We start from the raw sequence: 144179 nt of genomic DNA on the forward strand, positions 1-144179 counted from the left end.
CCTCCACAATGACAAAACATGACTTGGTTGGTAAGTGGGGAGAGATCAAGCTTTCGACTTCCGCATTTTCTGCTTGTGCTCCAGTTTGTGTCACACATAGAGAAGAGCAGGCAGGATATAAATAGACAAGAGGAAGAGAAAATTCAGAAATAGACACTTGTGGGACCACAGAAAGAGGCAGAGGTAGCGAGACTGAGCCGAACAAAAGCTGTTGCATCATGTCGGCATACAGTTAATTTAATTTTAGTATTCCCTGCACTTTGCCCTTGCTGTGCCTCACTGTGTTTGGAAGACTGATATTCTAAGGCACTTTGCATTTGGTCTTGCATTTGTACGTTTTTACAGTTGGTTTAAATGGCAGACTGGAAGATCAACAGGACAGAGCCAAATAGGAAGGCAATTAATGATAAAAAAAGCTTCCGGAAAATAAATCTGCTTTTGTTCATTGCTAACCTCAAAAACCAGACAGCCTTTTAGAATTTCAGCTTAGAGAGCACCAAAATACTTCTGGAAATAATGCAAAAAACACAAAAACGTTAAAAAAAATAAGTTGCCTCACAATACCAATCTCTATATGATACTAAGCGGATTATTTACTAGGGATGCATCAAGTCCAGGATTCGGTTCGGGATTCGGACAGGTTTTTGGCCTTTTACATCAGGATTCGGCCAAATCCTTCTGCCCGGCCAAACCGATTCTGAATCCTAATTTGCATATGCAAATTAGGGGCGGGGAGGGAAATCGCTTGACTTTTTGGTCACAAAACAAGGAAGTATAAAATTTTCCCCTCCACACCCCTAATTTGCATATGCAAATTAGGATTTGGTTCAGTATTCAGCAGAATCCTTTGGGGAGGATTCGGGGGTTCAGCCGAATCCAAAATAGTGGATTCTTTGAATTGCTATTATTTGCTAAACTCCGGTTTCTAAAATGCAGAGTAGCATCATGGGATTCACCAGGGTCTGGACTGGTTTTAACTGTGCATGTTTCCACGTAATAAAGAGGATGTGAGGCGCCTCCTATGTTGCTGTCCTACTCTCCTTTCATTTAAAATATATTAATAACATTAGAGTTAAGAAATATTTCTATTTCAAGCAGGTGATTCTCCTTTCATTTATAAGTTAACTCACCTTTGATGAATTGAGCAGTGGTGTGAAAAACTGTTTGCCCCCTTCCTGATTTCTTATTCTTTTGCATGTTTGTCACACTTAAATGTTACGTTATTAAGGGAGAAAAAAAACTCCAAATCTACATGGGCCTGTGTGAAAAAGTGATTGCCCCCCTTGTTAAAAAATAACTTAACTGTGGTTTATCACACCTGAGTTCAATTTCTGTACTCACCCCCAGGCCTGATTACTGCCACACCTGTTTCAATCAAGAAATCACTTAAATAGGAGCTACCTGACACAGAGAAGTAGTCCAAAAGCACCCCTAAAAGCTAGACATCATGCCAAGATCCAAAGAAATTCAGGAACAAATGAGAACAAAAGTAATTGAGATCTATCAGTCTGGTAAAGGTTATAAATCCGTTTCTAAAGCTTTGGGACTCCAGCGAACCACAGTGAGAGCTATATCCACAAATGGCAAAAACATGGAACAGTGGTGAACCTTCCCAGGAGTGGCCGGCCGACCAAAATTACCCCAAGAGCGCAGAGACAACTCATCCGAGAGGCCACAAAAGACCCCAGGACAACATCTAAAGAACTGCAGGCCTCACTTGCCTCAATTAAGGTCAGTGTTCACAACTCCACCATAAGAAAGAGACTGGGCAAAAACGGCCTGCATGGCAGATTCCCAAGGCGCAAACCACTTTTAAGCAAAAAGAACATTAAGGCTCGTCTCAATTTTGCTAAAAAACATCTCAATGATTGCCAAGACTTTTGGGAAAATACCTTGTGGACCGACGAGACAAAAGTTGAACTTTTTGGAAGGTGCGCGTCCCGTTACATCTTGCGTAAAAGTAACACAGCATTTCAGAAAAAGAACATCACACCAACAGTAAAATATGGTGGTGGTAGTGTGATGGTCTGGGGTTGTTTTGCTGCTTCAGGACCTGGAAGACTTGCTGTGATAGATGGAACCATGAATTCTACTGTCTACCAAAAAATCCTGAAGGAGAATGTCCGGCCATCTGTTTGTCAACTCAAGCTGAAGCGATCTTGGGTGCTGCAGCAGGACAATGACCCAAAACACACCAGCAAATCCACATCTGAATGGCTGAAGAAAAACAAAATGAAGACTTTGGAGTGGCCTAGTCAAAGTCCTGACCTGAATCCTATTGAGATGTTGTGGCATGACCTTAAAAAGGCGGTTCATGCTAGAAAACCCTCAAAAAAAGCTGAAATACAACGATTCTGCAAAGATGAGTGGGCCAAAATTCCTCCAGAGCGCTGTAAAAGACTCGTTGCAAGTTATCGCAAACGCTTGATTGCAGTTATTGCTGCTAAGGGTGGCCCAACCAGTTATTAGGTTCAGGGGGCAATTACTTTTTCACACAGGTTTGGATTTCTTTTCTCCCTAAATAATAAAAACCCTCATTTAAAAACTGCATTTTGTGTTTACTTGTGTTATCTTTGACTAATAGTTAAATGTGTTTGATGATCAGAAACATTTTGTATGACAAACATGCAAAAGAATAAGAAATCAGGAAGGGGGCAAATAGTTTTTCACACCACCGGAGGGTACCTGCAATATAAGTGTAGCACACCCGTGGGTGGGTATGAGAAGTGTGAGGTTATCGTGTGTAAGTAGTGTGACTTGCTGCAAGTGTATCCTAGATACCCTTGGCCTGTGGGGAACTCCCTGAAACTCCCAGCAGTGTGTGTTGACCCCTTTAAGCACTTTACCCTCAGGTGGATCCTGTGTGTCTCCTGGTGCACAGATAAGGTTGCCACCTTTTCTGGAAAAAAATAACCTCATTTTTACTGGCCAGGCCGGTAAAATTACCGGCCAGGTGGCAACCCTATGCACAGATCAACCAGATTGGTAGTAACAGCAGTCTAGTGGGTTGCTTCAACAAATAACTTGTTTATTGAACAATCAGGGGTGCTTTGCCAATGAGGCGGGTTGAGGCAGTCGCCTCAGGCGGCAGCACCCCACTAGGTAACAGGGGCAGCAAAAATGCTGCACCTGGTACTTTAAAAGCGAATTTCTGGGGGAGGGGGGGCAGCAGCAACTGCTGCTGCCTCAGGCGGCGGAGGGGCCAGGATCGCCCCTGTGAACAATGGTAGTAGATCTGTTCACAGCAATCAGGCAGTTTAGATCTTCACATACATTTAAGATACTCAGTGAAGAACCTTCACACTTTAAGATAAGTAGATCCCTCTTAGGCGGTGGTGTAGCCTGTCTTGGTGATTTTACCCAGCACACGGGATCCCAAGTGGTATCTTGCTCCTTGGCACTTTACCTGCTCCTGAGCTCACCCACTTATGTCTGGCGGCTTGATTCAAGCAAGGGTGCTAACCCCACCTACTCTCTTTGTTAAAGGGGAAGGAAACCTAGTCGGCGAAAACGCAATATTCTTCCTGCTGTGAACGGCGTTTTGGCGCATGCACGGTAGGATCAGTACGCCGGTACGGATCTACTGCGCATGCGCCAAAAGTCACGCGCATGCGCAGTAGATCGTACCGGCGAAATGATCCTACTGCGCATGCGCCGTTCAAAGCAGGAAGAAGATCGCGTGGAAGAAGATGTCGTCTGTGAACTCCCTGGACTGGACCTGCGCAGAAGGGTAAGTAACAAGTTAGGGGCATTTGCCCAGCGGGACGGGTAGGCCAGGGGGGAGGAGGGAGGGCAACAAACGGGAGGGGGGGGGTGGGGGGTTTGCGCCGACTAGGTTTCCTTCCCCTTTAAAGATAGAAAGCTGTTCACTAAATACACTGTCTCTAACTTTTGCTCCTAGAGTGACTATTTCAGAACTTCTAATATAAAACTCACCATAACCAGGGCCTGTAGCCTTCTCAGACCCAGTCCTGAACCCACAAGGTGAGATCCAGGAAGAGAGAGACCTGAGGGCACATATACTCTCCATTTTATACTTTTAAACACTGCCACCTCCTGGGCAAGCATTGAACCAGATCAGATTACTGATAACATTCAGGAAAAAGGGTGTTACACCCAGGGCTCACTAAGGACCGCTTTAGGCAGAGTCGGACTGGGGGTCCCAGAGCCCCCCTCCGAACCCCTGCCCTCCCCTAAACAGTTTTTTGACACGTGTGCCTGTTTTTGATGCGACTGCAGTTTCTTTTCCTGCGGCCCAGAAAGGAGGTCGTGAAAGGACGGCAGGAAGATTATCCAGGGAGCGAGTCTGGACCAGCGGGACACCCGACCCCGGCTTTAGGTGTCGAAGCTACACGGGGAAACTGCCATCGGAGATGCCTAATCCTCAGGGTCTCTACATTAGAAGCAGCTAGGCTTAGGGGGAGGGGGTGTATGTAGGCTAGGGGTGTAGGGATATTTTTTATTAAGGGTTTGTTTCTCCTTTAAAGGGCAATTCACCTTCATTAGAAAAACTTTAATAACAGGGAAAAAAAACCGAGAAATATGTTCAAACTTTCATAACCTGACAGATTTTGCAAAATAAACATGGTAATTATGGGGCGTGGCCACAAAAACCAAATGTTTTTATCCCTCTTTTTATTTCCAAAATGTTGGGAGGTATGAAATTTCAATTTTTCTTGTGATCTAGCTGAGATTTGATGAACTATTGGTTTAGTGCAATGATATCTGGCTGAATCACAAAATGCTGCATTTATTATTACAGCTCATGGTTGGGGCAAACGTGGTCGATTTCTCGATTATAGCGACATCTGCAAATTAAATGACTCTCTCAAACGCCTCCGAGGAACAACGACAGCCCACTTGCTATTTTTGCCTCATACAACATGGCGGAATCAACCTGTCATGTGATTTTTCCCTCATACAACATGGCGGAATCAACCTGCCATGAGATTTATCTGCAGAAATAAGTCAAATCAATTGGACTTGCTGTGTTTTTCTTCTAGACGTTTTCACCAGTTTTCCGACTGGCTTTCTCAATTCCGAAAGTCCAGAGTTGATTTGACCTATTTCTACAGATAAACCATGACCTGGATGAACGAGAATCTTCACAAACACACGTCATGTGACTTCTGTTTCTCTTCCTACCCTCCCCACGAATTGGAGTACGCTTCCCCTTACAGTTTAATTTTCCACCACAAAGATGGCGTTCCAATATTTTCTTTCCGCCTCTTACTTTCGGTCTTCACCAAGATGGCCGTCCAAAAACCCTCATTCCTAACCATCATGGCCGCCCTCTGCCCCTCCTCTGTTGTCTATGGTTGCGGGGATCCCTGTTCGCGACTGCGTAGTAGTTACGGCGAGAGGGTTGCGCATGCGCGGGGGTACAGAGGAGCATGAATGGAGCAAGATGGCGGATCCTGTGCAGGTGAGGGGGACCTTATGGTTGAGCCTTAAAATATAGATAAATATTGATAGCTGGAGGGGTTTACTGTTGCGCCGCGTCCTCTCTTTGTGGTGCAGTAGATAGACAACGTGTGCGGGCTCCCTGAGGGACACAATACAGGCAGTAAGTGACATAAGCCTGAGGCCTGCTGGATGTGCACTGGATGTAAACACAAGGAGAGGGGAATGAGTTTTGAGCAGTGACACAGTACGACAATATATAGGCATGTCTGCCTCACAGCGCTCTCTATTCATACTCCTCGCGCCTTTTACGCCTTTCATGCTGCTTATGGGTAGGCTTTGCTTGGGCTACACCAACACACAGAGGGGGGGGGGGGGCCAAATGTCATTATAGCAGGGGCAGCCCTGGAGTGGGTCTCTTCTGTCTCCTACAGCTGCAGCCTGTCTTCATTCCTACACGGCCATCTAATACATAGCCCTCAGCCAATTATAGTGACCCTGGGCATCAGATCTGCTGAGCTGGCTTGTCATGTACACTCTTGCAGCCACAACTCCCAGCATCCTCTGACAACCAAAGGCTGGTGGGGGTTGAGCGACACTAGATGTCAATCAGCAACAGCTGGAGGGCTTCAACTATAACATCCCTAGTGTATAACAAATGGTTAACCTTACAGCAATTCCCCTTTCCCATCTCCGCAATGCCAACTCCCGGGCTTCACGCTCCTTATTTAAGAAGAGTCTGCTATAAACAAATCTAAAAATTCCAGAGAAGTCTGTAGGCAACCATCGTGCGTTCATTTGTGTGTAAATGTTCTAGACCGAGAGTGGAATCTATGGGGTGGATGGAAGGACTATAAATCCATCACCTTAATGGCGAGACTTAAATCAAGTGCGTTTTATAACTGAAATGGTTTGCAGCCTGGTCACTTTATACTATTTTTTTATTTCAACTCCTGTTGCAGTCTAGCTAAAGATGCTGGGAGTTGCTGTTCTTTATGTGTTTACACATATGGTTAATTATTACGCAGCCAGAATAGGAATAAAGTCATGTTTGCTCTGGCTTGTTTAAATAATATCTTATGCAATTATATCAGCTTTCTCCCTAAGCATGGTGCGATTTTAAATCTGTGGCATATTGCATAAGTGCAGCATTTTAGGGGTTGCTTAGCCTCCCTGCTGATGAGGTTTAGGGCAGAGACACACTTCTATTTCGGCAGATTAGTCGCCCAGCAACAAATCTCTTTATCAGGCTACTAATCTCCCTGAACTGCCTTCCCTGCGGCTAGAATTTAAATCGCCGGCGTGATGGCACTCTGATCGCTTCGGCTTTGCAAAGTTGCCCGAAGTTTCCTCGTGAGGCGACTTCAGAAAACGAACCGTTCCGAGTGATATCCCGCCGGCGATTTACATTCTAGCCGGCTGGTAGACAGTTCGGGGAGATTAGTCGCCCAAAGAAGAAGCGATTTGTCTCTGGGTGACTAATCTCTCAGAATAGCAGTGTTTGCCTCTGCCCTAACATGGCGTGATCGCTGCGTGACTGATAGACATGTTGGTCAGCTCTGATATAGAGAGATCAGTAATGCCGTGTAAGCGATGTGTAGGAATGCACTGTGATCATCAGGCACAGATAATGCTTCCAGAATGGTACATATTCTCTAATGAAGCCAAGAAATAGGGGACAAGTTTATAAACTTTGATAATACCAAAAAGCTAAATATTTGTCATTTGGTCGCTATGGTAACAATTAGGTGATAATTAGTTGGAGTTGCTATGCGCAAATATTGCTGACAAGGGATTGGTTAGTGATTGGACATTACCGAAGAGTAAAGGTAGCAGCAGAATGAGAGGTAAGTGCCAAACAGAGGGCAGTGCCTGATATTGTTCAGGGAAGAATGGGATTTCAGGGGATGCTTTGGGTGTGTATGAGTGTGAATTCACAGTATAGCAAGTAGCTGATTGGACAGAATAGAAGGGCATTGTTTAACGCTGTGTCACCCTGTCACAGCATTTTCCCACTTATCTCTATTTAGCAGATCTCTGCCCGGCGTTCCCCTGCTTATCAAAAAGGTGCATGCGTTTCCCAGCTCTCTTTCTCTCCACCCTTTCCAGTGACGTGTTAAGTGTATGTTTACATGTAGGGGATGTGCAGTGTCACACACCAAGCCATTTTGGAACTGCAACTCCCAGCAACCAAATTCTGGGTAGGGTTGCTGGTAGGGGCTGTCGCAAAACTGCCGGACACATGAGCATGTAATCCCACTCCATTGGCTATAATTATTGGCCCGCCGGCTAGAAACTAAATCACTGGCGGGATGAAGCACACCGATTGCCATCCTGCCTGCGATTTACATTCTAGCCGGCAGGAGGCACTTCAGGGAAATTAGTCGCCACCGAAAAAGAGGAGATTTGTCACTAGGCGACTAATCTCCCCAAATCTGAGCGTGTGTCTCTGCCCCAAAGGGAACATCCCCTATTTATAAATAGGGGGTCTGCATTCTATAAATGCCCGCTTTCATCTTATTGTAGTTTATTTTGCAAGAAATCTTAGTGTCTGTCTTAATACACATGCCATGATACTTTCTCTGGGATCCATACACTTCATCACTATTGAATATATAGCTTATGCAGCACTTTATTATAATCTAATAATAAACAAGGCAGAAGATGAACAGAGCCAGGCTTAAAAATTAAACAGAAGTATTAGAGCTGCCTGCTACTACCCTGCTAATACTTCCCCAGTGGTTAGCACATGGTCCTGACCCTTTATTATTATTATAATTATTATTGTTGTGTGTTGGGATAATATCAATATTTTTTTATTTCGCTGGAAAAATAACTACTGCTAACTACAGTATCTAGCAGTATTAAGTCAAAGGCAACTGGACATTTAGAGTTCTTTACAAACTGTAATTGTCCATTTGCCTTTGACTTAATTCTACTAGATACTGTATATCATGACCTGGATGAATGAGAATCTTCACAGAAATACTACTAACTAGTAAATAAACAAACAGTACATCGGCCTCTGGGGTGACTTACAATCTACTGTCATATGACATTGTTGACGTTCGGCAGTGTTTAACCATGTGACTGTCATGAGGTTTCTTAGGTCTGACTCTGATTTCATGTGCTTCTTCATGGCAGCTCCTTTTATCCCGCAAAACATGTTTTGTTGGCAGAGTCTCACTCCGTGTTATGGTGCACTTGTTTTTTGACTAATTATGTTCCTCTGTGTTTTTGTTTTTAGAGTCTTGCCCAGCTAGAGATCCTGTGCAAGCAGCTGTATGAGACTACAGATACCAGCACCAGGCTGCAGGCTGAAAAGGCACTCGTTGAATTCACTAACAGCCCGGAGTGTCTAAGCAAATGCCAACTTTTGCTTGAGAGGGGGAGTGTACGTATTGGGGAGCTGGAGCTTTTCCTTGGGGGAGGGGGGGGGAAGGCAAATGTAGACTGTTATACAAAGCAGGAGGAAGTGTAGATCTGTAGGTGAGAGGCAGGGAAGCAAGAAGTGTAGATCTGTAGGAGAGAGGCAGGGAAGCAAGAAGTGTAGATCTGTAGGAGAAAGACAGGGGAAGCAAGAAATGTAGATCTGTAGGAGAGAGGCAGGGAAGCAAGAAGTGTAGATCTGTAGGAGAGAGACAGGGAAGCAAGAAATGTAGATCTGTAGGCTAGTGGCAGGGAGGCAAGAAGTGTAGATCTGTAGGAGAGAGAGACAGGGAGGCAAGAAGTGTAGATCTGTAGGAGAGAGAGAGGGAGGCAAGAAGTGTAGATCTGTAGGAGAGAGGCAGGGGAAGCAAGAAGTGTAGATCTGTAGGAGAGAGACAGGGAGGCAAGAAGTGTAGATGTGTAGGAGAGAGAGAGGGAGGCAAGAAGTGTAGATCTGTAGGAGAGAGGCAGGGAGGCAAGAAGTGTAGATCTGTAGGAGAGAGAGAGGGAGGCAAGAAGTGTAGATCTGTAGGAGAGAGGCAGGGGAAGCAAGAAGTGTAGATCTGTAGGAGAGAGACAGGGAAGCAAGAAGTGTAGATCTGTAGGACAGAGGCAGGGAGGCAAGAAGTGTAGATCTGTAGGAGAGAGAGACGGAGGCAAGAAGTGTAGATCTGTAGGAGAGAGACAGGGAGGCAAGAAGTGTAGATCTGTAGGAGAGAGAGAGGGAGGCAAGAAGTGTAGATCTGTAGGAGAGAGAGACAGGGAAGCAAGAAGTGTAGATCTGTAGGAGAGAGAGAGGGAGGCAAGAAGTGTAGATCTGTAGGAGAGAGAGACAGGGAGGCAAGAAGTGTAGATCTGTAGGAGAGAGAGAGGGAGGCAAGAAGTGTAGATCTCTAGGAGAGAGAGACAGGAAAGCAAGAAGTGTAGATCTGTAGGAGAGAGAGAGGGAGGCAAGAAGTGTAGATCTGTAGGAGAGAGAGACAGGGAGGCAAGAAGTGTAGATCTGTAGGAGAGAGAGAGGGAGGCAAGAAGTGTAGATCTGTAGGAGAGAGAGACAGGGAGGCAAGAAGTGTAGATCTGTAGGAGAGAGGGAATAGAAGTGCACATGTGGAAGAAACTGTGGGCTTATTTACCACCAAGCTGGTTCTTGCATAGCACATGGGGTTACTTTGGGTGCTCCACTGGCAGCAAGTTGATCAGAACTCAAATAATCATCTCTGTTATTGTCTAACAAGTTTGTTCACCTTCCAAACACTTTTTTCAGTTCAGTTGTTAGAAGAATAGAAGTTCCAATTTTGAATGTTCCTGTCTCTGTTGTTTCAGTGTGGCAGCTCAGTGATCCAAGTGCAGATTCGGAACTGTTACAATTTGCTACATTAGTTGATACATTTCTCAGCAGCAACTGTTGAACATTAGCAACTATTGTATCAATTCTAACAACTGCCTTAAATGAAACTCATTAGATTTTTAGAAGGCGCACACCCAATTTCAATTTGATAGTGAGGTGCTTGTCCCATGAAGACTGCCCTTATAAAGTCTCCAAAAAATAATCAAACAAAAGATAAATATAGGGACTGCACACTCAAAATTTAAAAGGCAAAAGTTTATTAAATTTACAAAAAATACACTCGCATGTTCAGCTATGACCCAGTATTTTGCCTTTTAAATTTTGAGTGTGCAGTCCCTATATTTATCTTTTGTTTAAATGAAACTCAGGGATTCTGCTCAGCAGGGACAAAGATAAGAAAAGTATCAACTGATGTATCAATGTAGTATCTATGTTCAAGTTTCCAGAGTCGGTGACCCCCCCCCCCCTCCCAGAGATGCTTTAGAAATTAGGTGAAAAATGAAAACTTTAATATTATAAAAACTGTCACAGATAATAGAAAGGTGGACTTGAAAACAACTGAATTGAAAAACGTGTTGGAAAGCGAACAGCCCCTTTTGGTGCATTTATGTCAGTTTATAACATATTGGTGCCTTCTTGCAAGAGATTGGTGGGCTGCACAATAATGCCTAAGTGCATGGGGAGTTCTGAACAGTTTAAACACAGGCAGGGTGCAATTGTTTTTGTCTCATTGCATGCAGCTTTTAGCAGAAGAGTTGACAGCACATGGCAACATGTGAAACATTATTTATGTGCCAAGTTGACCAGTGTGTATCCACCTGGAGAGCAGAAAGTGGAGTATAGTACTAATAAGTTTGGAAGGAGTCTAGGGCATTTTCAGCAAGGAGTAACGGAAAATGTAGATAATTTGTGGCAATTGATTGGAGATTAAGAAGCAGAGAAACAGGAGATTATGAGGATATGGCGTCATTATCCCAAATTATGCCTTTAATTTGAAAATTATGACGTGCGGGGGTTATCACCCTATTCTTCTGCAAGACAAATTTAATTATCTCATTAACTGGAAGAAGAGTTAAGGTGGCCATACACGGGCCGATAAAAGCTGCCGACAGTTTATTGGCCCGTGTATGGGGGCCCCCGACGGGCTTCCCCGATCGAAATCTGGCCGAAAGTTGGCCAGATCTCGATCGGATGGGATTAAAAATCCCGTCGGATCGCGGCCGGATCTGTTCGTTGTCCGACGGCCCGTTTGCTTTCGCTAGGATCCGATCGTTGGGCCCTAGGGCCCACGATCGGATCAGCCCGATATTGCCCACCTCAAGGTGGGCATATCGGAGGGAGATCCGCTCGTTTGGCGACATCGCCAAACGAGCGGATCTATCCATGTATGGCCACCTTTAGGCAGTTGCCTGTACAAGCAAGTGGATGTAATGGTAAATGTCAGCGAACTGTTACTTTAAAGGAACAGTAACACAAAAAAGTTTTGTTTTAAAATAATGACAATATAATGTACTGTTGCCCTCCACTGGGAAAACCGGTGTGTTTGCTATAAACACTACAATAGTTTATATAAACAAGCTCCTGTGTAGCCACGGGGGTAACCATATAAACACAGGATACACAGTAGATTACGGATACATTCTGAAGAAGCCCATTGTATACTACAGAGTTTATCTGTTATCTGTTGTGTATCTTGTGCCTTTTCTCCTTTTTCAGCTTTCAATGGCCACACAGCAGCTTGTTTATATAAACTATAATAGAGTTTCTGTAGTAAACACACCAGTTTTACCAGTGCAGAGTAACCATACTTTAGGTTTTCATTTTGTTTCAGGAGAAGGAAAGGTTAAAATTAAGTAAGCTTTATCAGAAAGGTCTTTATAAATACACCAGTAAACCCTCAAAGTAATGCTGCTCTGAGTCCTCTGTCAAAAGAAACACCACATTTCTTTCCTTCTGTTGTGTACACATGGGCTTCTGTATCATCTTAAACCTCCAGGGCACGGGCTTGAGCATGCTCAGTTTGCTCCTCTTCCCCCCCTCCCTTCTCCCAGCCCTGCTGTAATCTGAGGCCAGAGCTAAGAGTGAGCAGGGAGAGATTCAGGCAGCAAGTGATGTCACACCAAGCCAATATGGCAGCTGCTATCCTAAACACAAAACAAAGAGCTTCTACAGCATTTCACTCGGGTATGGTAAAACATTCTACAGAATAAATATAGTGTTACAGCTTGCCCTGTGGGCTAATCTATTGGCAATAAACTGCCTCGGTAGCTTTCCTTCTCCTTTAAAACACTTTCATTTTTTTGGCGTTACTCTTCCTTTAATTTCACACAGTGTAGAATGAGATGGGAACTCCTATATAATGAGATATGTTTTAGTAATACTTTTTGCTTCCTTCCCCAGTCCTCATACTCTCAGTTACTGGCCGCCACCTGCCTCACCAAACTGGTGTCACGAAGCACTAATCCCCTCCCTCTTGAGCAAAGAATTGATATCCGTGAGTATCAGCAGTTTATCATGTGTTTCTCTGTTAGATTGATTTTATGATTTTGTTTGTTTGTTTTTGGGGGGGGGGCTGAAAAAAGGTGTAATTTAAATGCTTTCGCTGAGCACTTTATTGGTACGTGGTATTGGGAGTCTTATGGTTCTAAACCAGCTCCCAAAATAGACATACTGAAGCAAAACCGGTCCCCTTGAGAAACAATGTAATAATGGTTCTGTCCATAGAAAATTGTGTCTATTTTGACCTCCTTCTTTGACCGTGTCATTGACTGCTAGGCTGCTGGCATTATTCCCCCATGCCTTATCTTCAGTGCATAAGGCCTCCCCAAATCCAATAAATATGCGAAAGGTGGTACGTCTCCCTTATCAAGATTCATCAAGGAATAATGCTGCTGCTGTATTGTTCATTCCACTATTGGTCACTTCAGACTCAATGAGGTGTTCTATTTCAGAAGCGATAGGCTGACTTCCGAATGAGGTGCTAGTTTGCACTTTGAAGGAGGGTCTGCCAGGAGCCCCTGTTTTTACAGGCCTTGATAAAAAAACATTAAAGCTGTATATTTATCTGTTTAGGTCAGACCTATGAGATAGAGAATAACACACTCTCATGATATGTTATACTGTATATGTCTGTGCATTTTTATAGTAGGGATGCACCGAATCCACTATTTTGGATTCGGCTGAACCCCCGAATCCTTCTTGAAAGATTCAGACTAATCCGAATCCTAATTTGCATATGCAAATTAGGGGTGAGAAGGGGAAAACATTTTTACTTCCTTGTTTTGCATATGCAAATTAGGATTCAGATTCAGTTCGGCTGGGCAGAAGGATTCGGCCGAATCCTGCTGAAAAAGGCTGAATCCTGGATTCAGTGCATCCCTAATAATTAGTATAAATGAATGCAAATGGGACCCCTGTTATATACATGGTGCGTCAATGCTAGCGCAGGAGCAGCTTTTAGGCACAAGTTTGCATTTATTTGCACATAGTATTACTGTGCATTGCAGAAATATGTTGATTGCACCTGGTAATGGGGATGAGACACAAGTGAGCCTTGTGCTTTTCTCCCTGCCTTTAACCAGACGTGAAGCACAGGGCTCTCTTTGTGCATTGCACCGATATTTATTTGTTTCTGAGATGATTCTTTGCTGAGGAGTAAGAAAGTTATGCACAGCTAGGGTAGACACCTGGCCGGTATTTTACCGGCCTAGCCGGTAAAACACTTGCCGGGGCCGGTATTACAAATTTACCGGCAATGTAGCTGCCAGTAAATTTGTAATACCCTTAAAAATACCCCTCGACCCGCCCCCAATCCCCTGTAAACTTACCTTGTCCTTCGGTTTTTGTCCTGGCCGCGCCGTGGCCCCGCCCCATTTGACGTCACACCACGCCCCTTTTTGTACCCGCCCCCCACCAACCGGAAAAAAAATTTGCAAAAGGTGGCAACCCTACGCACTGCCTGTGTTATACCTATAATGTCTTGAGTGCAACTTGCATGCTATTACTTACTAAGAGGTGCAAATGTTTTGTCTTTTGTAACAGGGTGACCTTATTCAGCTCAAAGGTCAAATGACCAACAAAAACTAATATCAATCTGTGTGTAAGGTGTCAAAGTCATTTACGAGGGGATCTGCAAGAGACAAACAGATCTCAATGACAGGCTGAACAGACACAATTGGGTGCTTCTCTGCTGGCTAAAAAAATGCCTGTGGGGAATACACTTCACTTATCCACTTAATTGCCCTTCATACTGGGCTTTCTGAAATATATGTGGGAATATCAAGTAAAGCAAATAAGTATTCACCCCAAAACCTGCTTTCAGACTGCCACCTCCATTTACTGATTTGGGTCCCCCAAGGGCAGGAGGTGAATATGTAAGGGTGTAAGTAATTCTGTGCAGAGCACCTCATTTATCTACATATTTGCAGTGATGAATAGCTTTGGGAGATAATGTAAATTCTTCTGCAAGTGTAAAAAGTAGCGATGCACCAAATCCACTATTTGGGATTTTGTGCCTGGCTGAACCGAATGCTGATTTGCTTATGTAAAGTAGGGACGGGAAGGGAAATCAGGTGACTGAAAAAAAGTCCAACTTTTTCCTTTCCTGACCCTAATTTGCTTATGCAAATTAGGGTTCATATTTGGTTTGGGAAGGGAAATCACTGGACTTTTCATCACAATACAAGGAAGTAAAAAAAAATGTTTCCGCTTTTTCTTTTCCTGACCCTAATTTGCATATGCAAATTAAGATTCAGATTTTGTTTGGTATTCTGCTGAAACTTTCACAAAGGATTCGGCCGAATACCAAACCAAATCTGAATCACGTGATTTTGATTCCCGGTCCTAATTTACATATGCAAATTAGGATTCAGTTCGGCCAGGCACAAGGATTCGGGACGAATCAGAATCCTGCTGAAAAAGGCAGAATCCTGTCCAAATCCGGAATTGAATCCTGGGTTCGGGGGAAATCCCTAATAAAAAGATTATATTCCATAGGCTCCTGTGAAACATTTCTCCCATTGCCAGATGGGCAATGTAATTTACTGAGCAATAGGTTTTAATAAATGCACGTGCCATACACCACACAAGAGAACAATTCTTGTACTAAGCAAGACACCCCATAAAACACGTATTGCTTTTAATATACGGGATTAATGTCCCATTAACTGCCAATTAAATATTTACAAAGACATAAGTGGATGTAGTAACTGTCTTTTTCATATAACATCAGTTTCAGGATTCTTTCCCTCCTGTTGGGAGAGGCAGTCGTGAGGGGTCGTGATTCATCCACTAGGTGTCAGGATTCTTACATGCGGCTCTGCTTTAATTTTACTGTCATACACAGAGGATGCTGAGGTTTTAATGAAAATCTTTTTCGTTTTTTTTTTACCCACAGGGAATTATGTGCTGACATATTTGGCCACCCGCCCAAAGCTTGCCTCCTTCGTGACACAGGCTCTGATTCAGTTGTATGCCCGAATCACCAAATTAGGCTGGTTTGACAGTCAGAAGGACGACTTTGTGTTCCGAAATGTCATTGGCGACGTGACGCGTTTCCTGCAGGTAAGGATTCAATCGCTGTTATTGCCCTTAATTATTATTGTGCATAAGAATTTGTCTTAGGTTTGTCTTTAATATGAAATATCTCACTTTTGCTGTTGTTTGCAGAACTTCGTCTGAATGTCGTTAGATCATTTTTTTTTATATTTTTTTTTTATTGAGTTTTTTGTTACATAAAAGGAAAATAAAGCAGATTTATATTTTAAAGGAGACATATTGTGTGGAAAACAAGAATGTGGCAGTGCAATATACTCTTTTAAATATACAGTCGAACCCCCATTTTAAATTTTTCAGGGGATCAGAAAAAAATGGTATAAAATCCAAGAAATTGTAAAATCAGGGAAATGTATTATGTGTAATATATAGGTTGGACCATAAAACAACAATGTAAAATGAGGGGAAACTTAAAATCAGGGGATGTAAAATTGAGGTTCCACTGTAGAAGCTAAGTGGTTTAAAAGGTAGTGTTTCAAGTTGATTTCTTGAAAATTTCTGCAAAAACCCTACTAGTACCTCCAAACTAGGGATGCACTGAATCCAGGATTCGGTTCAGGATTCGGCCTTTTTCAGCAGGATTCGGATTCAGCCGAATCCTTCTGCCTGGTTGAACCGAATCCTAATTTGCATATCCCTCGGGGAGGGAAATCGCGTGACTTTTTGTCACAAAACAAGGAAATAAAAAATGGTTTCCCATCCCTAATTTGCATATGCAAATTAGGATTCGGTTCGGTATTCGGCCGAATCTTTCGCAAAGGATTCAGGGGTTCGGCCTAATCCAAAATAGTGGATTCGGTGCATCCCTGCTCCAAACTATTTCAATTCTGCTGCCTTCTTTCCCAGGCTGTGCAGGGGAGCCGGCTATAGTGTATTAACCAGTCAGCAACTAGGTGGACCTGATAGGGAACTTAAGCCTGTCTTTGCTTGTGTGACTGCAAAGCTGTGATTGGATATCCCCCTCCTACTGTGCTTCTAGCACACACCTACCCCATACCAACTGTAGCAAATCTATAGAGAACTCCAATAAACGGACCATTTTTAAAGAAAATATAAATTTTTAGCTCAAATATATTATGTATATATAATAAATATATATATATAATATTGTATATATTTTTCATTATTGCCCACAAGATTTGGGGGTTCACTCAATATGTCTCCTTTAAAGGGGTTGTTCTCCTTTGAATATGAAATAGAGCGTGATATTCTGAGACAATTTGCAATTGGGTTTAATTTTTTATTATTTGTGATTTTTGAGCTATTTAGCTTTTTATTCAGCAGCTCTCCAGTTTGCAATTTCAGCAATCTGGTTGCTAGGGTCCAAATTACCCTAGTAACCATGTATTGATTGGAATAAGAGACTGGAATATGAATAGAAGAGGAGAGGCCTGAACAGAAAGATGAGTAATAAAAAGTAGCCATAACAATAAATAATGTAGCCTTACAGAGCATGTGTTTTTATGTGGGGCCAGTGACCCCCTTTTGGAAAGGAAAAAAATTTGAAGAAAAAGGCAAATAAGTAAAAAACTTTAAAAAAGAAAAAATGAAGACCAATTGAAAAGTTGCTTAGAACTGGCCATACTATAACATACTAAACGTTAACTGAAAGGTGAACCACACCTTTGAAATACTAGGCTGAATACTGAAACAAATCCAAAACATTATCTTTAGTGAGGCTTCAGTATTTGGCAACATTTAAAAACAATATTTATTCAGTGTTTTTCTTGTAATAAAGTCTAGTCTCACAAGCAATGCACACAACTAGTCTATAGTATAGGTAGTATTTCTGGAGAGGCCTCCTCCCTCCTGAACTGCACCAGTTTGTCCCTCCAAATCTGCCTCATTTCTCTTACCCGTTGAAAAAGATCAGAGTTAATCTTCTCCAGAGCCCACAGATCACCCACATTATTTGTTTCCTCTACACTACGTTCTGTTTGCATACAATGTAACATTTACTCGCAAGGTCCCAGATAAGTGGATACATAAAACTTCTGGCCATCAACAAGTTGGACTAAACCAGGTCTGATCAGGATCTGATATTTTGTCCTCTGGGCCAAACCATCAAATTATAATTGGGGCCTAGGGAGACCTGTCCAGAGAGGGCAATACTCACCAAACCTCCTTGATGTACAATTTCCCGACAGATATTGGTTTAGTCGGCAATCGAAGGAGTCCTTAAAGCTCCCTCCAACATAAAGAGTCAGCATCATTCACCTGTGTGTGGCCACCTTATAGGAGAAGGAAAGCTACCTAAGCAGTTTATTGGCAATAGATTAGTCACAATAGTGCAAGATGGAAAACGATATTTATTCTGCAGAATGTTTTACCATATCTGAATAAATAGCTCCAGGAACTCTCTGTTTTTTTTAGGATAGCAGCTGCCATATTAGCTTGGTGTGACATCACTTTCTGCCTGAGTTTCTCCCTGCTCACTCATAGCTTTGGGCTCAGATTACAGCAGGGGGGAAGGGAGGAAGAGAGGAGCAAACTGAGCATGCTCAAGCCCTAGCCCTGGAGGTTTAAGCTGAAAACAGGAAGTCTGATTCAGAAGTCCATGTGTACACAATAGAAGGAAAGAAATGCTCTGAGGACTCAGAGCAGTATTACTTTGAGGGTTTACTGGTGTTTTTATACAGACCTTTCTGATAGAGCTTACTTAATTTTAGTTTTTCCTTCTCCTTTAACACTCAGGCTTGGAGTTTTCACTGCTATATGTTTATATTTGTTTATATAAGTGTATATGTTATATTTCTGCCTATTGGAACATAGAAACCAGTGACCATATTCAGAAATCAACTGCAGCCATGCTATAAAAGCACTTTTTACTTTTAATACTTGCAGAAGGTAATCTTCATACTTACAGCACTAAGTGGTTGGAAAGTGAAGTAGGGTATATTCTCACCCGTTTCAATTGACTCAAAAGGAAAAAAACCTGTTTGCATCGGCATGTGGATGAGCTAAGGGGCAGATTTGTCAGGGGTCGAATTGAAAATTCGAATTTTCAAGGTTTTTTTTATTGTCAAAGCTGTCAAATTTGACTAGGGAGTTATTCAAATTTGATTTGAGTTTTTTAAAATATTTGATTTTCGAGATTTATCATACTCTGGCCCTTTAAGAACTCAAATTTGACTCTTTGCCACCTAAAACCTGCGGCATTGTTGTTTAAAGGGTTTCACCTTCAAATTAACTTTTAGTATGATGTAGAGAGTTATATTCTGAGGCAATTTGCAATTGGTTTTCATTTTTTGTTCTTTGCTGTTTTTGAGTTATTTCGCTTTTTATTCAGCAGCTCTTCAGTTTGCAGTTATAGCAATTGGGTTGCTAGGGTCCAAATTAGCCTAGCAACCATGCAGTGATTTGAATAAGAGACTGGAATATGAATAGGAGGGGACCTGAATAGAAAGATGAGTAAAAAAAAGTAGCAATAACAATACATTTATAGCTTTACAGAGCATGTATGTGTTTTTAGATGGGGTCAGTGACCCCCATTTGAAAACTGAGAAGAATCCAAAGAAAAAGGCAAATAACTAAAAAAACTATGAAAAAATAAATAAATAATGAAGACCAATTGAAAAGTTGCTTATAAAAAAGTTAATTTAAAGGTGAACCACCCCTTTAAGTCAATAGGAGAGGTCCAGGGATCAATTTTAAATTGTTTGCAGCCTTCCTGACATTTTGAGTTTTTTTTGGAGAAAAAAATCGAATCGAGTTTTAAAAATTTGAATCGAATTTGATTCAAGTTTTCGGGGCGATTATATTCATCCAAGTTTAAAAAATTAGATTTTTTTTTTTTTTATAATGAATTTGAAGTGCTACGCAATATGTTGGCGCTATATAAATACATGTTTATAATAATAATAATAATAATAATAATAATAATTTAGGGGAGTATTTAAAAACTCAGATGAATTCTAAATTTGACCTTTGATAAATGTGCCACTAAGTGTCCAGCCTGGCATACGGCAAGTCCAGATATATTTAATTTGGCCAAAGTGAACTGTAATGTTTATTCACCCTTATGTAACACGTGCCTCATGTTTGTGTTTAGTTGCCTGTACTGGTATAACCCCCAAACTGATACTCTCAGAAGAAATATCCTATATGTATTGTCTACTTCTTTTTCAATACTCTATTTAAATCCTTTTCTGTCTCCCCAGGACAGTGTGGAATACTGTGTTATTGGAGTCAGTTTTTTATCCCAGTTGACAAATGAAATCAATCAGGTGAGTGTCCCATGCTTACTTGCAAGAAGTTAGGCATATACATGGAAAGAGCAATGATATTTGGGGCATGCCTCCTGTTTGGAGTCCAGCTAGATTTAGGTTGATGCATTTGTTTATATGGGTCAAGGGTATTATGATTATTGTTATTATCCTTTTATTGATTCAGTGCTGCCATATTCTGGCAGTGCTTTACAGGGATTATACAATATTCGCATAATTCCCTGCAACGGTCAAAGCTTAGGATCTAAGATATGTTTCAGTGCTCTGTTAGTGATGTACTAAATGTACATCTGTCTTCTTTTGGGTTCGGATAACAGCTAGCGATAACAAGGCTGTGTTTCCACGTACGTAATAAATATGCAATAAATAGGCAATGAGAGGACTTTTATCGTGAGTGCTGGGAGTTTGGGGAAGTATATATATATATATATATATATTATATTATATTATATTAAAGGGGTTGTTCATCTTTAAGGTCAGGGCACACAGGCAGATTCAGGGATTTTAGAACGCACCGAGTGCCATCCTGCCGGCTATTTACATTTTAGCCGACGGGAAGGCAGGGGAGGCAGTCAGGGGAGATTAGAATTCTCCTCTTTTTTTGGGGCGACTTATCTCCCCTGCCTTCCGGTCGGCTAAAATGTAAATCGATGGCAGGATGGCACTCGGTGTGTTTTGTTTTCTGAAGTCGCCCGAAGTTTCCTTGTGAGGCAACTTCAGACGACTTCAGAAAAGAAATCGCTCCGAGTGCCATCCTGCCAGCGATTTACATTTTAGCCTGTGGAGAGGCAGTTCGGGGAGATTAGTCCCCCCAAAGAAGAGGAGATTTGTTGCCGGGCGAATAATCTCCCTGAATCTGCCTGTGTGCCCTGACCCTAAAATTAACTTTTAGTATGATGTAGAGAGTGAAATTCTGAGACAATTTGCAATTGGTTTTCATTTTTTATTACTTGTGGTTTTTGAGTGATTTAGCATTTTACTCAGCAGCCCTCTAGTATGTAATTTCAGCAATCTGAAATTCCCCTAGCAACAGTGCACTGATTTCAATAAGAGACTGGAATATGAATAGGAGAGGCCTGAATAGAACGATGAGTAATACAGAGCATTTGTTTTTATAGATGGGGTCAGTAACCCCCATTTGAAAGCTGGAAAGAGTCAGAAGTTTTATCTAAAACCAGAATTTATAGGGGTATATTTATCAAAGAGTGAAGTTAGAGGTCGCCACAGTCCTCTAGAGTGAAATTCCGCCATTCTTCATTCATTTCTATGGGATTTTTGTATCAATGGGTGAAAGTTCATTCTTTGATAAATACGCCTTTCAAAATGCCATAGAAATGTATGGAGAGTGGCGAAATTTCACTCTAGAGGACTGTGGTGATCTATATCTTTGATAAATATACCCCATAGTGTCCCTTAAAGGGGCTGTTCACCTTTACATTACCTTTTAGCATAAAGTAGAAAGTGATATTTTTAAATTGGTTTTCATTTTTTTATTTGTATTTTTTAGTTATTTAGCTTTTCATTCAGTAGCTCCAGTTTGCACTTTCAGCAGTCTGTTTGCTAGGGTCCAAATTACCTTAGCAACCATGCCTTGATTTGAATAAGAGACTGGAATATGAATAGGAGAGGCCTGAATAGAAATATGAGTAATAAAAAAAATAACCATAAATGTCTAGCCCCATTTGAAAGCTGGAAAGAGTCAGAAGAAGGCAAATAGTTCAAAAACTAAAAAAAGAAATAATGAAGATCAATTGAAAAGTTGCTTAGAACTGGCCATTCTATAACAACTAAAAGTGAATCACCCCTTTAATGCATTAAACATATATTGTTACTTATTGATCATGTAGGCTTCCAGCCTCTCCCTTTGTTCATCAGTCCTGCATCCCAGGTTCCCGTTAATAGTCTTTAAGCTTGAGGGTGTGTGACAAGGGTTATCAAGTATATGTGGCAGACCGCTGATATGTTATAAAATTCAGAGTGTTTTTTGTGGTCCTGTAGGCAGATGCCACGCACCCTTTGACGAAGCACCGCAAAATCGCCTCATCCTTCAGAGACTCCGCACTGTTTGATATCTTCACACTTTCGTGCAACCTACTCAAACAGGTGCGATCATTTTTCTGTCCAAGGACTGTACCGACTGAGATCTGTTTTCTTTAATACATTAATTCTTAAAAGTTATATTACTGGGTGTGTGTTAGCATTGCTTACTCTATATAAATGCATATTTATAATATGTTTTAATAATGTTGCTCTGAACTATTTAGTGAGAAGTCAGCTCCCTTTGCTTAGAGCAGGGGTCCCCAAACTTTTTTACTCGTTTGCCACATTGAAATGTAAAAAAGAGCTGGGGAGCAACACAAGCATGAAAAACATTCCAGGGGTGCCATAAAAGGGCTGTGATTAACTATCGGTACCCCCTATGAGGACTGGCAGCCTACAGGAGTCTCTGTTTGGCAGTACGTCTGGTTTTTATGCAACCAAAACTTGCCTCCAAGCCTGGATTTCAAAAACAGGCATTTACTTTAAGGTCACTGGGAGCAACATCCAAGGGGTTGGAGAGCAACATTTTGCTCACGAGCTACTGGTTGGGGATCACTGCCTTTGAGGCAACAGGGTAGGCAAAATCAGACACTTTATTTTCTCTATTATTCTTCCCTCTGTCCAATTTTACATGTGTTTGTGTTATGTCTCACTGACTTGTGACTCTTACAGGCCTCAGGGAAGTCTCTGCTCCTCTCAGATGAGTCTCAGCATGATCTTCTCATGCAGCTTCTCAAACTCACTCACAACTGTCTCAACTTTGACTTCATCGGTACTTCTACAGATGAGTCCTCAGATGACCTCTGTACAGTGCAGATCCCCACCAGCTGGCGCTCAGGTCAGTAAATGATATAGCGCAGCTCACTGTCAAGCTATTACTTTTTAATTGTCTTTTATATTTGCAATACAGATACAATAAACAAACATTTACGATTGTAATTTGCTGCTTCCATTTGTCAAAGTACTTTAGTCAATGTCAATGTGTTCTAGTACATTACCTATGCATGGAACATTGAACATGCCTTGCTATATTGGCTATCGTGTAGACAGGGGAAAGTTTAACCAGTTACGTGCACTGGTCATCCAGGGCTATCCATTTTGCCCAGATCGCTTCAAATTTACTTTCCTGGAAAAATAAACCGCTTTGATATGAATTAAGTAATATTGACAAGCTGTTTCCATGCCCCTGTTGAGGGAACATGCAGTGGAGCAAAATTAATTTCTTGGCAAAAAACAACAGCTGAAGGAGCAGTGTATTAAGGGGTAGTTCCTCTGTAATCCGTAGCAGACTTAGATTTGGGGTGACAATGTGCGGGAGGCCCAGGTGAGTGTGTAGGAGGTTCAAGCTATCATTTTAGTAGCGAGGACTACTTAGGCAGAGGAATAGGTCACCCCTGTTGGTGGTGAATATCCCCTCCAGCAAACAATATGATACGTATGTTGTTAGGAGACCCGTGTGACCATATTATATCTTTGCAGCATTCTTGGATTCCTCAACACTACAGCTCTTCTTTGATCTGTATCATTCCATTCCTCCCAACTTCACCCCACTGGTGAGTGCTCACTCAGATGTATAGCAAATTGTATCGCTATTTCCCATCGCCCCCCTCCCCCATGTGTCACCTGCCCTGAATGATGTTGCTCATCTTTTTTCTTTCCCAAGGTCCTATCCTGTCTTGTACAAATCGCCTCTGTGCGGCGTTCCTTATTTAATAATGCAGAAAGAGCCAAGTTCCTCTCTCATCTGGTCGATGGAGTTAAGAGGATATTGGAAAATCCTCAAGTAAGTTTGGAGACGGGGCTGCAGTCTGGATCTACCCGGTTTCTTGTGTGGATTTGGGATGCACCAAATCCAGGATTCTGTTGGGGATTTGGACCTGGATTCTGCCTTTTTCAGCAGGATTTGGACTCTGCGAATGCTGGGAAGGGAAATTGTGTGACTTTTTGTCACAACACAAGAAAGTAAAAAATGTTTTCCCCTTCCCACCCCTAATTTGAATATGCAAATTAGGATTTGGTTAAGTATTCGGCCGAATCTTTTGTGAATCATTTGGAGGTGCGGCCAAATCCAGAATAGTGAATTCGGTCCATCCCTAGTGTGGATCCAGGACTAAGATTCAAAATTGACCCTGGCATTTCAAGTCCAGAGAGGCCCAAAAAGCCTCCCCCCGCAAGCCTAATAAATAGTGACTGTCTGTGGCATCTTACACAGCCCCTCTGCATTTGCTAGAATCTGTGTGAATCAAGGCAATGATGACCACAAACAAAGAAAATATTAACACACAGTCACATGTTTCTTTAAGTTTCTCAACCAGCTTCCGGGGCTCAGAAATTAATTATAATAAGGCAGCAGACTGTGTACTGATTTCCTCTTTGGACTTGTGTAACGGTTAAGTGCACTTTTATTCCCTACAGAGCCTTTCTGATCCCAATAATTACCACGAGTTCTGTCGGCTTTTAGCCCGCTTGAAGAGTAACTACCAGCTGGGAGAGCTTGTGAAGGTTGAGAACTATCCTGAAGTCATCCGGCTCATAGCTAACTTCACTGTTACCAGCCTGCAGGTATGAATAATAAAATAAAGAAAGCACACTTATCGGTCAGTATAAAAGCAATACGGCTGCATAAAAAACAGGAACAGATCAGGTTCAGGCCAGTGATTAGGTAATATACATGTACATGTGATACGTCCAGTACAAATGATACAGTGTGTTAGGATATGTTTGGACTGTGTGTGTAAGTATTTGTGTCTAATTATCAACTTCTCACCCCCAGCACTGGGAATTTGCCCCCAACTCTGTTCATTACCTCCTGAGTTTGTGGCAACGTCTCGCAGCATCCGTTCCCTACGTTAAAGCAACAGAGCCACATCTCTTGGAGACCTACACACCGGAGGTGACAAAATCCTATGTGACATCTCGACTGGAATCTGTGCACATAATCCTCAGGTAAATGTTATAGAAACACTGGAAAATTCAATTTTATAAATGGATCTTGCAGAGTTCTGTGTTGCAGCGGTATTTCATTGCTTTAGTTTAACGGAGTCTCTGATTAGTATCAATTATCTTGCTATAGGGATGGCCTTGAAGACCCTCTTGAGGATGCAGGTCTAGTGCAGCAGCAGTTGGATCAGCTGTCTACCATTGGACGCTGTGAGTACGACAAGACCTGTGCTTTACTGGTTCAGCTATTCGACCAATCAGCACAGACCTATCAAGAACTGCTGCAGAGTGGCTCTGCCCCCAGCATGGAACTCGCCGTGCAGGAAGGTGAGACTAGTGTGTGGTTGCTGGGGTTTAAACCTTTGAGTAGTTTTATGATTATGAGCTTTGTCTGTCAGACATCTGCTTCTACTGATAAGCAGTGATAATATGGGTTATCGTATTTAAATGAACGTTGCCTACTTCTGAGTTTCAGCACATCTGCAGCAGTCTAATCCTTTTCATCCGTCCCTTTAGGTCGCCTTACATGGTTGGTTTACATTATTGGGGCTGTAATTGGAGGGCGAGTCTCCTTTGCTAGTACAGATGAGCAGGATGCAATGGATGGAGAGCTGGTTTGCCGGTGAGTATTATAGAAATGTCTTGACCATGATAAAATGGGAACAACTGCTAGGTTCGGCCACCCGGTGAAAGAGTCAAACCGGGAGCCAAGAGACTATGAAACCAGTAGGGACATTAATCTCATTAAAGAAACAGTAAGACCAAAATAAAAGCTTTATAAAGTAATTAAAGTATAGTCTATAGTTGATATGCACTGGTAGAAATTATTTGTTTGCTTTAAAAAGACAACTATAGTTGATGTAAATAGGCTATTGTGTAGCCATGGGGCAGCCAATTAAAGGGATACTGTCATGGGAAAAAAACATTTTTTCAAAATGAATCAGTTAATAGTGCTGCTCCAGCAGAATTCTGCACTGGAATCCATTTCTCAAAAGAGCAAACAGATTTTTTTATATTCAATTTTGAAATTTGACATAGGGCTAGACATTTTGTCAATTTCCCAGCTGCCCCAAGTCCTGTGACTTGTGCTCTGATAAACTTCAATCACTCGTTACTGCTGTACTGCAAGTTGGTGTGATATCACCCCCCTCCCTTCCCCCCCCCCAGCAGCCAAACAAAAGAACAATGGGAAGGTAACCAGGTAACAGCTCCCTAACACAAGATAACAGCTGCCTGGTAGATATAAGAACAACGCTCAATAGTAAAAACCCATGTCCCACTGAGACACATTCAGTTACATTGAGAAGGAAAAACAGCAGCCTGCCAGAAAGCATTTCTCTCCTGAAGTGCAGGCACAAGTCACATGACATTGGGCAGCTGGGTAATTGACAAAATGTCTAGCACCATGTCAGATTTCAAAATTGAATATAAAAAAATCTGTTTGCTCTTTTGAGAAATGGATTTCAGTGCAGAATTCTGCTGGAGCAGCACTATTAACTGATGCATTTTGAAAAAAATTTTTTTTCCCATGACAGTATCCCTTTAAGCTATAAGTTTACTTAGCAGATAACGGATAAGCTCTGTAAGAGAATACAGTGGGATTTTACAGAGTTCATCTGGTATCTGCTATGTAACCTGTGCTTTGAATGGCTGCCCCATGGCTACACAGCAGCTTGTTTATATAAACTATAGTAGTCTTTCTAAAGCAAACACACTGTTGTACCAGTGCAGGGAAACCATACATAATATTTTAGTTACTTTAAAGCGCTTTCATTTTTTTGGTGTTACTGTTCCTTTAAATCACCTTCTCTTTCTTCCAGAGTCCTTCAGTTGATGAACCTCACAGACTCTCGCCTAGCACAGGCAGGCAATGAAAAGCTGGAACTGTCCATGCTTAGCTTTTTTGAGCAGTTTAGGAAAATCTATATCGGTGACCAGGTGCAAAAGTCCTCCAAGGTGAGTCTGGAAAGAACTTTGTCCTCTGAGTACTTAATTGCATTTTAAAAGGTAGGATAAGCATAGAAAATTGACAACATTTCACCTCCTTCTACTTGTCTCCACTGTCAACTGCTTCTCATTTATTTACAATAGTAAATGTACTGTCCATGGCGGATGCTTCTGAGGGTAGGCACAAATCCCTCAGGAATGCAGAAATCTATAGATTCAAGAGTATTACCAGCTGAAGTATCTGTCCTCGTTTATATTAACAAGAAACAACAGCAGAGACCAGTGGTTCCCAAACTGTAAAGCTTGAAGCAGTGGCAGGGTTAGGCAGTTTGGGGGGAAATGCAGACTACATTGGATTAATAATTTAGGATAAAAACATAGTTGCTGTTCTAGAGTCTTGGAACAATGGCTGTCTGACTAGTACAATGATATCTGTAACATAGTTATGAACTCAAAGGGGTCCAGGCCAATACTTGGGCCTCCAAAGAGGCCTGAACTTAAAGGAAAACTAAACCCTAGAATGAATGTGGCTAAAAATGCCATATTTTATATACTGAACTTATTGCACCAGCCTAAAGTTTCAGTTTCTCAATAGCAGCAATGATCCAGGACTTCAAACTTGTCACGGGGGTCACCATCTTGGAAAGTGTCTGTGACACTCACATGCTCAGTGGGCTCTGAGCAGCTGTTGAGAAGCTAAGCTTAGGGGTCATCACTAATTATCAAGCAGAAAATGAGGTTGGTCTGTAATATAAGCTGATGCTACAGGGCTGATTATTAAATTCTGATGCAAATTGCACTGGTTTCTGTGCTGCCATGTAGTAATTATCTGTATTAATTACTAATCAGCCTTATATTGTGACATTTCTATTCTATGTGTACTGTATATTGTGAGTGGGTCCCTAAGCTCAGTAAGTGACAGCAGCACAGAGCATGTGCAGTGAATCAGCAGAAAAGAAGATGGGAGCTACTGGGGCATCTTTGGAGACACATATCTTTCCTGCTAAAAGACTGTGGTTGCCTTGGGCTGGTACAGAAGCCCAAAGCATAATGTACAACATTTCTAGCCTACTTCTTTAGTTAAAGGATAAGTAAACCTTAATAAGTAAACCTTAAAAATAAGTGAATGTAAAATTGATGAGGGTGCTATTCTAAGAACTTTTGCAATGTACATTCTTAATTTTTCTTACTGTTAATATGAATGAATTTCGTTACAACAGCACCACCTGCTGTTCATTTTCTGACCAGTCTGACCACCAAGTAATCAAGAGAGTTGTCAGGAGAAAGAAAGAGGCTGCTCTGATGTTCTTCTGATTAGGAAAAAATATGAACCCTTTCTCAAATATTTCCTAACCAGAAGAACATCAGTTATTTTAAAGGTTTACTTATTCTATAAGGAAATACACAGGCCTCCGTCAGAGAGGGGGTGCATAGGTGCTAATTTGTTAAAATCAATATTCGACTCATTTCAGTGTGATCAAGGTTCCTGCTTAGTTAGTATCCCTCAACAGCTCCAGAGAGAGAGAAACTGGCCATTGTGTTTATACACCATTATATTAAGTTCTAGAATCAAGAAATCAAGTCAAGGAAGTTGCCAGGCGAAAGAAAGAGGCTGCTCTGATGTTCTTCTGCATAGCAAAGATTTGAGAAAGGCTCTAATTTTTTTTCCAAGCAGAAGAACATAAGAGCAGCCTTTTTCTTTCTCCTGACAACTTCCTTTACTACTGGGTGGTCGGACTTGTGGGAAAATGAGCAGCAGGTGGCGCTGTTGTAACAAAATTCATTCATAATAACAGGACATGTATCCTTTTATAATACACAAAAGCCATGAATATCTTGTAAATGATATCCTTATAAACGGTGAGTTCTGATGTCATCAGTTATAAACGGTGAGTTCTGATGTCATTTCTGTCACATGACTCACTGAAACTTGTGTATTATAATAAATAAAGTACCCCCAGTTGCAAAATATGAGAATATTAGAAATTACCTCGGAGTTCCATGACCTGTATAAAAACACTCGGCTTTCGGCCTCGTGTTTTTATATGGTCATGAAACTCCTCGGTAACTTATAATATCCTCATATTTTACAAGAGGGGGTACTTTATTCACTATATATCTTGGAATGAAAAAAAATAAATAATGAATGTACATTGCAAAAGTTCCCTCATCAATTTTACATTCACTTATGTTTAACGTTTTTTTAGTTCTCCTTTAAAAAGTCTGACAGACGCTGTAGTAGACATACTTTGATCTAAGCACTTCTTCCTGAGATAACAGTGCCAATCAAAACCACCCACAAGGCAAAAGCCTCCAGGATGAAAACCCTTCTACTGATAGAATGACCAGCTTAGGATGCTGGAAGCTACCATTCAGCCGCAGGTTGGAGGCACTACTTCCTGGATCCCAAGTCAGTCTCTCTGTTGGTAGAAATGACCTTTGAGCAGCACTTGGTAGGACGCGGCTCATTTCTCAGTCTTTAGGTAACAACCCATAATTCATATACTGACTTTTTCTCTTTCCTGGATTGCAGCTATATCGTCGCCTTTCTGATGTGCTCGGTCTTAATGATGAGACAATGGTGCTGAGTATCTTCATTGGAAAAATGTAAGGCCCCAGAAGTGCCCTGTCTAATTCATTGTGTATTGTTTTGCCTCCCTAAAGCCTCCTGGATCTTTTCTCTTGGCTACTTGTTTTGTCTGTGCCGTCTCCTTTTTTTCTTCTTTATTATGTCTGCCTCTGTTAACTATATATGTCTATTGTAGTATGATTTACGCTTCTTGGTGTTCTGCAAAATCCTGCTCTTCACACTTCTAGGCTCTGCAGTTCTCAAAATTAAAATATATATTGCGTCTAAAACAACCTTTTCAGTAGACTGCATGATAAATACAAGCTTCAGGTAAAATGTATTTTCCAGCTTAGGGTTCACGCTTGCTTTGTATATTTTGTATATTTCTGTGTATTTTCATTAAAACAAACGTTGGGGTTTATCTAAGAGTACCATATTCATCTGCGTAGGTGTTAATTCCCGAGTGGGAGCTGCCATTCTGGTTGCACAGAAAAGCCAAATTGAAGAATCATCCAAGTGGTCCTGAAAAAAATGGTGGACTGCTTGCTTGGCTTTACCAAGCACTAACTTTTGAACGCAGCATCTCCCAAACGTGGGAGATCCGCAATGGAGAACCTTAAAAAACAGCCATTGTTTCCTTACCCATAACCGGACAATCCCATTCTATTTATTTATTGTATTTATTGTTTTCATAGCTGTATCATTGTCATGATGATATTAAAGGGGAGCTATCATGACATTTAAAATTTAATATAAGCTTCAGCATTCTAAGATAAGATGTTTTCTAAATACAATCAATTAAATATTCTGTACCGTTTATGAAATAATCAAGTTTATCTTCACTATTCATCTCTCAGCTTCTGTTTCTCTTCATTCTCTCTTCATGCAGCAGTTGAGTGTCAGATATTCATTGACAGTTAGATCCAATTTATCTTATGGGGGGGGCTCCTTTTGCCTAGAAGATGTATTAGAACTCACTCTATTAAAATCACCAGACATGTCTCTCTACATGCAGGATTTGTGCAAAAGGCAGTTATTTTTTTAGATTTTGTTTGTACTGGAATCAGTTATTTGAGTGAGCTCGAATACATCTGCTAGGAAAGGAAACCCCCTATAAGATATATTGGATCTAGCTGTTTCTTATTTCAGTATGATGAAGCTCATATTAAGTTTAAATTTTCGTGATATTTCCTCTTTAATAATAAAGCACTAGCCCCTGACTTTTTACTTGATATTTTTTTAAAAGCATTTTAAATTAGCTTGTTTCCCCCTGTACAAGCAATAAATATTTGTATGCAACAGTTAGCCAAGCACATTTATCTTTAATAATGTAGTTGCTAATCACTGTTTTGTTTTGCACAGAATCACTAATCTGAAGTACTGGGGTCGCTGTGAGCCTATCACATCCAAGACGCTGCAGCTGCTGAATGACTTATCAATAGGATATCCTGAACTGATTGATTACTAACCACATAGGGGTGTTTGGAGGGAAATTAAAGGTCCACTAAAAGCCCAACGCAGGTATTGGTCATTTGGTTTGTACTAAGCTGTTTATCTTCTAGGTTTGTCTGGTATTGCCTACTTATTCCTATTTATTATGAGCTATGTGCCACCTTCTCTACTTAAAGGGGTTGTTCAGCTTTGAGTTAACTTTTAGTATGATGTAGAGAGTGATTTGCAATTGGTTTTCATTTTTTATTATTTGCGGTTTTTGAGGTATTTAGCTTTTTATTCAGCAGCTCTACAGTTTGCAATAGGGTCCCAATTCCCCTAGCAACCATGCATTAATTTGAATAAGAGACTGGAATATGAATAGGAAAGTCCTGCAGAATAAGATGAGTAATAAAAAGTAGCAATAACAATACATAACAGAGAATTTGTTTTTTAGATGGAGTCACTGACCCCCATTTGAAATCTTGAAAGAATCAGAATAAGAAGGCATTTAACTCAAAAACTATAAAAATAAATAAATAAATAATGAAGACCAGTTGAAAAGTTGCTTAGATTTGGCCATTCTATAACCTACTAAAAGTTAACGTGAAGGTGAACCACCCATTTTAACATGCACACTTTAAAACTTTCTGGGGCCGTGTGTTTCTTCCTGGATGAAGAGGAAGAGGAGGAGGTAGGCTACACCAGATGAGTGGGGGTTAAGAAAGGGCCTAAGCCTTTGTTTATACAGGGCTGCTGGACTGCAGGAGGTAGTACTGAATTTTAGTAGAAACAAAATGACCAATACTTGTGTACAGCATTCAGCCAAATTTAAATACCTTTATTTTATAGTTTGGAGAGCTCATGGCTGTAAGTTTTACCTGCTAGCAGTTTATGCTTAATGCCAGTGTGCACAACACATTTTGGAGTGTGCAAAAAATACTAAGAAGCCACTTCAGTCCTAATATGAACTTGAGCCCAACTCGGGCCTGAGGTTGAGAAGGGACCTTTATACGAATGCTAACCCTCCCTTTATGGTGACATTAGGGGGGTGACTTGTTACAAAACCAATATTGGCAGAGGGATAGAGGGCTCATCTTCAGCAGGACAGTAAAAGTTGGGGGGGGTACTATAGTTATTGGGCCATCCCGCAAATCACTTGCTACTATTGAACATTGTTCAATTCTGTCAGGGTCCAGTGCCATATTGTTTAGAAGTGCTAAGTTATTATATGAATTGGGGCTGGACTGTCAGTCCTTTGATGTACCACTTTGCTTGTCCTTAACTACCTGCACTTATAGCAGTGTCAGAAAGCTGGTGAAACTCAGCGCTGTCCAGTTCATGTTAAACAACCATACGGTAAGTGAGGGACTACAGCTATTTTTGTGTCATTAGGAAATATAAAGGCTCTTCTCCTGAGATGTGCCAATGTTTACATATTACTATTATTAAACGTACATTTCAATAATGCTTCCACCATTCAGAGAATGAGGATAATATTTTTGATTTCGGAGGCTAGTAATAGAAAAATTTCCAGTAGAAACCTTTTATTTATATATGAATATCAGTTGATCTCTTTAAAGGAACAGTAACACCAAAAAAGGAAAGTGTTTTAAAGGAATGACAGTATAATGTTCTGTTACACTGCACTGGTAAAACTTGCTTTTTGCTTCACAAACACAGCTATAGTTTATATAAATAAGCTGCTGTGTAGCCATGGGGGCAGCCACTCAGGCACAGGATACACAGTAGATAACAGATAAGTTCAGAAGAATCCCATTGTATACTACACAGCTTATCTGTTATCTGCTGTGTATCCTGTGCCTTTTCTCCTTTTTCAGCTTGAATGGCTGCCCCCATGGCTACACAGCAGCTTGTTTATATAAACTATAATAGTACTTATCTGTTATCTGCTGTGTATCCTGTGCTTGAATGGCTGTCCACATGGCTACACAGCAGCTTGTTTATATAAACTATAGTAGTACTTATCTGTTATCTGCTGTGTATCCTGTGCTTGAATGGCTGTCCACATGGCTACACAGCAGCTTGTTTTTATAAACTATAGTAGTACTTATCTGTTATCTGCTGTGTATCCTGTGCTTGAATGGCTGTCCACATGGCTACACAGCAGCTTGTTTTTATAAACTATAATAATGTTTCTGATGCAAACACACCAGTTGTACCAGTGCAGCGTAACCGTACATTACATGTTCATTACTTTAAAACACTTTTATTTTTTGGTGTTACTGGGTATTTTTAAAGCCTCCTTAAATGTTTGTTATTCTCCACCTATGTCCCTCTTATGTATCTCTGTAAAAGCTCAGTGTGTCTAGCCACAGCTTGTTGTTGCAGAAGCTTTAAAATGCCAGCAAATTGTCTATCAAATGTTAGGAGCTGTGGCAGACTATAGTAAAGTTCTGAGGAGCATGCACAGTAAGGGCAGGAACTGTATTAAATTGTTACAGACGACATCCTAAGGTCTTATGTTTTGCGAAGGTGAACTGCCCCTTTAATTCCCTGGCCCAGTAAGTAATATAGTAACTGTAAATTCAGCAAGTGATCTAAAATGTCTGTTAGAAAATGAAGAATTATTCATTGAACGCCCCTTAAATGTTCCCAAAGTAAAGTAATAAAGGTAGAGTGTTGGTGAATAAAAAATGTAATTTGTTTTTTTACACGGAATTCTTACAAATACAGCTCTTGCTCCGAGCAGAGTAATGCAGTTCTCTTATCTGGACTTTGTTACAGAGTGAGCACTTCTCCTTCCTGGGAATTAACAGTCAATCCAACATGTCAGACATGCGGTGCCGAACCACCTTCTATACTGCTCTAGGGCGTCTTCTCATGGTGGATCTAGGTATTCTTAGCTTAGTACAATGGGGGAAGAGGGCATGGGGTTGTTAGTGTAGCTACACTCATCATTTACTTTCTCTCTGCTTAGGCGAGGATGAAGAGCAGTTTTCTCAGTTTATGATGCCTCTCACTGCTGCCTTTGAGTCGCTTGCCCAGATGTTCAACAGCAACAATTTTAATGAACAAGAAGCCAAGGTAAAAATGAAATGTAAAATAAGAAACATAGTAAATAGGTGATTTTATTCTTAAAATCCATACTAAATGCTGTCCTTTAGGCTAGGGCCAAACGATCCTTACCAAAGCAAATTCTCCCCAGATGGAAAATCCACTTTGCTGCTGCTCCCCTTGGCTTTATAACTGTGGGCGGATTTCGGCTCGAAATGCAAAATGCCGAATTTTGCCGCTGCATTGGCCCTCACCCAAATGGAAACTGTGCTTTCGGGTGCAGGCAGTTCAGGAGCAACAGGGCAGCGGACTTTCCATCTTCTCCATCGTCTGACCCTGGCCATAAACTTGATGTCATTCAGCAAACTGGATATATTTTTCAGATCTATCCTATAAACTGAGATACAGACCAGAGGAAAGCCCTATTGTATAAATGGGAAATACACCTGGGATCCTCCTATAAACTGAGATACAGACCAGAGATAAGTCCTATTCTATAAATGGGAAATACACCGGGGATCCCTCCTATAAACTGAGATACAGACCAGAGATAAATCCTATTGTATAAATGGGAAATACACCGGGGATCCCTCCTATAAACTGAGATACAGACCAGAGAAAAGTCCTATTGTATAAATGGGAAATACACCTGGGATCCTCCTATAAACTGAGATACAGACCAGAGAAAAGCCCTATTGTATAAATGGAATATACACCGGGGATCCCTCCTATAAACTGAGATACAGACTAGAGAAAAGTCTTATTGTATAAATGGGATATACACCGGGGATCCCTCCTATAAACTGAGATACAGACCAGAGAAAAGCCCTATTGTATAAATGGGATATACACCGGGGATCCCTCCTATAAACTGAGATACAGACCAGAGAAAAGCCCTATTGTATAAATGGGAAATACACCGGGGATCCCTCCTATAAACTGAGATACAGACCAGAGATAAATCCTATTGTATAAATGGGAGATACACCGGGGATCCCTTCTATAAACTGAGATACAGACCAGAGAAAAGTCCTATTGTATGAATGGGAAATACACCGGGGATCCCTCCTATAAACTGAGATACAGACCAGAGAAATGTCCTATTGTATAAATGGGATATACACCGGGGATCCCTCCTATAAACTGAGATACAGACCAGAGATAAGTCCTATTGTATGAATGGGAAATACACCGGGGATCCCTCCTATAAACTGAGATACAGACCAGAGAAATGTCCTATTGTATAAATGGGATATACACCAGGGATCCCTCCTATAAACTGAGATACAGACCAGAGATAAATCCTATTGTATAAATGGGAGATACACCGGGGATCCCTTCTATAAACTGAGATACAGACCAGAGAAAAGTCCTATTGTATAAATGGGAAATACACTGGGGATCCCTCCTATAAACTGAGATACAGACCAGAGATAAGTCCTATTGTATAAATGGGAGATACACGGGGGATCCCTCCTATAAACTGAGATACAGACCAGAGAAAAGCCCTATTGTATAAATGGGATATACACCGGGGATCCCTCCTATAAACTGAGATACAGACCAGAGAAAAGCCCTATTGTATAAATGGGATATACACCAGGGATCCTCCTATAAACTGAGATACAGACCAGAGAAAAGCCCTATTGTATAAATGGGATATACACTGGGATATCTGCATATATAGAATATTTGTTCATCTTTAAGAAATCGGTTGTAGGCTGATGTACTTAAGTACTTGCTCGCTGCTTAACATTTTTATTTTCTATGCAGAGGAGCCTGGTTGGGTTGGTGAGAGACCTTCGAGGTATCGCCTTCGCATTTAATGCAAAGAGCAGCTTTATGATGCTGTTTGACTGGATGTATCCTTGCTACACCTTGATATGTATTGCCAAGTGAAGTACAGAGTGGAAAGGGTACACACATGCTTAAATAACAACCCTGCTGTACTCAAAATAAGTAAGATACAATTTCTGAAAGGCAATTTCTGATAAAGGGGTTGTTCACCTTCCAAACACTTTTTTCAGTTCAGTTGTTTACAGATTGTTTCCCAGAAATAAAGACTTTTTTTCAATTACTTTTTTTACTGTTTTTCCAAAATCTCAGTTTAAAATCGAATGCCCCTGTCTCTGATGTTTGAGTGTGGCAGATAAGGAATTCAGGTGCAATTTTGCAACATTTAGTTGATACATTTCTCAGCAGCATCTCTGGAGTATTAGCAACTATTGTATCAATTCTAACAGCTGCCTGTAATGAAACCCAGAGATTCTGCTCAGCAGGGACAAAGATAACAAATGTATCAACTCAAGGTATCAATTTAGAATAGTTTACAGGGTCAGCGACCCCCCCCCCTCCCAGAGCTGCTTTAGAAGGTGAAAAATGGCACTTCAACATTAGAAAAACGGCGACACATAGAAAATAGAAAGTAATTGGAAAAAGTCCAATTTTCTGGTGACCTATCTGAAAACAAATAGTTGTTTGAAGGTAAACAACCCCTTTAAGGGGTTTGGAATATTGGGAATGACACTAGCATCAGCACGGTTGCCTTTGTTTTAGCCACACAGTCTTGTAGGGGTGGAAATACAGAGTTGTCACTGTCCTTTACTGTAGCCTTCCTCAGATATCCTGCTTACATGCCAATCCTGCAGCGGGCGATAGAATTGTGGTTCCATGACCCAGCTTGTACCACACCCATCCTCAAGTTAATGGCTGAGCTGGTACACAACAGGTCAGAGTCTTTTCGGGCATTTCCCATACTTTTACCATCCTTTCATTCTGCAATGAAGCTTTTCCCGTGCCCTTTTCAGCTCCGTTTCCTTATTCATCATTTTCTCTCTCTCTTTGCAGGTCTCAAAGGTTGCAGTTTGACGTTTCATCTCCTAACGGGATTCTTCTGTTCCGAGAGACCAGTAAAATGATCACAACTTATGGTGCATAAACCAAAGTCCATTGCTCTTAGCTCTCTCTCTTCATCTGTTTCACTGCACTTCTTATTCTGTCACCCTTTATAGCATCTCCTGTAGCTGTATTTATGTGCAACCTCTGGTAGGCAATGAGACAATCTTTCTTTCAATCAGGTAACAGGATCCTGACCCTAGGGGAGCTTCCAAAGGAGCAGTTGTATGTGCTAAAGCTGAAGGGAATCTCCATCTGTTTCTCGGTGCTGAAAGCCGCTCTCAGCGGGAACTACGTCAATTTCGGAGTCTTCCGCCTGTACGGGGATGAGGCTTTGGACAATGCCTTGCAGACTTTTGTCAAACTGCTGCTGTCCGTGCCACACAGTGACCTGCTGGTATATACATTTTCTATCAGTGTATATGTGTGTGAAGGTGTGAATTTGTGTTGACATGGTTTCTGGTTGGTCAGTGCTATTGCTAAGTATGGCTCCTGTGCTTTCAGGATTATCCCAAACTGAGTCAGTCCTATTACTCGCTCTTGGAAGTGCTCACTCAAGATCACATGTCTTTCATCGCCAGCCTCGAGCCCCACGTCATTATGTATATCCTGTCCTCCATATCTGAGGGGCTTACAGCTTTGGGTAAGTCACCACTGTCGTTGTGTGTGTGTTATCTCCACTGTACATTTGCTGCTCTCTCTTCATTTTTAAGGGAACAGTAACATCAAAGAATTGAATTGTTGTAAACTGACTCTGTGTTCTCTTCCCAAAGACACAATGGTGTGCACAGGCTGCTGCTCTTGTCTGGACCACATTGTCACATACCTCTTCAAGCAGCTGTCTCGCAGCGGTAAGAAAAGGGGAGCCCCTCCTCCGCAAGAGAGTGAGCGGTTCCTGCACATCATGCAGCAGCACCCTGAGATGATCCAGCAGGTAACACCCACACCCAGAAAAGGGGATGCTCACTGATCTCTGTACTCTTTGCAGCAGAGCACTTTTCCATGGAATGTAGCTAAACCTTTTGGGAATGATTTACAAACCTTGTTGCCAGTAGTAGCAACTAGTCAGGTTTTATTTGACATTTGAGTATTGTAGCAGCAGAATGTTCAATATACAGGGCCGGCCTATTAGACCAATTGGGCCCAACAGCGCCCCGCTCCCCTGGGGGCCCGCACTAGGGGGGACAAGAATTCCCCAGAACATAACACTGCCCAGCCTGCCCCCAACTCCACAGGTCCAGTCCACCCCCAACCTGACTGAGCCCACTCCCAACCTGAATCGGTCCAACCTGCCCCAACCCTGATTGGTCCTGTCCACTCTCCGATTTCCTCTCTCTCTCATGCCCCTATTTCCTCCCTCTCTCTAATGCCCCTATTTCTTTCCTCTCTCTCATGCCCCTATTTCCTTCCTCCCTCTCTCTCTCTCTCTCTCTCTCTCTCTCTCTCTCTCTCTCTCTCTCTCTCTCTCTCTCTCTCTCCTATTTCCTTCCTCTCTCTCTCTCTCTCTCTTTCTCTCTCTCTCTCTCTCTCTCTCTCTCTCTCATGCCACTATTTCCTCCCTCTCTCTAATACCCCTATTTCATTCCTCTCTCTTTTTCCCCGTGTGCCCCTATTTCTTCCTTTTTTTCTCTCTCTTACCCTGTGTGCCCCTATTTTTGTTCCTTTCTCTTTCTCCCTTAACCTGTATTCTCCTATTTCCTCTCCCTTTTTCTCTCTCTTACCCTGTGTGCCCTTATTTCCCCTCTCACTCTTGCCCTATGTGCCCCTATTTCCTCCCTCTCTCTTAATCTTGTCCTGTGAGCCCCTATTTTCTCCTTCTCTCTCCTGTCCCCATGTGCCCCTACTTGCTCCCTCTTTCCTGTTCCTTTGGGCCCTATTTGCTCTTTTATGTACCCATGTGCCCCTTTTTCCTCTCTCTCTCTTCCCCTGTGTGCCCCTATTTCCTTTCTATCTTGGTCCTGTATGCCCCTATTTTCCTATATACTTGGTGTGTCAATAGTCAGCAACACTTCGTCTGGGGGCCTTGCCAAATGGTCCCAATTGGGCCTCACATTTGATAGGACCGGCCCTTTATTACAGATCGGTTGCTATAGGCAGCTACATTTGTGCAACTTAGAATTGGGGTACACTGAATCCTGGATTTGATTCAGGATTCGCCTGAATCGAAGCCTTAAAATAATGTGATTTTTCGTTGGGCGATCAAGGAATTATAACGTTTTTACCGTTCATCCAGCATGCTGTTCTTATTAACCTTTCCTTGCCCTAATCTGCGTATGCGTCATTTCGGGATTCCGCCAAATCTTTCATGAAGGGTTCGGCCTAATCCCAAAATAGTGGATCTGGTGCGTCAATTTAGGAGCTATACTGATAAATCATCTGTTGTTAGTATTCTCTGTATTCACAGAATGGTGAAATACAGAATCTGTAACTACTTTGGGTTAAAATATGAATATAACTGCTTTAAATGAATGACATTTCTTTCCCATTTTCCTCGGCACTCTGCCAGATGCTCTCCACAGTTCTAAATATCATTATATTCGAAGACTGTCGAAATCAGTGGTCAATGAGCAGACCTCTTCTGGGATTAATTCTTTTAAATGAGAAGGTACCAATTTACTCCACTTTCTTACTCTGTTTGGTCACCCTCCTTCCACCCTAGAGTTCTTATTTTGCCTTTGTTTCTCAGTATTTCTCAGACCTGCGGAGCAGCATTGTAAGCAGCCAGCCCCCAGAGAAGCAGCAAGCCATGCACCTGTGCTTTGAAAACCTAATGGAGGGTATTGAAGGGAACCTACTCACCAAGAACCGAGACAGGTAAATGATAGAAATGTGCTTGGTGCTCCTAATAGAATGAAGGTGCTGGTGTCCTCTGACATGTCACTGCAGACACTCACAAGCTTAAGAATGACTCACAAGCTTCATAAAAGCACAATAAGAACAGTCCTAGTCACTTCCCCAAATAACCTTAATCTCTTGTTTGCTAGGAAAGTCTCAAGCCGGTTTATTGTGCAGAATTATTACAGGACGGCTTTGAGAATAGAGTTTTTAATTTTGACAGAGAAAGAGGACAAGGTCTTCTGTATAGAAGAAACAGTCTGCATTTTAACTGAGCACAGATGCATCTTCTGACATTTCTCTGCTCAGGTCTATCCTTGCTGTCACATTGAGCAGTAGAACAGAGTGGAGAAGCATCATGGGAGGCTTCTTGCATCAGTAATTTGAGAGCAGTGGTTTGCTTGTGCTACACTCTTTTATTCCGTGATATTAGAAATGTAGCAGCTGCTAGTATAAAAAACTAAATTAAAAAATGGAAATTTCAAAAGTGTTAAGAAGACAAAATGTAATTAAAGTTCTAAGGGGTGGGGTTTAGCGATGCTCTCTCTGCTGATGTCAGATGGGGTGAGCTCTGAGAACCCTATCCCACCAATAGCAATTGGAGGCCCATCTGCATTACCCAAATGACTGGTTTGTGTGCTTCGTTGGGCAATGCTGACCCGCAACCCAACCTGCACCTTCAGTAGTGACCCATTTTATTTCAGCTTTGTGCTGAGACACTGGTTTCTGAAAATGGAAATCTGGTTAGCCATTAGGTTAGCCGATGCAGGATTTGGATTCGGCCAAATAATTCTGCTCGGCTGAACCGAATCCTTATTTGCATATGCAAATTAGGGGCGGGGAGGGAAATCGCGTGACTTTTTGTCACAAAACAAGGAAGTAAAAATGTTTCTACCCCTAATTTGCATGTGCGGATTCGGTTCGGAATTCGCCAGAATCTTTCGCAAAGGATTCAGGGGTTGGGCCGAATCCAAAATAGTGGATTTGGTGCATCCCTATTAGCCAGTAACTTCTTTTGAATATCAGTCAACCTATAGTAAGCTAGGACTGTGATCAGGCCTATTATTATTTCTATTACAAAACGTGGAAATAATTTTTTTTTATTTATTGTTCCTTTGAGCTATTGAATCTATATTGGCTAATATATGTTGATTTACATGTGCCAGCTGTACAGACACTGCTAACTGCCCTCCTCACTGGCACGTTCTTCCTCCATCTACAGGTTTACACAGAATCTCTCTGCCTTCCGACGAGAAGTGAACGACTCTATGAAAAACTCATCCTGCGGCCCCAACAGTAACGAGATGATGAGCTGACCTCTCCATTCACCAACCACCATCTCCTCTCCCAGTCATCTTCCCCTCTCTTGTATAAAAACCCGCACATTTTTTTTGGTAATGTTTTGAATTCTTTCTACGGATGGGGAAAATATATATAAATATCTGACGAGTGGATCTCCTGCTGAAACTCCTAATTAATGGAGGCTCGCGGGGAGTTACTGAGCGAATGCGAGAGAGAGGAAAAACACACACTTGTTCACCAGGACTGAACTCCCTGTTGAAAATTACATATATATATATATATATATATACACAGTATATGTATGTGTCATTTTGAGTGACCAGTAAATTGCCCCTTACAGCCCCCCATCCCTTTTCCCTTCAGCGTGGATGTGCGGAGGACTGGCGGAGCATTGTGCTGTTATGGAGTGATGCTCTGCAGAGACTGCACTGAAAGGGTTGAAAGGTTCTGCAAGGACATTTTGTAATAAACAATCCTCTTTACTGAGAACGCAGCCCTCTCTGCTTAATTTGGATATGGGACTTGGATATCACAAGTCCCTCTTTCTCTTGATTTCTGGGATGGGGTTATTGCCAAAAGAGGTCGTCCGCACCCTTGTTCTGCTATAGGAACATATAAGGCCAAAAAATTGAGATGGCCCACTGCCTCATAATTATAAATACTATGATTAAGGGATGTCCCCCCCCCCCCATTAGGCCACTGGAGCAACCTGTTTTTAATGGTTTAAAGCAGTGCTCCCCAACCAGTAGCTCGTGGGCAACAAGTTGCTCTCCAACTCCTTGGATGTTGTTCTCAGTGGCCTCAAAGCAGGAGCTTATTTTTGAATTCCAGGCTTGGAGGCAAGTTTTGGTTGTATAAAAACCAGGTGTACTGCCAAACAGCCTCAATGTAGGTTGACAATCCATATAGGGGTTACCAATTAGCCAATCACAGCATTTATTTGGCAGCCCAAGAACATTTTTCATGCATGTGTTGCTCCCCAACTCCTTTTACTTCTGAATGTTGCTCATGGGTTCAAAAGGTTGGATATCACTGTTTTAAAGGAACAGTTCAGTGTAAAAATAAAACCTAGCTAAATAGCTATAAAGAAAAAGGGCAGGCACTATCAGATACCAATCTTCCAGGCAGGCTTGTCAAATCGTATAGTAGTTTATTGTAGAATACAACCTCACTGCCTTACGCGTTTCATGTCTCTCAGATACTTAATCATAGGCTACTATCTATAATAAACTACTATATGATTTGAAAAGCCTGCCTGGAAGATTGGTCTCTGCTAGTGCCTGTCCTTTTTCTTTATACGGTGGTGGTCCGCTCCCCAAGCTGAGGGTTCAGGGCGGTGCACCTGGACCTCCCTTCATAACTGGTGAGTTCTACAAGAACCTAAGATTTTTCTTCTGGCTACTATCAAAAATAGTGTGTGATTTATATTAGCTATATAGATAGCACATGCAAAGTCTATCCGTGAAAACCAAAAAGCAGGAAGTAGTGTTCTAGCTATTATGTTACACATCCAGTCACAGCCTTTATACATTTAACTATAATTAACTATATTAGAAACATCTTTTATTTTGCATGGGCTATTTTATTTGCCCAGTTTTTATTTTCATACTAAACAATATGTTATAAGGCGTCGTGCCATCTCAATTTTTTGGCTTTGGATTTTTGCAGTTAAGGAGCCCTGAATGGTTTTTGGACTCACTGTATCCTCCACAGTCCCTCTGGGACAATTTCTGAAGGAAGTTGGGGTGAGTTCAAGTTCAGCTGTTCCTAACTATAGGAACTTATTGGCAACACTTTGATCATTTTAGCAGTCATAGCGGTTTATGGGAAATTCTACTTGGTCCCAATCACACACAGGTTAAAAAAAAAAAAAAAATCTATGGGGCTTTTTGAGCAAGTAGGCCAAAGCTTCCGGAATTGCTCCCGCTACCTCCCATGTGAATTCTGTATTGCCGGGCAGCTGTCCCCTGGCAAGCACTTGTTTGTGATTCACATGGAAGGAAACAGAGTCGCTTTGGGTGCAGATTATTTGGGCTAAAAAACAAGGTGTGCAGTACTGCCATATGTGCCATTGCCTTTAAAGGAGAAGGAAAGGCTAAAATGAATTAAGCTTTATCAGAAAGGTCTATATAAATACACCAGTAAACCCTCAAAGTAGTGCTGCTCTGAGTCCTCTGTCAAAAGACACACAACTTTTCTTTCCTTCTATTGTGTAAACATGGACTTCTGTATCAGACTTCCTGTTTTCAGTATAAACCTCCAGGGCTAGGGCTTGAGCATGCTCAGTTTGCTCCTTTCTCCTCCTGAGCCCAGAGCTATAAGTGAGGAGGGAGAGACTCAGGCAGGAAGTGATGTCACACCAAGCTAATACTGCAGCTGCTATCCTAAACACACAGAGAGAGATTCTAGAGCTGTTTACTCAGGTATGGTAAAGCATTCTGCAGAATGAAAATATAGCTTGCACTATTGTGGCTAATCTATTGGCAATAAACTGCTTCGGTAGCTTTCCTTCAAGGATTGTATTCCATTAGTGTTTTAAATTCATTTTTGAAAAAGGTATAATTTTTTTATAGCATTATAATGAGGATTTTTTTCCTTACTGGAAAATCCTTTTCTAGCAGCCCCGAACTGTCAGTGCAGACGCTATGGGTTAAGTATCCACCTCCGGAGGCAGGACAGAAGAAGAAGAACTGTTTGGCTCCACCCTCCTCACATAAACTCATGCTCCTCCTGTTCCCTTCAGTTTTGCGTTCGTCAGCTCGGTTAGAATAAGGATCAGAGAGGAGACATACAAGAATACAGTAGAAATACAACATTTCATAACGGGCAGAGTGAAAGACTTGTAGTCTGTAAAATTATATAAACGTGGATAGTGAGACCCAAGTTTGCAGAGCCCAAGATGTACTCATTGCTCTAGTAGAATGTGCTTCCTTAAGGGTAAGGCCAGACGAGGAGATTCGGGGAGATTTTGTCGCCTGGCGACTTATCGCCACGTCTTTTGCGCGACTATCTCCCCGAACTGCCTCAGCGTCTTTTCCCCATAGGCTACAGCGCAAAATCGCCTGCGCTAATGCACACGCGGCGATGCGTTTTCAATAGTCGCCTAAGGCAACTTTGGGCGACTATTGAAAACGCATCGCCGCGTGTGCATTAGCGCAGGCGATTTTGCGCTGTAGCCTATGGGGAAAAGACGCTGAGGCAGTTCGGGGAGATAGTCGCGCAAAAGACATGGCGATAAGTCGCCAGGCGACAAAATCTCCCCGAATCTCCTCGCCTGGCCTTACCCTTAATGGTCTGGGCTTGTTACTGATGACAATTTATGGTCTCCACCTGCCATCTGGCTGTGGTACGTTTTGACGCTGGTGACCCTTTTTTAATGCCTTATGTGACTTAAAAGGTGTCTGTTCGCTTAAACTCCTTTGATCTATCCAGGTAGTATCTAATTGCCCTTACAACATCCAGCTTATGTAAGGCCTTTTCTTTGTCGATAGATGGTTTTGGACATAAGGAAGGTCCGTTTATTTCTTCATGTATATGAAATGAGGAAGCTACTTTGGGGCGTGAATGAAGGAATTGTTCTAAATACTGCCCTATCTGGATGAATTATGAGCCGTGGCACCTTCCAGCCATGTCAGCCAGTCTTTTCCAGATGTAATTGCTAAAAGAAAAGTCAAGGAATTTGATAGGACATGAGGCTTGTGGCTCAAAGGGGGGGTCTTTAAGGTGGTAAGTACCGTAGTCAAGTCCCAAGGGGGTGTGGGGTCCCAATATAGTGGTCTGACATTGCCCACACACTGCTTGAACTGTATACGGTCTGGTTCCCTAGCTCCCTAATGTTGGAGGAGAAGGGATAGAGCTGAGATTTGTCCTTTCAGGGTAACTAGCGATAAACCCAAGTGGAACCCTTGCGTGAGAAATTCAATTACATCTTGAATAGTGGTGAGTTGCCACTGTGACCACTGGATAGGGTTGCCACCCGGCCGGTATTTTACCGGCCTAGCCGGTAAAATACCTGCCAAGGCCAGGGCCTGTATTACAAATGTACCGGCAATGTAGCTACCGGTAAATTTGTAATACCATTAAAAGGAGCCCTCGGCCTGCCCCCAATCCCCTGGAAATTACCTTATCTTTTACTTTTTCTAGTGACTGTGGCGTGGCCCCGCCCCTTTTGTCATCACGCCCGCCACTTTGTGACCCCGCCCCCCCAGCAGCCGGTAATACATTTTAAAAAAGGTGGCAACCCTACCACTGGAGGATGACATCCCTAATTGCTCTGGTTTCCAGGACATTGATCGGTAGTTTAGATTCCTCTGCTGACCAGGTCCCTTGACACGCGTGGAGGCCATGTCGCCCCCTAGCCTGTGAGGCTGATGTCTGTGGTCACTACTGTCCATTGCTGTGAGACCCATGTCTTGCCCTGGGTCAGATTGTGAGCTATTGTCCACCATGTCAATGACCATTTGACTGACCTGGTCATGGGAATTCTTTGTGCAAGATGGAAATGATTTTTGTTCCAATATTGTAGAAATAGTTTTGCAAACTTCTCATGTGAAATCTGCCGAAGGGCAGGGCCTCTAGTGCTGCTATGAAGGCCTATGTAGCCTAACGAGTGGGATTCGTCTCCATGAGACTTAACTGTGCCGCGAGTAGGGATGTCGCGGACTGTTCGCCGGCGAACTTGTTCGCGTCCGCCGCAAGTTCTTGAACGTCGCGCGACGTTCGCCAATAGGCGTTCGCGTCAAAATCGTTCGACCATTCGACCATTCGAGCGCTAAAATCGAAGGATTTTCGTTCGAATCGAACGATCGAAGCATTGGATCGAATGAAATCATTCGATCCAATGGCTTCGATCGTTCGACTCGAACGAAAATCGTTCGATCGAACGATTACAATCCTTCGATCGTTCGAATCGAACGATTTTCGGATGATCGAAGTTCGCGAACAGTTCGCAAATTTTGCCGGTGTTCGCGAACACATCGGCGGCGGTTCGCTACATCCCTAGCCGCGAGTAAGCTGAACGTTTTTCTGCCCACCTAGTCCTGAGGAGTGGTGTATAGCTGGTAACTTGACCAGTACAGGGTTTCTTCACACACAATGTGCAATAATAATTTCCTAAGTAATAGTAGAGTAAAAGTAGAGAGAAGGGGGATAAAATGTTGTCCTAACCTCCAAGCAGGACAGAAGAAAGAACTGAAGGGAACAGGAGAAGCGTGAGATTATATGAGGAGGGTGGAGCCAAACCGTTCTTCTTCTGTTCTGCCTCCGGAGGTGGATACTTAACCCATAGAAGGGCCAGTCTAGAGAAAGGGGGTCGTTTTAATTGGACTTTAATTGGTGCTCTTGCTTCTATCTGCAAAGGGAAAATGTAGCAGGACGAGTGCTCCGTATCTGAATGAGTAGCTGTTTCTGCTTTACAAAACTGCATGCCCGGGAGATACAAATCTATGCAGTACAAACGATGTGGCTTGGGTGGGAAAGATATGCCCAATTTATATACATGGTAGGAAAATGTAGGCTTAACATGTCCTTTAAAGGAGAACTAAACCCTAAAATTGAATGTGGTTAAAAATGCCTAAAGTTTCAGCTTGTCAATAGCAGCAATGATCCAGGACTTCAAACTTGTCACAGGGGGTCACCATCTTGGAAAGTGTCTGTGACACTCACATGCTCAGTGGGCTCTGATTGGCTGTTGAGAAGCTAAGCTTAGGGCTCGTCACTAATTATCCAGCAGAAAATGAGGTTGGCCTGTAATATAAGCTGATGCTACAGGGCTGATTATTAAATTCTGATGCTAATTGCACTGGTTTCTGTGCTGCCATGTAGTAATTATCTGTGTTAATTACTAATCAGCCTTATATTGTGACATTTCTATTCTATGTGTACTGTATATTGTGAGTGGGTCCCTAAGCTCAGTAAGTGACAGCAGCACAGAGCATGTGCAGTGAATCAGCAGAAAAGAAGATGGGGAGCTACTGGGGCATCTTTGGAGACACAGATCTTTACTGCTAAAGGGCTGTGGTTGCCTTGGGCTGGTACAGAAGCCCAAAACATAACGTACAACATTTCTAGCTACTTCTTTAGTTCAGCTTTACTTCTCCTTTAAAAAATACAATGGTGGCAATTCACTACCAGACTATAACGAATGACAGGGATGGAGGGAGTTTGACCAGTATAAATAATACAGCCTTTTGTTAGCAACTTTACAGGGCTGATCCCTGCTGCCAAAAAAAACTATTGATTGGTGAGACCCTCTCTTTAGAAACCAGGTAGCTGCTGTTTTTTTTTTTTTTTAAAAAAAGCTGTCTCAAGAATATCACTCAACATCATTTTTTTATATTTAAGTGAATGTAAAATGAGTTAATATTCAGATGTTTCCCAAGAATAGAGGATGGTGGGGCATTGGGAACAATTTTATGGCACCTTAGCGGCTATTTTCGTGTGTATCTAAACTTGAGGCAGCCTGTCTATTACTGATTCCCCAATCCCATTCCCATTCATTATTAAAGGGGTTATTCACCTTTGAGTGAAATTTTAGTATGATGTAGAGAGGGATATTCTCAGTTTTAATATTTTTATTATTTGTGGTTTTTGAGTTATTTAGCTTTTTATTCAGCAGCTCTCCATTTTGCAGTTTCAGCCATCTGGTTGCTAGGGTCCGTGTTACACTAGCAACCATTAATTGATTTGAATAAGAGACTGGTATATGAATAGGAGAGAAGTTTTATGCCATTGAAATTGCACGGACCAGGGAAGGCTGCAGCAATGTTATTTTTCACCGCAAAGCTGCATCAAGCTTGAACAAGTGTCTTCCACCACCACTGCTTCACTGGGGAAAGAGGTCGTAAATAGGGATCATCCCCTGTGGAATGTTTATCTCGATGTTTCATAGCCATGGACCTGGCTTCATTAGCATCACAACAATGAACAGCATCTACCATACTCACAATCTTCTGCTACACTAAGCAATTTGCAGCCTTGTGTCTGATAAAGGAATACTATTAATGAGTAGACTAATAACACGTTTCTTTTAATGAGAACTGGCAATCGTCCCACTTTAGCAGAGGGACCAGTAAGTCTGATAACTCGTGCAATGCTAAACAGAGGGACCAGTAAGTCTGATAACTTGTTCCATACTAAACAGAGGGACCAGTAAGTCTGATAACTTGTTCCATACTAAACAGAGGGACCAGTAAGTCTGATAACTTGTTCCATACTAAACAGAGGGACCAGTAAGTCTGATAACTTGTTCCATACTAAACAGAGGGACCAGTAAGTCTGATAACTTGTTCCATACTAAACAGAGGGACCAGTAAGTCTGATAACTTGTTCCATAATAAACAGAGGGACCAGTAAGTCTGATAACTTGTTCCATACTAAACAGAGGGACCAGTAAGTCTGATAACTTGTTCCATACTAAACAGAGGGACCAGTAAGTCTGATAACTTGTTCCATACTAAACAGAGGGACCAGTAAGTCTGATAACTCATGCAATGCTAATCAGAGGGACCAGTAAGTCTGATAACTTGTTCCATACTAAACAGAGGGACCAGTAAGTCTGATAACTTGTTCCATACTAAACAGAGTGACCAGCAAGTCTGAAAACTCATGCAATGCTGATCAGAGGGACCAGTAAGTCTGATAACTTGTTCCATACTAAACAGAGGGACCAGTAAGTCTGATAACTCATGCAATGCTAATCAGAGGGACCAGTAAGACTGATAACTTGTTCCATACTAAACAGAGGGACCAGTAAGTCTGATAACTTGTTCCATACGAAACAGAGGGACCAGTAAGTCTGATAACTTGTTCCATACTAAACAGAGGGACCAGTAAGTCTGATAACTTGTTCCATACTAAACAGAGGGACCAGTAAGTCTGATATCTCATGCAATGCTAAACAGAGGGACCAGTAAGTCTGATAACTTGTTCCATACTAAACAGAGGGACCAGTAAGTCTGATAACTCGTGCAATGCTAATCAGAGGGACCAGTAAGTCTGATAACTTGTTCCATACTAAACAGAGGGACCAGTAAGTCTGATAACTTGTTCCATACTAAACAAAGGGACGAGTAAGTCTGATCACTCGTGCAATGCTAAACAGAGGGACCAGTAAGTCTGATAACTTGTTCCATACTAAACAGAGGGACCAGTAAGTCTGATAACTTGTTCCATACTAAACAGAGGGACCAGTAAGTCTGATAACTTGTTCCATACTAAACAGAGGGACCAGTAAGTCTGATAACTTGTTCCATACTAAACAGAGGGACCAGTAAATCTGATAACTCATGCAATGCTAATCAGAGGGACCAGTAAGACTGATAACTTGTTCCATACTAAACAGAGGGACCAGTAAGTCTGATAACTTGTTCCATACTAAACAGAGGGACCAGTAAGTCTGATAACTTGTTCCATACTAAACAGAGGGACCAGTAAGTCTGATAACTTGTTCCATACTAAACAGAGGGACCAGTAAGTCTGATAACTTGTTCCATACTAAACAGAGGGACCAGTAAGTCTGATAACTTGTTCCATACTAAACAGAGGGACCAGTAAGTCTGATAACTTGTTCCATACTAAACAGAGGGACCAGTAAGTCTGATAACTTGTTCCATACTAAACAGAGGGACCAGTAAGTCTGATAACTCATGCAATGCTAATCAGAGGGACCAGTAAGTCTGATAACTTGTTCCATACTAAACAGAGGGACCAGTAAGTCTGATAACTTGTTCCATACTAAACAGAGTGACCAGCAAGTCTGAAAACTCATGCAATGCTGATCAGAGGGACCAGTAAGTCTGATAACTTGTTCCATACTAAACAGAGGGACCAGTAAGTCTGATAACTCATGCAATGCTAATCAGAGGGACCAGTAAGACTGATAACTTGTTCCATACTAAACAGAGGGACCAGTAAGTCTGATAACTTGTTCCATACGAAACAGAGGGACCAGTAAGTCTGATAACTTGTTCCATACTAAACAGAGGGACCAGTAAGTCTGATCACTCGTGCAATGCTAAACAGAGGGACCAGTAAGTCTGATAACTTGTTCCATACTAAACAGAGGGACCAGTAAGTCTGATAACTTGTTCCATACTGAACAGAGGGACCAGTAAGTCTGATAACTTGTTCCATACTAAACAGAGGGACCAGTAAGTCTGATAACTCATGCAATGCTAATCAGAGGGACCAGTAAGTCTGATAACTTGTTCCATACTAAACAGAGGGACCAGTAAGTCTGATAACTTGTTCCATACTAAACAGAGGGATCAGTAAGTCTGATAACTTGTTCCATACTAAACAGAGGGACCAGTAAGTCTGATAACTTGTTCCATACTAAACAGAGGGATCAGTAAGTCTGATAACTCATGCAATACTAATTAGAGGGACCAGTAAATCAGTTGAATTGAAGAAGCTGCTTGGATGAGTAGTGAAATGTCTTCAATAATTAATTAGCAAGTCCAGTTGCTCTAGATTTACTTCTACTAGAAGATAGATGTACTGAAATGTGCACTGTAGCACCATCTAGAGGCAGGATTTAGCACTAAGAATGGTGTCTGGATACAGTGCAACAAAATGTGAAATACAGATGGATTCACCTGTTCATGTCAGGTTGAAGCTCAGCACCCCTGTGAAACTGCCTGGGGACATATAGCATTGCAACAAGCCATACCACATATAAAGTCAAAATCTGATTGGTCAGGTAGATTGGTGGGTTGTTGTAGTCAGGGGATTAAGGTCTGAAAAGTTTTGTTGTGTTCTGTCTCCAAATGAATTGTATTGTGTATGATAATATGAAACAATGCTGCCCAGCAGGGGAACCAAGTAGTGATGTGAGGGTTGGGTTTTACTCAAACCACACACCCACGTTACCCGCCCTCCCTCCACTCGCGCCCAACTGAGTCCAACTGGCTTGTTCCTTTTATGAACCCACGCCGCCCCACCAATGATGTCACAAATGGGGCGGGGCGAGCAGGCATGCGTCTATAAAAATTGAACCCAGAAGTCGGAAGCCGGCATTGTAAGGTTGTGGGCGGGGAGAGCAGGTAGAAGAGCTCAACCCGGACCTGCCTGTGACCGGAAAGGGGGATGCGAGGTCGGCCCGACGCGTATTGGGCCAGCCCATACATCACTAGAACCAACATATGCTTGGCCATTACATAAGAGGGGATCTTTTTTTTTTTTACCAAAAGCATTTGTTGACAAGCTCCTTGATTAGAAAGTTGAAAGAAAAGCTGGCTATTTTTGCAGTGCTTATAACCGACCAGAGAAACATTACAGGGCTCTTTTAACTTGATGTTCTAAGCAGAGCAACATTCTTTTCTCAGAATTAATTTCAATTTACTGTAGACAGTCAGTTAAAATGAACAGCTGATGGTGCTATTGTTACAAATCCATTATATTAGCAGTTCAACAACTTCTAATATCTTAAAAATGTAATGTGCAATTCAAGCAAAGTCTCTATCTTCAAGGGTTGAAATGTTCTCTCTGTGTCTGTGTGGGTTTCCACTGGGTATTCTATTTTCCTTCAACACTCCAAATCCATGCAGGCAGGTTACCTGGCTCCTGATAAACTGACACTAGTATGTCTGTGTCTAATTGTGATTGGGATTTAGACTGTAAGCTCCCTGGAGCAGGGACAGATTTTAAGGTTGTATAATCTCTCTAAGACTCGGCTGGATATTTTGGCGCTATATCATTAAAGAATAGTAATCGCTACCATCAGTTTCAGTAAAGTGTCATGAGATATTGATCAGTAAAGTTCCGCTACCAGAAAAATCTTTTACTCTGAAGCTTTTGATATCTTTCTGTTTGAGCTTTCTCTTATTCATCTTTCAACTGGGTGAGAAGCTACTAGGGTTGCCACCTGTCCGTTTGGAGGGTCAGAACTGCCTACCTGGCTCTCATAATTTAGGAAAATGGGCAGGATTCCCTAAGATTGATGCATTGATAGTCCAATCGCCACACCATAACCCTGTCCACTGACATCACAGGTCCATCCTCGCAATGTCACCAACCCACCCCTGTGACATCCTTGACCCTCCACCCGGCCTGGAGTTAACGGTGGGGAAAGATGGAAAACCACTTTCAACCAAAAAACAGTTGAATAACCCAAATTACATGGTCAATAAATCAAATACCACAAAAAAAAATGACTTTGTCTGTATCAAACTAAATGTTCATTTGATGGAAATATTGTACCTATATATATATATATATATATATATATATATATATATATATATATATATATATATATATATATATATATATATATAATTCAGTGAATGGACCCGCACTCATTCTTAAAGGTGAAATAAATGTGCTTTTATTCACAGGTTCATTTATTCACAGGTTTGAATAAAAGCACATTTATTTCACCTTTAAGAATGAGTGCGGGTCCATTCACTGAATTGTAACATGGAATTTTGACCAACGCACCACCATCAACAGAATTTGAACCGGGAGGAGTGCGTTCACTGTACAAACTTTGTATATATATATATATATATATATATATATATATATATATATATATGTATTTATACATTTTTTATGTATAAAGGGTTAGTCTTTGTGGGTGTGGGTGTAGCAATGGGTGACAACTGATACCAAAATTATTTATATTATTCATAAGAAAGACAAAAAAGTGATTAAGGAAATCATTTTAAAGACGTTTTCATACATTTAATACTATTTTTATTTCAAATATGTTAACGTATAACAAAGAAAAAATTAGGCATCAAAAGGAAAGGGTTGGTTGGACTATTCCTTCCTCCAAAACTCATCCCACTGGCCACCTGTTATGGATCAGAGATGGTTGTTTTCTTCAGATCTCTAAAGGTTCTTTCTTTACTGAGAATCCCATTTCCAGTATAATTTGCCTAGAACTGAAAAAACAGAAAGCGTTTAGCACTAAAATATATATATAGTCCATTAGGCTTAAATGAATCATTTTCATTATGTATTCAAAATGATGTCTCCTATACTCAGATGTAATACCAAAGTTTATACCCAGTGTCGTAGTGTTAAATCTGTGTTATATTGCCTACAATCTTAATTTGTATGTTCTCACGTAATACCTTCCTATAATTATAAGGTAGTTGAATATTTTACTGTTCTGGATACTATTAAAACATATTGGCTTACAAATGTCTGTAACCTTGTTCTAAGTTAAAAGGAACTGCTTAGTTTTGGGTTGAGCATTACAACTAATAGCCATTTCCAAGGCTGAGGCGAGTGCTGGTGGCATAACTACTTGCCTGGGTGCAATTGCAACCCCCTCATCCCCTTGGGGCCCGTGTTAAACTTATCAGGGGGATGGACACCTATTTTGTCCAATCTACAAGACATTCCCATGGGGAAGAGAGCCTGAAGTAGCAAGTACCCACCCATGGCATACTTATATAAATAAACACAGCCCAAAAACATTATGTACTCGGATTATATGCCTGAGGTTATATTATTCTTTAGACATTCATCAGTATCAAAGTTTCTTTCTCTTGACTTGCACTTACCTGTTTATATATAAGTTCAAATCCTCCCAGGTCACAGTTAGGGTCATCCTTGTAATCAATCACCACACGTACAATGTCCTCTACCATTGGTGGAACAAGCTTCTCCATCACTGACGTGTCTTTGATTATGTCAGGTTTGAGATTGATCTCAAGGAGCCAGGGCTGGAAGTTTTCTCCAAACAGAAAATCTGCACCAAAAAGGTCAAAACTGTTTTTCTTGTACATCACATCTTCCTGGGTGGCCTTTGAAGTTTGAATGAGGGCTTTCTTCATCCCTGGTATAATGATTGAATCCCAGACTTGCTCTTTTCCGATTGTACAAAGATACTCTTTGAATTCGTCACTGTGCCACATGTTTTCTTCAGGCAGGTTGGGGTGACGATTTGGTGCATTCTTTAATTTCCTCTGTATGCTGTTATTACACACATGGATGGCGCTGGAAGGATAAAACAATACAATTGTCAGGTTTATGTGCCTGATCCATCACTAGTAATCCAGTGTCGGTATCCAGTGAGTCACTAAATATTCTAATCTTGCCTTAGCCATTCATTAGATTTAGCAAGCTGACTACCATAGTTAGAGCAAAATTACAGAGCCCTGTAACCAATGCAACTGTTACAGAATCAGAGGTTAGAAGAACAGGGCCTTTAGCATATTCATCCACTTCACAGATGTAAAGGAAACAAGCAAATACATTTCATGCCATAAAGTGATTTATCCCAAACATTATCGTATACACCGTGGATTAAACCTATAAATTACCTTTAAGTTACAAGCAACAATGGCACAATTGTCCAAGGTGTTTTATAATGTAATTCTTACTTGTTAAATAATAAAAAAAAAGTTTTATGATATTTTTCATTTCTTTGAATAAGTGCACTATATTCATTAAGGATTGTAAGACAAGACATACCCATTTGTAACATGCTAAAATAAGGCAGAGAGTAGACTTATTTCTGTTTGTACATGAGCCTCTGAGAGTACAAAGCAGTGAAGTCATATCAACATCACGTCATTACTGTATAACAAATAAATAGAATGCAAGATTTTGCACCCTCTACTTACGTATCTAATCTCTCCAGCGTGAAGGGCTGAGATGAGAATCGGATGAAACTGTGCTTATAGAACCAGATAGTTAAGGGGCACCAGTCCGTTATGAGGAAATGCTGACGGAGATCAATTTTGGTTCCATATACAAGAAGTGGCCTCTCTATGTACTTTTGAGCCACCCATTTCCATCCCAAGGAACAAATGTCATTCAGATCATTTCTGCAATGTATCCCTGTAATAACATGTAAAACATGAATCAATATCTTTGTACATCAATATTGTAGTAAACCATTTTGTAACACCTGAAGCAACAAAATCAGCATGCGTTGGACCTATAACTGCAACCATATTGGTCCTACATCTCACACATCTAATTAGGAATTCATTTATACATATTCTGCATTATTGCACAGAAATAACCATAATCATAACTGTGAATTGTCCATGAAGAATGGGAATTTATTATGTGCCAAAATGTATGAGATGAGATGAAAACCCTCATGGATCCTCCCAAAACCTCACTGGCGGTGAGGTTCCTCACCCTTGTATGGATCACATAGAAATAGCTATTACTATATAAGCCCTTGCATGATTTTCTGCATTAGTTACTGTATGTGAGTCATTTAATGTCCTGTGGGGGCACCCACCAGTAACCTGAACTTTTGTTTCCGACTAAACAACAATTGAGTACCCATTTCACAGATTCTCTTACCTCTTCCTCTAGATGAAGCTCTTGGTTTTAAAATCCAGATGTTTTTTTCTCCATCTATATCTAGTTGTGGGTTCACTCTTCTCAGCTTACATAACAATTGGTGGCAGTAATCAACATACTTGTCTGAATTCTGTATGTGCGCACCATGACTGTAACAATACAAGGGCAGGGATTAGAGACAGTTATACATAATACACATCACACTATTGCAATACAATGTTTATGGAGAATATTATAATGTATACCAATAAGTTTATTATATACAACAAATATCTGTTCTATCTGATTTGTATTAGGCCCTTGTATTTGTCAATTTTATGGTTTTTACACTTGCTAAATAACTAAAAAATCATGGCTTAACTAACTATAAGAAAAATTATGATTCGAAGAAACAAACATTCTATGAACATTCATAAATCACCCCATAGAGTGTTCACTGTCATTGTTTTCCTATAATCAGGATAATTTCTTTCTAAATCTAAATTGTTATGAATGGTTTCATCTGACATTACTTACTGCATAACCTGATAGTAGTCACTTGTGAATTGTTCCCTATTAACTATCCCGGGACATATTAAGTCGTCTTCATCCTCATGTGTCAAGTCGTACAGATGAAACTGGCAAACCACAATGGCTGTTACTATAATATCTTCTGGAACAATTCTTGCAGGGCCATGATTGTTTATTTTAGCATCTACAGAAAAGAACATAACAGGAGGAGATTAATAAGAAGTGAGAACAATAAACAAATATAGTTGGTTGGAAAACCATGAGATGCCAGTGACTCTATTTCAAGTCTAATCTTACAGTGTAAAAATGAACAAGGTGTTACTGTCCAATTATAGTCACTGCAAAGAAGGGGTCTTGTTTAAATACTACACGTAACTCATTTTCTGTTATCAGAGTAGCTGTAGCTATACCAGGTGCCGCTGCTTTTCCCTTACCTGACATGCAAATAGCCGGTTTTTCTTCCTTTTCTTTCCGGCTGGGAATAACTTCATCTTGCAAAGACTTCCCATTGGTTCTCAAAACCCATTTTAGGATACCACAAGCCGCAGTCATGGTAAAGTCTTCTAAATAAAGGCAATTTTTTTTGTTAGAATACTCTATTTAACCAAAAGATGACACTAACAATAACTGTGAGAACAAACAGGGCCAATATTTAGTTTCTAAAAAGAGATGGAACTTTGAATTATATTTCTAAGCAGGTGATACTATGGATTTATTTTCCTTGACATATTAATGTATATAGGCACAATTTATAAGAGATACAGAGAGTTGTCGTTAATATGCACTATAATATACTTATGGGAACTTCTAATGGCTGTTACATTAGAGCACATTTTATTTAGGGTGGAACATTATTTCATATGGACAGCTATATAGAACCAGTGATTTTAGAATCCCTCTCAAACATTCTAATGACTAGGTGATAAGTGAGAGACATCAAGGAGAGGGGAGGGACTAGTCATGGCCTGGTCAGTGTTCTATATTGGAATGTGTGCTCTGTTGCCTTTTCAAATGTTATATAAATACATTTGTGTAAATGCTAAACCATAATAACTATTCCATGAAAAAAATGCAATATATAAAATAACCTTAGTGTTAAACAAGGGGCCCCATCCATTTTTTACCTGTGAGCCACATTAAAATATAACAAGAATTGGGGAGCAATGCAAAAAATTTTTAAGTCCCTGGGGTTGCTAAACAAGTGCTATGATTGGCTATTTGGAAGCCCCTACGTGGCCTGACAACATACAGGATCCTCTACATGGCAGTACACCTAGTTTATATGCAATTTAAATTTGACTACAAGCCTGGAATTTAAAAATAAGTGCCTGTTTCTAGGCCAACGAGAGAAACATCCAAAGAGTTGGTGAGCAACTGGTTGCTCATAAGCCACTGGTTGTAGATCACTAAGTTAAATAATACTTTGGTTTTGAAGGATCTAAAGCCCAGATTTAAGATACTATACCCAAGATATAATGATATGCTACAGTAATTTATGCACACTTACTAATGAATGCTTGTTTTTCATTTTGCTCACCAAACATGTAGCAACGAGGGAAGAAAGTGTGTGGATTCGCATCACACGACAAACACCATTGCCTTAATGCTTTGCACAGACCAATCTAGAATACAAAGAACATATTTAGTTATCCATTTTATGAATATAAAAAGTCAAAAAAGATTATAGCAAATTAATACATGAAAAATTCTAGGAATTGGAATGCAACAACATCTAGAGAGCCACTGATTGGCCACATTTCTGGCTTCTATATTTCCACCAGGTCAGAAGAAGTTACACTGTAAGTATGACCAGTAACAAGAGGCATCACATTGTTTTCTCTTGGAAACCCTATGTAAAATAATTTCCACTTCCATTTACTGGAAACCGTCTTTGACTTGGAAATAATGGGTTCCAATAATATGGGTTCATTAATAATGGGTTAATCAGTTAATCAGTTAACTGGAAGCCATATGATTCAGATGAAAGAAGCAGTCCTGCACAGGCAGACTGTAAATGGGCAAATGTCAAAATGCAATGCACCAGTATTTATTAATGGGCCAATGTGGAGCTATTTGGGCCTTTACACTGGTTAAATACTGGGGCCTCCAGTTCAGACATGGATCAAATCATCTAAAACAAGTTGCATTTTATTTTTTGTTGGGCTATTATAATGTGGGGTTGATTTACTAATACATTTAAAAGTAACATTTAATAAGCAATTCGTTTTGATCAGTCTACTGCAAGAAAGAAATTAAACTTAAGATCTAATTGGTTGCTATGGGTCATTGTAAGTCACTGCAGTTGGCTCACCTTGCTTGTGAAGTGCACACTGTAAAAGTGATTGGTTATCTGATCCTCTTTCAGAAGAGGGAGTTGAATTATATTGCGAGACAGGAGGAGGCTGGGTTGTATGTCATAAAGACTTATAATCTAAAAAAAAGAAACATAAATGTAAAAGTTATTATTCATGGAAGGCAAGTACACTCAAATGATTAATAAACTTCTGGAGCATTATATTACTTCTTTTACCACAGAAGAAATAACAACTGGCCTAGTAACTGCTAGTTATGCTGCTACCATACTCTGCAATTAAGTTGCACTAAGTACTGTAGCTTGCTAACTTGCTTGGCTCCTCTCCACCAGTCACATCATGCACTTTAACTGAATAGTAAATGTAGTGCATTTATATTTAAGTTCATAGAAAGAAATGAATTTACCTTATGTCCATATGTTGGGTCACAAAATATAGTTTCCTTGGGACCAGCATCTATCAAGTAAAAACATTGCATTAGTATCATTATCGCAGTTTATTCGATTGCTCAGAAAGGTTCCACTAGTAGCAGATTCTGCCCATATTTCCCAGGCACATTAGGGAATATAATATTATCTCTATAATATTAAGGCTTAAGACTAGAGTACTCAACTGTGTAACAAAACCATGTTTTTTGGTGTCAGGTGCCTACAGAAAAAGTATTCCTTATAAATTCTGGCCTACGGATGTGTTTACGTGGAATATTTTCAGATCAGAAAGTCACTGGAAGATAAAGTTGGATGCAACTTTCATGCAATTGTCGCCTATTCCATGAGGTTTTATCCAACTCTACTTCATCAACGTTGTGCTCATGAAACCCCAGGGCAGACATTTATATGCTAGCATGTGGGGAGCACTAGGTTAATTTTTATCATTAGCAATTCAATATCTCTAAAATCCTTTGTGGTTTTTTTTTAGCTAAAACTTACTGAAGGTGGGGGCAATTTTCTTCACCCATCCTCTACTTATTAGGCCTCTCTCGAAGTCAGTGAATACGTTGTAGTCAGTCCAGAAAATGTTCTTATTCTGTGGGATATTTAAAGAGAAACGCATTAGAGATTCCAAATACAATAATTTCTTAAACATCGACTTATACAGAGTAAATTGCTTGCATGGGATCATGTTTCTTCTGTGTGATATTAAGGGACATTAAGGTATGTAAGAGAAATTAATTCATAAGTCTTAGGGTTTGTAGCTGAGCCAGAGCCAGGCCAGCCAGACGCCCATAGGCAACCTGGCCGTTTGTGGCACCGGCTGAGCGAGCATATTGGATCTCATACATGCATACACGAGTTGATGCTGGCGCACATGCATAGAATACCTATGTGAGTTGCCGCTGGCAGCCGCGCATGCGCAGGATGCAAAAAGACAAGTATGTAGTGCACACAGTCGGGGAGAGAAGGGAATGGACATGGGGTAGGCAACAGAGCAGGTACCCCCTGGTGCCCCCCCAGATTTGTGCCCCAGGCACATGCCTACTCTGCCTACCCCTAGTTCTAGCCCTGAGCTGAGCAATAATTTAATTATTTTGGTTGCATAATACTTCCCTGGGGGCTATACAGAAAAAAACTAGTGGTGTTCATCTTTCCCACCACCTTTATACATGGAAATAGCTGTAGTGGAAGAACATAACAGTTTGTTATACAACCAATACTAACTGTGTACTTGTTGCATATTGGGCAGATATCAGGGATAAATGTAACAATGCTCTTCACATCTACCTATTTCCTTATGAGTTGGCTATCAGCATATCTACTCACAGCAATACACTGGTACCAATGTAAAATATTTTTTAATATTGTCATTTGTAAAAATGGCCATTATAGGTATATTCAGAATTTCTATGTTACTTTAGTGGATTGTGTCTATGTTAGACCCAGGTGCCTCCTTCCAGCCAATCATGGCTCTCACAACAGGACACATGAAGAGCAGAATGTGGCTTATCTGTTATTCACTTCTAGTGTTCTTTAACTTTTCTATGTAAAGTCATTATAGCCTTGGGGAAGTCAGGCACCAAACTAAGATCATTTACATTGTAGGAGATGGACTCTCTGTGCAATGTCATTTTTAGGTTTTTTTCTCCTAATATACTTATATTCACAACATAGACTAAAAGAATTCCTGGTGCTGGTACATTACTTACTGCAACTGCTGTTTTAACCTGGTCTTTGAAGCATCTCTTCTGTCTGGATACACATTCGTCACAGTACAATTTATCCCGTTCAGGTGAAACTGCATGTGCAAAAGAGATATAACATACATATATTATATTATCATGAGTGATGAATAATGATATAATATTTTAAGAAACCACAAAGAGTACAAAATGAAGATGGCAATTTACTACAAAATTCCCAGGACTGGAGAAATTCAAAATAAAACCATAAACATATTTTATGAAGCCACATGATAACACAAGACAGTTCCTTGAAATAATCTTGTAGAACATCATGTAGTAGGACCTATACAGGGGCAAATCTACTTAGGAAAGAGTTTAACTAATCACAACAATAAAGGTGAAGATTAGAAGTTGAACACATTTATTCATTTATTCTTCTAAATCATGTTCTGCCACTTATACAGAAGAAGTTTTTGGCCTATAAGGTTAAATAAGGGACATGAAGTAGTAACAGGTACCAACTAATCCATCACTAGTAACAGGTAGCAACCGTTCAGCCAATCAGAAGTTAGCATTTAATGCCCTGCTCCATTTACAGCCATATTAGAGGCACTAGTATTTATGTCCCCCCACAGGCACTACAACACTTGCCTATTCTGCTTGGTTTTTACTAAATGTTTACTTACCATTAGGCTTCTTAGCAGTTTCACTTTTCCTCTTAGCTTCAATAGTTGTTTCTCTTTCGATATTAACTTCATTACTCGTTTCTATTTCACTATTAGCTTCAATAGTTGTTTCTCTTTCGATATTAACTTCATTACTCGTTTCTATTTCACTATTAGCTTCAATAGTTGTTTCTCTTTCGCTGTTTACTTCATAACTCGTTTCTCTTTCACTATTAGCTTCAATAGGTTGTTTTTCTAGTGATTCCTGTTTGATCTGTTAAGATAAAATATTGCAAGAATAAGAGATTCACAAAAGTAAGGTAAAAGTGTAAAGTAAATGCTACAGTTCCACACGTTAGGCCCATAACCCACTGGTGCAATGTGGAAATGTGTCCAATTTTATAGGAAAAAAAATATATATATACTGTATATATATATATATATATATATATATATATATATATATATATATACATACATATATTTTGGCACCAATACATGTGCCTTTTCATAAAGCACCAGTGCAGAAGTTTAAAAATATATATATATATATATATATATACACACACATGGAGGAGTACACCCTAAACTTCTTTAGCAACTTGCCCGGGTGCTGGTAAATAAAGTAACATAGTACCGCACTCAACGGGAATATTTGTGAAAAAAATCAAGATTTATTGAAAAAAATCTAACGTTTTGAACACTAAGGGGCAGATTTATCAAGGGTCGAATTTCAAGTAGAAAATCGAATTGGATTGGAATTGGAATACTTTGAATATCGAGTTCGAAGTTTTTTACATCGAATTTGGCCATTTGCAGTCGAAGTAAAATCATTCGATCTAACGATTCTAAGTATTTCAGCGATCGATCGAACGATTTTTCTTCGAGTTCAAAAAACTTAGAAAAATGCTCAAGAAGGTCCCCATAGGCTAACATAGCACTTCGGCAGGTTTAATTTGGCAAAGTATTCAAGCTGAAGTTTTTTTAAAGAGACAGTACTTCGATTATCGAATGGTCGAATATTCAAACTATTCTACTTCTAAGTTGAAGTCGTAGTATCCTATTCAATGGTCGAAATATCCAAAAAATTATTTGGAATTTCGAATTTTTTTACTTTGAAAATTCCATCGAATTCACGTCGACCCTTGATAAATCTGCCCCTAACTGTGCTCTTTCTCAAGGATATATATATATTTATATATATATATATATATATATATATATATATATATATATATATATACATATATATATACTTTTTATTTTTTTAAAAGAAGAGGTAAAAAGGAGGAAAAGGGATTCAGTCTGCACTGAAGATACGTTAAAAACTCCACATGCACCTTAAACGTCCATTATATATTAGGTCAGTATGTAGGAAAGTTGCTAAAGTAAATCTGTACTATGAAAGGAAAGGCAGTCTGAAGAATAAAAGAATGTTCTGTTTTAATCTACAAATATCTCCTGCCTACCTCAATTTCTTCAACAGCATTGTCATTAGGTTTCTGTTAAAGAAAGAAAATATATATTATCAGTTTATAGTTAAACGCTTCATTTGACAGTAAAGAATATGCTAATACTGGGTATTTAAACATAGCTCTTTGCCAAATTATCCCTATTAATATGGGTTATGTGTAGAGAAATGGAGTGTAGAAAAATTGAATTAATAACAGTCAGAGGCAGGACTAGACCTTCCCAGGCCAGAAAAACCTATTTGCAGGACCCCTCCAGCCCATGATTTCCATATACCCAACATGTATACATCTGCAGGGCCGCTATCAGGGGGGGACAGGGGGGACAAGTGTCCCAGGCCTGGGCAAGAGCCGGGGCCCCCTTGCCAGCGCCGCAGATCTGCAGCCATCCCGAACAGCCGAACAGTGGAAAATGCGGAAGTGCCGAACAGCCTAACTCCCGAACTCCCCAAGCGTCTAAAAGACCCTAAGTCACGAAAATGACCGGAATCGAAGTCCTGAAGCCACGAGTTCAATTCTACTGAACACCAATTTGTGTTTTTATTTTTTTAAATCCCCTGGCCACCAAATTTTTTTTAACTTGTAAGGGGGGCCCTGGCGCCAATGGGTTTTTTTTTTTAAATATTTTTTTGGGGCCTCTGAGGATATCTGAGGTATACACTGAACATACATATCAACTGTAGCATATTAAAGTATGTTCATGTACCTACATTCTCCACAATATGTGGCCCAATATGGAGTGGGTGCCAACTGACAAATACCTGAATCCAAATTTTATATGGACTTTTATTTTTAATCATTCGTGAATAAACAATATGACTTATATTGACAATATGACACAAAAAATAGCAGCCAGTCAGTGACTATATTTGTTCTGCCAGCTACAAGTACAACAATGAAGCAAAAACTCTATTGGATACGGCCCAGGCACAACAATTCCTTGTGTTGGTAAATAAACAACAGTGGGTTTATCACACGTATCAAATTAATTTTGCCATTAAGAATTGCTTTGATTGTGATGATTGGAGGGTTTAATATGCACATTTAATCTTTTTTTAACAGAAAATAGTTCAAAGCATTTTAATATCCTTAAAATGATAATTTAGCTAATATTATGCAGATAACTGGGATTAGCATTTTTATAAAAGGTAAATAAAATATTTGTGAAATTCTGATAAATTGTTACTGCAGATTTTACAACTTTTGAGACTTTTTATTGGTGAGCTGATTCTTATAACTTGACAACATATTGCATTTAATTATATGAAATATATTATATCTATATTATATATATTATTTGAAATCTTACCTTTTTACGAAATGGAAAGCAATAAGAAATACATTTCCAAAGTCTTTTCGTTAAAGTGTTCATTGTAGAATGTAGATGTTATTTGATTTTGTTATTTGATTTTGTTATTTAATTTTCTATAAAGGAAGAAAAAAAACATGTTATACTATATATATATAATAACACACAAGAGCCAGAAATATCCTGTAAATGATATCCTTATAAACAGTGCTTAGTGATGTCATTGTTGTAATAAGAGGTTAGTGATGTTATTTCTGTCAAATGACTCACTAAAACTTGTGTATTATAATAAATAACGTACCCTCTGTTGCAAAATATGAGGATATAAGAAGTAACATTGGAGTTCCATGACCTGTATAAAAGCACTCGGCCTTCGAACTTATTTGGTCATTGAATTGATGTCATTGTTGTAATCCGAGTTTAGTGATGTTATTTCTGTCATGACTCACACAAACGTGTGTTTTATAATAAATAAATATCCCCTGTTGCAAAATATAAAGATATTAGAACTCACTTCAGAGTTCCATGACCTGGAACTCCTCCCTAACTTCTAATATCCTGATATTTTACAAGGGGTAATTTATTCACTATATATACACCTCTCTTTTATTTATTTATTTATTTATTTATTTATATATTTATTTATTTATTTATATATTTCTATCCTTAATATCAGTTTTAGTAGTTTTAATATACCTCACTCTCTGTCTCTGATACTTACCTCAGTTGGCTGGAAAATCAAATGACAACTTGGATTCTGTTTCCTGTACTACATGTACAGAAAGCTTAGGGTCCATTATGACATCACAATGGTAACAAAAGAGGTTCATTATGACATCACAATGGTAACCAATGGAAACCATTGTGAGGTCATCACAAAGGTAACCCATGGCAACCATTGTGATGACATCACAATGGTAACCCATGGCAACCATTGTGATAACATCACAATGGTAACCCATGGCAACCAAAGATTGTTGTTTCAAATCAAATTATTGGTAGATACATTGAAATTAATATCTACATGAAAATATTTTGTAGTGTCCCTTTTTAACTTGCAAACAATAAGATCATGCTTTATTGGTAAACTAAAATTAAACCCGGAGAACACAGTGAGATTCAAAGCATCATTTTGTGTTTATTGCAGGAGTGTCTTACACGACTTGTTTCCGCATAAAAGCCTTCCTCTTAGTTACTGCCCAGGTGCAAATTTGCCCATTGAGTTCAAATAATTTATAGTCCAGTTTGTGTGCAAGAGGTGCAGGGACATTAACAATTCCAATGGAAGCCAGCATTGTTTTGCAGTTATATGTAATGTATAAAGGCTGGACGGGGCGCTCCGCCAATGACGCGAGTTAAGACACTCACCTCAGGCGGCAGCACCCCCCAGGTTGCCAGGGGCAGCAAAAATGATGCTCATGGTAACTAAGAGCTGAATTTCCTTTTTTCAACCCGGAAATTTGACTCTTCTTGTGCAGAGAGTGCAATTGCACTCTCTGCACTAGCAACGTGGTCCACCCCCGACTCCCTCCTGCGTGATGTGGAGAGCCCCCGACCCGCTCCCGTGGTAGAGTGCCGTGGGGAGGGGTGGGGGGAGGCAAAAGGAAGGCCACCTCAGCAGCGCTGGATTTCATTTCTGGGCGCCCCTAGGCCGCGCGGTCCGACCAGGCGGCCGCGCGGTCCTAGCGCCCGCCTTCCCAGCGAGCCGGCGAAAAAACGCCGGCGCAGCTGGTGTAGTTGAACGGCGGCTGGGCGGCATGCCGCCCCTATTTTTTTGCCGCCCTAGGCCTGGGCCTATGCGGCCTTGCCGCAAATCCGGGCCTGTGCCTCAGGTGGCAAAATGCCCAGGATGGCCCCTGAGGTTGGAGTGACTGGATGTCTAACATAACAGAACACTACTTCCTGCTTTTCAGCTCTCTAACTCTGAGTTAGTCAGAGACTTGAAGGGGGGCCACATGGGACATAACTGTTCAGTGATTGATCAATTGATCAATTGATCTGTTTACCCAGTTTTTATTTTTACTCTAAACTGTTCCTTTAATGAGATGTGGGGCCTCTAGGCTACACCCACTAGCCCCCCATCTGGGCTACTGCTTGGTCCAGATGTGTGCAGATCCAGGCATGCATGCAGCTGAGCTTTTGTAGGGGTCGGCACACGCCAGTGATGTCCAAATAAATTAAATATTAAAAGAAAATAGAAATAATTGGGAAAAAAAACTAGATGGGCCCCTGGGCTGTAGCTAGGGTTGCCACCTGGCTGGTGAATGAGTGAGTGCATTGAATCTTACTAACTGCCCAGGAGGAAGGCTGGCACAGGCAATACACAACTGCCACTAGATATGGATGGCACAGCCTGCACCACTTCACTCTGGCTGGCTAGGGGCACTGCCTATTCCAGACCAGACAATAAAGGGGTCATCCATCTTTAAAATTACCTTTTAGTATGATGTAGAAATTAATATTCTGAGAACATTTACAACTGGTTTTCATCTGTTATTATTTGTGTTTTTTTTTTTAGTTATTTAGCTTTTTATTCAGCAGCTCTTCAGTTTGTAGTTTCAGCAATCTGGTTGCTAGGGTCCAAATTAGCCTAGCAACCATGCACTGATTTGAATAAGAGACTGGAATATAAATAGGAGAGGCCTGAATAGAAAGAGTAGTATTAGCAATACATTTGTAGCCTTACAGAACATTTGTTTTTAGATGGGGTCAGTGACCCCCATTTGAAAGCTAGAAAGAGTCAGTAGAAAAAGGTCAAAGCTATAAAAAAATTATATATTATTATTATATTATTCTATAACATACTTAACGTTAAACTTAAAGGAGAACTAAATCTTAACTAAAGAAGTAGCTACAAATGCTACATTATTTTTTGTGCTTCTGTACTAGCCCAAGGCAACCACAGCCCTTTAGTAGTAAAGATCTGTGTCACTTACTGAGCTTAGAAATGTCACAATATAAGGCTAATTAGTAATTAATATAGATAATGACTTAATGGCATCACAGAAACCAGTGCAATTAGCATCAGAATTTAATAATCAGCCCTGTAGCATCATCTTATATTACAGGGGAAGCTCATTTTCTGCTGGATAATTAGTGACGACCCCTAAGCTTAGCTTCTCAACAGCTGCTCAGAGCCCACTGAGCATGTGAGTGTCACAGACACTTTCCAAGATGGTGACAACCCTGTGACAAGTCTGAAGTCCTGGATCATTGCTGCTATTGACAAGCTGAAACTTTAGGCTGGTGCAATAAGTTCAGTATATAAAATATGGCATTTTTAGCCATATTTATTTTTAGGGTTTAGTTCTCCTTTAAAGGTCAACCACCCCTGTAACTGTCCAGTAGAAGTCTGGGCACAGGCAGCAACTCAATATGTGGCACAGTCAGAGTCAGTGTTTGGCCAGCAGCAGCTTGTCACCACCCCAGTTAAAACAAGTAGCAGTAATTAATGACCAGGAGGGTGTGCCATACAGGTCAGTAAGGTACAATAATAAACCACGTTGCCTTAGCGACCCCAGTCTGGGCAAGCAAAGTGTGCCCTCACCAATGCTATAAATAAAGCTAATCTCTTTGGCCTCAATCTCTGCCACACCTATAGGGAACTACACTTTAATATTTACTCACCAGAGACACCAGCAGTGTTGGACCGGGACACAAGGGGCCCACCAAAAAACCTTAGACCGGGGCCCACCAAAAGTTTTTAGACCAGGGGCCCACCCTCAGAACTATTTTATTCCTCTCCTCACTCAACCTCTATTCTCCTAGTCTCTTTTCTTTACATAATCTATAATCTATTATTCCATCTATTTAGCCTCTTTGTTCTCATAGAAATAGGGAATAGCCATGAAATAGGCCAAAAGTTTAGCAGCACAAGGGCCCACTGACACAAGGGCCCACTGACACCTGGGCCCACCGGGAGTTTTCCTGGTATCCCTGTGGGCCAGTCCGACACTGGACCGCAGACCTCCCATCTTGCCAACCACTATCCCGACACCCTCCCAGAAAAAAAACCCCTTCTCTTCTCTCCTAACTCATGAAGCAAAAGCAGCCATGTTTATTTATCCTGCTATAAAAGTAAGTGCATATGTGCCACAGGTCACCGCCCCTGTTTAGGTTTGGGTGCGGCCAGCGCTATCCAATCACAGCTATCACATCTTGTGGGAGTCAAAGTTGAAACGCGTCCATGTGGAGACGATTGAGGCCATCTTGTGAGTGGCAATGATTGAGGCCATCTTGTGAGTGGCAAAGAAAAGGTGGTGATGTGTGCCATGTGGGGCATTACTGGGACGCTACCTGTCCAGGGGGTTGCGCATTCCACACAATGGATGTACAGTTGCTGTTTCACTTCACCTATAACAATCGAATACGTTAGGGTTACATTTTTCTTAACTAAGAGAATAATGATAACATTATATAGGTGTGACACAGTGAGGAAACTGCCACAAAACATTAACTCTCAGTGGGTACACCCCTATGGCATACTATCTCCCAACATTTGAGAAATGCAAACAGGTCTGGGCTGGGAATCAAAATAGGCCCTGGCATTCCCAGTACACAGAGGCCCAAACAGCCCCCCACCAGCCCAATAAATAGTGAATGTCTGGGAATTTACAGCATTTGCCAGAACCCACAGATTGCCAGTTGGGCCTTAATGCAAAGAGGGAGAAAAAGATCTGCTGAGCGGAAATGTTTTGACCAAGCCCATTTTATGGCCACACCCCAAAATATATGCTCATTTTACAAAATTTGGCAGGTTATGGAAGGTTTGAACACATTTCTGTGGGTTTTAGGGTCTTGCTTTATATGTTATTGAAGTTTTGATAATGAAGGTGAATTGCCCTTTAATCTGCAAGTCCCAGTTCTCCCATGAAAAGTGCTTATCTTAAATAGTTACAATTGTATCTTTGCTTATCCTAAATTGTTACAAATGTATCTAAGTGCAGGTGCTGAGTATTCTGGGCTCTCTGCCAAGAGACCTATTTAATTCACTTTTAGAAACTTTTAGAAACTTTTCCTGGCTGTTCAGTGCAGGAGATCAGAGAGAAACTTGGGACATTTCAGTAACAATCCGAGACTGCGGGCTGAGCTGTCATAATCGGGACTGTCCCACGAAAAAAGGAAAGTCGGGAGCTATGCCTTATGGCATATTTAGGAGAAAGTGAAATGATTGGACCCCACAGATAAATGATTTTGGTCTCCAGGGATATAGTTTACAGGATATTCTTGGCTCTTATATATGATACACAGGTACTATGAATAAGCAGTGTCGGACTGGCCCACAGGGATACCAGTAAAACTCCCGGTGGGCCCAGGTGTCAGTGGCCCCTCATCCTGTTAAACATTTGGCCTATTTCATGGCCATTCCCTATTTATATGAGAATAAAGAGGCTAAATAGATGGAATAATAGGTTATACTTTGTAAAGAAAAGAGACTAGGAGAATAGAGGTTGAGCGAGGAGAGGAAGAAAATAATACTTAGAGTGGGCCCCTGGTATAAAGGGTTTTTGGGTGGGCCCCTGATGTCTCAGTCTGACACTGCCTTTAAGTATTGTATCCTTATAAACAGAGTTTTGTGATGCCATACTGTATGTAACAACTGGTGCTCAGTGATGACACTTGACTTGCCACTTGGGCATTAGAATAATAATAATAATAAATAAAGTTCCCCTGTTGTAAAATATGAGGCTATTAGAATTCACCTCAGAGTCCAAGACCTGTATACATTTATTATTATTTATTATTATATGGTCATGGAACTCCTCAGAAAGTCGTCCTTATTTTGTTTACAGTGGGGTAGTTTATTTCCTATGAAACCCTAGTCAGGTCTGGATAGTATTCAAAATAGACGGAGCCCAAACAGCCCCCTTCAGCCCAATAAATAGTGAGCGTCTATGGCATCTTACAGCAGCCCCTCTCTGGCATTTGCCAGAATCTACAGATTGCGAGTCTGAACCAAGGTTATTGCTTTACCCTGTTACATTTCAGAAACTCTTCACTGGAGTGTGAGCTCTTTTATTGCAGCCAATTACAGTCTAGACCAGCCTGTGGCCAACGCACACTGGAGCAAGAACATCCATTTGCCAATCCATTCCTGAAACGATTCATTCTTCATCAGTCTTCACAGCTAAATGCAATGGGACCAGCATCACAGTGGATGTGAATTGTGCATCCATATACAAGAAGTTCAGACTTCCAGCTCCTTTTATCCCAAAACACAGACATACGTTATTTCACATGGACACATGGGATTTTTAGTATGACGTAGAGACTATTATTCTACAGACGATTTGCAATTGGTTTTCCTTTTTTTATTATTTGTGGTTTTTGAGTTATTTCGCTTTTTATTCAGCGGCACTCCAGTTTGCAATTTGAGCAATCTGGTTGCTAGTGCAAATTACCATAGCAACTATGCACTGATTTGAATAAGAGACCGAAAATGTGCATAGGTGAGGGCCTGAATAGAAAGACGAGTTAAAAAGTAGCAATAACAATACATTTGTAGCCTTATAGAGGAGCATTTCTTTTTTTTAGATGGGGTCTATTTGAAAGTTGGAACGGGTCAGAAAAAAGGCAATTAAAAAAAAATGAAGAAGACTCAAAAAGTTGCTTAGATTTAGCCATTCTACAACAAAGTTAATTTAAAGATGAACCACCCCTTTAAAATAATGACGGCCTAGGCGCCACCCAGGCTCCATAGAAAGCCCTTGTTGGGCCACATCCAGCCATCTGACCTTCATGTGGGCAGACCTGATCAAGAAATGAATGTGCATTGCTTTTCTTTAACCAGAGTAGCCCCTGGTGTTTAAGGGGTTAACTATCAGTCTTATTGAGCCATGCGGCCCTTTAACACGTGCAAAGGTTCCCCTTTAAACGATGAAACTCGCATTGTATGCTGGAATCTATGCGCAGATATACTAAGTCTGCTTTATGGACCTTTCATGCCAGGCCTATTAAAACAAGCAATTTGTGCTATTTATCTGTAATAATAAAAAATGTACTTTGTGCTTGTTGGCAACTAAGCTGCATAAATCGATATTCAAGGCAAAACAATTCTGCCTTAAAGACATGATGTTCCATACTACAGAAAAATCCCTGTATCCAGAAAACCCTCAGATCCCATGCCTTTCAGATTATAGATCCAATAGCTGTACCAGCAATGGTTAAACTTCCCCACTTCTAGTTTGAGAGACTCCTAATTGGTGCTTAATATGCTTCATCTGCCCTTCCCTCTTTATTAGCAACCCCAGGGAGGAACTTTTTCCTTCTCTTGCCCTCAGTTTGTTTTTTAATACCGGATGTGCATGTGCCTGAAAGGAGCTGTTAGTTAGTGGAGTGCAATTGTTCCTCCGCCTGCAGAGTGTGCCGAAGCCAGTTACTTTGGGGTGAATTCAACTTACAACAGGTGATACTGGTTGGAATGGGGATGAGACTCAATTCACAGGGTGATTTATGAGGTTATATTTCTCTATCTGGCTTTAGAACAAAATGTAAAGATCCAGCAGCTTTCAATTAAGTTTAGTAAACTACAAACCAACAAATTTTTGCTTCCACTCTCCTCCTTCCTGGTGACTAGGCTATAGATCTCTGCTGACTTGTAGTTCAAAGGCTAAAGTAAAAGGGCTGCCGGTTTATGAATATACTTTCATTTTGGGGTTAGGTGACCATGGACAGGTGGATGAGTGACTGTACTATGTATATGTTCCATGTTACCCGGCTTGTTTACAATAAATGCGTGTGTTTGCCATGCAGTTATCTACGTGACATGGCCTCTACAGTGAGCAACACCAGCAAACTTGAGAAACCTGTGTCCCTTATATGGGGTAAGTGGCAAGAGATCTATGTGGCGTAACCAGGTCTGAACTGGCAGTCAGAATAGGCCCTGGCATTTCAAGTACACAGAGGCCCAAACACCCCCACCAGCCCAACAACTAGTGTCTGACATCCTAAAGCAGCCCCTCTGCCATTCACCTGAACCCACAGATTGCCAGTCTGGGCCTGAGTGTAAGGGTAGTTTGTAGAGTGTTTTCTATCTTTTATTCAGGTGGGTAAATGGTTAAAGTGATACTGACACTAGTGATGGGTGAATTGGTGGAGTCTTGTTTTTGACACCAGCGTCTGTTATGAAACATCGGCGCAAATTCGCCCATCACTAACTGACACTAAAAAAATACTTTTTAAAATATGAATGTGCATTAAAAGTTACCTATAGGTCATGTTGATCGTGGTTTTTTTTTTTTTTTTTATTCATTTATTTTTTTTTTTTGTTTTTGCTGAGGTCTGGTTTTGTAAATTTTTAGTTAAGGATGCACCGAATCCAAGATTCGGTTCGGGATTCGGCTTTTTTCAGCAGGATTCAGCCGAATCCTTCTGCCCGGCCGAACCAATTTGGAATCCTAATTTGCATATGCAAATTAGGGGCGGGGAGGGAAAGTGCTTGACTTTTTGTCACAAAACAAGGAAGTTAAAAATGTTTCCCTTCCCACCCCTAATTTGCATATGCAAATTAGGATTTGGGTTCAGTAATCGGCCAAATCTTTCACAAAGGATTCGGGGTTTTGGCTGAATTCAAAATAGTGGATTCCGTGCATCCCTATTTTAAGTTGATCTTAAAACTGTTTTGCCAACCTGACTGTCCCATCTCAGCCTGTCGGTTAACGTTTCTTAAGCTAATGGACTCCTGCTGCACAAATATGGCAGCCCCCTCATACAGGAATATGGGGCATCAGACAGGTAAAAGCATTGTGCAAATACTTTATGGCAAAAGTAGCTTTCAAAGGCAATACTATGATAGATGTAAAAATTGTTTAATTTCTGGTGTCTGTATCTCTTTTTAACCCGGCAAGTGAACTGCCTATGTTTATAATGGGGTGGAATGTTGCAATAAGTGACTGCATGTCAGTGGCGGAGCTACTGGGGGAGCAGGGGGTGCAATTGGGCCAGGGCCCACACCCCCTCAGGGCCCCCCAGCAGCTCGTGCACTACCGATTTTTTGGCTGCATCGGCCGATTTCAGGTCAAATAATCTGGTACTGAGGGGGCGGGGCCCGGCGGCACGTCCCACACCAGGGCCCGCCCCCTCCAGTTACGTTACTGCTGCATGTACCTGCAGCAGATACAGAATGACTGGTCTGATACACTAATCTATAAACAAATTGACATTATGGCTGGGGGCAAATGGCAATGCTCGATATTTCAAATGCTGGAACGAACTCCCATATGAAAAGTGCACTATTCAGCAGCTCTCCAGTTTGCAATTTTAGTAATCTGGCTGCTAGGCTCCAAATTTTACTCGCAATCATGCATTGATATGAAAGATACTGGAATATGAATAGAATTCCCAGATAGAGAGGTGAGTATAAGTAATACATTTGTAGTGGAGCTTTTGGTTTTTTTTTTTTGGTTTTTTTTATATATATATGGGGTCAGTGACCCCGTTTGAAAGCTGGAAAGTCAGAAGGCAAATAATTCAAAAACTGTTTAAATTTTTTTATTAATTTAGACCAATTGAAAAGTTGCTTAGAATTGACCATTCTATAAAATGCTAAAAACATGTAAAGATGAACCATCCCTTTAAGTGTCTTTTTGGCAAGCTTTGTGTCTTAATTTTGTTTTTCTTGCTAGGGTGTGAACTGAATGAGCAAAACAAGACGTTTGAGTTTAAGGTAGAAGATGATGAGGAAAAATGTGAGCATCAGTTGGCGTTGCGCACGGTAAGTTTGACTCGCTTGGTGCTCTTGGCTGTCCTGGAACCTGCTGTGATTCTAGTGGGATTCTCTCTCTCTCTCCTCCCCAGGTGTGTCTGGGGGACAAGGCAAAGGATGAGTTCCACATTGTAGAAATCGTTACACAAGAGGAGGGAGCGGAAAAATCTGTTCCAATTGCCACTCTAAAGCCTTCTATTCTACCCATGGTGAGCCTTCCATCCAGCCAATGTATCCAATCTGGTGCTTGCTGGTTTGGTTGTACAAGCAGTTGGAAATCATTATATCCCTTACTAGTGTAGTAGAGCTGTCTGGTGGGGTGGGCTCTGCCCCTAGCACAGGGGTGTGTATACAGTATATGAGCTGAAAGGCATGTGCTGGATATTTAACCTGTCACTCTCTTTGTCTTGGTACAATCTCTCTCTGTACAAACCACCACCAAAACTGTGCAATCCAATCATACAAGAGCACAAATGGTGTTGCTTAACCATAAAGCGCAATGTCCTAATCCCAGTGTGTAACTGCTATTGTCACTTTCACAGGCAACTATGGTGGGCATTGAGCTGACTCCTCCAGTTACTTTCCGGTTAAAAGCTGGTTCCGGCCCACTGTACATCAGTGGTCAACACGTAGCGAGTGAGTACCTTTTATGTGGCCTCTGGGTAGTTTTGGTTTATCTGGCCTGCAGTGTTTGCTGAAAATGCCTTGTGCTTCACTTTTGTATGAGGTCTTTAAATATGAGAGCTATAAATTACGTTTTACCCCAAGCTGTAGTACATAATAAAATACTGACCATATAGTATGGCTTTGGGAGAGCTAAACTATCTTCTCTGTGCTAGTGGAGGAAGATTACTCATGGGCAGAAGAGGAAGATGAAGGGGAAGCTGAAGGAGAAGAGGAGGAAGAAGAGGAAGAAGATCAAGAATCTCCACCCAAAGCTGTAAAGAGGCCTGCGGCTACCAAAAAAGCAGGCCAGGCAAAGGTAGTGTTCCTGTTTATTGTACAAGAGATTTTGGACTGCAAGGGACTAAAGAGTACAAAGTGCTTCTAGCTTTACATAGGACACTAGTATTGGGCAATGCCAAACTATCTAGGGTTTTGCAGCCAATAACTTATTGTGACACATTGACACAAGCCAATAGATTAGCTGATCAAATGTGATGTTGAAGTGTATTAACAGTAATTTTCTTGTCCTAGAAGAAGAAACTTGACAAAGAGGACGAGTAAGTATGCCGCTCTTAACATGAAAGCATGGACAGTGGCCTGGAGAATGTGTAAACGGATCTGCTGGAGTTGGGTTTGTGGGTGCAATAAGGGCTTCAAGGATTGGAAAATTGTCTCAACTATTCAGACCCCCAGAGGCTGGATGAGTGGTGTGTTGGCTGTCTGAATACAATAAGGGTAGGATAAAATGTGTGCAACAGTTGGTGACACTTCTCTATCTATATTTCTTTTAACTTTGTTCCTTCTGCAGGAGCTCCGAGGAAGACAGTCCAACCAAAAAGGTACGGGAGTCTTCTGATCACTGGTGAGTCCAGGCTGCTAGCTAAAGTGTACATTTTTGCAACTTACCCCCATCCACTTCTCTTCAGGGCAAAGGAGCCGGAAGAGGAAGAAAGCCGGCTGCTAAGAAGTGAACCTCTTGGGTGAGAATCTCCCTTGTCTACAGCCTTTAATCCAGTCTTTTAGGATGAAGCTAAATATTACACCAGGGGGTAACTGATCACCAAAGAAATGACTTGAGCCTCCAAAATTTGAAATGGGAAGTGTTTTTTTTTTTTTTTTTTGTATTTATGACCCGAAATTGGTCATAAGAACACATTATGCTAGAAGTCCAGATTCCCAGTGTGCCCTTATAGACTATTTGAATCATTTATAGAGATAGGTCAGTAGTCCTTTTAACTACTAGATCATATGATTTGCATAGGTCCATTCTGAGTGGCTTGGGTTTACTACATGCTGCTGCATTTATGCAGGCCACTATATACTAGGGATGCACCAAATCCAGGATTCTGTTTGGGATATGGCCTTTCAGCAGAATTCTTGTTTCTTCCAAATCAAGGTGCATGGCTCAACAGAATCAATCGCACAAACAAGGAAGTAAGATTAACTGCGTGCAGTTATTTCCCCTAGTTTATATATGCAAATTTGGGTTCAGGTTTGGTATTCGGCGGAATTCTAAAATAGTGGATTCAGTGCATCCATACTATATACGGGAAGTGCAAGTAACAATGTGGAACTGGGCAGTGAGTGCGGCATGCAAAATTTCCATTGCCTGATACTGATGTGCCAAAGGACACCCTTTGGCACATCAAAAACCATCAATTTCTGCCTCATTTTAGATGGGCTGCAGAACCAAAGGATGTAGTTAATGCTACAGTCAGAGAACAGAATGTAGATAATTAAGGTGAACAATACAAATAAGCAAGCTGAGCTTACCTGGTTCTGATGCAGCTACCACCATTGATTCAACACCTGCCCATAGTCTTCCAAAACTTGTATGTCTAATGGAAAGTTATCCCATCCTACAATTCAATATAAACTGTTCTTGGACAGGCAAGTATATCAGATGCCATGAGTAGTTGGATTCCTACAAATTAATGAGCTGTTTCTAGTGGCCTTGGAAGTTCTCTCCAGTTTCCCCTAATAAGATCATAGCATTTAAGTGTCTTGTCTATCCTGCAGAACTCTAGATAATTGGGAGAATGGAGAGAATCTATAGTCCGCTGGTATGAGGTCTCTTCCTATCATGTACATAGAAAATATTTTATAGCACTAGGTTTTTTTTTTATTGCAATGTTTCCAGCCATCAAGTAGTTTAAACAGCCCCACCCAGTTTGTTGTCTTCATTGAATCTTAATACTTGTTGGTAAAAAAAAAAAATGGGTATTAAATGCATGTTCTCAATCTTACTAAATGAGAAGCAGTGTGTGTAATTTGAGCAAATGTATTGTCACTGTGCCAGGCAGAATTATTCAAAATGCTTTACATCATATGTACTATAGGCTTTACAGCATTCTCCCTATAATAAGCTGAAATAACCATTGGTATAATGTCTCACTATCTGCCTTGTTTTCTTTCCACAGAGGCTGTTCCTTGCCCCTATTCCCTCCTGTGTAACTTGTTTTGTTGTTTAAATAAATATAAATAACTTTATGCCTGGCTCGTGTGTAGCTCCTACCTGTGTCACTTGGTAGAGACATGTAAGAATCTGAATCATCCTCAAGCCACAAAGTTTAGGGTGGCAATTTGGTGCTTCTAACTCAGAGATCCCCAACCTTTTGAACCAGTGAGCAACATTCAGAAGTAAAATGCGTTGGGGAGCAACACTAGCATGAAAAATGTCCCTGGGGTGCCAAATAAGGGCTTTGATTGGCCATTTGGTAGCCCCTATGTCAACCTACATTGAGATTCTGTTTGGCAGTACATCTGGTTTTTATAAACCCAAACTTGCCTCCAATCCAGGAATTCAAAAATAAGCTCCTGCTTTTAGGCCACTGGGAGCAACATCCAAGGGGTTGGAGAGCAACATGTTGCTCACGAGCTACTGGTTGGGGATCACTGTTCTAACTCTTCACGCAACATTCAGTTGGATTGCATGGGAGTCACATTGCTATGCAACCAGGACCGCCATCACAAATCACAGGGCCCCATACGACAATTTCTTGGGCCCCCAAGATAATGGTGGTCAGGGCCCCCCATAAAAAACATTTGTGGCCAGGGCCCCCCCATTAAAAAATATTAGTGGCTAGGACCCCACATGAGAAATTGGTGGCCAGGGCCCCTACATAAGAAAATTGGTGGCCAGGGCCCCTTAAATGTCCATACCTTCCCAAAGTCAGCAACTCTTAAAGATGGGGCCCGGCTAATCAAGTAAGTGTGGCAGGGCCCCCTTACCCTCAGGGGGGCCCCCTACAACTGTCCCCCGATGGCTGCCCTGTGTGCAACTGATCACATGATTGTAACTGGGCCTTTCTTACAAACAGTAGCCTGACAACACATCAAGTTGCACTGCATATTAAACACAGGGTCTGGATTAACTAGCAGTTAGGTGGGGTTTCCTTTAGATTTCTCCATGAAATACCTTCCCACTGGCAAGAATGTGAATCGCCAGCAGGATGGCATAAGCGTTGCTTTGGTTTTAAGAAGTTTCCTTGTGAGGCACCCTTAGTATAGCATTGCTTTTCCCTCCTCCTACTCTGGTTACAGGTCCCGTCCCTCCAAGTATATTGCTAAAAACCAATCCGAATAGCATAAACAGTTGCAGTTAAAGCAAATTCTGCGTCATCAGCAAGTGCAATAGTCACAACTGCAGGAGAAGCTACGAGAACTTTCATTAATTGCTCAGGCCACAATCTGGCAGAGCAGCAGAGGCAAACTTAACAAATATAACCAGTATATGCTGTTTAAATGCGTTGAGTGAGCGTACCGCTATACATGGTGGGCCCGGGTGCACACGCCCCAGACCTTCAGCAAGGGGAGCAAATACCAGGGAACTTCAAAAGAGGCTGGCACATGCCTGGACCCACGAGATAGTAAAGCTGGAGTCAGGTGCTAAATGGTTAAAAAAGCTTACATTTTATTTTCCAGAAATTAAGAACCAAGGCCTGACATGTTTCGTGTCTACCAGGCACAGCCTATGACTAAGTGTCCCTGGTAGACAAGGTAAACGCGCCAGGCCTTGGCTCTTAATTTTTGGGAAAAAATATGTAAGCTTTGTTTAACCTTTTAAATCTGATCCCGGCTTTACTATCTCGTGGGTCCAGGCCTGTGCCAACCTCCTTTTGAAGTTCCAGAGCAGCAGGGGCCTCTGAGGCAAATTGGAGAGGCTTCAATTTTTTATTTTTTTTTTTCCCCTCTGGATCAACTGGCAGTTAGGCAGGTTATATATAGACTTAAAAAGGTTAAACTTGATGGACATGGTTTTTCTTTCAACTTAACTTACTATGTATACAAAGGGATGCTTTAGGAAAGGGTGTAATATGGGATTTATTACACTGGGGCGGTGTAAGTCTATGAGGGTGCTGGGGCGTGGGGAAATTAAGTAGTTTAACAAATCATAAGGCCAAGACTCCTCACATAGAGTAGTTCCACCAGCCTAACTGGGTTAGAGCTGCTACACCAGTGAACTCTCATGGCTGTATCATCCCCCTCTTCATTGTCACTTGGGTCCTAAGTCTAAAAAGGCCATGGAGAATTTAACATTTGTTTATCATTGAGGTTCAAGGACAGCCATTGGGGAAAACATTGAATTGATGATTCCCTGGCTGAAAATGTTTCTGGTATATGTAAGATGCTATTTAGAGAATAATCCAGAGCAGTGCCTTATTACATACATTCATCTAATAATTGAGGCCTATTCTTCAGGGAGTGGAGATGCCTGGTTTATATATGACATGGTATTCCGAAGCAAAATGCTATCGGCTCCATCACTAACATTTGGCAATAAGGATTTGGACCAGCACTCTAATTAGGTCAGGGGGCAGAAGTTTGGGAACAACAAGCTCATTTTGGAGATAATCAAGTTTATAATGATTATGAAGTGCTGGTCTCTTAAAGGAGAATTCAACCTACCCAGGATAGGGTTTTTTTTATTACAGGTTGAATTCTCCTTTAAGGAAAAAAGGTGCAATAGAGCTTTGCATGCATGAGAGTGTAGGTCAAGGGACCAATTACAAAATTGTTTACTTCTCCAAAGAGCCCCGCCACCAATTAATCTGAATTTGCTATGGGGAAACCTGGATGAATAGATCAGTTATTGTTGCAGGAATTTTTAATTTGGTTTCACCAGACCAGTCACTAGGGAAATCAAAAGTTCACTCAGAATTAGGAACCTGATATCAGTTCCCCATGGTCCTTCAAAGAAAAGTAGACAAGAAGACCCAACAGAGCCCACTTCTACACTGTCAATTGAAGGTCTCGTACGCTCGCCCCTTGGGTTATTCACAAAATATAAATTGATGTTAATACAACCCTGGTCTTACCCTAACATTAGTTCTGCAAGTTGCAATATTGAGAAGGAATTCTGACGGTCATATCAATACGTTTGTAGCCTTACAGAGCAGTTTGTTTTTTAGATGGGTCAGTGGCCCCTATTTGAAAACTAGAAAGAGTCAGATAAAGAAGGCAGATGGAGGTTGCTTGGAATTAGCCATTCTATAACATACTAAAAGTTAACATAAAGATGAACCAACCCTTTAATGATCTTAGTGCAACCTAACTTCTCCCTTTCGGCTGCAAACACGCTCATGCTGTGAGTCCCAGACACGTTTTTCTAATCTAGCAGGTTGATTTTCAGCAGTAGCTGATGATCAGGAAAACACAACAGCTAAAAAGCCTGACTGAGTTGGTTAGAGCAGAGAAAAAGAGAATTTCATTACACAAGGAATTTATCTGGGAAAGATAATTGGTTAACTCACTCTTCTTCTCCAAGTCATTGGTCTGCAGAACTAGGAAATGGAAAGTGATTACATCTGAATATACTACTGAATGTTCTACACAATCACTATTCGTTAAACTGCATATTGTCCCTTTTAGCTCTGCAGGAGACTCTTTAACATGGTTCTGATCTTGTAACAGCATCTTTAAATCTCAACCATAAAGCATGACAGTAATGCTGCTCTTTAAGTGGAAGCACATGGGACCATTTTTCTGTTTTCTCCTGCAATAAAAGAGCCTGAGCAAACTTATTCTAAACTATGGGAAAAAGAAATGGGCATTACAATAGATGAATCTACATGGCAACAAACTTGGACCAATACGACTAAGATTTCAACAAATATTTTAGCTCAGGAAACATTATATAAAGTTATATCTGGATGGTATATGGTTCCCACAAAGTTACATAAATTTTATCCTAATTCTAGCCCGCTCTGCTTTCGAAATTGTAGCATGGACGGCTCTATGTTACATATTTGGTGGCAATGTAGGCAGGCGTTCGGATTCTGGTCCAGGATATTTACGTTAATTGATTCGATTATGGGAATCAAACTTCGAAAAGATCCTTACTGCTTAATACAAATATTCCAATTTCAAACAAATATCATAGTAAACGTATACAATTTATCTTTACAGCAGCGAAACAGACCATTGCTGCATCCTGGAAAAAGTGTTCAATTCCCATAATTATGTTCCGGCTCAAAATGAACTGGTTTATGATAAATGAGAGAATGTTGAGTGTTACTGCAGATAAATATGATGTCTACACCAATATCTGGACGCCTTGGATATTATATACCAGGTTATGATGCAAATATCTGGCAGGAGCTTTATGGTTTATTTAATTGTTTTGGTTTTTTTTCGTTTTTTTTTCTGATTGCAAGATTGTAACAAAGGACAAGGTTAGATAGTATTGAAACCTACAAGATGAAACTTTGTGTAGTCATAAGCACTGAATTAGGAGCAATACTGTATCTTTATAATAAACACGGAAACTGTTATTTAAGATTTTTAGTTTAATCTTTATTGATATGCAATTTCCAAAGTCAGAATGTTTTGATTTATGCTGTATAGTTGAGAGAAATGATGGAAACTAAAGTTTTTTCTTGGCCCTCTGGGTACTTGAATGTGATGACATTGTCCTCCTCTGCGTAGGAGAATATTCATTTTCTGAAAATAGAAATATATGTAAAAACCGGATATGACGAAAGTTAATGCTGTATTGTTATCTAATAAAAAGTTTTAAAATAAAAAGTGCCTGAGCAACTTTCAGACAAACATGTAAATAGCTGCACGGAGCCCAAGAGCAGATGGCACCCAAATTGTTAAATGCTGATGCCCTGGATTGCATTGTGCTTCCATCCGGCTCCAGACAGAGAGAGACTATTGGCAATGGCAGCAAACAGAACAGCAGCGGCTGCCTAGAGTGAGTGCTGGGACCTACTGTCTGTCCCACTGGAGTAACTTTAATTGCAGTGTTGGAATGAAGAGGCACTTCTGTAATTCACAGTGTTGGAATGAAGAGGCACTTCTGTAGTTCACAGTATCTTCAAGAGAGAGCAGGTATCAGCAGAGGCCCTTGGCTCATGGGATTACAATTCATACAGGCAACGTGAGGCAAGCTTGGCCTTCCTCTCCTGCTCCTTCCTTTACAGCACTCTTCCTCCTTAATTTTTAAGTTACCTTGTTGCAGGTCACTGAGGAGAGTGGAGCAGTGCAAGCTGTGTGCAGCCATCATCTGGAACCAAGGAGCACAGTCTACAAGGTATTAACTTCTAAATAACAGAGCTTTTCTCTGGTCTGTATCTCAGTTTATAGGAGGGATCCCCGGTGTATTTCCCATTTATACAATAGGGATTTTCTCTGGTCTGTATCTCAGTTTATAGGAGGGATCCCCGGTGTATCTCCCATTTATACAATAAGACTTTTCTCTGGTCTGTATCTCAGTTTATAGGAGGGATCCCCTGTGTATATCCTATTTATACAATCGGGATTTTCTCTGTATCTCAGTTTATAGGAGGGATCCCCTGTGTATTTCCCATTTATACAATAAGACTTTTCTCTGGTCTGTATCTCAGTTTATAGGAGGAATCCAAAGTGTATATCGAATTTATACAATAAGACTTTTCTCTGGTCTGTATGTCAGTTTATAGGAGGGATCCCCGTGTACACCAGGTAAAAATCTGGTGGGTCCCAGTCGTCATAGACCCTGCCGACCCAGACCTGCACCCTTCTGCTGCCCACACGGCCAGCACTCCTCTCTGATCTCACCCTCCTCTGGCCCCAATCGAGAGAACAGGTACATGCAGGGGACAGAGAGGGGCTGCAGCTGGGGCAGGGGGCTCAGAATGGGGGGTGGGGAACCATGTGTCAAAAGTCCCAGTGGGCCTCTGACCCTTCAGTCCAATGCTGCTGAAGTCCATGAATTCACATCAGTCTCTCTCTGCGTTTCTCTCCCCCTCCCTCTTGCACTCTTTCTGGTATTTGCTGACTGCACAATGTTACCTTCCATCCAGACCACTACAAAAACTGGGTTGTGTTTTTCTTCTTTGACATCACTCTCACATTTTTTTAGATAATCTATAAGATTAGACATTTTACAGTTACTCTTGTTGTATGTAAAATTGAAATGCCTCTATAACTACATGCTGTGGGACATTGTTGTGGAGGAGCTTGATTTTATCTGTTGCAATCTAACCCTAATGGCATAGGGGAACAGCACAGAGCTGACCCATTAAAGGTCTCGGGCTAAACCACTGTAGTTCAAAACAGCTTTTGCTTGACACAGAGACGCATCTTATCACAGACGCGCAGCCCATGCTCTAATTAATCAGCCTTTTCAATAATTAAACCTTAAAAATAGGTGAATGTAAAATTGATGAGGGTACTATTCTAAGCACTTTTGCATTGTACATTCATTTATTTATATTTCATTCCAAGATATTAAAGGATACATGTCCTGTTAATATGAATGAAATTTGTTACAACAGCGCCACCTGCTGGTCATTTTCCCACCAGTCTGACCACCAAGTAGTCAAGGAAGTTGTCAGAAGAGGCTGCTCTGATGTTTTTCTGCTTAGGAAAGATTTGAGAAAGGTTTCTAATTTTTTTCCTAATTAATTTGCTATGGGCCCATAAACATCTAATTATGGCACTGTTAGCCATATTTGTATACATATTATGGGCACAAATTAAAGGGGTGGTTCACCTTTCAGGTAACTTTTATTATTTTATAGAATGGCCATTTCTAAGCAACTTTTCAATTGGTTTTGGTTATTTATTTCTTATAGTTTTATAATTATTTGCCTTTTTCTTCTGACTCTTTGCAGCTTTCAAATGGGCGTCGCTGACCCCTTATAAAAAGCAAATGCTCTGTAAGGCTATAAATGTATTGTTATTGCTAATTTGTATTGTTCATCTTTCTATTCAGGCCTCTCCTATTCATATTCCAGTCTTTTATTCAAATCAGTGCATGGTTGCTAGGGGAATTTGAACCATAGCAACAACATTTCTGCAATTACAAACTGGAGAGCTGCTGAATAAAAGGCTAAATAACTCAAAAAACACAAATAATAAAAAATGAAAACCAATTGCTAATTGTCTCAGAATATCACTCTCTACGTCATACTAAAAGTTATTTCAAATGTGAACCACCCCTTTAATGTTAAAGGGGTTGTCCACCTTTACATTAACTTCTAGTATGGGGTAGAGAAGGATATTCTCAGACAATCTGCTATTGGTTTTCATTTTTATTATTTGTGATTTTTCAGTTTGTTAGCTTTATATTCAGCAGCTCTCCAGTTTGCAATTTCAGCAATCTGGTTGCTAGGGTCCAAATTACTCTAGCAACCATGCACTGATTTGAATAAGAGACTGGAATATGAATAGGAGAGGCCTGAATAGACAGAAGCAATAAAAATGTGTAGCTTTACAGAGTATTTATTTTTTAGATGGGGTCCGTGACCCCCTCCCATTCGAAAGCTGGAAAGAGTCAGAAGAAGGCAAATAATTCAAAAACTAATAAAAAAAAAGGAACAATAAAACTATAAAAAAAAGTTTAGAATTACTAATTCTATAACATACTAAAAGTTAACTTAAAGGTGAACCTTTAATACTGGCTGCTCTCTCATGCACACTTGGTCACACATCTTGTACACAAACCGTCAATTTAGACCTATAAATAAATAAGAAGAGTCTAAAGGGAATTGGCTTAGGCCACTGGGGTCCTCTGGTATTTAAGCAGACAAGCACTGGAAGCTTTTGATGCTGGGCAAGGTGGCAGAAGTTCAATATAATACACATAATATCAACGGCTATTGTGATACTAAACTCTATAGTTAGTATAGATATGGGTATATAGAATTTAATTAAAAGTAGGGAGGGGTGTGTATATGGATGCTGGGTTTTCATTTGGAGGGGTTGAACTTGATTGACTTTGTCTTTTTTCAACCCGATTTAACTATGTAACTATAAAAGTATATGTTGTCTTATGTTTGTAGGGAAGCCGCATTCAAAATAATCTGCAGTCTGGCCCTGATCAATAACAAATGAGGGAAGACTAAATCATCTGCTGCAGTGGATGATGCTCTTTCTCTGTAAAGGATGGGGGACTAGATATGCTCTGCAGGTGTGGAAAGGACTATGCCCTACAAGGAAGGGAAGAGACAGTCAGGACTGGGTGGGATGGGGCACAAAAAAATAAATATATTATATAATAAAGGTCTGAAAATGTAAACAAGAGCTGCAAGGGCCTTCTGATGATTTTCAGGTAAGGTGTAGGCTATGCATGGCATTGGGACAGGTATGAAAATGCTCTGCAAGAAGAAAGGGGCTGATGGATGTACTGCAAACAAGGAGAAGTAAAGTAATGCTGTGCAAGTGGTAAGGGGATCTGGGCATCAGCAAGAAAGGTGATAAAGACGGGAGGGCATACAGTGGCTCTGCAGACAGGCAAGGATAAAGATGCTCTGAAAGTAACTCGTGGTGTTCTGCAGGTAGGCATGAAGGCATGTGCTGATTGGCTGCAGGCAGGGAGGGGATGATGATGATGCTGTGCAGTCAGGGAGGGAGGGGACCAGCCGTCTCTCGGGGATGCTGAGGATTAATGGTTGCTATGGCGACGGGAGGCAGGAGCAGCAGCTGATGCTGACACTGACAGTCCAGCACGGAATCCCACGGTATTAAACGGGGAATGTGGGGGAGGGCCTGGGCAGGGTTGGGAGTGTGGGTAAACTGGGAGGTGTGAAGGGGAAAGGGGCAAAAGGGAGGAGGAGGAGGAATTGTGGCTGCATATAGTGACTGCGTAACAGAGAGCTGGGCCTGCTCATTATGTAGGTATATGATGGAGGTGTGTGTGTGTGGGGGGGACATAGGGTCAGTGGGAGGAAGACTGCCTGCAAGGGTATGCTACTGCCTGTGAGCCTGGCCTTGTCTGTTTTCAGCCTTATTACATTGCACCCTAACTGTCACCTGCTTGCTGCATAATCTCACTGAATGGAAACCAGTGGAGCACTCTGTAACTGCATGTCATTACTTGCTCTAACATTCACAGCTTCTCCACCTATTCAGCTACCAATCTGTATATTTCATATATATATACATTTCATAACAAGGGGCTATGGATGAGCATTTACTGTTGTGTATAATGAGTAGCCTGTTCTTTGCACACAAGCAGGAGGTCCATGCAGTGCAGAAAAGCAGAATAGAACAACAGAAGGGGGGCCGCACTCCATTTCTTATCTGTGTGGTTTTCCACGTGAGCGGTATGGAATGGAACATGTGCCCAGTGTTATTTGTATGCAGCAGTCATGTGGCATGTGTGTGTAGGTGTGACTGCAAGATGGCAGGTGATGTGTTGCCTAGGAAACCAGGGTAACCTATAGTCTTGTTCGTGAACATGTGAGGGTTACCAGCTCATCCCAATCCTTAGAAATAGTCACATGTACGGATAATCTGTATAGTGGGGAGCGCGGGTGAGAGTGATGAGGGGGAATCCAGAAAATTACATTTCCTCCCAAGCCAGATAAGGTGGCAGATTCTCAGGATAAAGTGCAAATCAATGGTGCTAGTAATTATCATGTGTCAGGGAGACTGATATTTACAAGCTTGTAGGGAATAGAGAGGTGACAGGATCATTAAACCGATTAAATGGATGCCTGACATGTGGAGCAATGGGGAAGAATATGTTAATGTTCCATGCAGCATAGTGTGTGCAGGCACAGGCAATCTGGCCATTTCCAGATGTTGTTGAACTATAACTTCCATTGACTTCCTGACTCACCTGTGCTATTGGCTGGGTTCTGCTTCCATAGCATGGACTGGAATTATAGAATGATACAATGTGGGGCTTGAAGTGTCCACAACAGTTGTAGGGCTGCAGTCTCTGACATCATCATGGCATTGTAATGTGTTTTATTGTTCCCTAACCATGTATGCGCTACTTTATAATTCACATTTCAGTCTCACTGTGCTTAACAGTCATGTGCTCTGTAATGTTATATGTCAATATTATATACTGGTTACTACAGAGTGCAGTATAGGAGGAATTCTATCATACTTACCGTGATTCCCCTTTCCTGGCCATCCCCCTAGTCAGCATTAACTGACGGGTATCCCCTCCCACTGACAGATGTGTCCCCTAGCAGAGTTTAAAGCCCCACCTACCTACTTCCTCCCTGTCTCTGTAAAAAGCTCTAAGATTCGGGAGGGAATGCTGACTAGGGGGATGGCCAGGAAAGGGGAATCACGGTAAGTATGATAGAATTCCTCCTTTCCCTGGCCATCCCCCGTCAGCATTAACTGACGGGTAATACCCAAGCAATGAAACAAGGGGTGGGAGAATCAAACAGTTTACTTAGAATTCAGTACTGCTTGAATAACTTTACGACCAAAATCAGCTCTTTTGGTTAGCCTGACATCTAAACGATAATGTTTAACAAAAGTATTAGGACTAGCCCAGGTAGCTGCCCTGCAAATGGCATCTGTAGGTGCTCCTGCTTCTGCCGCCCAAGACGTCGCCATACCTCTGGTTGAATGGGGCCTGACCCCCTCAGGTACTTCTTGCCCTTTTAGCGAGTAAGCCTTCTTGATCATAGTAATGATCCATCTACGAATCGTGGAAATCGAAGCTGCTTGACCCTTGTTAGCTCCACAAGGGATAATGAACATTCTTTCAGACTTCCTAAAGGGTCTTGTAGAGGTCAGATACCTCTCCAAACATCTCTTTATATCCAGAACTTCAGGAATATCCTTCTCCTGATCTGAATTTCTGTCAATGGCTGGAAGACATATCGGTTCATTTAGGTGAAATTCAGACACCACCTTCGGCAGAAATGATAAACTTGGTCTGAGTGTCACTCCCTGATCACTGAAAACTGTGTAAGGAGGGTTAGCCATCAGAGCTTGCAGTTCGGAGACTCTTCGACCTGAAGCTATAGCCACCAAAAATACCGACTTCAGAGTTAAATCCCACATGGATATATTCTCTTCAGGAATGAAAGGAGATATTGAAAAAGCTTCCAGCACAAGCGGCAAATCCCAAGAGGGAGCGAGCTCCTTAACTGGTGGTCTAATTCTTACTGCAGCCTTGAAAAAGCGAACTATCAAAGGATTGCTGGCAAACTGAACTCCCAAAATTGCTGAAAGTGCAGATACCTGAACTCTAAGGGTACTAGTGCTGAGGCCCTTATCCAAACCCAACTGAAGGAACTCCAACACTTGAATCACCTCTGGGTTTTCAGGATTGAATCCTTCCTTCGTAGCCCAAGAAGAAAAAACACTCCAAATCCTATCGTATTTTAAAGAAGTGCTATTCTTCCGAGATTTAGACAAAGTATTTATAAGGGATTCCGAACAGCCCTCTTCCCTCAGCCTGTTGAGCTGAGTCTCCATGCCGCTAGCTTTAGTTGTTGAGGAGCAGGATGAAGAAATTGACCCTGGAACAGAAGGTCTGGTTTGTAAGGGAGTCTCATTGGTTTGTCCACAGCCAACCTCCTTAACAACGGATACCAAGGCCTTCTCGGCCAATCCGGTAGGACTGCGACAACTTCGATCCGGGACCTCAAAATCTTCTTCAAAACCTTGAAGATCATTGCGAATGGGGGAAATACGTAAGCCCAAAGGTTGTTCCAACTGTGGGCAAATGCATCCGTCGCCCACGCTTCCCTGCATGGAACTCTGGAGAAGAAGATTGGAAGTTTGTGATTGTTCACAGAGGCCATGAGATCCAGATCGGGTCTCCCCCATCTTCCCAATATCTTCCGAAAAACCTGGCTGTTGAGGCTCCATTCTCCAGGATCTACTTGCTTGCGACTCAACCAGTCCGCCTCCGCAGAGAGAAAAAGAAGACAGGGAGGAAGTAGGTAGGTGGGGCTTTAAACTCTGCTAGGGGACACATCTGTCAGTGGGAGGGGATACCCGTCAGTTAATGCTGACGGGGGATGGCCAGGGAAAATAGTTCTATTAAAATATATGGTGTTCCGTTCACATAAGAAACTATATACGTTGGCAGCTATAATCTATATGGCGTCCCACAAACAGAAAGTTTGCTTTTTTATACTCTAGCTTTATTGTAATGAGGATAGTTATTGGATAATTCCTGTATCAAGAGTTAATTATTGAGTGATACTCATAGCAGCCAATCAGAAGTTTGCTTTCTGTAGTTTTATTTTATTGAGGCAAAGTTGTGGGTAGTACCCATAGCAACCAATCAGCAGTTTCCTTTCTGTAGTCTTACTGTGATACAGCTAATTATTAGGTAATATCTATAGCAACCAATCAGCAGTTTGCTTTTTGTAGTCTTACTGTGATATGGCTAAATATTGGGTAATATCTATAGCAACCAATCAGCATTTGCTTTCTGTAGTCTTACTGTGATACAGCTAATTATTAGGTAAAATCTATAGCAACCAATCAACATTTGCTTTCTGTTGTCTCACTCTGATACAGCTAATTATTAGGTAATATCTATAGCAATCAATCAGCTGTTTGCTTTTTGTAGTCTTACTGTGATATGGCTAAATATTGGGTAATATCTATAGCAACCAATCAGCATTTGCTTTCTGTAGTCTTACTGTGATACAGCTAATTATTAGGTAAAATCTATAGCAACCAATCAACATTTGCTTTCTGTTGTCTCACTCTGATACAGCTAATTATTAGGTAATATCTATAGCAACCAATCAGCTGTTTGCTTTCTATAGTCTTACTGTGATACGGCTAATTATTGGGTAATATCTATAGCAAACAATCAGCAGTTTTATTTCTATAGTTTTACTGTAATAAGGCCAATTAGTGATTATTTGCAACTGATGCATACTAATATATATGTTATTTGAGTTCTGAGACCTGTATAAAGCAATGTGACTTATGGCTCTGCATACAAAAACTGCTTTTTGCTCATTAAAAATGTACAATTTCTAATAAATTATGACTGATGGAATAACGGTTCTCCAGAGAGACATTATCTACAATTTGTGAAGCCCTGAAGGTCTGAGGATATCATCACTCGTATGGTGTAAATTTTACATGTTATGGAACTTGAAAGCAGTATGTCTGGCTGTTTCTAGTCTCTGCACATCTGGTCCTGACTCCTGAAACAGTGTAGGAGTCAGATGATTAACAGACCGGCAGGAGAACTGACTTCAGCTACATTGTTTCAGGAGTCAGAAGCAGGCAACAGGATAAATGGATGAACCAGCACTGTTTTCAATTGCAATTACATTTGCAAATATATGTTTATATGAATGAATGTATATTGTAAAGTTTGGGGGTTAACATCCCCTTTAACAGAGTACCCTACGACATGACTACAAATACCCTTATAGGTCCGGCAGAACTGTTACACATCTGCATACTCAATTGCACCTTTAGTAAGCCACGCACTGCCTGAGTATTTATCCAGCTGGAGCAGTGATATTTTGCATGGAGTGATATATATTTGTTACAATGTGCTTCTCTCATTTGTTAGATATTTGTGCCTGTCTGATCCTAAACACATGCAAAACAGACAGTGAGGCAAGCTAAAGTTCTAGGCCTGTAGAACTGACACTTTGAGGCTTTGGGCTGGACAGGAAAGTCCTCTCCCTATGCTGGAATGTACTGCACCTCATTTCTGGCTCCAGCTGTAATACTCATCACACTCATCATCCCAGGCACTGTCTGTCCACTTCCTTCTCTCTATTTATTTCCCCTCTCTCCTTTTATATTGATTGATTCATAACTCTCTGCACTTCTTACTGTCTCCTGCCTCCCATATCCATTCTGCCCCCACTGACCTCTGCTTTCCTTTCCCTAACTGGCAGCCTTCTTACCATTCTCTTGGGTTTGTCTCCTCCACCGTCCTTTTGAGGTCTGCACTTACCCAATGAGCTAATCTCTCTTTATATATTTCCCTTGGTATCTCCACTAGCTCGGGCTCTTCGATCCCTCTGCTTTTAGCTTGGTTCCTTTCTCTCCCTTCCCCTATCATCTTACCTTTGTCCTATCCCTTGTCTCCTGTCCTTTTTCCTCTCAAGTACATCTACAGGCAAGTCTCCTAACCCCAACACCTAACTTCTCCCCACCCATCTCTTATTCTCATTTGTCTCTTCTCTTTCACTATTCCAGCCTGCCTCCACCCTAAACCTGCCCTACTCCTCTCTCTGGTATTCATTCCATATCTTCTACTATGTTTCTCCTCCTATCCAATCCCAGTTTATACTTGTAGCCCTGCCTTTTGTGTCTGTGTAATCTCGTTGGTTTATCACTTCATGAATTACTTCTTTCTCTCTGTCTCTTCTCCTGATCACCACCCCCTACACCTTCATTTCTGTCCTTCACCTGCTTGCTTCAGTCCTACTCCTCTCTCCTTCCTCTCTAGTACTGGTCTTCTCTTTCCTCTCTCACTAACACTTTTATCCTGCTTTTCTATCTATGTAGAATTACACTTCTCTAATCTGCCTTTAACCTTTCCAGTTAACCTACCATTTATTTCTCTTATTCTAACCATTCTCCATATCTGCCTGATCCCTTCTCAGATTGGTTCTCCTAGTTTCTCTTGTTCATATAAAGCCTGCTTAATTATTTTGTTTCTCCCCTTAAATCTCCACCCCTATATTTCCTTCATTTACTATTACTCCTTTCCCTCTGCTATAACAAAGCACTTCTAGTTCCCCCCTTTGTCTATTTAGTGCATCTTCTCTCATTTTGGCTTCTTGCAGCTTATGAACCTTCCCTGTATCTCTATTTGCCCACTCGTTCTTTCTCCCAGATTATGCTCCCATTCTGACCTCTTTTCCAACTTCTTTTTTTAATTCCTTCCATTTTCCCATCTTTCTTTCTTCTTTTGAATTATTTCCATGTGTAGAATTAATTTCCTTCCATCCTGATGTCTATCCCTTACTTCTCCTCTCATCTATTAAATAAGAGTCTTTTGTGGTTTCATGTATTGCCATTCTTAATAAGACCAGTGTTTTGCATAGCGTTGATCCTGTGTGCAGGGAGGGGCAGTGTAGCAGAGTGACTGGCTGAATTATCCCATTCCAGCAGCGAGGCAGCAGCAGCACATGTAGAGAGAGACACAGCACCTTCACAAGAGCCCACACCACCTGCCTGAGGTGCATTACCCCCAGTGTGGGTGTTTGACTAATGTTACCAGAAAGAGAGGAATCCAAACTGCAGGACTGAGGTGCAGGGGCAAGTTTCTGTGTATGTGTCGGGGGTCATTGCACATGGTGACTGTATATGTTGCATCTGTGCGTGTGTGTGTGTATGTGTACTGTACTGGCAGAATCTTGGAATGGGGCACATCAGAGGAACAGAAGAGATGTAAGGAGGCAGCTGTGTGTTTGGGTTGAGAGAACAGACAAGGGAATTATATGTCTCATGTCATGGAGTGTTTATGTTTGGGGCTTTACAGTAAAGGACAGAAGTTGGTGAAATATTTGATGAGGAAAAACACAGAGGTAAATTAGAGTGAGATTTGGGGGGAATGGTTATGGCTACTGTGGATAACCCTGGCACTACAGAGAGAGGACAAATGGTGATATTTGGGTTCAGCACTTGTCTTGTAATAAATATTCTTGGAAATATACTTGGCTGACTGGATTGGCAATGTATTCCTATATCTGTAATTTAATAGAACTTTGGTCAAATGGTGGCCCATAATATTAATAATAATTGCCTGAACTCAGAAAAGTCCGAAACCCATTCTATAAAAACAAGAGAGAGAGAGGGCTGTTGTATGGAGACAGGGCCATATTAATAGGGGGCTGACAGTGGACTGACACAATTATGTGGGTGCTATAGAGGAACAGAAGAGGTGTCTATAAAGTGGCAAGTTTTTTATAGATATGGGGAAACGGTACAAACTGGAGGAACCTTCATGGCACTATATTAGATGTACTGCCCTTTAAACTTGCTTATATAGACTCTTTAACTGAAACTTACTGAAGTGCAACTTCCAAAGCTGGATTGGGGCACAAGTGGATGGTTCTGGCACCTTCCTACCAATAAAACAGAAAAGGGGTAGCCACCTGCAGTATAAAACAATTGTGTGTTTATTTTGTGTAGTTAAACTTGACACCAGTTGACACTGTTACTAAAGTGAAATTCCCAGGGATGGTGGGAAGTGTAGTTCAGTGACAGTTTGGAATCCCCGCTGTACCTAGCAATGTAGATAGTGTGATGTCCCTGTGCATGGTTGTTTTTATCTTGTTATTCCTCCTCTGTCCTTGAAACATATGAGCTCATTACACATGTTTTTAACCACACGCCTAGGGTTGCCACCTTTTTTGGAAAAAAATACTGGCCTTCCTGTATATTTAGATGTTTTTCCTATTAATAACATTGGGGTCAAGCGTCATTTTTTACTGGTCAGGCCGGTAAAATACTGGCCAGTTGGCAACTCTACACATGCCGTAATGTCACTGAAGGGGGTAACCTGCTGTATCTCAACTCCCTCCTGCAGAGCCTCGGTTTATTCATAAAGCCTTGCCCCAATAATCTCTCCCCAGCCAGATGTGTCATCATAAAACTCATTTAACCCCCTCCTTGATCTGGGCTCCATGTCTCCATTAGCCCCCCCCCCCCCCGCAAGAGATATGGTCCCGCCATTGCTTTTCCACTTCACATGTCAAAGATGGGCTGGGTTGATTGTTGCTATGGTGATGTGCCGGACTGGGTGGGGTGCAAACTGCTTGTGTGTGGTGATAAGGGAAACATACAGTATGTCCATGAGCACGTGTCAGCCATAAATCCTCACAGACATGTTTATCCTGTTTATATAATCGGACTTTCCCTTGCTGTGCATATCAGTTTTTAGTCAGAACACATATTTTTAATATTGCTTCTAATGTCTCTCTCGGTGTGTCCAGTCTATAAAATGTGACCATTCTGTTTCCATCTTACTGGGTCTTTGCCCTTCTATTGCTTATCTCTCCCACCAGCGCAGCAGCCAGTATAGGGCATTAGGAAGCTGCGTCTGTATCTTGCACCATCCCAGCTCCGGGACAGGAACCAGCGGTGACCCAGGAAGTGGGTGCTGTAAAGGAACAGGGAGAAGGGTGGGAGTGAAAGGCACCTGGAGGTCACTCAGTCCAATGGGTGGTACTCTACCTATGCACTCTTCTCTCCCTGTGCCTTGTACTCATTGTTTCCTTTCCTTGCTATGTTTTCCTATTACAGCCTTTGTCTTACTGCCTGTTTCTTTGAATATTCCCCAGAACATGTTTGTGAAGATTCTCATTCATCCAGGCAGGTCATGATATATTTGTAGTAAAAAGTCAAATCAACTGGACTTTTAGCAAGTGAGGGAATACAGGGTTATGGAAGATATCTCATAGTACAAGTTGATCCAGGGACTGGTCCGATTGCCATTTGGGCTATTTTTTCCCCTCTGAGGCAAATTGGAGAGGCTTCAAATGGGGATTTTTGCCTTCTGCTGGATCACCTACCAGTAGGGTTGCCACCTTTTCTGGAAAAAAATACCGGCCTTAATATATATTTATCTTTTTTCCCTATTAAAAATATTGGGATCAACCATCATTTTTACCGGGCAGGCGGGTAAAATTCCGACCAGGTGGCAACCCTACCTACCAGTTAGGCAGGTAAAAATAGAGCTAAAAGGTTGAACTTGATGGACATGTGTCTTTTTTCAACCTAACTTACTATGCTGTGTTTTTAATTAGAAGATGTTTCACCAGTCATCCGACTGGATTTCTCAATTCTGATTGCGAAAGCCAGTTGGATGACTAGTGAAACGTCTTCAAGGAAAAAACACAGCAAGTCCAGTTGATTTGACTTATTACTACAGATTCCCCAGTGCACATTTTCCCAGTACATTGTGCAGGGCCGGAACTAGAGGTAGGCAGAAGAGGCAGCTGCCTAGGGCGCAACAATTGAGGGGCGCTGGGCACAAAATGGAGTAGAGAACTATGTGTGCCCCCTGGATACAGCACCGTCTGCATCTGGCATCACTGTATTCATAAGGGGTGGATGGAGACATGAAGATGTTCCCCTGCCTGCCCCCTTACTTGTCCATTATTTAAAGTGTAGCCAGACCCTGTACACAAGCAGTAGCGTAACTAGAGGGGGGCGGGCCCTGGTGCGTGACACGGATCCGGGCCCCGCCCCCCTCCGTATGGCCTCATTTTCTGTGGCACACGGGCTGCCGGGGGGCCCTGAGGGGGTGCGGGCCCTGGCCCGCTCACACCCCCTGCTCCCCCGGCAGTTCCGCCACTGTACACAAGTACTTTATGAGCAATAAAGATTGCACTTAGAGCTCTAACACTTGAATCCAGGCTCATAATAAATGACCCCCTTGAGACTTCCTTCAGTGTCTGGTTTGGAATTGAACTCAGGGTCCTAGTGCGAATCACAGTGTCCCTGACAATTTCTGTTTATATTTTTATGTATCTTCATTGTACTGGGAAGTTTCCCTTTCTAAATATATCCAGTTTCCTAAAACGCCATAATATATTTGCCTTGCCTGGTTTATTCCATTCACTGCTAACTATTCCCATTAGGGTAGCAGAATTCTGCAGTCATGTCTCTTGCCGGTCTGACTGCTGTGGTGAAAACCCAACCCAACAAAAACCCAACTTATAAGCATATTTTAGCTGTGTGCGGTTGGGATGTATGTAGTGGAGAAGGCTTTTGGCAGAGAGTATGGGCGGCTCCTCACACTGTACCTTCTTGTCATTGGTTAGATAACCATCCAATCATACAAGACTTTTGCCAAGCTTGGAAGATCCCGGGATGCACAGCAGTACCTGGACTGGCGAGACATGCAGGGATTAGTGTTCAACAATTACGTTTCCCTTAAAAAGCTCAAAGATCAGGTATTATACGAGTTCCAAATATTTGACCATTTTTTCATTTTCTCTATGATCACATGAAGAGATGAGTCTTCACTGTAAAGTAATTCTGCCTCTATACCCTTTGCTTCACATAGTACAACATTGACTGCTGACTTGTCTCGATGACTGATATCTGACCCGTCATTTAGGGCAAGGCCAGACATGGCGTTTTTACGCTGCATTTTTAAAAAAGCTCCATCGGGCATAAATACGCCACTGAAAACACGCGACCGTCAACATGCATTTTTCATGCGTTTTTCAGCATGAAGGTTTCTTTTCCCAACATGCACTTCTCATTGTTCTCGTTCCCCATAATTCCGCTGGCTGGAAATAGAAAATGGAAAATCTATTTAGAAATAGAAAAACTATTTACATGCAAAATGGAGCAGGAATGATCATCAATACACAGCGTAATTATGTCACCGGCCGTAAAAACGTATATGCGTCATTTATCTCTCGAGGATTTGGACACCATATTTAAAATACCCTGCGTATTTATGTAAAGTGTGGTTTCAAACTTGCAGATCCCATAGAGTCTATTGATTTGGTAGTTTCTTAACACATTAGCGTTTCTGCTAAAAAATGCCAATACTGGCGTCCTGTGGCGGATTTTACCTTGCAAGCGCCCTGTGAGAATTGCCATAGTACATTTTCCATTCGTTTCAGTGGTAGTGCAGTTTATGCGTATTTACGCCCGACTGAGCTTTTTTAAAAACGCCACTTAAAAACGCCACGTCTAGCCTTGCCCTTACAGTGATCTCAGACACAAGTTCTATAGCTTATTCAAGAAGCACTTGTACCTGGGTCTCTCTGGTAAGGGCTCATTTAGATATTGATGGAGAAGGCTGGAGAATCATATTGGGGGAAAACTGCATTGGATCATTGTTATGGTCCTGTCCAAATGGATCTATACAAGGCACCCATGTGAGCTAGTCAGTATTACATGGCCAAGTGATCAGAGTCATTTACCCACTAGTTAGTAGTCAAACCGGACCAAACTCTGATTGTAACCAGCCTATTTATCTGTGTATGGCCAGCTTCACACAATTCAGACAGATCAACTGTAGATCCATAATGACTTTCAGAGAAAGGGTTCTACAAGTACAACATTTATCAGATCATTTATCTGAATCCAATCAGACCCTTCATAGAAAAGCAAAAATATAATATTATCTAAGGAGAACACGAATTATGATTCTTGAAGATTTGATTTATGATCTCATACTTTGGATGGATCAGTCAAGATCAATGAACCCAGAGCTGATGTACCCCTTCAGACCATATATGTGAAGTGGGAAGGAGCACACCAAAAATGTCCAGGCAATGCCTTAATTCATGTGCAGATTTATTGAGTGCACTCAATAAATCTGCACATGAATTAAGGCATTGCCTGGACATTTTTGGTGTGCTCCTTCCCACTTCACATATCTGTATAATATTTGGCTTGGAGGCTGCCAGGGATACGGATGCACCCAGCAAGCAAGTAAGTGGTGTGCGGCTAAACACTATTGTTGACCCCTTCAGACCATGTTGGCAACTTACTGTCCTCCCAGTGGCCGGCCTTCTCATTCAATATCTAGCAGAAAATCAACTAGATATCTATTATAAAATGTCATTGGGTAAAGACTGCATAGGCACATTGTTCTCTGTAGGCCCTCAGTATGCTCTGAGTATTGGTCTGATATCAGCTTGATTTCGCTGCTATAAGATGCCATAAATAGTTACTATTTATTGAGCCTGTGGAGGCTCTTTGGGAATCTGTGTGTATCACGTTTTTGGACTATCCAGGCCAATGTGGTTAACATCCAGCTAGTATACTAGAGCATGGGTTACACTGGACTTAAGGCAGGGCCTTCTCGAATTTGAATTGAAGGTGCAGTGTAGTAAAACTACAACTTCCACAGGCTACTGTGCGCTAACCAATAAAGAAATGGGTGCCAGGAGGTTCTTGCAAATCAAACAGAACAAAGTAACTTTATTTGTCAGAGACAAATGATCCACAGGTTATTTACATCAGTAAAGAGGCATTTGGAGAATATATAGGCACACATGTCAGACAGTATATCAGAAGTAGATGCAGGTTCATTCCCTGAGGATGTAGTCAAGGCAGTACAACTTCCCTTTAGGCAGAAATACCTCACACATGGTCAGGATCTCACCCAGTGGAGGGTCAGGGAGGAGAACCTAAAGCCTGACCTGAAGCTCCACCCCCTTCTCACTCACTATATCAAAGTGTGACAGGAAGTGGTCACAACACCTCTTGGCTAATAACTCGAATATGTAAATTACAACTAGATACATGGCATCTGCCCAGCAACTAGGGAGATCAAGAAGTGTAGAGATTTAAAGCCATAGGGCACATTAACCCTATGTGTCCCTACATGTGTAATTTAAATGCCTAGGCCTATTTTGAATTCCAGTCTGGACCTGGCAAACAGATCTCAAGGTTTATGGGCAGCATTATTGTAGGAAGTGCAGAGAAGTCAGTGCAGACAGAGAATCATACACATGGTGTTTGGGACATGCTAATTGCATCTTTTAACCACATTGTTCTTTCCATTCAGATCCCCGGGACATACACAGAACACTGACAAACAACGTCTGAATGGAAAAAAATCCTAAGGTAATGGAGCTATACAGAAAGATTGCAACTTGTATATTATGGGGGACAAGAGGTTGCTGTCTAGGACAAAGGGTGACTCTTGAAACATCTTGTTTGTCAAACTAGATCATTCCTCATTAGCGTAGCGTAGTTACTTTAATTAGGTAATTTGCCTTGTTACATATTAAGCCTGCTCGGTATGCCACAATTTCTAATTTTCTGTTGGTGATAATTATGTGAAAACAGCATTTATCATCAGAAAATGTGATCATGCTCATGTTAAGGCTAAAATAGTGTAAAAAACCTCATGTACTGGCATTATGACTCAAGCCCCATTGGCAAGAGTAGGGTTACATTACCAGATTTGAACCTAGAAAACCTAGAAAATAAGGGCTGCCTGCACTGCTGTGGCCATAGGCCTGAACCACATAGAGGTTATATATATGATAACTGCTGCAAGAATATGCCTTACATTTCTCATTGTGGTTCTTCTAATAATGGTTTCCAAACCAATGCTGCAGTGGAAGCTGCTTTATATACAGTTCCTCTATTATTTATTTGTCTCTTATTTTGTGCTTTTAAGGCGTAGCTTAGAGTGGCTCGGTTGCATCCATGATTTAGTCCATTTGTGCTGCATTGATACTCAGCTTGTGCCATATTTTTTACTCAAATATAATCACTGCACTGGTGGCCCCAAGAAGTTGAACATCCAGAGAGGAGCGGTATAAGGAACACTCAATCTCTACAGAGATCAGGAGATTAAGACTCTTCTGGGCTCACCACCTTGAACATGTAGGCTAAAACTTATGGGCAGACAATCTTTGGGACATCCAAGAAAATGTTGACTGGACTGCATGGAAGAAGATCTACAGCTGGAAATGCAGAAATTGAGGTTTGCAAGGCTGCACCAAGAGGATAGGAGTAATGAAGCAGACCAAGACTGTCCATGAGCTGTAGGCCCACTGGGATGGGTATTGTTGTATGCCACCCTACGTGTGTCTGCCAATGAGACATATAAGGGGTGGCACATGGGCAGTATGTGACAATCCCCTCGAATGCCTCTTCTTTGCATGCCATTTATAGCACTACATAACAGTTGCTTGGGGCAGGTATTAAGAATATGGGTTTCTTGTCCAAGATGCAGCCAGCATTAGTTAATGAACCCTACTAGCAAACCTACCTACAAATGATTATAAATAAAAATATTATTAAATAGTTTGTATTTTCTAGGCACCCCAGACATCTCCCGGCAGTGTCGTCTCTTTAAGAGGGCCCAGCGTGCCGGGGTCTCCCTCTTCCATCTCTGTGAGTAATCAATCCTTATGTTTCTTTGGGAAAGTTTGTTCTTTAGTTCTTTAAATGACTCCATAGACATCATCATTTTCATGTAATCTGTCTGTCATCATATTGTATTTAGATAACTGATATACAGGTACAATGTGGAAAGAAATGGGTAACTTTTCTTTGGACCATAGTTTTTTAATCCTTTCCTCACTCCCCATCCACAGAGCATGTCTTATAGATGTCCTCACAGCAGTACAGTTTAAAGTATAACTGCATGGATAAAAGTGGAAAATCCACCAGGGCTACTTCCTGATCTACCTCCATTTGAGGACATCAATAAAACATGGAAGCTGAAGACAGGGTTGAGAACCAGAGTTGTAGCATTCACCTGCTGTCTAATGGATGTGCTTTATCATTTATTTTTTTCTTGCCAGGCTCGGATGGATAGTCGGGTTCTGGGGTATAAGGATCTTGCTGCCCTCCCTCGTGATAAGGCCATTCTAGATATTGAGCGGCCAGACCTGATGATATATGAACCACACTTCACCTACACCGCTTTAGAGAACACAGAGACTCTACGCAGCCGAGAGGTGAATAATGACAATTCTGTGCCCTACCTCTGCAAAGGGAGAAGAGCATCAGGAATAATTACTCAGACTCTTAAGGTGACCATGCATGGGCCGACAAAGCTGCCCACTTGGTCCCTCCAGACCAAATCAGCAACTTATTGGCCAGTGTATGAGGCCTGCCAATGGCCAACCCCTACCTGATTGAAATCTGGGAGAAAATCATCCAGATATTAATCAACCAATTTGAAAACCTGATCTGGTCATTGTTTTGATTCGATAATTGGTCCTAGGGCAGCATTAATTTGTCCATTGGGGACTACAGAGACCCATCAGCTGAGGACCATATCAATACACAGAGGAGAGCATTGGAATGTTGATAAAATCCTCACAGTCCCCATGGATGACGCGATTGTTGACTCTAGGACCAATGATTGGATCAGCCTGATTTGGCCCAGCAATTGGTTGGCAAAATCAGGCCCAGATCTGCTTGTTTTGTGACCTTGCCAAATGAGCGGATCTGGCCATGTACGGCAACCTCTAAATAATACAACACCCTGTTAAGGGCCCCTGCGATTTGTTTAGAAGTCTCTGGTTTTCTAGCCACAAAAAACAGCCACCAGACCTCTCTGCAGTTTGTTAAATGTCATTGTGTGCAGCACATGGAATCTGGAAATGGATCTGGCCCATTATACATGGCCGGTCTTGGACAAGCTTGTCTGGTATCTGGTGCTTTTAGTTTAGTGCTGTGCTGTATCTTGTTATTTCACTCTTATAGATTTAGACATAATAGTCACAACTGGAAATTAGCTTGATCAGCTCAGTATGCAATACCATGGATTCCTCATGTTTTATCTTGGTGTTTTTCATCAGGCACAAGCCAAGCTTGTCTGATATTGCAGCATTATGATTTGTCCTTGTTGGATATTGTATTGGTATTTTATATACACAGATGTTCTAAGTTACATTTTGTCAGTGGTGGCCCAGATAGCATTGTTTTTGTTCATCTTACTCATGCTCTGTCATCACTGCCTCTACTCGTTTTTCTGTTGCTACAATGGAATTTGATTTGTTTTTTTTAAATCATGATTTTGCTTGTGAGTAATAGAAGTCATTTATGAAGGGGGGCACAGCTCCAAAAAACAGAAGTAATGGCAACTTTCTATCAATAATATCCATGATGTCCTCAGCTGGGTGGATTCATTATTTGTAGGGAGGATGCTTCAATTATAGTGGTATAAAATCCACAGGATTCTGCAGCAGTAGAAATGCATCCTCTGTAGTGATAAATGGCATTTCACTGTCTGAAAGTCTGATGGAGAAGTCTGAGTTTGGCAGATGCCAAGAAAACACTATCTTCCTGAATGCATAATGCTGCCTGCCAAATATGGTGGAGGTGGAGTAACGTTCTGATGATGTTTTCCATGATTTATGGTAAGGCCCTGTTTCCTTTGAAAGTAATCCATAAGGTTACAGCCTATAATAATATGTTTACCAATTATTTGCTTACTACTTTGAAGGTAATTTCTTGTCTTAGCACAATAATTCCCCTCCATGTCCAAACCTGTGTCTATACAAAATGGGTTTGCTAAGATAAGAGTGGCAGAACCTTACTGGCCAACACACAGCCATGACCTCAACCCAACTGAACCCCTGTAGGATGAACTGGAACACTGGTTTCTACTGCAAACCAGGCCTGATCCCCAACATCAGTTCCCAACTTCACTAATGCGCTAGTTAAAGCAAAACCTACCAACAATGTTCGAACATCTTGCCAAAAAGTCTTCCCAGAAAAACATGAACTCTTACAGCAGTAAAGGAAGGGCCAACTCCATATTATAACCTGGTGTGGGAATGAGATGTTGGACAAGCAGTCTAGTCTGTTTCCTTTGGGTCATATAATATAACATAGAATTGCACCATTCCATCAGTTTCAGGGAAGGAGGGTGAAACGTGGGTTTAGGGAAAAAAAGCTTTCCAGTGGAGAGTGTATAAATAAATATGAATATATAGTAGTTGATCTCATTGACTTGTATGCATTAATGTTTATTTCACACTTTCTCTGTATTTCAGAATCCTTTCAAGATTGCACAATATGTTTATTTATGTGTTTAACATTTATTTTGCAAGTCATGGATGTGTGTTATCTTAAGATCAAATATAAAAAAACAGCTCTAACTCTCATTGAGAGTAGGTTTGCTAGGGAAAGCTGAAAAGTAGACAAGAAAGAAAACTGAATGTCATGAGAACAGGAACATCTTGAGAGGATTAGTGAGAATCAGATGACTTTTCTATGCTGACCACCAACTAGTATAATTAGTATGGCCAAATTTGGTGGCATTTGGCACACAAACAATCCTGCTTTTTGTTTTCTTTTTCTTTAGTGTCCATCCCCTAATTTTACCAAACCTAAACTGTTTGCATTAGTATACAGTAGCTGACCATAATAACTCTTCATTAACATTTTTTGTTCTCTTGCAGCGCTCCCTGTCACCCAAGTCCATTACACCACCACCATCCCCTGAGGTAACTGTAGAGGTATTAGAGGGGCACTGGGAGAAGTGTGAAATGAGACCCAGGATAATAATAATTATATCTCTGTTTCATTTGCTAGGTCTCTGCACTTTGGGCTGAGACCAAATCTACTGCTAGTGGCTCAGTTGTGCATGGAGCACATGGAGGAACCAGTTCACCAAGAGGAGGAGTCCAACATTTCCACTGCCCAGGTAGGAACAGGGAGCACAAAGCACTCAAAATGTTATGTGCTGCATATAGCTGTGTGTCAAGTTGTGCCCCATAAGTGGAATAGATTCTTTGAAAAGAGGTCTCATTGGTTTTTGTTTGATGTAAATATACAATAAGTCCTATAACACATTAATGTGATATTATTTTTGCTTCTTTCATTTTTTATTATTTATTATAAAATTCTTTGCATCTACTGTTTTTATGTATCCCACTTGTTTGTTTTATCTCTCCAGAGTTGTCTCAGGCTGAACCCAATTTATATAAGAAGCCACCAATCTACAGAGTGAAAGGTGAGGAGCTCTAACAAACGCTAACCAATCCCATTAACCCATCCATCATACTACCTCCACCTCTACCAGTGAGAGTAGATTCACATCTAAGTGAGTTGCCTTTTCATGGAAAAACATCAGGCTTTTACTTGATGTCAACGATTTTTCCCAAACCACAGCCTTCCTTCTTATTCTTACCCCATTGCAGATATGTCAACTCCCCCAAATTTGTAGGGAGTCTCCCTGATTTAAGCCCTTCTATTCCAATCAGCAATTTGCACCCAAAACCTAACTGACCAGCAGCATTCTAAAATCATTAGAATTTACTCACAAAGTCCACTGATATTGTCCATAGCAGTATAGCAGGGAGCATGGCAGTGGCAGAATATGGGTGGGGTCAGTGCAGGACAGGCATGTCTAAAAGTGGCCATCCACGGCAGGGCCGGATTTACATAGCGAGCGCCCCTAGGCTCGCTGTCGTTCGTCGTCCCCATACCCTCCCTTTTATTCGCTAAATTTTTCATCATTGGGACCAGAGCAATGTGGATTGGCGCACAGGAAATGTAAAAAACTATTGTATCTCCTGTGCATCTCCATTGTCTCTGAACCAATGTGGGTGTGGTTGGGCAGCATGCCGCCCCACTAAAATCCTGTCGCCCTAGGCCCGGGCCATGATGGCCTCTCCACAAATCCGGCCCTGCGTAGAGATCTGCTCGTTTGGCGATGTTGCCAAACTAGTGGATCTCTCCCTAATATGACCACCTTGAGTTGGGCAATATCGGGCTGATCCGATTGTGGGCCCTAGGGCCCAATGATCGGATCATAACAAAAGGTAAACGGGTGGTTAGATCGAAGAACTGCATCAACGAACAGATGCGGTCCGCAATCCAACGGAATTTTTAGTCCTGTCCGATCGACATCTGGCTGACTTTCGGTCAGATATCGATCGGGGAAGCCTGTTGGAGGGCCCCATACATGGGCCAATAAACTGCCGACTCGGCCTGTGTATGGCCACCTTAAGATACCCCTGTGTCTCTTCAGAGCCAAGTTGGAATCTCTGCCATGGCAGAAATGTCAATTACTTTCTTAGCCTATAACTTATATTCTAACTTTCATTGTGTTCCAGAATCAGGAATCTTACACAGACTGTCCGATGACCCCATCGTTGAATCATCAAAGTTTCCAGCTGCAAAACCACCGGATCCCAACCAGCCTGCAAAGATTGAGACAGACTATTGGCCATGCCCACCTTCCTTGGCAGTAGTAGGTATGAATAAGGGGGTGTTACTTCGTTGGTGGGAAGCACATGGATCAAATTTGCCTATAAGTGTCAAGAAAAGGAGGCAATGGCATTCAGCATCTTTAATCTAATAAATTACTTATTGAAATATCCACTACTAGTACAGGATAATCTTGCAGAGGTTTCACCACCTTTACAATTAGCAGTGATCACACCACTGTGTGTACCATGATCTTAAGGGGATTTTGGGCTTGATGCTATCAAACAGACAAATTAAAAGCGAAATAAGAGTCATTGACCACTAGAGAGAGAGACAGTAATTGCTTTATATAATTTTCCCTGGCCCATAGCCATCAATGTAGTAGAGAAATCCCTGGGACAGGGCTTCTCCCACCCGAGCTGCCCAAGAACAGGAAGCAAATAAAATCAGGAATGATATAATTGAGACGGGTGATTAGATTTGCTTACCCTGCCGGCAGTTCCTATTGCAGCTAATCAAATGTGCCCACATTTAATCCGATGTGGACTTACTCCTTTAGCCACTATTAGTGTGATAACTTTCTTACATTCAGTATTAATAGACAGAAAACACAGCAGAGTCCTCTAATGCAGTATATTCAGAATAACTGCCATAATGTATCTCAGTACATACTGAGCGAAACACAGAAGGGGGAGCTAATTTATGAACAATGTGCCATTCTGCATATAGGCAGTAGACCATTGGCAACCAATTCATTTTTTGCATTTACTGTTCTTGCAGCTTTCTAATAGGGATGCACCGAATACAGGATTCGGTTCGGGATTGGGCCTTTTTCAGCAGGATTCGAATTCGGCCGAATCCTTCTGCCCAGCCGAAGCGAATCCTAATTTGCATATGCAAATTAGGGGTGGGGAGGGAAATCGCGTGACTTTTTGTCAGTAAACAAGGAAGTAAAAAAAATGTCCACTTCCCAGCCATAATTTGCATATGCAAATTAGGGTTCGGATTCGGTTCGGTATTCACCCGAATCTTCCGCAAAGGATTCAGGGGTTCGGCCAAATCCAAAATAGTGGATTCAGTGCATCCCTACTTTCTAAAAAAAAAAATACTCAAGGATTGATTGCTATGGATTACTGCCCGGGGAAAATCATCACTGTGTTCATCAATAAGCCCTAGGTTCTCTACAGGAAGATTAGTACTAGTGGGTAAATGTGCCCAAACCCCAGCTAATCCACCCAGCCGTTTGCCATTTCCGTGTGGCCCTTCAAGCACTATTAATATTATTTTTAATGGAGTTGATGCTTCTTTTTGCCCATTTATTAATCCTTCCCTTGTCAGCCAGTAACACTCAGCATGGCATTGATCAAATATGGCAGCATAGAATCTTTAACATTGGCACTATATCAATTTTTATACCAATGCTGCAGATTCTATGGCAGTTGGCACTAAAGGGCTGAAGAGTTCCTTCCCCTGTTGGTGAATACAGTCTTAACTGAAACTCTGTCATGTTTGTGATGTAATATCATTCCACATCTTCTGTGGAATAATCCAGGTGACCCTTGCAGCTGGTTCTGACGTAGCTGTGTACATCCCTGACTATGTCCCTGCTAAAACCTGTCCTTGGCCTTTAGAGTCTGAGAGACGTCGTTCAAAGTCCAAAAGTGGAGAGGAAGAGAGTGAAGAAGGGGAGGCTGTGAGAGACCTACTGGACATGAAGCTAAACAAGGTATAGAGGGTGAGAAGGCCACAGTATGGTGGTATATGAATTTATACATCAAACCCCACTGATCTTATGTTTTCCTCTCCTACTTTCCCTCTTGTTTCTCAACCTCATCAACTGTTTCCTTTGCTGCCGCCACCCCAATATTCGCTCCTATGCTTGATTTATGTGTTTTCGGTGCATTGCTTCAATCTTCTTTCCTTTCATCTTCCTGACCTCTTACATGCCCCTTCACTCCTTTGCTTCTCCCTCCTTCCATTTCCGGCCTGTGATCTCACTCATAGATCCAGTCTAACCTGGGGAAACTCATCCTGAAAGAGGAAATGCAGAAAGGTGGCACTCCAAGGAGGAAGACTCGCTCCCTGCCTGACCGGACACCAATTTATATACGTATGTGTTGGCTCTGTGGTCTTTAAAACCATAATTTAATGGGCAATAGCACAAAGAGAGGATTTGAGGAATTTTAATGTCAATTTCCTTCCACACCGAAACCACCCAACCCCATATCTATTCATTATAAAGCTGATTGATGGTAGAATTTTTTTTTAAAGAACCAGTGGTGTAACTGTATGGGCCAAGGTCCCAAATTTTTTTACTGGGCTCCCTTTCTGGGTCCCCTATATAGAGGGGGCCCAGCCACCGGGTCTACTTCTTCTATAGTTAGACTAGTCCACCAGGATACCAGGAGTGGGCCTCCTAGTGGGTCCAGGATAGTGTTAGACTAGTCCACCAGGATAACAGGAAAACTCCTAGTGGGCCTTAATGCTCGTGGAAATTCCCTATTCAGTATCAGAAGAAAGAGGAGAAATTGAATGAAGAGTTTATGAAAGTATGTAAAGAGACTAGATGAATAAATAAGTTTTGTAAGGAGAGGGAATAAAATAGTGGGCCTGTGGTCTAAGGATTTCTGTGGGCCCTTGGCATTCCAGTCCAATACTGACTGAGCAAATGTAAGCTAAAGGTGGCCGTAGACGTAGAGATCCACTCGTTTGGCAATGTTGCCAAACGAGTGGATCTCTCCCCGATATGTCCACATTGAAGTGGACGATATCGGGCTAATCCAATCCCAACGATCGGATCATAATGGATCCCATACGCGGGGTCTGATCGCAGGACTGCATATACATATAGATGTGGTCATGATCCGATGAATTTTTAACTTTAACTGTCGGCAGGTTTTATCGGCCCGTGTATGGGGGCCTTTACACCCTTTTATGCCCATAGAGGATAATTAAACACATTTTATAATATAGCCAGTTACAGCTAGCAGCTTCTAATATTCGCGTGTGGCTTGAGCATTAACAGCAGAAGTTAGGTTGCCTTTAGTTCTGGAAAAAATATTGTTGGTGGTCCCCCATACATTTGTTCTTAGAGTAGACTTGCACAGTATTCTCTTGCATTGGTGACAAAATAGATGGAGAAAAGTTAATCCATGAAGTTTTTAGCCTCCCCAAATAAAGACAAACTACAGTACTGAGATATATTATTATACTTAAAAGGGGTCATTACTACCGCCAGTGCAGTGCTCAAAGTGCTATTTCGAGTGCAACCACCCAGCTAATTTTCCCTGAATTCCAGAATAAATATAATAGTGGTGCCATGAGGCTACATCACTAAGGGATTATATATATATACTAGAATGGAAAAATACAGAGCATTTAATGATGTGAAGCCTCTGTGAGAGTTTAGGACAGTGTGGAACATAAGCCAAGAAGCTGGATTTATGGTGAGCTCAGTAGCATCTTTATGCCTTGAAATATATTTGTTCTTGTAGACCAATTTCTACAAATGTGGTTATATTCATTCAAGCAATAAAACTATAAACTATCATTTAGTACAATGCAATCCTCAGTTGTAGTGACAAGAGAACTTGATGGTTCCATGTAATGGTCAAATAAACAAGGAGGAGGTTGCAGAGGTCATTAGGACACTCCATAAGAAGAGACCAGTTTCAAGGACGAGACACAAAAGACCGAAGACTAACTAATAGAACCATTAGGTCTAGGCTAGGGGGATTTTATGAGTCCAATCCCAGTGGGAAGTTAAATGTACTGCTTGGAGTGTCATGTTGGAAAAAAACAATTACTGTAAATTTCATTGTTAGTGTGTAGACTAGCAGTCAATGTACTGCTGTCTTTCCTACAGTGGTGCATGCACAAAAAATCTATTTACCGTGTATTTATACTGCACATCTTTGCAAACTGCACTTTACATATTATTATTGATAGTAATAATAATTATAATAACAAGCAATCAATCAATCAAGCGTCAACATACCGCTATTCCCAGACTCTGTACAACAGAAAAATGTACAAGGAAACATACAGATTACAAGTAAGGAGGGCTCTGCTCATTAGATCTATGTGGCCTTTTCTCATATATACAGGTATGGGACCTGTTATCCAGATCCATGCTTGGGGTTTTCCTGGATAAGGGATATTTCTGTAATTTGGATCTCCATACCTGAAGACTACTAAAATATCTTTTAAAGGTTAATTAAACCCAATAGGATTGTTTTGCTTCCAATAAGGTCTTATTATATCTAAGTTGGGATCAAATACAAGGTACTGTTTTATTTATTACAGAGAAAAATGAAAAAAATGTTTTTAGAATTTGAATTATTTGAGTAAAATGGAGTCTATGGGAGATAGACTCCATATATAACAAATTTCAGGATAGCAGATCCCATACGTGCCAGTCCTCAAAGGGAAAGTCTGTATTCCACTTCCTGGTCAGCTGTGGGCAAAGTCAATGTAGGTCCCCTGCTCAGAATTGTAATAAATAATAAATAGTGCAATTGTTCCCTGGTCATTGGTACATTTTCTAAATAGGAGGAGTTGCAGTTATCCCACCAGTACAACACCTCCCCTGAATAAGGCATTCTGGGAAGAAAAACAGTGCATAAGACAAGAAACCAGTGATATTAGATCTCGACCAGGTCCAAGTTCCACAAGTCACAAAGTATACTGTGATATTACAAAAGCTACTTCACACTTCCAGACCATAGTAAAGAGTCTCATGGCACACTTTTACACTGACTATGTGCCCACAGACCAAACATGCCACCCTATCATCCCCCCAAGCTTCTGAAATAGCCTCCCCAAGGCCCAAGAAGACTGTAACATATTCAGCACTCTTGGCCCACCTATTATGGTCATAGTTCTCTTACTGGCATACATGGAACATGGAGTCGGCTGCAGAAGTTATTTGTCCATCACCCCTGCACCCAATATTGTAGGAGGAGGTGCACTAAAGTTGCAGTTATCCCACCAGTACAACACCTCCCCTGAATAAGGCATTCTGGGAAGAAAACCAGTGCATAAGACAAGAAACCTATTGGCCCACCTATTATGGTCATAGTTCTCTTACTGGCATACATTCTGATTCCAGATAGTATTCCCATATCAGGAGAACTCATAAGTGCTAACCACTCATATCTGAACTTTCTTAAAGTTAACTAACTCTGTTTCCCCCTACACTGTTCTCTTTCTCTACAGCGGTACATTCTGGGTACGGAAGGAGCAGCTTAACAAGGGTATGTAAATGTGGCTAATGTAAAGGTACATTACATTATAAAGAACATGTAATTTACATAGGCATCATAAAGAATAGTCTTTATTAAAAAATTTGGCCTACATGGCCATAAAACCATCCATTCATGTGCGAGCACATAAAAATATAAAAAAAATCAATGTGACACATCTCTCTGCCCTTTCCCCTGATCCAGCTGCTGTCTGCAGAGTTTCCAGCTCCAGATCATCCGAAAGAAGGTACATGTGAGAAGGGGTTTTTATATTTATATCACTGGTATCAATAGCAGATACATTTTTGATTGCAATTCGCATAATTATACTGATCCTACTAAAAGGGAACTAAGCCTTGGACATTCTCTAAAGTTGTCCATCTAGGTGGGTTTGTTTGTTATTGAGAAACGGCAGAAAGGGCATTTGATGTGGGCATGGGCACGTTGCATCAGAGTGGACCCCTTGGCCAGAAGATAGATCAAGCTTATGTTTTACTATACTTTTCCACATTTCATGACTACTGTTTTTTTCTGTCACAGCATATCAGGTAAGCATGCCAAGGAATCATTTGAGTCAGAGGTTGCCAATGAATACAACTTGCTGGTCTTCTGGCAATATTTATTTCCCACAGAATGGAGAAGGTCTGCGATCACGGATGGACCGAGGCAATTCACTCCCCAGCATGCTAGAACAGACGGTGCGTAGCAGATGCTTATCTGTGAATAAATAAATATGCTAAGGGAGAAGGACCATGGCTAGGGGTAGGCAATATTGGCAGGTCCAAGGGGTACATTTTAAAATGGCCTTGACACTGCCTGTTATTTATGGCTTTTGCACCTGATTCTTTAGATGCAAGTGTCGCATGCCTACTGACTCTTGGCTTGAAGGGAATCCTGGAGCTACAGCACGGTCAGGAGGTGGTGGTAGCTTCAGGGTTCCCCTGCACCAATAGGCCCAGCCGCATTTGATTTGCAATGGAAAGCAGGAAGGCCTTAACAAAGCCGAGCGCAAGTGCAAGGAGTGAATCTTGCCGCAAGTACCTTTAGAGCAGAGACAGATTTGCGGAGATTTAGTCGCCCGGCGATGGCACTTGGTGCACTTCGTTTTCCAAAGTCACCCAAAGTTGCCTCACAAGGAAACTTTGTAAAACGAAGCGCTCCAAGTACCATCCCACTGTCGATTTAGATTCTAGCCGGTGGGGAGGCAGTTCGGGGAGATTAGTCGCCCGAAGAAGAGGCGATTTGTCACCGGGCAACTAATCTCCCCAAATCTTCTCATCTGTCTCTGCCCTTAAAAACCTGTAAAGTGGTTGTATGCGCAACTGGCTGCTTAGAAATTGCAGCCCCCCTATTGTTTGAAATCCATTCGAGGAATCCTAGACTGGAACATTTTCTTTCTCCCTTTCCACTTATAGTCTATTTCTAGTTCCTCTGTGTATAACACTCTATTCATGACCCACCCACAGTCCCATAAACTTTCTTTTTCTTACAGACCATTCCTTATGATATGCTAATTGTTACTAATAGAGGACGCCAGAAACTGCCTCCTGGGGTTGATAGGACTCAGCTGGAGGTGAGCAGGCTGAAAGAGATCAGTTTAATTAGGGTTATTGTTAAGATTCATGATTTTTTTCTTTCTTGAATTATACTGCATGGCCAAAAGAATGAGGGCACATAAAGATCATGCCCAGTGTGCTTGTTGAATATTTATTTCACAACCATCTGAGGCATTCATATGAAGCTGCTCATCCCCTTTGCTGCTATTACAGCCTCTACACTTTTTGGGAGACTTTTCACTAGATTTTGAGATATGGTTGCTAGGATTGCCTCCCTTCATTCATATACAAGAGCATCAGTGAGATCATGCACTGTTGATGGGCCTGGTTTTCAGTCATTCATTCCAAAGTTGTTCAGTGGGTTTCATGTCTGAGCTCTGTGCAAGCCAGACAAGTTCTCCCACACCAGACCCAGTTGATCAATGTGCTGCCTCTACTTCCAAAAGCAATTTGAAACTTGATAATGAATGCTGCAACTGAGGGCAGATGTTTTTAACATGCAACTTCAGCTTTTGTCTGTTGTTGCTCCTAGATGCAGTGTTGGACTGGGACACCAGGAGCCCACTCAAAAATCTTAGACCAGGGTCCACCATAAAACCTTAGACCAGGGGCCCACTCTCAGTACTAATATTCTCCTAGTTTGTTTTCTTTACACACTATAATCTATTATTCCATCTATTTAGCCTCTTTGTTCTCAGAATAGGGAATGGCCATGAAATAGGCCAAAAGTTTAGCAGCATGAGGGCCCACTGACACCTTGGCCCATCGGAGTTTTCCTGGTATCCCTGTGGGCCAGTCCGACACTGCCTAGATGTTTCAACTCAGATTAATAGGTTCATCAGGGCCGAATTCAGATTTGCTGTAAAGGTGACATCTTAAGTGCTATGTTGAAAGTCACTGACCTCTTCTGTATGGCCAGTTTTACAGCTACTGTTTATCGGTAGACTTTATGGCTGCAAGCTTGATGGTATTCACCTTTAATTAAGGGGTGTGGCTGAAATAGCCAAACTCATTAGTTGCATGGGTAACCACATTTCAGCCATGTAGCACATTTCTAATGATCTTCCTTTTGTCTAGAAAGGCCCCTTACTCAGTCTATTTTTTGTCTAAAAGTAGTAGTATGTTCTCCTCCTCTATACTATACTCTAACACAGGGTTGTCCAAACTGGAGGTCTGAGGGCCACATGTGTCCCTCCAGGAGATTTTTACAGCCCCCAGTCTGGTTTTAGGTCCCTCTATTTGACTTTGTTTCCTTGATCCTTATCCATTAAAACATCTTTTTTTGTCTCTTTGTTAGAGGTACCTGTCCCCTGAAGACTTCCAGCGCCTCTTCTGTATGCCTGTGGAAGAATTTGTTAAATTGCCTCTATGGAAGAGGAATGAACTCAAGAGAAAGCTGCTTCTGTTCTAACCCTACATGGGCCATATCTGCCCTTCACTTCTAACAAGGAAGTGGTAAAGCCAGGAGATGCCACCTCAGCTTCTGTGCAGTCAGGGGGAGAGTGAGAGCTTGACGTTCGTGTCTGAAATAAGTGGCTCTACAATTATTAAGTGGCTCTACACTGAAAGGAAACTCCAGTTCTCCTCATAACTAACACACACTTCACCTGAGACCATATTGTCTTCTGAAAGGCCCATCTCTTACTTAGACATATCATCAGATTCCTCACACCATGTTTGGTCCATTTCCTTAACAATCATCAGATACTCACACACTTGTATATGAACCTGCTACTAAACCTAGATAATTAAGATTTATATCTCACATATAACCAGACCTATGACCTCATCAATGAACCTGTGTGGAATCTTCTCATGCATCCTATACTCCAATATCACAATTCTCTTAGCAAGATAAACTTCTATAATGTTACTACAATATTAGCATCAGACAGAGCAGTAAACATGCTACATACTAAGCAAATTCATGTTTTCTATACTATGAATACCCAGCATCTTCAACATTCACAGCACCACCAGTAAACTAGTCACGCACACTAGAAGCTTCAATCACTTCTGTAGAAACATTTAGAATTCTGTCACTGGTTTGTGGAACAATATGCTGGGCATGCAATCATGACATAGATATTTAGTAATTAGGGGTGGAGGTGCTATTTAACTATTGCTGTAAGCTGCCAAGGCTGTGCGTGTTTAATGGGTGAGTGCTTTCACTTTACTGCAAACAAGTCATCTCCTTTCAGTGAAATGGACATTAAGGCAAATCTGGAACCATCTGCAAAATTTGCCCGAAAGGACAGTTTCAAACATACCATTGCTTGCTGTGTGTGGTTTGTGACCTAATGGAATTCTTTGGTACATGCTTCTCCCCATTGAGACTTTGCACATGACGTCAAGTCATCTCCTAATTACACATTTGCCTCTTTCATCCATCACTTTTCATCTGACACTTCCTAAATTCCAGCACTAACCACCATATGTCCATGTCCCTTATGGTCACATCTCATCTAGATAAACCTTTCCCCACTGTGTTTTACCTTTCCCCTCAACCACCTGAAGTCATCCTTCACCTTGCCTCTCCATGTGTGACTCCCAGAGACATTCCCTTCACCAAAAATGTTGAGTCCCTTATGTGCCTCATATATGTCCAGTCTGTCTTCTACATGTCTCGTGTCCTTTTTCCATGTGGAAGCTTTTTTCCCATAAAGTTTTGCCTTCTGATGTATAATTAATATTATTAAAGTAAGTAAATTGATATCCAAGTTGTACATGTGTTTAATAATGTCTCACCAGGTCCACTATGTCTAAGCCTATTGTGGTCATATCACATGGCACAAGTGAGGCACATCATGTTTAGAAGCTGGGAAAGGGCAGTAGATGATTTATCTCCAAATGTCACATGTCAAAATGGAGCACTGGCATGCCTTTTCCAGTTTGATAGTTCAGTGCACAGTATGGAGGGTCAGCACCCACACCAGTACTATTAGACCATACAATACTGGCACAACAGAGCTTATGCAGGTGAGGTTCATCCCTCTTGCATATTTTCTGCTGTATCATGATTAGTACTAAGGTTTGCAAGAGGCAATGGCACCTCAACTTTCCCTTAGAAAGAACATGTCAGAATGGTTCGGGGATTGCCACATGCCCAGCTGGCACTTGCTGATCCTTCTGCAAACATAGGTGACTCCTTTACAGACAATCCGTTGTCTAAAATTTGTTGCTAAGCAAGCATTTATTCTCACTTGACAAAGGTTTTAACCTTTTTACCATGTAAATATAGTGTCTATGTCTCACAGACCACACTCAGTTGAGTTATTCCCAATCAATTAATTATTATTAACTTGAGGTCTCCTAAATCATTTCTTAAACATTTAAATTCAGAATATAATACATCAATTGTGCATATTGGCCAGATTCATATTCCATTACAATTAATTATTCAATAATTATTCAATAATTAAACTCATCAACTTACATCTAATAGCAAAACATCAATTCATATAGTTAATAAAAAGAAACTGTTTATTCAAATTGCTACTTCATGATTATCTGACGGTTAAAAACAATGGAGGTTTTTGTGTGAGCTTGTTAATACGGTGGCAGTTGTACTTTGTCCATGTTATAAGGGGACCCCTTGGGAAAAGTTAGGGCAGAGACACATGCTGCTATTTTGGGACTGCAACTAGTTTAGCACTAGCAATTGTATTGCTATATCAATCTTTAGCCATAGGCAGTATGAGATTTGCTTTAACGCTAGCACTTTATTAGTAACTACTTTCAGAATTACTTATGGAGATTGGATAATCTCTTCACTAACTAGCACTAGCACCTTTTATTAATTGACATATACTTGGTGAATTTTAGGCAGTCCGAGACTGCAATTAGACTGGAACTAGGAAAACCTTGTTGATTATTTGATAAATTGATTGATTTCCATATGGTACCTTATTAATTCATTTTATATAGTAGTATCTAATCTAAACTATATTTTAATAATTAGCACTGGCATTTTATTACCTCAGTTTGGTCATTGATTGTTGAAACACAGTAATAAAGGACTAAATAATTGAGTGTTCTATTGTACAGTCTTATAATCGGTACACAACATTTGGGGAATAAAAAAAAATATAGAATAAACATTATTGGAGAGTGTGGGGGTTTTTACTATCTTTTCCTTCTCGTAACAACCTGACACTAGTTTTCGATACCTCCCTCTCTCTGTGAAGTGAATTTTATGTAAGCAGATAGAGACTGCCTTTTCTATACCCTTTATTTCGGGAGATTAGTGTGTCAAATTGCTTCTTCTTCAGGCGACTAATCTCCCCGAACTGCCTTCCCACCGGTTAGAATCCGATGGCACTCGGATCACTTCGGCTTTTCGAAGTTTCCTCGTGAGGCAATGCCGAGGGCGACTTCAGAAAACGAAGCGTTCAGAGGGAAGGCAGTTCAGGAGATAGTCGCCCGAAGAAGAATCAATTTGTCGGTGGGCGACTAATCTCCCAAAATAGCAGCGTGTGTCTCTGCTAGGGTTGCCAACTTTTCTTGAAAAAAATACCGGCCTTTCTATATTTTTATCCTTTTTTCCTATTAATAACATTGGGATCAACCATCATTTTTACCAGCCAGACCAGTAAAATACCGGCCAGGTGGCAACCCGAGTCTCTGCCGTTCAGGTAGGGTTGACACCTGGCAGGTATTTTACCGGCCTGGCAGGTATAAATTATGGTTGATCCCAATGTTATTAATAGGGAAAAAAGATAAATATATAGGAAGGCCGCTATTTTTTTTTCATAAAAGGTTGCAACCCTACCTTCAGGCCCGGACTGGCAATCTGTGGGTTCTGGCAAATGCCAGAGGGGCTGCTATAAGGTCCCATAGAAAGTCAGTATTTAGTGGGCTGGTGGGGGCTGTTTGGACCTCTGTGTGGGCTCATTGGGCCTCTGTGTACCTGAAATGCCAGGGCCTATTTTAATTCTCAGTCCAGACCTACTGACCATAGACTCACAGCTTAAAGGGCAATTCACCTTCATTAGCAAAACTGTAATAACTAAAAAAAAAATATGTTCAAACTTTCATAACCTGCCAAATTTTGTAAAATTAACATGGTAATTAGGGGTGTGTGGCCACAAAAATGAGCGTGGTCAAAAAATGTCGCCAAACTATGCACGGCAAATGTTTTTGTCCCTCTTTTTAGTTCCAAAATGTTGTGAGGTTTGATTTAGTGTGGCAGCACCTGAGATACTGCAGGGAATGGTTGCTAAAGATGAACTTCAGGAGGAGAACATGCTGAGTTGGCTCAGGCCCAAAATGGGAGTGTTGCTTGGGGGCAGTTGCTGGAGCTGCGCTAAGAATCCAGTTTGTGTACTTTTCCTGCCCCAGGGAGTCGTGTGCAATGGGTGGAGCGGCAGAGGGCGGGACGGGGAGAGCACCCAGGAAACTCCGGGGATTCAGACAGGCCTGACTGGGATTGACGTGATCCGAGTAACCGAAACACGGGAAATGCAAATGGCCGCGACTCTTGTATAGGCCTAACCGAAACCCATGAAGCCCGATTAAAGTACTCGAGCTGTGCAGCCTGGAGAAGCCCAGTACCCGCCCGCCGGCATGTGGAGTCGGCTCGGAGCTTTCCTGCAGCAGGCTGTGGAGACGGTGAGGAGGCGCAGTAATTTATGACGAGGCTGTTGAGGCCGCAGTGTTTGTTTATAGGGGTTATACCATATTATTCCGCTCTGTGTGTGTGCGGCTCATAATGAACTGGTTTGTGGGATCTTTGTCCCTCAGAGATTCTGAAGCCAAATGCCCAGTGGTCAGACACTGAAATAACGCGATATTTCCCCAAGTTTTCAGGGATTATTATAGTCCTTCAACCCCGTTCCTTGGCTGGGTGTTTTGATTCAGTTTTTTTTTGCTGTAAAGGGCACTTCTCTTACAAAAGTTCTTTCCCCACAGGAGGTGCAGGCTCAGGGACTAGAAAGTATTTTGTCAACAGACCTCCCCTATGCCATACTGTTGGGGAGAGAGAGAGAGCGCCTACAGTGGCAGCCATGTTGGGCCACACGCAGGTGCATAACAGGGTTACCTGGTCTAATTTACTAAACCAGCCCAAAACTAACCAAGAGTCACTTCAAAATTAGCCTAAAAATAGCACAATATGTGCAGTGTAAAAAATATAAATATATGCGAAAATACACCTTTTTTAAATTTTCACTGATTTTGATAATTTTTCCATGAAGTAAAATGGGACAGATTCGCCCGTCACTAGGGCCGTAACTACAGAGGGGGACCCAGGAGGTATAGGGACCCCATGAAGCCCTAATTCATATACAATTTCAATCAATATTGGTAAAACCTATAGACATTTTGTTGGCCAGCAGATTTTTGCCCCCAAAATTGTCTGAAATTGAGAAAAGTCACCAGAAAACGCAAGAATGCTTAAGAGAGATGGGAGACTGGGGTACAGAGCCCAAAATCTGGTAACTCCCGACTTCTACACAAGTAAGTCCCATTGCATGCTGGGTATTGTAGTCTTACATTAAACTTGGCAGACAGCAAATTGTTAAACATAAACTACATTACCCAACATGCATTGGGAGACGCAGGCCTGGTACATTAGGGCAACAAAAAACTTTTAACAGGTTTCCAAAGTACAAACTAGCCAAAGGCTCGAAAACTAGCCCAAATCTGTACCTTGGCTAGTTTGTACTTTCAACGCCCGCTTGGGCTTTAAATTATTGCAGGCTTTACAATTTGGCTGGAAACCTGGCAACCCTAGTGCATAATGAGCAGGGTTGCCAGGTTTACGCTTCCAAACCAGTCAAAGACTATAAAAAAAAACTAGCCAAAAAGTATCCAAAAAAACATTTTAAAAGTAGCCTAAAAATAGCCCAATTTGTACACTGAAAAATTATAATAAAATAAAGTAAAACGGTAAGGGTATCAAATCAAATAAGTGTCTGGAATGTTCTAATAACTTTTCTACACTAAAAAAGACATTTATATAGACATGAAAAAGTGCTTAACAATACATTATAATCATAAATATATATATATATATCTATATATATATATATCTCAATTATTGAAAAAGACCAGCAAAACTGGGAATTTTGGTGAAACAAGTAAAAAATTGTATTGTTAAGTGCATATACAGCCAAATTCTAGTGACAGTCTCCCATTGATATTATCAGATATACACACAGAGACATTTTCATTAGCCTGTAGAAATCTTTTAACCTGTACCATCGACTGAACGACCGATCGACGTGGCACGAAAAATGTTCATTTCGAACTATCGTATCTTTGCACTTTGCATCTATGGCCAGCTTAAAGGAGAAGGAAAGGCTTTGTGCACTTGGAGGTGCCAAATGTTAGGCACCCCCAAGTGATTGTATTTACTTACCTGAAACCCCAGGCTCCTATCAGCAGAAAACTGCACCGGCATGGGGTTATACCAGTAAACACCACGGAGCGATCCTCTTCCGGCTTCTTCTTTCTTCAAATTTCCCAGGGCAGATGCATGCGCAGTTGAACGAAATAGACGACTTTTTAGTTAAAAGTTCGGCTTTTTGTTCTACTGCGCATGCAGTAGAAGAAGATTGCTCCGTGGTGCTCACTGGTATAACCCTGGGCCAGTGCAGTTTTCTGCTGTTAGGAGCACCGGTCCGGGTTTCAGGTAAGTAACTACAATCACTTGGGGGTGCCTAACATTTGGCACCCCCAAGTGCACAAAACCTTTACTTCTCCTTTAAAGTAGAACCAAACCATTGCTAATAAAAACCCCTACCCTACATAGACCCCCTCCCAGCCTTGGTGGTACCTTTGGTAATTGGCCCTTACTCTTCACTTACCCCTCGTGCAGATTCAGGGCATCGGAGTTCACGGGCGCCATCTTCTTCTCTTTGCTTGTGCAGTTGGAGCATTCATCTGTTTTGCGAAAACTGCGTAGAAAGTCGCGGAAATTGCCGAAGCAGCGAAAAAAGACCCGAAGATAACTGAAGAGAAGAATATGGCGCCCATGAACTCTGCTGGATTTGCACTAATTTGCCACTTTTCTAATATTGAAGTTCTTATGTCTTTCTAAAGCAGCTCTGGAAGGGGGGGGGTGTCGTCAACTCTGTAAACTTTTCTAAATTGATACATTAAGTTGATACATTTCTTATCTTTGTCATTGCTAAGAAGAATCGTTGGGTTTCATTAAAGGCATCTTTTAGAATTAGAATTGATACAATAGTTGTTAATATTCCACAGATACTGCTGAAAAATGTATCAACTTATGTGGCAACTGTAATTGTTACAATTAAATGTAACAGTTCAGAATCTGCACCTCGATTACTGAGCTGCCAGGCTGAAACACCAGGGACAGAAACATCAACCTTTAGTCTTCAATTTTGGGAAAACGGTAGAAATAAAAGGTTATTGAAAAAAGTCTTTATTTCTGGTGAACAATGTGAAAACAACAAGTATTTGGAAGGTGAACAACTCCTTTAAACAGTAAAACATTTTTCTGGCGTTAGTGCATGGTGTTTCTCTCCGCAGCAGCACTGAATACTATCACCTATACACAAATTGCATGCCGGGAGAAAGGTTTTGGGTGTTTAGTTTAAGAGTTGGAACACAATAAATTGTTAAATTATATATTATAATCAAGTTGCAGTTACCCTACCAGTATGCATAATGTAGCAGTGCCTGAACCTGAATGAAACAAAGTGCACAAAGCAGCAATGATGTCACCTGTACTATACATACTACACATAGCAGGATACTCTTACTCTGTACCTATATATGGGCTCTGCTATCCTAGAAGTCCTGGGACCTGGGATTTTCCAGTTATAGGTGTTTTACCATACTTGTGAGCACCATATCATAAGGCTGCTAGTACAACACCTTTTGCTACTTTCAGCCGGCTAGCTAAAATTAAGTTAGTGATAAAAGGAAAGTCTTATGATGTTGCTGTGTTTATAAAGGACGAGAAATGACAGATGACTCTTAATTTCATTTTCCGAGCAGTGCAGTATTACTTTTCTCACTAATTTCATTTTCCACTGACCGTAGGTGACACTGTTGTCTCAGCTAATTCATTAAATTAGCAGTGTAAAAACTTCTAATCTTGAAAGCTAGAAAAAAAATGTGAATTTCAAATATTCTCAGAAGAGCACCACATTTGTTTTGTTTTTGCAATTACTTAAAAAAGCAAACAAATAAGAGAAAGAGGGGTGGTGCCCCATTGCTTGTACAGTAGAGGGAATGCTGGCAAGTGTTCCAAATAACTTCCCTATGGGGTTAAGGTTGATTGTGTTTTAGTGCAATAGTTTTTGCTCCATAAGATGGCACTCGGCAGTTGCCAGGTATAATTTGATAGATATGTGGTGAGATATTTGCACGCAGATCCTGATAAATATGACAAATATATGGTGTTATAAACAACACAATGCCACGTGTTCCCTTTACTCTGCTGGTTGCACTGTATCTCTCCTGACTTGATGTATCACATGGTGTTTTTGAAGCTTGCCGTGTGTGTGTAAGCCTGGGTCCTAGCGCTGGCACCCTCATGAGTGCACTCCCATCCACACACACACGAGCACACGTATGCACTGGAGCACCGGGGATAATGCATACAGGAGTACCCATCCCCGGTGCTCTTTAGGTTACAGCTGGGCAGCATGCCGCCCCTCAAAACTTGCCGCCCTAGGCCCGGGCCTTTGTGGCCTAGGCACAAATCCGGGCCTGTGTGTGTCTATGCACTCAGATCTCAGGTGTCCACATTCCATAACCAGAAGGCAAATCCCAGAAGAAATATGTGTCTGTATTTATCTGAAGTGGCACATTCCATTAATGTATAATAATGATAGAGGGATGTGGTAAACAACATGTTCTCCATTGGAGGACAGTATCATTCAAAATGCTCCTGTGCCATAGTACTAAAATTAATTTGACTCATAAAGACATTAAAGAAACAGACCAAAAAATGAAAGTGTTTTAAAGGAATGACAATAAAATGTACTTTTGCTCTGCACTGGTAAAACTGGTGTATGTGCTTCAGAAACACAACTATAGTTTATATAATAGTTTATATCAATCAGCTGCTGTGTAGCCACGGGGGCAACCATTCAAGCACAGGATACAAAGTAGATAACAGATAAGTGCAGAATAATCCCATTGTATACTACAGAGTTTAACTGTTACCTGCTGTGTATCCTGTGCCTTTTATCCTTTTTTCCCTGCTCGAATGGCTGCCCCCATGGCTACACAGCAGCTTGTTTATATAAACTATATTTTTTAGTTTCTGAAGCAAATACATCAGTTATACCAGTGCAGAGCAACTGTACATTATTTTAAAGGAGAAGGAAACCCTGTAGAAAAAAACTCTGTACCCCCCACCCCACAGAGACCCTCCGCCCCCCAGACTAACTGCCCCCCGGGGAAATGCCCCATACTTTATACCTACCCCTCGTCGCAGATTCTGGCAGCGGACTTCACGGCATCTATCTTCCGGGTCCTCGGTAAGCTGACTGAGAGATCGGTATGTCGGTGCATGCGCAGTTGGAGAAATTTTCCGGTTTTCGACAACTGTGCCGAAAATTGACGGAGATTGACCATCTGCCAGTCAGCTTACCGAGGACCCGGAAGATAGATGCCGTGAAGTCCGCTGCCAGAATCTGTGACGAGGGGTAAGTATAAAGTATAAGGCAGTTAGCCTGGGGGGGGAGGGTATACGTAGGTTGGGGGTACAGGTTTTTTTTCTACAGGGTTTCCTTCTCCTTTAAAACACTTTCATTTTTTGGTGTTTCTGTTCCTTTAACTCTAATAGACTTTGTATACACTGGTGATTAGTTATGTAAAGTTTATATTTTAACTGAATATCCTATTGTTTCCCATTCAGCGTGAGACAACGCAGGACCTGCTGCCGTCCTTTATCCAGCACTGGAAAGGAGTCACTCAGTACTACCTAGAAACCTCAGGTGAGCTACAGGGATTTAGTCTCTTGCACCTGAATGGTGTTCATTGAAAGCCTGGTTATCCCATAACACCTCTGACTATTTAGGGCTCCTTTTGACAGAGGTGGGATTGTGGATATCTAAAAAATGAACTTTGCTTGCTCAGTGACCCGAGTGTTAGTGTGCTAGTAGGTATGAATTGTAGTGTTCATATGAAGAATTCTGTCTGTTTGCCTCCACAAAGATGAGTCTTGTCCTGCCCGTGAAACAGACATCCCATGGAGACTCCGTCAGCTGACTGACATCCTAGTGTTTGAGGAGAGCAATAATGGGGCTGAAGAAGCTAGAGGGGATGGAGGAGACGCAGGCACTGGAAGCCATGCTGGGCCATGTATGGAGTATTTACTGCAGCACAAGATACTGGAGACATTATGCACACTAGCAAAGGCGGAGGTATAATTGCTCCTATACTATTCTGCATATTTTAAGGTGCTTACTGTATCAGGAGGAGCAAAACAATGCACTGGCCTCTCATTCCTGTGTGTGTCTCTGCATTGGCTGTATGTGTCTCTGTGCTGACCAGTTAGGGTTGCCACCTTTTATGGAAAAAAATACCGGCCTTCCAATATATTTATCTTTTTTTCCTATTAATAACATTGGGATCAACCATCATTTTTACTGGCCGGGCCGGTAAAATACTGGCCAGGTGGCAACCCTATGCCTGTCCTGTCTGTATGTGACTCTGTGTTGATCTGTCCTGTCTGTATGTGACTCTGCACTGGCCTGTCATTCCAGTATGTGTCTCTGCGCTGGCTGTGTGTGTCTCTGCACTTGCTGCATATGTCTCTGTGCTGTCCTGCTCTGCCTGTGTGTGTGTCTCTGCACTGGCCTTTACTCACTGATTGTGTCTCTGTGTTGATATGCCCTTCCTGTATTTGTCGGCGATTTACAATCCAGCCCCAAACCCCCCCCAAACTACCCACTGTACCATCGGCACTGACTGCTTTCCAGTAGTTAGGCCGCTACTGGTGTCTCTCTGCTCACCCATCCTGCCTGTATGTGTGTCTGTTCTGGTCTGTGTTGCCTATACGTGTCTCTGTCTTGATTGTATGTGTCTCTGTGCTGACATCCTGCCTGTATGTCACCTTCCTGTAGGCGGCATTACTGTTTGTATTTCCTGAGCATACTTGTGTTTATGTACCTCATTGCCACATTGTCCTGCCTGCGTGTCTCAATGCTGCCTTGTCCTGTCTGTATGTATAAGCTGTATGGTTTATCTGCTTTTTTTTTTCATTAAATAAGATTAACTAAACATTAAAAATAAGTGAATGTAAATTGATGAGGGGGCTTTTCTAAGAACTTTTGCAATGCACATTCATTATTTATTTATTTTTCATTCCAATATATTAAAGGATACATGTCCTGTTAATTTGAGTGACTTTTGTTACAACAACACCACCTGCTGGTCATTTTCCCACCAGTCTGACCACCAAGTAGTCAAAGAAGTTGTCAGGAGAAAGAAAGAGGCTGCTCTGATGTTCTTCTGGTTAGGAATAAAATTCGAAACCTTTCTCAAATCTTTCCTAAGCAGAAGAACATCAGAGCAGCCTCTTTCTTTCAACTTCCTTGACTACTTGGTGGTCAGACTGGTTGACAAATGACCAGCAGGTGGCACTGTTGTAACAAAATTCATTCATATTAACAGTACATGTATCCTTTAATATCTTGTAATGAAAAAAAATGAATGTACATTGCAAAAGTGCTTAGAATAGCACCCTCATCGATTTTACATTCACTTATTTTTAAGGTTTACTTATCCTTTAAACTGATACCGTTTTCATTTTTTTTTATACATTCTTAGTTCATGGAGTGTGTGGAATTGCACTGCACTGGTCTGAGACTATATTATTATTAATATTTATCACATCTGGGCCTCTTCTACTTTCTCACCTGTAGTATCCCCCAGGGATGAGGCAGCAGGTCCTGCTTTTCTACAGCCGTCTTCTGACCAAGGTACAGCGCCCCCTGCTGCACTACTTGAGCGTCCATCGCCCTGTACAAGTGAGTATTGGGTTAGCTGTCTCCATGAAGTTCATCTGCTCGGTACAAAATGTACTTAACTTGTGTATGTGAGCATGTCCTGCCTTCCGATATGAAATTGTTTTAGATATTGCAATTATTTATTTCAGGGTAAACTGTGAATGCCAGCAACCAATGCATAGTATTAGAATTGGCTTGTAGATTAGACAATGGGAAAATGCTCTATTGATAATACATTGTTGTATTAGGCAAGAATGTATTACATGGTGCAAAAATTAGATTACTATATCCTTTAAACCACAGAAGCTGATCGCATTGGCCGAAGATCCTGTTGGAGCCACAGCTCAGAAGGAGGAGCTACAGTTTCTAACAGCTGTATGCACCAAACTAGAGGAGGACCCCTCATTGCTTGTCCATGTCCTTGAGGTACAGAGATCTCAATATATTTGGCTTGTGACATGATCTATGAAACCCCTTCCTAGAACTCTTCCTTTTGCCAACTCACGCCACTTCCTATAACTTTTATTGAAAATACCACCTTCCTATGATGTGTCTCTGTTCCTTATAACCCTTATACATTCTGTTAGCTTGCACAGGTTCCAGGTATTTCCACTAGGGGGCAGGGCTTAATAGAAACAAAGTTGATGGCTCCTCCTGTCCTCATTTAAACCCCCTCTAGCTCTGTTTGATATATTAAGACAGTTTTCAATTGGTATTTTTTTTTTTAATATAATATAAATAAGCTGTGGTTTGAATAGGAGAAAGTCTTACGTGATAAAAAATTAACAACGATAAACCTCTAGCTTCTGGATTGGTTTGCCTTATGGTTGCCACTGCCAGTTAGCCAACCCTGTCATCTATATAGCAATTAAATATCAGAAGCACACTACAACAAATAAACAAAATGAAGACCAATTGCAGACTTCATTACTGTCTACTTCATACCCTTTTAAACTCTCTTAATAATATTCATATTTTGCAGATATTGTTCCTTTCTGTAATTCAATCAGAAAACATGTTTTGCTTGTTAAATAAAGCAAATTAGTAGCCTATAACACAGCACTCTCCCTATAATTTCTAGAATGGTATATACATGTTTATAGACACTATATTGATTTTGGGGGAATGCAAGGAATTCTCAGGCATTTCATTGAACTGCTATTTCTGATCTTATGTTTACAGGAGGAGAGTGTAAGGAAAGTGCAATGTTCAGGAGGTGAAGGTGATGGAGAAACCAAATCCACAAGTCACAAACCCAGGCATAACTTATTCAAAGCCCTGCTGAGGCTGTGTACCTGCCAGGTAAATAGGCACTGATGGGGGGGGGGGGTCTAGTAAGGAAATAAATAGATAGAGTGGTTCATAATGAAGATACAAAAGATACAGTCTGTTATTGTTGATCCTTATAAATAGCCATTATAGTTGGGGGCGTGGCTGCACGCTGAATAAGATGGTTGCATGGTAGAGCTGCTCTGTGCCCGTGCTCTTAATCCTGTTGGGTCTCCCCCGAACCGGCGCAAACTCTCTCCACGCGACGATATGGCCAAAAACCGGGCCCCAGCTTCAGAGGCACACTTTTGGCCCCAGGAGTCCAAGATGGCGGCTCCAACTCTTCGGCGCTCAGAAACAGCACGCCACACAGACCCCAGAATAGCAAAGTGCAGGCTGATTCGGGGAGAAACATAAGTGCAGCAGCAGCACAGTATCTGGGCAAGTATGTAAGAGATCGCCCTGGGGAGCCAATCGCACAAGAGTGTGCTGATACTTACCCTTTGCAGGACTCCCTATATGACTCTCCTATGCCCTCCCCAGCCAGCATCTCTGAGGTGGCCATGCCTGAATAGCCAACTTACGGTACTAGCTAAAAGGCTTGTTAACATTGCCCCCTCTATAATTCACATGGATCAAATGGGTTTTATGCCAGTCAGATCTATCTATTAATCTGAGAAGGATTTACACATATCTCCAAACAGAGCATACAAATAGTGGCTCAAGGGTCATAGTGTCACTGGGCGCAAATAAGGTGTTTGACTTAGTTGAATGGCTATACGTTTGGGAAACAATGCTGAGCTTCGGATTTGGTCCCAGGTTCCACAAATGGGTTCAATTGTTATACCTGAAACCCTCTGCCTGTATTAAAGTTAACGGGGCCCAGTCCCCCAACTTTCCACTGGCCAGGGGAACCAGGCAACGGTGCCCACTCTCCCCGCTGCTGTTTGCAGTTGCCATAGAACCCTTGGCTATCTGCCTCAGGCAGTCTCCAAGGGTTAACGGGTTTAAATATGGGGCAATAGAAGACAAGATAGCACTTTATGCTGATGACTTGTTGCTCTTCTTAGAAGATTCCCAGGCCTCTCTGCAGGAAGCCTTACTTATTATGGAGAGTTTTGCTATTTACTGGGCTCACTATAAACCTATCTAAGTCAGTAATTTTTTCCTTGGACAGCATCCCGGCCCACCCCTCCACCACCATATTATGGACAATATAGAGCCACTCATTGACCAATTTAAACTAGCAACAAATGTCTGGGCTAAACTACCTATTTCCCTATGGGGTAGGGTTAACCTATATAAGATGTTTTATTTACCCAAACTGCTATATAAGCTACATAACTCTCCCATCTGGATCCCAGAGACCCTCTTCTGTAGAATAACCTCTGTTTTGCTCCCCTTTTTGTGGTCTAACAAATCTCCCTGCATAGCCTGGACATATCTGGCAGCACGGCTGGATAAAGGTTGCCTGGCTCTAGCAAGGTTACGCTTCTAGACAGCCAGATTTACCGTTTACCTAGTCGGTTCCACAATTAGGTGGATGATCCCGGTTTTCTGCTTCTGGCCTCCAGGCTGGGTCTCTAGAGGCAATCAAAAATTTGCCATGTAGGCAATTAAAAGATTACATCTCCTATCCATCAACAATATCTGCCCCTTTCAGAGCTTGGAAGGCTGCATGCTCATACACCGGGCACAAGCCACCAGTATATTCCCCTTACTTACCACTTTGGAATAATACCAATCTTCCCTATCTGTACTCTCTTTACATACTTAACTTGGCTAGGTCTTAGGTGACATTCTAATTAATCAAAAGTTCCCCTCACACCAGCAAATCAAAGCTGAAACTGAACTAGCCAAATTTCCAGTTCTATAGATACCTCCAACTCCGCCAGGCATTCAAAGCCCAGTTCTCCTCTCTGGAGATCACCTTTGCTACTCCCACGGTGGAATTAATTCTGAATGACCCAAAACGTTCAAAACTCGCCTCCAGGCTGTATAACGCGCTAATAGACACTGTCCCTCCCTCTAAATAAATTTATACACCAACTATACTGTATATCACCCCCTAAAGCAGTGATCCCCAACCAGTAGCTCGTGAGCAACATGTTGCTCTCCAACCCCTTGGATGTTGCTCCCAGTGGCCTCGAAGCATGTGCTTATTTTTAAATTCCAGGCTTGGAGGCAAGTTTTGGTTGCATAAAAACCATGTGTACTGACAAACAGAGCCTCAATGTAGGTTGACAATCCACATAGAGGCTACTAAATGGCCAATCACAGCTCTTATTTGGCACCCCAGGAACATTTTTCATGCTGGTGTTGCTCCCCAACTCCTTTTACTTCTGAATGTTGCTCATGGGTTCTAAAGGTTGGGGATCCCTGCCCTAAAGCTTCAGAAAATGGGCCAGCATTCCAGAGCCGTATGCCTGAGATGCCAAGAGCCCGAAGCATCCTTTTTGCACCTGGCGTGGCAATGCCCTCAGATACAGAACTGGAGAGAGGTAATGCAATATCTAGCAAACAACTTACCATTCCCACAGGTATACTCCCCCAAAGTCTGCTTATTGGGGTTAGTGAAAGATCTACTCCCCCTAAACCGGGCCAGATCAAGTATGAGCCTTATACAATGCAAAGAAAGTGATAGTCATGAACGGAATGGGCAATGATGCCCCATCAGTTGCTAAATGGGTCAATGTAATTAATAAAGCCCTTCCCTCCATCAAGCTAACTTACTTGGCCAGAGGTTGTCCCAGCAAATTTGAAAGGATTTGGGACCCATGGCTAGACATTAATTTGATTGTGCTTCCTGAGGGTTAATGTAGACTAACGGTATTCTTATATGTGATGCATGTATTGTATGTGAAATGCTGTGTAACTCTGTCTTCCATAGCTTACATGAAGCAGATCATCTGTGTACCAACAGTTATTACCTTGTATGAACCATGTTGTTATATGTTTCCCCCTTTCCCTGGAAATTTTAATAAATAAAAACTTTGAAGAAAAAAAAAAATTGGCATTATAGTTACAGAATTGGCTCACTAATGGCAGGGGTTGTGTTGCCTTCCAGCTGTTGCTGAACTACAGTTCCTATCACCACAAACAGCTATTGTGTAATGAGATACTATAACCCTGGTGGATGAATATTACTCCATTTAACTTTTTATCCCTTGCAATTCTAGAAGAGCCGTCTGTCTGTACGTGCAAGGGAGGCCCTTCTCAGAGTGCTTCACAGTGCCCAACAGGAGGGACCAGTTCACCTTATTGTGCAAAGTAAGCTGAGCCAGTATGTGACTGAGCATCTGTGTGAGCTTCACCGCTGCATCCCACTGAGCATTCACCCCTGTGATATCACAGCACTGCAAGAGACAGACTGGAGGTGAGCACTGCTTAAAGGACCAGTAACATCAAAAGATGAAATTGTTTTAAAGTAATACAAATATAATGCAGTGTTGCTCTGCACTGGTAAACTGGTGTGTTTGCCTCAGAAACAATACTATTGTTTATATAAATAAGCCATGGGGGCAGCCATTCAAAGGATAAAAAGGCTCAAGTAACACAGCAGATAGCAGATAAGCTCCGTAGAACATAAGGTTATCTGTTATCCGCTAATTATCCTGTGCCATATAGTCTTTTTTCAATTTCCACATCACCACCTCAGCAGCTTGTTTATATGAACTATTGTAGAGTTTCTGAAGCAAACACATCAGTTTTATCAGTGCAGAGCATATTTTCATTACTTTAAACACTTGGGGGCAGCCATTCAAAGGAGCAAGGCTCAGGTTACACTGCAGATAGCAGATACGCTCTAGAGCATTATGGTGTTATCTGTTATCCACTATTTAACCTGTGCCATATAGGTTTTTTTCACCATTGATACACAGCAGCTGGTTTATATGAACTATAGTAGTGTTTCTGAAGCAAATACATCAGTTTTACCAGTGCAGGGCAGCAGTAAATTTTTTTTTTGTTACTGTTACTTTAACATTATTTCTTTGCCACAACCCTTCCCTTTCCCATAGGTAACATGTTGCTGAACAACACCGTACTATATATTAGAACCCATGCATTCTCTGCTAGGTTGGACTGGCAGCTGCAATAGATAGTTTCAAGCAAGGGTTTAATTTAGGGGTTAGACTACAAGGTTACAGGTATGAATAGGAATAGTACATTGTTGATCCATGGAATGTTTTATAAGACCACGTTATAGAGTTTTTGCTTAGGTGGAATCCTCTAGGCACTAAGCTAAACTGCTGTTTGTATCTTGTCTCTCTCTTTCTGTAGGAAAAACATCGACAACCAGGAATCAGATGGCATGGAGAACTCTGAAGCAGCTCTAAGAAGGTTTCTCTGTTGGGTGGAATATTGTGATAGTCTAGTGCAGGAATCCCATGAGGTGAGGCTGCTGCTCTGTAATCTGTGTCGGCACCATGCCCCAACTCTGCATATCATTCCATATCCTCACACGATCTCTCATCCCATTGCAGATAGTTGCCATGGATATAACAAAGTCGATAAAGGATGGCTATTTGCAGGGGATTCTACAACCTGAACTGCTAGAAGTGTGAGTGTCTGTGTAGGACAGCCATGCTGTTCACTTCCTCTGCACCCAGTCTTTTCTGAAATTAAATAAGCCAATAGCAGAACAGAGTATTTACAGCTGCTTGTGTGTAACTAGTGTTGTGTACTATGGCTCACTCCTGATGTGCTGCCTCCTCTCTCCTCAGCTCAGAACTGAGTATCCTTCGTAGCACAGCTATCCTCACAGCCGTTCTGCAGCGATTTACCGCCACCCCTCTGCTGCGTCAGTTCCTCACATTTCTTCTTAGTGATGAGCAGGGCCCAGAGAAGAGAAGTGATAGAGGCTCACAGCTTCGGGCCCAACTTATCCAGAGGTGCAACCATCTGTCTGATGAGGTGATGCATTGTTTTATGTCAGTGAGACTTAAATCTGTCACAGATGGAATAACACTGCTATATGTCACTGAGAGGCACACAAAGATTATTTTACTATGATGTATTTACATAGCAGCTATCTCTCTCGCTTTCACAGATAAGCTTGGCTTCCCTTCGACTCTTTGAGGAGATTCTGCAGATGCCAGAGGAGATTGTTTTGTATAGTCTGGTGACTCGCAACCTCGAAACTCGCAGTTACCTGGCTGGGGGGCTAGATGAGAGCCGGGGACAGGAGAGTGAAACCTGGGATGGTGCAGAGTAAGTGAAGTTTTCTTTCATAGCGTTAATGCTGCAGTTGCCAAAAACCGCTGACAAACATATCAATTTGTTGCATTCGCATCCTTTGTGTACCACCTGTAGGGAACTCGAGGAAGATCCCTATTTCACCGATGGGTTCCCAGATACTGGGATTCGGCTGCCAAGAAGTGACAGAGAACACAGAACAGAGATTGTTGGGACAGAGCAGTGGGTGAAAAGGTGAGGAAAGAAGAAAGATAAGGGAGAGAGGAAACTAGTTTGTAGAAATGAGTGAAGTATTCTACAGATTAAATGAGGGCTGTAACTAACTGGAATAAGGTAACAGAAACCATTGGAAGGTCTTAGGGTACAAATTTATAAGAGAGCTGGGAAATATGGAGAGAGGATTGGAACATGGAGGAGAAGAGCGGGTGGGGTAGAAAGAAGAAGATACAGGAAAAGATGAGATACCTGGACTTTAAACTGTTTTTAGCTTTGTGGGTAAACAGGAATGATACAGGATGAAGTACAACCATGGGAAGGAAAGCAGAGTTTTAAAGAGGGAGAATGAGTGGAAAATGAAAAGATATGGGGAAAGGAAGATCCACTGGTTGGATTCATTTTAATATGGGAAAGGATTGAAGAGATGTTAGGAGTGGGGGGGGGGAATGGGCGTTTGGTTAAGAAGGAAGGGAGGGGAATGGGTTCTATGGGTATACAGGTTTCAGTGGAACTGAAGCTGAGGTCAGCCTGGAGATGCCTTCTTTCGCGTATTTCGTCTGACCTCAGCTCAACAACTGGAGCCTTCAGCCTGTTTGCCCATAGCCTTAGGGTGAGGAAACCCTGTTTGTAAGGAACAATTTGGTTCATATTGATGTCTGACAGTCTCTGTATATGATGTTTCCTTATCAGTTTCTTGTCCCTTGTCCCTGAAGAGATCAAGTCTTCAGATACCGGTTATGACGGTTACCTCCAGGATGCTATAGTACAGGTAAGGACCAAACCTCTCTTTTTCTCCAACTCTTGTACTGAGATTTGTGGCCTTATTCATATTTATGTTTTTATAGCAATTCCTCACATTGAATGTGGTCTTTAATACTGGGCTGTGATATGAGGCTATGTAAAAAAATGGAGATGTGGAAGCACTCTAATGGCTAAGTAATAGTATATTTAAGTATAATGGAAGTGCTAGTTTTAATGCACATTCCCTAGTCCCCTGTCTCAAAAGTTTACAAAACAGGGTTTTTTTAGTTACAAAGTTATGATTTTTTACATTGTGATATGAGGCTGAGGTTTCTGTGCAACGTAAAGTAACATAATCTCTTGTATTCAGTACAGAGCCTGCTGTCAGCAGGTGGCACAGTGGGGATGGCCGGTTTCTTCAAAACCACTCGGGACTGGTCATTGCCAGCAGGAATTCTACGAAGGCCACTTCATGGAGGTCCTCTTTGACCGGCTGGGGGGAATCCTAGACCAGGTACATACAGTTGATTATACATAATGTATATTACTGAGCCCTCTGTTTTAACCTTGACCCCCAACTGCCAGAACAATCCTACCCTCATTACTGGCACCCTCATGCACCTCCTCAGTTCCTTTCTAATAATCTTTTCCTCCACCCTTCTCATTTCACATTCACATTGCCACTCTTTTCGTTTGTGTTTTTCAGCCATATGATGTGAACCTTCAAGTCACCTCCCTTCTCTCTCGTCTTGCCCTTTTCCCTCATCCGCACCTGCAGGAGTATCTGCTGAATCCGTTCATCACCTTGGCCCCTGCAGCCCGTTCTCTCTTCTCTGTTCTTGTCAGGGTAAGAGCCATGGACAAATCATTAGAGGTTCAACTAGGTTTGTTTGTAACAGGTTACCTCCATATCAGTCATTTGGTAGATTCCTATACGGTTGTTCACCGTTGGATAAACTTTTAGTATGATATAGAGAGTGATATTGTGATAATTGGTTTTCATTTTTATTATTTGTGTTTTTTGAGTTATTTAGCTTTTTGCTCAGCAGTTCTCCAGTTTAAAATTTCAGCAATCTGTTTGCTAGGGTCCAAATGACCCTATGAACCATGCATTGATTTGAATATGAGACTGGATATGAATAGGAGACACCCTGAATATAAAAAAGTAGTTATAAAAAGTAGCAATAACTACATCTGTAGCCTTAAAGAGCATTTTTTTTAGATGGGGTCAGTGACCCCCTTTTGAAAGCAGGAAAGAGTCAGAAGAACATGGCACATTATTGAAAAAATGAAGGCTAATTGAAAAGTTGCTTAGACTCAGCCAATCTCTAACATACTAACAGCTAACTTAAAGGTGAAGATTCCTTTAAGGAATGTCCAGCTTGTTACTCTCTTGCAGTATTGAACAACTGCATAAGGTCCTAAGTTGGCCTTATGTGCCCAATTCTCAACAGCTGCCAGCTGAATTGTGTCACTGACCATTGGTATCTTGTCATTGTATGTTTTTGTCACCCATTCAGGTAGTAGCAGACCTTGCCCAACGCTCTCTGAGAGTTCCAGACTTACAGGAGACGCTCTTACTTGTGAGGCGCCAGTTGCAGGCAAACTCTGCCAATGAACAGTAAGTGTGGGGGATTGGGAAAGCTTTCTTCTATAGGGCAGGCTTGCACATAACTTGGTACCATAAACACATGGGGTTTTCGTAATTAGTAAATGGAGATGATGGGGCAGAAAGTGACGTGAATAGATCTGTAAATATAGAACTCAAACAATAGTTACAAAGAGTTTAAATGAACAGTTCCGTGTAAAAATAAAAACCGGGTAAATAGATAGGATGTGCAAAATAAAAAATGTTTCTAATATAATTAATTAGCCAAAAATGTAATGTATAAAGGCTGGAGTGACTGAATGTGTAACATAATAGCCAGAACACTACTTCCTGCTTTGCAGCTCTCTAACTCTGAGTTAGTCAGTGTGGGACATAACTGTTCAGTGAGTTTGCAATTGATCCTCCGCATGTACTGTAGGTCACAATTAAAAGCAACAGTTATGTCCCATGCCCCCCCCCTCAAGTCACTGATTGGTTACTGCCTGGTAACCAATCAGTGGAAACCAAGAGAGCCGAAAAGCAGGAAGTAGTGTTCTGACTATTATGTTACACATCCAGTCACTCCAGCCTTTATACATTACATTTTTGACTAACTAACTATATTAGAAACCTTTTTTATTTATCTATTTACCCAGTTTTTATTTTTATACTGAACAATTCCTTTAACCATGGTAAGTAGACTATTCCTAATGACCACTTACCACAGGCTTCCATGTGTAAATAGGCTCTTTAGATGTCGTGATTGCAAATTATTTGAATGGAAGTCAGCAGATATTCACTGTAATATCATCATTTGCAACCTCCTGAGTGCTGCTGCCTACGGTTCTGCTCTGTGCTGGCTGTGCAATGAGCCAGTGGGCTGGACAATATTATAGGATTGGCTTACAAATGGAGTTGAGAAGATAACTATATTTGCAAATGCATGTGCTCCAAGGAATCTTTATTAGCCAAGTACAGCTACAGTTGTTGGAACTTTTCTTTCCTCTGCCTCAGCAGCCGACAGCTACAAACACCAACTGACAGATATCACTGACATGGCCAATGGATTTTACTAGTTTGCGGAGCCACAAGAATGCACTTACCATTCTAGCAGCCATGTTTGGCAGAGGGCCACAGGCTTTTATATTACAGTTTCTCATCTGCTTCAAAGGAAAATTGTTTCCTTATGGGATATCAGTTATTGTGCAATGTGATGCATATGTGGCGTTTCTCATCAAGCAGCCTAGAGATCCTCCAGGAGTTGAAGCAGAATTGAAAGTGAATATTTGCAATAATTATACATTTCTACAGTACAGCTGGTGTCCGACATGGGAGGCTTCTTAAACAGGAGCGGTGGGTCTGATGGTCACAGTTGTGGGTTCCAAATTGTACCTCTGGTAGCTGCACACTACACTGAGCACCTTGGAATGATCGAGAAAATGATAATCTCCCCTTTAGTGTTCAACCTTGTTGCACCTCTAGCAGTGAGTTTACTCTAATGCACTCTACTGGGGGAATTCGCAAAAGTGGTGATATTGAGACAAAATAAAAGTGGAGATAAAAGTGTCGGATTTCCCACCAAATTCACAAACCTCTATCTCCACTTTTGTGAATTTGTCTTTTAAACACTTTTCAGATTTTGTCTTTTGCACCACATTTTAAAAACATTTTTTCTGAATTTGCCTTTTGCTCTCACTACACCTGTCAGTCAGCCATCAAATTGGATTTTTTGGGGCAGGGGGTTTATTTTACCTAGGGATATTATACATCATTTTTTTTCAGGATAACCTGGGCTTTCTAAATCTGCCTACATGTGTGTGTGTAATTCCACTTCTGTAACAAGATAAAATGGGTTTTAAATACAAGAAATGCTATTTTGCATAATACTGGGATTTGTATCAGAAATATGTTTTATCTTAGGTCAAGTGTCTAAGTGCTGCTAAAGCTAAAAAATGGCTGGGAGGCTTTACTTTTCCTTTAGATAATATATTCACTCAAATTGCTAATATTGCCTCATTCATTCAGCTAAAACTAGTAAAATAACACAAGTATGAGTTAAAAACTTTTTACATATTAAATTGTATAAAATACACTTTTTTGTGTAATAAGTGTTTTAATTGTTTTTACACCGATAGGGTTAGACAGAAATGGGGCACCTACAAGAGGTGTGAAAAGGAGATTTTGTGTACTCACCGTTAAATCCTTTTCTCTTCAGTCACTTGGGGGACACAGGGACAATGGGGTATAGCTAGTACCATTAGGAGGCAGGACACAACTACAAAAAAGACAACTGGCTCCTCCCCCACTGGCTATACCCCCAGCAGGCTGGAGAAGAGCTCAGTTTGTACCAAAGTCAACAGGATATTACATAACTAAGTAAAAACTTTTCAAAAAAGCCAATAACAGTTAACAAGAAAAAGGAAACTTGTCTGACGGAAGTGAAAGCCTCAATCCAGGGAGGGAAGCCCTGTGTCCCCCAAGTGACTGAAGAGAAAAGGATTTAACGGTGAGTACACAAAATCTCCTTTTCTCAACGTCAGCTTGGGGGACACAGGGACAATGGGGACGTACCAAAGCTGTCCCCTAACAACCGGGTGGGAAAAAAGAGGCTTATGTGGTATCAGCCACCGCGGCCTGAAGCACTTTTCTGCCAAAGCGAGTGTCAGATGCCGCAAAGGTGTCAAAATGATAAAATTTTGCAAACGAGTGGACAGAGGTCCAAGTTGCCGCTTTGCACAGCTGTTCAGCTGATGCCTGGTTTCTGAAAGCCCAGGACGTACTCACACCCCTGGTCGAATGGGCAGTGACCCTGGACGGAGGTGTTCGACCCCGGGCTTTGTATGCACCTTGTATAGCTTGTTTGATCCAGCGAGAAATGGATTGTTTGGTAGCCGATGCGCCTCGACGTGAGCCTGAGGGAAGTACCAGCAGGGAATCGGATTTGCGGAAGTCCTGAACTCTGAAGAGGTAAAACTTTAAGGCCCGCACAGGATCCAGAGTGTGCAGTGCCCTCTCCTTCTGGTTTGCTGGAGATGGGCAGAAGGAAGGAACCACAATCTCTTGGTTTATATGAAATTCTGAGACCACCTTAGGCAGGAAGGATGGTATGGTACGAAGGACTGCTCTGTCGTGGTGGAAGACAAGGTAAGGCGACTTGTAGGAAAGAGCGCTGATCTCAGAAACCCGTCTTGCTGTAGCAATAGCCAGGAGAAAAACAGTTTTACAGGTCAGGAACTGAATGGGCACCGACCCCAGGGGTTCAAAGGGAGGAAGTTGAAGAGCCCGGAACACTAACGTCAGGTCCCAGGTAGGTGTGGGAGCCCTGACAGGCGGAGTCACATGAGCCACTCCTTGCATGAAGGTTTTGACGTCAGGAAGCAGAGCAAGTCTTTTCTGGAAAAGTACGGCTAGAGACGATATTTGAGATTTGAGGGAACCCAAGGACAGTCCAAGTGAAAGGCCTTCCTGCAGGAACTCCAGTAGAGATGGTAGAGAAAAAAGCCGGAAGTTAACCTTGCGAGTGAAACACCATTGACGGTAGGTGGACCAGACCCTGTGATAGGCCCTGGCTGAAACTGGCTTCCGTGCCGCACACATAGTGCGTGCCACGGCCCTTGAAAATCCCGTCTGAATTAGAATCTTGGTCTCAAGAGCCACGCCGTCAAGTTGAGGTAGGTCGGATTTGGGTGTAGGATCGGACCCTGAGTGAGAAGGTCTGGAAGAAGAGGCAGAGGCCACGGTTCTGCGACGGAGAGGTTGAGAAGGTCTGTGAACCATGCTCGTCAAGGCCACCTCGGTGCTATGAGGATGAGGGTGGACCTTTCCCTTTGAAGCTTTCTGATCGTTCTGGGAATGAGAGGAGTGGGAGGAAAGGCATACGCCAGGCGAAAGGGCCAGTTGGCCGTCAGAGCGTCCACGTTTAGGGCCAGTGGGTCTCTGTAACGAGCTAGGAAGTTTGGTACCTTTCTGTTGTGCCTGGTCGCCATGAGGTCCACCTCTGGAGTGCCCCATCTGGAAGTTATTTCCTGGAATACTTCGTCCTTTAGTGACCACTCGCCTGGGTCCAGGGATTGCCTGCTTAGGAAGTCGGCTTCCCAGTTCAGCAGTCCCGGTATGAAGATGGCGGACAGCTGTACGCTGTGATTCTCGGCCCACTGGAATATGAACTTTATCTCGCTTAGAGCCGCCCTGCTCCTTGTGCCGCCCTGGTGGTTGATGTAGGCCACCGCCGTGGAGTTGTCCGACTGTATCTTCACCGCCTGCCCCGTCAGGTCCTGCTGCCAGTGGATGAGGCCCAGGCGAATTGCACGGATCTCGAGCAGATTGATCTGAAACGTCTTTTCTGTGAGGTTCCACTGCCCTTGGGCCGACCTGCCTTCGAGCACTGCGCCCCAACCGAAGAGACTTGCGTCTGTTGTGAGAATGCGCCAACTGGGGTCCCCGAGGTGTTTTCCCCTTGAGAGGTGAGTGGTGTTGAGCCACCACAGAAGGGACGTCCGAGTTTGAGGAGAGAGGAGTATCTCTTGTAGTAGGGATTTCCGTCTCCAGGTGCTGAGAATGTTCCACTGGAGCTCCCGGAGATGAAATTGGGCGAAGGGGACTGCTTCTATGGTGGAAACCATGACACCCAGTACTTTCATGCAGAACCTTACGGGATGTTTGGGCTTCTGCAGCAGTGATCGAACCAAGGCCTGGAGATGAACAATCTTCTCCTGAGGGAGGGAGATCCTCTGGGTCAGAGTATTGAAGTTCATGCCTAGAAAGTTCATGGATTGACTGGGGATTAGAGAGGATTTTTGTAGCTTGAGAATCCAACCTAGTTCCCGTAGCTTCGCCATGGAGACCTGAAGGGACCGCTGAGCCTCCTGGGGCGAAGGCGCCTTGATCAAAAGGTCGTCGAGATACGGGGTGATGGAGACCCCCTCGTTGCGGATCAGAGCAGTGGCAGCCGCCATGATCTTCGTGAAGACCCGGGGAGCCGAAGTGAGGCCGAATGGGAGACTTGTGAATTGGTAGTGGAAACTTTGGAAGGCAAAGCGCAAGTATCTCTGATGAGGAGGGAAAATGGGAACATGAAGATAAGCGTCTTTTATGTCGAGAGACATTAGGAATTGCCCTGGGGACATCGCCGCAATGACAGATCGGAGGGATTCCATCTTGAACCTTCTCGGACGAATGAGCTTGTTCAGTTCCTTTAAGTCTAGGATCAGCCGGACAGAGCCGTCCTTTTTGGGGACTATGAACAGGTTTGAGTAGTAGCCCATGAAGTGTTCGTCTGGGGGGACAGGAGCAATCACGCCTGCTAGGAGAAGGTTGGAAATGGCCCTCTGAAAAGCTGTACGCTTGCCCGATTCTTGAGGGAGTCTTGACATGAAGAATCGGTGAGGTGGGAGAGACGAGAACTCTAGATGGTAGCCTTGAGAAACCACCTCGTGAATCCAGGTGTCCTGAACAAGAGATACCCACGTGTCTGCAAAGCGGGACAATCTTCCCCCTATACAATTCGGCCCGGAAAGGACGGCGTCATGCGGAGGCCATCTTGTCGGTGGGTTTTGAAGAGTGCTTTCGGTTCTGCCAGGGAGTTCGTTGTTTGTTGCCGAAACGGCCCTTGTTCGAAAAGGAGTGCCTTGGGGGAGAAGATCTCACGCTCTTGGTCTGAGAGCCACGAAAAAACTTGTTCTTCCGAAAGGAGGGACGTGCTTTGGGTTGGGGGGGGAAGGGTGCTTTTACCCCCGGTAGCTTGACTAATGATTTTATCAAGTTCAGGACCGAAAAGGAGCTTCCCCTTGAACGGAATGGAAGTCAGGGACTTCTTAGAGGAAAGGTCAGCTGACCATAGTTTCATCCATAAGGATCTGCGGGCTGCCACCGAGAGAGCGGAGGCTCTGCTGATAGCTTGAGTGGCGTCAAGTGAGGCTTCACACATGTAGTCATTGGCTTCCTTGATTTGAGATGCCAACTGAGAGAGTTCGTGACGTGGTGCTCCATCCGCAATAGCGGTGAGGAGAGTGTCAGCCCAGGATTGTATGGCTCGGCTAACCCATGCTGTAGCCAGGACTGGTCTCAACGAGGACGCGGAAGCTGCGAATGAAGAGCGTAGCAAACTCTCTAACTTCTTGTCCATAGAGTCCATGAAGGAGGACGCGTCAGGGACTGGTAAGGCCGTGTTCTTAGAGAGGCGGGACACTGGGGCGTCCACGGATGGAGGAGAAGCCCATTTTTCAGTAAGCTCAGGTGGAAAAGGATACAGCCTCAGGAAACGACGGTTTGTTTGAAAACGCCTCTCGGGTTTGTCCCATTCTTGTTGGATAATTTGATCAAGCTGGTTGTGGGACGGAAACATAGGTGAAGTCTTATTGCGTCGCTTGAAGAGAGATTTGGAAGACTCCGCACGGACCTCCGGTTCCTGAAGGTGGAGGGTTTCTAGCACCGAGGAAATAAGTGAGTCCACAGTGTCAGAGGAAATTCTAGAATCATCTTGGTCTGAATCTGAAAGAAGCTCCCCATCAGAATGATCTTGATCGTCCCCGGAATCAGGAGGTGAAAAGACCCTAGGAGGAGAGTCGCTGTCATCTTCGGATGGGGAGGGGGCCCTGCGTTTGGAGGGTCTAGGTTTATGAGTGTCCAGGCGAGAGAGCAGTTTGTCTAGTGACTGCGCTAGTTTAGGAATGCCTGTGGCCAATTGGGCTGCCCACTCAGGTGCTGCCTGTACTCTGTGTGGAGAAGCTTCAGGGCTAGATACTGAGGGATCCCCCTGTGCCGCCTGATTCACCAGAGGTGGAGAAGGTGGTGAGGGTTCAGAAACCTGCAGTGTAATTCACTGGTTGCATAGAGAAGATTTGTGCCCTGAGGGCAAATGTTTGCGGCATTTGGCACACGACAGAAAAGTGACCAGGGCTGAGGTTGCCCCCCTAGAAAAAAGGCTAGCACTGGGTCCCTCAGACATAGTGAAAAATTTTGCAAGTGGGAATGCCTGGGGGAATAACCCAGTAATGCCTGACACTTAGCTGTAGTAGTAGGAGGATCAAGTTGTCAATCCTGCAGTGGTGCCCTGTGTCTCCGCTCCAGAGTATAGCAGTCTGGGAGCAGCGTGAATATTCCCCTGCGTGTGATCCAAAATGGCGGCCGCTAGGTAGAGGAGCGCGCTTAGGATCGCGCGAGATCAACAAAACCGCGGGCATTTACTTCCGCAACAGGGAGAAAAGAAAGACGCCTATCCGAAGAAAATGGCGCCCGTCTGTAATGTGCGCATGCGGAGCGCATCTAACCGCATCGGAGCGCATAGGGAAGATCACTGCGGCTGCTTGGCGAGCCGCGTATGTGGTAGGAGACCCGTGCGCTCCACTAGTAGAATCCTGTAGGGGAACCCCCCTCCCTGCTCGAGAGGCTTAAGGGGAAGCACAGAGCCAGGAAAACCCCCCTCTCACCTCTCCAATGAGGTTGCTAGGGGCTGAGGAAAAAATCCATTCTGCCCTCCATGGATAGGGGAGGGAGAAGGAAAAGGGGGAGAGAGAGCCCATTGGGACTTACCTGTCCTGGAGACCGCTCTCCCAATACTGTCTGCCGGCCAGCCTGGTCTCCATCTGTAAGGGAAGGAGAGGAATTGGCTGGGTGGTCTGTGTGAAACACCTGTGACCCCAGAGACAGGTCCCACGTTGGAAGGTGCCAATGAGGTACTTTACGCAGTGTAAAGGTTCCAGCAACCCCCTGGTGTCAGCAAAAACTTACTAAATAATTAAAATAAAAAATTCTTCTGTCCTAACCTCCTGAGGACACAACTAAAAACTGGGCTCTTCTCCAGCCTGCTGGGGGTATAGCCAGTGGGGGAGGAGCCAGTTGTCTTTTTTGTAGTTGTGTCCTGCCTCCTAATGGTACTAGCTATACCCCATTGTCCCTGTGTCCCCCAAGCTGACGTTGAGAAATGAAGATTGGCTGAACTAAAGCAGAGCAAGTTATTTTAGAATTGATCTGACACATGGGGAAGAGTTATACTGAGCTTTACTCCATTTTTTTAAAATGTCGGGAGAAAATGTTTGAAAGACAAATTCACAAAAGTGTCGGTAAACTGTCTTTCTTTCACTAAAGTATGAAAAGTGTCGGTTGAGTCGAAATTGAGGCAGATTTCTGTTTGTGAATATGGAGAAAGTATTTTACTCCAGTTTACCACCACTTTTACTCCAGAAATAGGCTTTCTTTGTGAATTCCCCCCTATGAGTCTCAGAACTAGAGATGCACCGAATCCAATATTTTGGATTCAGCCGAACCCCCGAATCCTTCGCAAAAGATTCAGACGAGAACCGGATCCGGATCCTAATTTGCATATGCAAATTAGGAGTGGAAGGGAACCATTTTTGCTTCCTTGTTTTGTGACAAAAAGTCATGAAATGTCCCTCCCCTTATTTGCATATGCAAATTAGGAATCAGATTCGGTTTTGCCAAGGCAGAAGGATTCGGCCGAATCCTGGATTCGGTGCATCCCTACTCAGAACATACTGGTAATAAGTTGGCTCGGGTGTGGTTCCTATAGGACCAACTGCAAAGAGAGTTGTGCAGCGGGTGTAGTAACTTGTATAGATGTAGATGCATGGGTTACACACTCAGAGACACACAATATTAGCTCTGCTTACTTCTACACACTTGCTGAAAAGAGGAAGACATAGGGATAGATTTATCAAAGAGTGAAGTGGGATTTTGAAAGGCGTATTTATCAAAGGATGAACTTTCACTTTCACCCATTGATAAATAGTCCCATAGAAATGAATGGAGAGTGGTGGAATCAATTTGCGCTGTGATAAGTAAATCTTGCTTGTTTTTTTTGGAAAACTCAATAAAAATGTTGAAAAGAGAGTGTTGGAATTTTACTCTAGAAGACTAAAAGGCAGAGCTATGCTGCAAACTTTACGTTTTTATTGACACAACATGTTTCAAGTGTACATGTTACAACTCTCACAGACTGGCCACAATAGACCATGCAATGACATACAGGTGAAAATCCATATAGTCCTTAAAGGAACAGTAACATCAAAAAATTGTGTTTAAAAGTAATAAAAATATAATACAGTTTTGCCCTGCACTGGTAAAACTGATGTGTTTGCTTCAAAAACACTACTATTGTTCATATAAATAAGCTGCTGTGTAGCAATGGGGGCAGCCATTCAGGTTACACAGCAGATAAGCTCTGTAGAACATAATGGTGTTATCTGTTATCCTTTATTTAACCTGTGCCATATAGACTTTTTTCAATTTCCACCATTGCTACACAGCAGCTTGTTTATATAAACTATAGTAGTGTTTCTGAAGCAAACACAGCAGTTTTACCAGTGCAGAGCAACACTGTATTATATTGTCATTCCTTTAAAACACTTTAATATTTGGGTGTTACTGTTCCTTTAAGATAGGGATGCACCAAATACTCTACTTTGGATTCGGCTGAAACCCCGAATACTTTGCGAAAGATTTGGGCGAATACTGAATCCGAATTTGCATATGCAAATTAGGGGTGGGAAGGGGAAAACATTTTATACTTCCTTGTTTTGTGGCAAAAAGTCAAGCGATTTCCCTCCCCTCCCCGGATTTATTTTGGACTTTGCACCGAATCCAGGATTCAGTTTGGGAAGATAGCCTTTTTAAGCTGGATTTGGCCAAATCCTTCTGCCGGCCAATCCGAATCCTAATTTGCATATGCAAATTACTTTTAAGTCCAAAATAAGTCCGGGGAGGGGAGGGACATTGCATGACTTTTTGTCACAAAACAAGGAAGAGAATAAATGTTTTCCCCTTCCCACCCCTAATTTGCATATGCAAATTAGGATCCGGTTCGGGCAGGCAGAAGGATTCAGCCGAATCCCGAACCAAATCCTAGATTTGGTGCATCCCTACTATAAGTCCAATTCTGTAATCCAGAGCAGAGCTGGAAGCATGAAACTAGTTTGCAGCATAGCTCTGTGTCATTGCCTTTTATTCCACAGATACACATGGTTTCATTACATTGGCTTCAATGGATGGATGTTATTTGCCTAAATGACGGCGTTTGAACCCAGTCTAAAAGTGGACGTATAGAAGCTGCTTGTGTAACGATCCTTCTCTTTGCCCTCAGGTTGAATCATGTGACCCTCTGTCAAGGCGCCGTGGTTCTAGAAGAGTTCTGCAAGGAACTGGCAGCGGCAGCTTGTGTGACTCACAACTCCGTGGGTTAAGCACTCTTTGTGCTCCGTATCCATAAACAATTCCCACTTAACTCAGCGGAAACAACATGGAGACCTGGCCAGAGTGAAAGTGCAATAGAAAGAACACTTGCCCTTTACTGGGAGATGTGCTCCTGCTTTTATACATGTAAAGACTTATTGTTTTTATTTCTTGTGCCTTATTGGAGAATCGTCACCTTTTTAATCCCCCTGCTGCTATATGTCTCAAACACACCACCCTCCTGTTACCCTTTACCCCATGTTTTTATTTTAACCTTGGGTTCCGTGATGATGCTGGACTGTACTTCAATCTATCAAGGGACTCGGGCTCTATCCAAAGACTTGCTGAGGCACATTTATCAATTTTGAATTCATGTGAGTTTTTTTAAACTCCCATTAATTCGACTAGTCGAAATTTATAAATCAAATCGAATTATTAAAACTCGGACGAATACGAACGACCCGGAAACTCGAATCGAATTTGAAAGGCTGCAAATTGATCCCTGGATCTCTCCCATTGACGTAGACAGCAATTCGGCAGGTCTTAGGTGGCGAATAGTTTAATTCAAATTCTTAAAGGGCCAGAGTACGATAAACCTAAAAATCGAATTTGAATCTTTAAAAAAACTTGAATTGAGTTTAGGTAACTCCCTAGTTGAATTTGACAGTTTTGAAGATAAAAATAATAGAATTTTCAATTTGACCCTTAAAGGATAAGTAACCCTTTAAAATAAGTGCATGTAAAATTGATGAGGGGGCTATTCTAAGCCCTTGTAAATATACAGTCATGTTTGATTTTGTTTCAATTTCAAGATATTAAAGGATACATGTCCTGTTAATATGAATGTATTTTGTTACAACAGCGCCACCTGCTGGTCATTTTCAGACCAGTCTGACCACCAAGTAGTCAAGGAAGTTGTCAGGAGAAAGAAAAAGGCTGTTCAGAAATTTTTTTTAGAAACCTTTCTCAAATCTTTCCTAAGCAGAAGAACATCAGAGCAGCCTCTTTCTTTCTCCTGACAACTTCCTTGACTACTTGGTGGTCAGACTGGTGGGAAAATAACCAGCAGGTGGCGCTGTTGTAACAAAATTCATTCATATTAAAGGGATACTGTCACGGGAAAACATGTTTTTTTTCAAAATGCATCAGTTAATAGTGCTACTCCAGCAGAATTCTGCACGAAATCCATTTTTTATGTTCAATTTTGAAATCTGACATGGAGCTAGACATATTGTCAGTTTCCCAGCTGCCCCCAGTTATGTGACTTGTGCTCTGATAAACTTCAATCACTCTTTACTGCTGTACTGCAAGTTGGAGTGATCTCACCCCCTCCCTTTCCCCCCAGCAGCCAAACAACAGAACAATGGGAAGGTAACCAGATAGCAGCTCCCTAACACAAGATAACAGCTGCCGGGTCGATCTTAGAACAACACTCAATAGTAAAATCCAGGTCCCACTGAGACACATTCATTTACATTAAGTAGGAGGAAT

The 144179-nt window shown here is 41.7% G+C and overlaps 6 protein-coding genes and 1 long non-coding RNA gene across 15 annotated transcripts; 4 read left to right on the forward strand and 3 right to left on the reverse strand.

The window, feature by feature from the left end:
• The first annotated feature begins 5400 nt into the window (after positions 1 to 5400).
• On the forward strand, positions 5401 to 41422 carry xpo7.L (exportin 7 L homeolog). The gene is made up of 28 exons (NM_001095876.2): positions 5401 to 5425; positions 8651 to 8797; positions 12581 to 12674; positions 15576 to 15742; positions 19894 to 19959; positions 21958 to 22062; positions 22672 to 22837; positions 23479 to 23552; positions 23663 to 23782; positions 24415 to 24561; positions 24773 to 24945; positions 25073 to 25266; positions 25456 to 25561; positions 26760 to 26895; positions 29420 to 29493; positions 30818 to 30898; positions 32182 to 32245; positions 33635 to 33743; positions 33828 to 33934; positions 35678 to 35766; positions 36525 to 36632; positions 36752 to 36834; positions 36982 to 37196; positions 37304 to 37442; positions 37573 to 37733; positions 39306 to 39404; positions 39486 to 39613; positions 40857 to 41422. Exons 1-28 carry the CDS (start codon positions 5408 to 5410, stop codon positions 40948 to 40950), a joined length of 3264 nt encoding a protein of 1087 aa, NP_001089345.1. The 5' UTR covers positions 5401 to 5407; the 3' UTR covers positions 40951 to 41422.
• Positions 41423 to 53388: 11966 nt separating this feature from the next.
• LOC121401261 (tubulin monoglycylase TTLL3-like) lies at positions 53389 to 54871 on the reverse strand. The gene is made up of 3 exons (XM_041585601.1): positions 54868 to 54871; positions 54517 to 54733; positions 53389 to 53887 (listed from the first exon to the last, which is right to left on the reverse strand). Exons 1-3 carry the CDS (start codon positions 54869 to 54871, stop codon positions 53404 to 53406), a joined length of 705 nt encoding a protein of 234 aa, XP_041441535.1. The 3' UTR covers positions 53389 to 53403.
• Positions 54872 to 56186: 1315 nt separating this feature from the next.
• On the reverse strand, positions 56187 to 57321 carry LOC121401586. Its single transcript, XR_005966380.1, has 2 exons — positions 57231 to 57321; positions 56187 to 56286 (listed from the first exon to the last, which is right to left on the reverse strand). It is a non-coding gene; the product is annotated as an uncharacterized LOC121401586 (long non-coding RNA).
• Positions 57322 to 58016: 695 nt separating this feature from the next.
• LOC108710627 lies at positions 58017 to 63701 on the reverse strand. The gene is made up of 7 exons (XM_041585602.1): positions 63598 to 63701; positions 62289 to 62321; positions 60841 to 61093; positions 60068 to 60267; positions 58965 to 59061; positions 58442 to 58491; positions 58017 to 58154 (listed from the first exon to the last, which is right to left on the reverse strand). The coding sequence occupies exons 1-7, from the start codon at positions 63658 to 63660 to the stop codon at positions 58017 to 58019; spliced, it is 834 nt and encodes a 277-aa protein (XP_041441536.1). The 5' UTR covers positions 63661 to 63701.
• Positions 63702 to 70840: 7139 nt separating this feature from the next.
• On the forward strand, positions 70841 to 76456 carry npm2.L (nucleophosmin/nucleoplasmin 2 L homeolog). 2 transcript variants are annotated; one of them, XM_018250763.2, is made up of 10 exons: positions 70841 to 71002; positions 71350 to 71420; positions 73221 to 73309; positions 73393 to 73509; positions 73843 to 73936; positions 74140 to 74282; positions 74501 to 74523; positions 74775 to 74805; positions 74893 to 74946; positions 76387 to 76456. In XM_018250763.2, exons 2-9 carry the CDS (start codon positions 71363 to 71365, stop codon positions 74935 to 74937), a joined length of 600 nt encoding a protein of 199 aa, XP_018106252.1. In that variant the 5' UTR covers positions 70841 to 71002; positions 71350 to 71362; the 3' UTR covers positions 74938 to 74946; positions 76387 to 76456.
• Positions 76457 to 84808: 8352 nt separating this feature from the next.
• dmtn.L (dematin actin binding protein L homeolog) lies at positions 84809 to 113271 on the forward strand. 8 transcript variants are annotated; one of them, XM_018250937.2, is made up of 17 exons: positions 84809 to 84915; positions 94924 to 95055; positions 97638 to 97696; positions 98906 to 98980; positions 99394 to 99549; positions 102007 to 102051; positions 102140 to 102251; positions 102504 to 102560; positions 103666 to 103806; positions 105391 to 105485; positions 105764 to 105869; positions 108977 to 109014; positions 109207 to 109249; positions 109543 to 109550; positions 109635 to 109700; positions 110495 to 110575; positions 111856 to 113271. In XM_018250937.2, the coding sequence occupies exons 3-17, from the start codon at positions 97679 to 97681 to the stop codon at positions 111967 to 111969; spliced, it is 1155 nt and encodes a 384-aa protein (XP_018106426.1). In that variant the 5' UTR covers positions 84809 to 84915; positions 94924 to 95055; positions 97638 to 97678; the 3' UTR covers positions 111970 to 113271.
• Positions 113272 to 115846: 2575 nt separating this feature from the next.
• Positions 115847 to 143526, forward strand: fhip2b.L (FHF complex subunit HOOK interacting protein 2B L homeolog). Its single transcript, XM_018253510.2, has 17 exons — positions 115847 to 116168; positions 121399 to 121477; positions 121698 to 121906; positions 123410 to 123514; positions 123797 to 123919; positions 124676 to 124795; positions 127942 to 128138; positions 129044 to 129155; positions 129247 to 129323; positions 129487 to 129676; positions 129813 to 129973; positions 130076 to 130192; positions 130865 to 130943; positions 131286 to 131429; positions 131622 to 131762; positions 132436 to 132536; positions 142600 to 143526. Exons 1-17 carry the CDS (start codon positions 116124 to 116126, stop codon positions 142697 to 142699), a joined length of 2100 nt encoding a protein of 699 aa, XP_018108999.1. The 5' UTR covers positions 115847 to 116123; the 3' UTR covers positions 142700 to 143526.
• Positions 143527 to 144179: the final 653 nt, after the last annotated feature.

The sequence above is a fragment of the Xenopus laevis genome, chromosome 3L (assembly GCF_017654675.1).
Source record: "Xenopus laevis strain J_2021 chromosome 3L, Xenopus_laevis_v10.1, whole genome shotgun sequence".
In the NCBI taxonomy this organism is placed as follows: domain Eukaryota; kingdom Metazoa; phylum Chordata; class Amphibia; order Anura; family Pipidae; genus Xenopus; species Xenopus laevis.

Coding starts and splice junctions, on each gene's coding strand:
- npm2.L (XM_018250763.2), top strand. CDS start 71,363: ATGGCCTCTACAGTGAGCAACACCAGCAAACTTGAGAAACCTGTGTCC. Junction 73,937..74,139: donor CAGTGGTCAACACGTAGCGA/GTGAGTACCTTT, acceptor TCTCTGTGCTAG/TGGAGGAAGATTACTCATGG. Junction 74,806..74,892: donor AAGACAGTCCAACCAAAAAG/GTACGGGAGTCT, acceptor ACTTCTCTTCAG/GGCAAAGGAGCCGGAAGAGG.
- LOC121401261 (XM_041585601.1), bottom strand. Junction 53,888..54,516: donor ACGCTGGAGAGATTAGATAC/GTAAGTAGAGGG, acceptor TTATCCTTCCAG/CGCCATCCATGTGTGTAATA.
- dmtn.L (XM_018250936.2), top strand. Junction 102,052..102,139: donor CACCACCACCATCCCCTGAG/GTAACTGTAGAG, acceptor TTCATTTGCTAG/GTCTCTGCACTTTGGGCTGA. Junction 103,807..105,390: donor ACCTTCCTTGGCAGTAGTAG/GTATGAATAAGG, acceptor CTTGGCCTTTAG/AGTCTGAGAGACGTCGTTCA.
- LOC108710627 (XM_041585602.1), bottom strand. CDS start 63,660: ATGAACACTTTAACGAAAAGACTTTGGAAATGTATTTCTTATTGCTTT. Junction 58,492..58,964: donor GAAAATTGCCCCCACCTTCA/GTAAGTTTTAGC, acceptor TTTACTTGATAG/ATGCTGGTCCCAAGGAAACT. Junction 58,155..58,441: donor ACCCAACATATGGACATAAG/GTAAATTCATTT, acceptor TCTTTTTTTTAG/ATTATAAGTCTTTATGACAT.
- fhip2b.L (XM_018253510.2), top strand. CDS start 116,124: ATGTGGAGTCGGCTCGGAGCTTTCCTGCAGCAGGCTGTGGAGACG. Junction 124,796..127,941: donor TGAGGCTGTGTACCTGCCAG/GTAAATAGGCAC, acceptor TTGCAATTCTAG/AAGAGCCGTCTGTCTGTACG. Junction 129,156..129,246: donor TAGTGCAGGAATCCCATGAG/GTGAGGCTGCTG, acceptor ATCCCATTGCAG/ATAGTTGCCATGGATATAAC.
- xpo7.L (NM_001095876.2), top strand. Junction 19,960..21,957: donor TGACAAATGAAATCAATCAG/GTGAGTGTCCCA, acceptor GTGGTCCTGTAG/GCAGATGCCACGCACCCTTT. Junction 36,835..36,981: donor TAAAATGATCACAACTTATG/GTGCATAAACCA, acceptor TCTTTCAATCAG/GTAACAGGATCCTGACCCTA.